Here is a 144,179-nt window from a genome sequence, read left to right on the forward strand (position 1 = left end):
CCAGAAGTAATGCCCTGGTAGAAACTTTTCTAAGGCCCGCCATAATGTTTATTTAACCGCAGAAGATGCGGCGTAGCAATATATGAATTGGTTAAAGTTGACCATTGAAGTTAAACCAATGAGACAATCCTGTCCATTACTTTTCCTTACCATGGACCATCGATTGGATGAATAGATGGGTGTGATTTTTGAGACATCAACCAGCCATGCTAGGGTTGTGTGTATAGGTGGACCCAAGTTTCATATCACCCCAACACACGTACTGTAGAGAGATGGCTCTACCGTGCTTTAGTTCTTCCAGCTCTACCATATCATCTCCCTGGAGCAAGTATGCTACCTACAAGCAAACATCTCCCTGACCGTATACACATACAATGCTACATTCCTCAGCCTCAAGACCTCTGTTTATGTGTGTCTCTACACAACACCTCTCTCCTTGCCAGCTCTGTAAGGTGATCTCAATCGCCCATCACATGTCATCAGACCAGTCGGTGAGCTCGTTTTCGTAGAACAGGCCGTCAACAAACTTATCGATGATGGAATCGACAAAGGCGTTGCATCCAAGGGGGAAGATACTGCCCACTCGATTCCGAGCCCTTGAAATCCAAGCAAAAGCAGCGGCGCACACGACAGCAGCCAAACATGCCGCCGCCGCTTCTTCGATCGCCTCGAAATCCATCTTCGCAAACAATGAGTTTCCAGTCGCTGCTTCCATAATCACTGCACCTACGAATACAATCTGCCACAGAAGGATTCAACAAAAAATGGGGTTCTTACCAAAGCGGATGTAAGTCCAACTTAATTGTAGTACTTGTATATAAAAAAAATACACAGCGAAGGACTCAATCACTGTAGACGTGACACACGTGTATGAGATCTGAGGGGTTTGCCTGATGGGCCCCATGATGGATGGAGACGATGGGATCCGAAAGTACACACTGATGCTTGACGAAAGTCACTGATTGGACTGAGTTTTGAGGACTATATATTGAAAAGTAATTTTGTAGTTGCTCGTATTCGAATCAGTGAAGCAAGATTATGATATCATTGTTGTGGCAGTGAAGACTGGGATGTGAGAGACGGTCTCTCTCTCTTTCCTTTTCCCACGAATTCTTTAATGATTGTGTGTATGGCCATGTACGATGAAGCCTACTTCGTGATGTACTTCTTTGCATATATTGCCACACGTTGTGTTCTATATAAGGAGGGTCAAAAAGGTATCATATTCTATAAATTTCATTTTTTGAGAACTTTTTTGTACACGTAGGAGAAAGATAAGTTTGGTATTTTTGCTTCTCTTGTCTACATCGGAGAAAAAAGCTCTGTTTTTCTTTTTTTCTATGCAATAGGTATATCGCTAAACTAAATAAATCTTTATGCTTTATCTCTCTACTTTTGTGTGATCTTTTTTTTTTTCCTTCTTTTTTGCTATTGCCTGCAATGATAATGCGTAAACGTTTTACCATAACAATTGATATTGGAACCAAAGTTTGAGAAACCTATTTAACAGAAGATCGATGTTTGGTGTTTGTTTTGTACTTGTATTTCAAATGGCTGGATCAGGAAATTTGACGAATCCAATTACGCATTGTGAAAATTCAAGATAAAAATGATGTTGGTAAAGAGGCAATAGGTAGTGTTGGGTTTTCGACAGGAGCGCAGGGACAACTATTGAAGTTGGGTTTATGATAAAATTTTGCCGAAGAAGGAATTGGCAGTGATGATAACAGTTAGATCTAGATTTCCTATTTGGCCGTCACCTGCAATGAAGAGAACTTCTGAATGTCTCCATTTAGGGCGTGCTTGGGCAGTGGGATTAGAAGGGATTAGGTGGGATGGTATTCATCGGGTCCTGTGCCGATTCATCTCTATGTTTGGGAAGATGGAAAAGCTTGAATTAGATTAGATGGAATTACATTGGGTCCATGCCAATTTCATTCAATGTTAGCAAGTTGTGTAGGTCCTACTATGATGTGTGGGCTATATCCACCCCGTCCACCCATTTTTCGAGATTATTTTAGAGCATGGGCCAAAAAATCAGGTAAATCTAAAGCTCAAGTGGACCCCACCATAGAAAGCAACAGAAATTGAATACTTACCGTTGAAAACTTCTTTGGGGCCACATAAGTTTTGGATCTACCTCATTTTTAGGCCCATGCCACAAAATGAGTTTACAAAACAAATGAAAGGTTTAGATATAACACACGTGTGTTATTCTTAGTAATTTCAAATGATGGTGGGTATATCCATTTAATGTACCACTGTATTATCAACAAAGCATAGCATTAATCTTATCCCATGGCAACAGGAACAATCCCTGCCATGGATAATAATTATGTTTTTTGAATCCCATCCCACCTAATCCCTTCTAATCCCACCGCCCAAACACCCCCTCAAGTTCTATTATTTTTTCACCTTATGGATATGATGGGATTCAATGGAATAGTCATAGCCAACTGCAATCTAACAAGGAATTTGTGAATCCTCCTTAAGTTGATGCTTTTCAAGTATTGTTTCAATACTGAAAACTGGTAATATTAGGTAGGCCGGCCAAACACGTTCACATAAGAAAAGTAAGGGATAAAGAAGTCTATCCCATCTAACATGCCCGAATTCCATGCATCAAACACATCCTTATCCTATTTACATAAGAGTAAAAGATATTTTTAAGTGTCAAATCTTATGAAAGTTAATCCCATGGCGTTTTATGAATGTATTCAAAATAAGACAGATTATTTGACAACAACAAAGAAGAAATCAGTCTTTCAGTGAATAGCAAAAAGTAAGAGCAAAAAAATGTTCAAATCTCTTCAATTTTTTATATTTTATTTTTGAACTCTACCATTTACTCCTACGCACTCTCACATACCGACATGGGCACTTGATCCATGTTCTCAGTTTTAAAACAGAGTACCCTGACCCTACTTTCAGGATTGAATAAAGGGTTATATTTGAAAAATGGTGGCCACTCATCCTCGTAACATCACATCGGTACTCATGTACATCTATCTAGATTATTCAAAATATGGGTCCACTTGTGGATGGAGCATATCTCTACAATCACACTGTTCCCGTAATCCCAACCATCCAATTAATGGCTGTCGAATGAATGGTTAGAAATAAAATGGCGAGTGTCCAAATTCCAAGGGGTAAAAAATCAGATGGTTTATATTATTATCTCGGTGCAATTTTTAGGCTGTGCTATACCTAAATTGTATTAGCGATTTGGACGGTCTGGATGGCCTTACTACTACGCCATGTGTACGTTTGAAGAGCCTAACACATGCACGCGATCCAGACCGTTCTACTGTTCGGCTCTGCTGGAGCATGCTATCCTGCACGTGTATCTGAGTTATTCCTTGAGCATGCTCTGCTGTGGACGGGTCACACCCAAAAGCATGCAAAGCGTCCATTTATATATCAGCAGAGATCTTCAAACTCGGTTGCTATGATCGTCTGATCGTGTATGATTTTTGGGGCAAGGCACATCCATGTAGGGTCCAGTAGATAAACAGTCCAGATCTTGCACAGGGATGGCGTATGAGTAGAGCCATGGATATGAGCAACCACCGGTCACGAAACAGATGGGCAAAGTCACCCACATGCGCATGCTAGCGGAGACAGTAAGAGAAGATATGCCATGGCGAGGCGACCGGAGATGATCTCGATGTCCTGACTCTTCCTCGAGTTCTCCATGTAGTCCAAAAGAGAAGCCAAGAACGGTGACACGTCAGCATCCCGCAGGGTCCTGATGATTCCGTCGCGGCCTGAGCCGTACAATCTGAGAGTACACACGCGGGGTTGGAGGACGATCTTTCCACTCTCAGGCGACGAATCGGCGGCCTTGAGTTTCGTAATCGCCGATTCTCTCCTCGCGATGGCGGGCTTCTGCGGCTGCAACTCGCAGAAGATCGCGCGAGCCGTCGCAGCCATTGCGAAAAAATCACAGAGCATCGACCGCACGAGCAGCCGATCCGCGGAAACTGGGATCCTGTTTAGTTGGATTCTTTGTGGTAGCTGACAAGTCCACGTCTACCGGGAATGTTTGCCGTGATGGCCTGATGTCGTTGGCCCCACCAGTGACGTGGCACTCGTTTTCGACAGTAGCGTTGTTTCCACAGAGAGTGCGCCGCTATGGTTGACAGCCACAGAAACACGGAGCCAGAATAACCCCATACACTGCAGAATATTCTATCCACAATATCCATCGGGACCGTTGATCTAGTGGGAGCTGTCGTGGATGATAATCGTTTAAAAACTACAGCTACTGGACAATCATAGCCACGCGTTTTTACACCTAACCATTTTCATTTTTTACGGTTTGATTTGATGACTGTCGATCCCTCATCCAATTGATGTGCAGTTGTACCGTTTTCCATCCGCATATGCGCAACAAGATGAACGGACGTAAAAGATATATCCTCCTTCCGGACGTAAAATGTTCATTTCCACGAAAGTTGCAGGCTCATATTTTGACTGGCCCCACTAAGAAATGCACCTTGCCTGCAAAATCTACAACATTTGAAGATCCTAGCCGTCGAACCCTCTCAAACGTTGTGCCCGTGTCGTGCCAATGCCAACATCCATACAGGCAGCGGGAACGGCCACTTCATGTCTATTTTTCACTATTACAGATGGAGATGAGGTGAAAACGAGTTAATACACCGTGCAAATGCCGTGCACTTCCGTCATCCCATGTATTCTCATAAGATACATCGGTCTGATCTGGAGTCGTTGGATCCAGGGCCATGTATCTAAACCGTTCAAATGATGTGCTGCTCTACGGATGGATGTTGTCAAAATTTTATCTTATGATAATTTAAAACTCTTGCCTCTTGAATATTCATCATGGATACTTTAACCATCCTACAGCTTGCCACTGTTTTCAAAGGTTCGCTATCTTCTAACCAGGAAGATCTTTCCACGAGGTCACAGCAAGTCACGTCTAGGGGTGTACATCGGGCCGAACTGAGTCGAATTGGGCTCAACCCGTCCCGGTCCAGTCACCAACCAAATCCAGCTTGAACCCGAACTCGGCTCGGTTAGCAATCGGGCAAGTTCGGGCCAATTTCAAACCTTACAGCAAGTTCATAGGTCGGGCGGCGTTCTCACTTCTTTGTGTCAAATGGTTAAAATAAGGATTTAGAAATACACACACACACACACACGGGCTGAACTGAGACCTGTTCGAATTTGGCCCGAACTCAGTTTCGAATTGAAAAAAATGGTTCATTCCGGACTGAACTCAGTTTCGAGTCGAGCTTTTTTGGGCTGAGTCGAGCGAGTTAATCGGGCTAGCCTGGTTCGTGTACAATCCTAGTCACATCATTCATAAAAGTTTATTAAAAAAATGCTTTGAAATGTGTTGGCAGGTATGCGGAACCCGAGCTCGGCATAATCACCCACCAGTTTGTACGTGACTTAAATATACCATTCATTTATTATGTCAGCTGAATTTAAGGCATGAGTAAAAAAAATTGAGGAAGATCCAAAGCTCAAGCGGACCACGCCACAGGTAACAACGGAAATCAAACGCCTACCATTAAAAACTTCTTGGGGCTATTAAAAGTTTAGAATCAAGCTGATATTTGTATTTTCTCCTTATCCATGTCTGTGTGACCCTATGAACGGGTTAGATGATGAAAAAACCTCAATGTGAGTTTAGTGAAAAAAAACAACTTTCAACAGTGGATGAATTAAGGTCACTGTTTCCTTTTGCGTAGGCTATTTCAGTATTGGATTTGTCTAATTTTTTAACTCATGCCTCAAAATGTTCTAATAAAATAGATGGACGGTGCAAATATATCATATACATTGCGGTAGGGTCCATAGATTTAAGTTAACACTTTTGTATCGAATTTTCAAATAGAATTACTCTCGCATTTTCAAACAAGGTTAAAAAGTAATAATTACTCATTTACCAGGATTTACCTGTATCATGGAAATCAAACAGGCCCTTAATAACTGCAATTTTTTTAAAATACTTTGAATTGCGTCGGCAGGTGTGCGGAAACGGAGCCCGGCAAAAAATGTCTGCCCCGTTAGTTATTGACTCACCAAACAAGGATGAGAGTTTCGCTTTTAATTTGAAGAGCAATCAGCTTTAAAACGTGACACTCATCCACGTGCTGTAGAAAAACAACGTAAATAAGGTACCATAGCTCATGTGGATTTACACATGGTGTGGCCCACCTGAACTTCATTTCTGCCTGAGTCTCTCCTTTTTTGGGTTTAGATTTTCTTTGAAGGTTACAGTGGAATATCTGATCATTCATCAACCTCCCTTCCACCGTGGTGCCCATCCAATTAACTATTTATAATGTCCACCATGAGATCCACTTGTGATATGAAATCAAATGCTTGACAATAAGATGCAGTGGGTTCGAATGGCTCCAAAGATGTGAAATTTCACGGGATTCAACCACTGCAATATCCCTTGCACTAGAGCCGAATAATACTCTAAATCCATGGCTTGTTTGAACCGTGGGATGAGGTGGCATGGAATTGTATTTGGTCCCATGCAAAATTTATTTGTTGTTTGAAAATGGCGGAAAGGATTAGATTGACCTAGATACTGTGCCATCCAGTCCCTAAAGGTGTATCTATCGGCCCCACATTGATGCATGTGTTTTATCATGTGCCATCCAGTCCCTAAAGGTGTATCTATCGGCCCCACATTGATGCATGTGTTTTATCATGCCGTCCATCCATAAGCATCCTTACGCGTGACGTGGCCATGCAGCAAGAAATCAGCAAGATTCACAACCCAATTATATAGATAAATGGGGATTGGAGGTCAACCATAGGCTTGTATGGGTGCTAACATGGCCTGTATCTTTCACCAAACCCATTCAAAAATTCAGTCGTTCAAAAACTAAGGTAGGCTATAACACTTTAAAATTTAAGGTGTTGGCCTGAATTTACATTGTTCCCGCAACGTGGCCCATTTGAGTTTTTTTTTTAGTGGGGTAATATTTTGTTTGTAAAGAAAAGATAACGGTTTTCACTTGACTTATATCCCAGCAACCGCACCGTCGCTGCTATTCCAACGCTCCGTCTTGTATGCCGATGCGATACTCAGGACAGAAGATGTGGGCCCGCGTTCATTCCAAAAAAATGTCGCGTGTTGCGAATTTCAAGAGAATCTCTATGATCTGTCACATCAATCAAGTCAAGTACATCATCCATACCCCAAGCCACCTCACCCTATTACAAGTACAAGCACCCATTCCCTCTTTCCCTCACAAGTCAACTCTCTCTCTCCCTACTCATTCCCCTTTTACACAAAATTCAAACTAACCCATGCATGCCTTCTCATTCCCTTTCTTACAACACCCACTCCACCCATCCCTTATCAATCCATCACTTCTCTCTCTCATTCTCTAACAATTCTCCAAGCTCCTAAGAGAAAGCACCCAACATCCAAGCTTTTCCAAAGCCAAGTGTGGCCCACTTTCCTACTCCCTCTCATCTCTCATCTCAACCCTCCATTCTTCATCAACCTCCATTACGATCAAAGCCAAGGAGCATAGGAGTCCAAGGAGCTAAAGAAGGAGGCCATGTGTGGGTGATTCGCTGTTGATTTTGAATTTTAGGGGCCACTTGTTGTGGGACCCACTTGACGTATGCATTGTATAGGGAGGGCCCAATAGTGGTGGGGTCCCTCCCCTTCACGTTTCTCTCTCTCTCTCACCCTTATGATGGAGTGGGCCCCACTAATGTGTTATATCTACTTCGTCCATCTGATGGTGTGGCCCGCCATATTGTAGGTGATGATCCACATCGTCCACCGTTGGGACGATGGGAATCCCACCCACCGGACCACCCTGATCCATAACTCAAGTGGTAGAGTGGGTGAAAGATACCTCGTTTCAACAGAGGTCTGGGTATTGATGCTTACTGGAGGTGGCTAATAGTGAAGTGTGAAGTGCTATTAAGCCTTTTGGCCCTACGTGGGACCCACCTGATCAACGGATTGTCTGGTGGTCGTGCTTTGTGGGCCCCACCTTATATGATATATGTGTTATGTCTACACCATCCATCAAGGACGGTGGTACCCCACCGTGTATTACGTCCACGTCCAAGCCGTATAGGGCCTAGACGCTGGACTGAACTATGCTAATATATATATATATAGTATATGGTGGGCCCCACGTATGGACCCACCTGTTTTGAGATATATGCAATATATATAAGTTTATGGTGGGCCCCACGTGGGGACCTACCTGTTTTGAGATGAGATGCTCATTAGGTGGACCCCATGTATATACACCGTCCATCCATCCAATCCAGACCGTCCAAAGGTCTGGATGTGGACTGCATTTCTGCCCCGTCCGTATGTGGGGACCACTGTGATGTATGGGTCTTAGCCACACCGTCCAGATGGCTGGACAGTGGGCCTTACACCTTGATATATGTGTTATGTTTAAACCGTCCATCCATTTGGCGAGCCCGTCCAAGGTGGGCCACGTACGTGGACCCACCCTAATGTATATGGTTCATTTAAACCGTCCATCCATTTGGTGAGCCAATCCTAAGGCTTGGGGAGAAAAATAAGACAGATCCAGTATCAAGTGGACCACATTGTAGAAAATAGTGGGATGGAGCATTTACCATTGAAACCCTTTGGGTTGCAGAAGTTTTGAACTAATATGATATTTGTTTTTCCTCTAAGTTCAGGTTTTTATGACCTTATGAACTGTCTAGATGGAAAATACATGCTATGGTGGGCCCTCTAAATTTTTAATAGTGGGAATTATTATCACCACTGTTATGTATGATCTGGTCCAGATGATCCTTTGGATATGATTCGTCTCTTTTTTTTTGTGATATTGCTCTAAAATGATCTCTTAAAAATATATGAATGGTGTTGTTATACGTCCCATTGATTTGGCCCATTTGATTCGGCCCATTTGATGTGATTGGGGCTCTTTTGGTGAGGCCCGATGCGATGTACTTGGGGCTCATTTGATAAGGCCCAACGTGGTATATGAGGCCCTTGTAAGAGGCCCGATTTGTTGTATTTGCGGAGGCCCTACATGATGTATTGCGACCCATTTGAGTAAGGCCCTATGCGTATATACCCCTTAACTGAGGCCCATAATGTTGTACATTAGGCCCTTGTGTGAGGCCGTGGGCCCACTGTATGTTTGGCCCTATGTGGGCCACTTATTAGGAGCAATGTTGGTTGAATGTCCACATTGATGGGCAGTGATGGTTAAATGTCCACATTGTGACCTTCCCTTTGGCCTGATTAGGCCCATTCTCATAATTCTCTAGTGGGTTAACCTAAATTATTGAGCCCCGTTGATATTGCTTGATCCATCATTGGCCATCCATCTATAGACCATGCCTTGCGTCGAGGCTGATTATGATTGTCGAGGCCGATTCCGATTGTCAAGGCCGATTGTCGAAGTCGATTATGATTGTCGAGGCCGATTCTGATTGTTGAGGTCAATTCTGATTGTCGAGGTCGATTTTGATTGTCGAGGCCGATTCCGGTTGTCGGGGCTGATTCTGCTTATCGAAGCCAATTTCGATTGTCAAGGCCGAATATTAAAGCCGATTATCGAGGCTTAATGTAATGTATAGGCGGCCCGTATTTAAGGCCCAGTGTAATGTATATAAGGCCTATGTCATGAGGCCCATTATGGTGCATTTGAGAGCCAGGCGATGGAGCCTGTTGTGATGTATATTAGGCCCATGTGAGTGGCCCATCGTGATGTGTATTAAGCTTTTGAGTGAGGCTCATGGTGTTGTATATTGGCCCTTATGTGAGGTCATAAGTCCACTATATGTTAGGTTTTATGTGGGTCATTCCTTGGGGGTAATGTTGGTTAAATGTCCAGTCTAGGCCGATTGTCGATGCCGGTTATTGATACCGATTATGAATATGTGACAGCATAACATCATGATGCATGCTCATACACACCATCTGTATGTTTATTATGAGATGTGAATAACCATTGCATATGTCACAGTACAGATGGTTTATGAGACTCCCTGATAGGTGAAGCTATCCCATATGAGCGCATGGTATGCGCAAGATTGATGCATGATTGGACTACATGACTCATACATATTGCATTATGTGATTATGATTACTGTACGCCCTAGCGACATCAGGGCTGTGACCTCCACAGGTATGTCGTGAATGGCCATATGAGCACAAAAAATGTTTGGTTTGAGCATCTGAGCATTTTTGGATGTCCGTGGGTGAAAGTCCCTAAACCTCTGAGGTCAGGAGACGCCTTAACGTCTAGACCGAGTGGATACATGAGTGCCCGAGTGCCGAATACCAGGAGGCCGCGTCTCCCACTATTTCGTGGTCGGTTGGGAGGGGGTGTGACCTTATCTGCCTAAGGGTAGTGGGCATAGCTAGGCTGAGTTTGACCAGCTCGTGAATGGGTCCGTTATCAACGTGCCGGGTAGATATTGGCTGACCACTGGTCAGGCGAATGGTGAGGTCTCTGCCACTTGCATGGTCGCGCGTCAATGGGCGGCGATTGCATGTAAAGTGTACTAGACCCCGGTAATGATCCCATAGATGTACAGTACTAATTTGTGGACTAATTGAGCAGTTGTATACTCAGAATTATACTCATCCATTTATTCATTCACTATCCACTTGGGATGGTGGTGTGCAACTAATTGTTATGTATACTTTCGTAATGGCCAGGATTTCGGTTGGGGCGCGCGATTAACCTGAGATCAGAAGCTTACCACATTGAGTCTATATATTCAAATTTATGTATGAGACTAGTTTGGATAGAAGTCATTTGTAATAGGCCCTATGCATGCGATACCACGTATTATCATCCCGACTTCACACTACAGCTTGGTCATTTCATTCACACCACATATTACATATTGCATTACATCCTCGGCATATGACATTTTGGGTTGCTATATTTCTGCATTCATATGACTTAGATGAGGCTGATGGTATTCGTAGCTCTTCATAATTGTGTATGGTATTGCATCATTGGTATCTGATATTTGACTCATTATGTCTCCGCATTGCATAACTGGCCTACATTACTTTTTCAGTATATGACATTGGCTTGCTATGTCTTTTCATCGCATATCCTGAATGAGGTTGACGATATTTTGATGGACTTGTTAGTATTTTTGCTTATTTTGATATTGTATGGTTCGTGAACTTACCAATATTTTCGTTTACTCTAATATTACATTCTAAGCACACATATACTGCTCACACACTTACACTACCTTCTAAGCTTTTTATAAGCTTATGTACGATAGATGCGTGCAGATGACGTTAGGATGTAGTCGTAGCTGAGCAGGAGCAGGAGCGTGCAGCCGAGTCTTGTAAAGATTTTATTATATGCATTGTAACATCTTGAAAAAAAATTCGTATAAAGACCCGAGCACCACCTCAGGCAGATATCACTAAGGACCAAATCCTTTTGAAATTAGACGAAAATTATTTAAGTACTAAACTGAATTAATTAGTAGTTTAGCTTAAATCGCTTTCTACACGATCTGGAAGATCCAAAACAAGTAGAATCGCTAATGCTACATTATCTAAAAATATGGGGTCAATCTCTAAACCCAGTTGCTCTCGGGAGCATCTTGAAACTCCGTATCGGACTTAGACCGCGCGTTGAAAGTCCGATTAGAGTGAAACTACACGCTTATGACCGCCTTACTGGGCTTAACAACCATCTCAGAAATCAAGTTATAATAGTATCTGAAAACGTACAACTTGAGCCCGGAATGAAGTGTTTGAGAAACGCAAATATCTTTAGAAAAATGAGCTTAAACTTAAGTGATTTGGGCCGTTCACTTGCAAGCTAAATTTAAGGTTTCAAACCGTCAGATTTTGACCCAATTACACTCTCGGATTAGGAAAAATTTTCAACACATGTCGATGTATTTGTGGCCCTGATCGAGTTCTGATGACCGTTGAACTGAATCAGGTCCTTCACGGTCGATCCACTGATCCAATTGGACCAAAATCCTAACCTGAATTAGATCCAATGTCAGGAAACTTTCCATAGACCGTATGTAAGAAATTGGCCTCCAGATGAACTCCTTTGGCCCGAAACAAACGATTTTTGGCTATAACCTAAGTATACCATGACCCTAGGGCCATTGAGCTCACTTTTGAGCCTATATAAGGCCCCTAAATCCTTTCTCTCCCATGCCATGCGAATTTTCTAAACCCTAGGAGAGAGAAGAGAGAAAAGAGAAGGAAAGAGTGAGGAAAGTAGAGAGAGAGAGAGAGATAGTTGCTGGAATTCTTCCCTGTCGCTCCATGGGCGGAATCGTCTCTCCCGTATCGCTATACCGGCGATTCCGGTTCTAGTTTTGGGTAAGAAATCCTAACCCTAATATGTTTTAGGCATCTAAATAGAGTAAATGGTGAAATAGCTAACCTATTTCATGCTATAGGTTGTTGTTGTGCCGTAAACGAAGACTTAGTGTTCAAACTGAGTTCGATATGAGTTTACCGGCGAAAGGTGCGGACTATAAACGTTTAGGTTATGATTTTCAAGGCTTTCAATGTCAGTTAATGATTTATGACTGACTTGATTACTATCACATGTGTTTAGATATGACGTCTTCCGTATACTACATATATATATATATATATATATATATATAAACTATGTTGATTTTTAATGCATTCTACATGTTTGTTGAAATGTTTGAATGAATATGAAATTATGATTTGTATTTGTTATGATTGATGTTTAAGAATATATGATTGTTATACCTATGACAACTCCCTTGTGAAAGGAATCACTATAATATACGTTATAATTGATTTATTATATGTATGTTGATAGGTGTAGTATAAGTGTTTGATTAAATACTTGAATGAAAAAAATACTCGTTGAATGTATTTAATGAGTGTGTTGAGATAGGATTCTCAATCACCTTATTTATAGCTACAGTTTCCTTCACGTAACCTATCTTACTACTATGTTATTTATGAATGAAATGCCTGTGTATTACAACATATGTTATTCGTTTGTTAAAATGCTCAAAGGAGAATTATACTTAGATTCGTTGTCACATGCTGTCTTTGACTATCACGTGTGAATGTTATTGTTTGGAGTATGACTGGGGCTACGATGTAGTCCAGGCAATCGGTAAGGGTTTACGATCGGTGGTCGAATTGTTTAGCCACGATGGACACATTTGATAAATCCGAGTCATACGATGATTTGTCGACAGTGGTTAGGCCACGCGGAGTGCTTACGCGCTCCATGTTGATTAATTCAACGTGCGCTCGTACCAATCGAGCTTGTCAAGTAACTTGATTGACCTAATGTATGTTTACCATGTATTGACGCTACTGCTTAAATCTAAGGTATTAACTTACCAGTGAAAAGCCTGTTTAACCTTGGTACCACGATCCGTCAAGACTCATGAGCCGGGCATGGTGGTATGAGACACCGTGGTCGAGTTGTCGACCTACGCTTGGGCGATGAGCCTCCCCGTAGTGACCAATGAGCAAACCAAACTTGTGAGCTGAATACGGTAGCATGAGACACTGTATTCGAGCTATCGGCCTACGATCAAGTGACGAGTCTCTCGTAGTGACCTCGAGTATACACTAGGACTACGTTAAGGTGATAAGCCTTTTCGTAGTGACTTCGAGTATAAACTAGGCATGCGCTGAGGTGACGAGCCTCTCCGTAGCGACCTAGAACTGCTATCGTATGGGATTAACTAGGATTGACGACCCTAGATGGATCATTATTTGGGTAAATGATATAAAGGGAGGTGCCTTAGCTTCCCAACCTGCTGTATGAATAGGTCTAATTAAGAACTTGACTAATCGCGTACATGCACCGCATTGCATGTGCCTTTGGCGTAGGAGTTGAGCACAGTGAAAGGGGTGCATGCCGCGATCGTGAGATAATGTCGCAGAGGGAGTGTAAGCGAAGACATGCATCATTAACACATCATTCTTACATTAACCAGAGTACTTAGGAATACTTGTTGTATTGCTTTATCATTACTGCTTGACTGAATTGATAACATGTTAACCTTTGCCCTATAACTCCACTGAGTTAATCACTCACTCATACTCTGGGACTGTTTTAAAATACCAACCACACTCGGTTATAGATGTAGGTGGCGACGATGTCTACGCTGCTGCCTGGGATTTCATAGACGAGGAGGAGGAATTCTCATATATTCAGCTATCAAGCGGGTCTATGTAGACCGCGTTCTGATCGACGGGATTTCAGTCACTATAGGGATAGTTGAACATTTACACTTTGTATTTTTTATTTTGGAACTAAACATGTAATTATTTTACCTGGTATCATGTTCATACTCTAAGGACCTACAACCACTTATATGCTTTATATACTTATTACAGTCTTCCGCTTGCGTAATTAAATTGTCTTTGGAGTATGATATGCTGATTTGATATAATCCCATTCATATTTAATGCACTAATACGGACAATATTTAATCATTATTATCTATGTTGCATAAGTGATGCGTTGGAATTCGAGAGTTGAGCGTCTGCTCGACCCTCGGATTTCGGGGCGTTACATGTATGTATTTTTCCCTTTCAGCATTGTACTTAAATAATTATATTAGTTGATATGTGGTGATGATGTTGTTCTTGTGATTTGAGTATACTTGTGATTATGCTTTTTACGAGACAAATTTATATTGAAAATCTCTCTTATAGGATCTCAGGATCGGAAATTGGCATAAAGGCGCCGGAAGTCGAGAATTAGGTGCTATGGAGGTTGTCGGCAATCGGAAATTTTGTGAGTCCGGTTTCCGAATTTGAGGCATGACATAAGAGATTTTGATCGCTTGGCTCGATTAATCGAGAAACTCTGTTTTTATACAGTTTGACCTCTAGACAATTTAAGCCATGTTCAATCAATAAATGATTACAAGTGATATTGAGTGACCGATGTTTAAATCAATGGCGTACATGATTTTGCATAATTGTATGGATTGCATCCTATTTCAGGTGTAATACTATATATAGGGTGTAAAGTGGATTAAGGTATTCTAAGTGATTCTAATCCGTGCTAAAATGTTTATAGGATTTGGAAAGAAAAATACAAAAGGTTTTTTGAATTATAAGAATATCAATTTTTTTTTTATTTTTTTTTATTTTTTTTTGTACTTTTCGTTTTCTTTGTAATTGTTAATACTTTGTGCCTTAGTTTGGAATGCAACCCACGGATCAATCAAGATGCAAGAAATTAAACATGATTTTCCAGCTTCAGGCAAGCCGAGGATCCCAATTCTAACTGTTTCTGTTAGGACGTCATCCAAAAACTGAGGCAGTACTAAAATTCGCGAAGGCAGCACGGCAGTAAAAAAACAGCTAGGTAAACCGGCTACTGTTGAAGCCTCCGTAGGTCCACGGTTATAATCATTTGCCATTCAAATGGTTCATGCAGTCATATCTAGTCCTACGTAAAGACATGAGATTCAAATCTTTAAACTGACAATCCTTCGTGTGTAATGTTGTATTCTGCTTTGAGTTTTGTATCTTTTAAGATCGCGTCTTCGCATGACTTGTCAAAACAGATGACGGTGGTAAACATAGCCTATCTTTCGAGACCCTGTCTGGAATGCAATCCACGGCAATGACGGGGATGGCTTGCTTAGACCATTTCCCACTAACTTCATGGGATGAGATATTAGGTAGGGCTCAATGTGATGTTTGTTAGAAATCAAATCCAATCATCCGTGTTATCAGCTTATGTTAGGATATAGTGCTGAAAATGTGACCGATCAAGAACTAAAGTTAGCCACACGGCAGAAAATTTGTAGGCAGAGATGCTTACCGATGAAACCTCCCTGAGTACCATCGTTATTTTTATATGCCATCCATGCTGACCACAGGGTCATTCCAACTGGGATGAATTGAAAACACACAAATATTAAGCTGATCTAAAACTTATGCAGCCACACTAGTGTTTCAGCGGTGGACGTTCAATCCTCACTGATCTACCTCATTTTTAGTCTCATGTCATGAGCATGATCCGCCAAAACAGACGGACGCGGTGAATTTCTCGCAAGTATCATGGTGGGCTCCACCTGGCTCCCGTCGCAAGAAGTTCAGGCTTTCACGACGCGTTCCGTAATTAAGACGCCGCTGACTCGACCTTTACACGGCAAGATGTTGCACACGTGTGCCGTGACTCACCCCTTGGGAAGCGGATTGGCTGGTGTACCACACATCAGCTATATAGCCCGTGTATTGACGTCGGCAAGTTCTGTGGGTCCCATCATGAGGTATGTATTATATCCAAACCGTCCATCCAGTAGGAGATCTCGTCTTAAGTCTTGAACGAAAAATAAGAAAGATCTAAAGATCAAGTGGACCACACTGAAAAAAGCAGTGGGAGATTGAACGTATACCATTGAAACCCTTTAGGGGGTCACAGAAGTTTTGGATCAATATATTTGTTTTTACTATTAATCCAGGTATTTTTGACCTTATGAAGAGATTGGATGGAAAATAAACCTTATTGTGAGCCCTACGAATGTTTTAACGAAGAAAATCATTATCACCGCTGCTATTTGTAGTGTGGTCCATTTGAGCGTTGTACATAATTCATTTTTTGTCTCATGATCTAAATTGATCTCTAAAAATAGACGAACGGTGTGGATATAATAAATACATTATTTTAGCGGCAATGTAACTTTGATATACTTTAAACCGTTCGTACAACACGGAGCTCGATGAGCGTCAGCGCTGGTCTTTGCACGACACGTACACCAGCTATATGGCTGATGTGTGGTACACCAGCCAATCCGCTTCCCACCCCTGAATCTCTCCTGGAGCGAACAGCGGTAGCATATCTAGCTGCAATGGGAATACGGTGAAGATACGCGCGACGATAAATTGAAAAAGTGAATCGCGGACCCATGCCACGTGCGGGATATGGTTAACCACTGGATGGTGAAAACCTTGAAAATGACACGAACCATGAATCTGGCCCATTTTTCCATCAGGTGGAGCAGCCTTAAACGAGTTAAATGAACGGTCGGAGGAGAAATTACCAATGGCTGGTATTCACCGAGAACGAGTAATCCATGTGATGAATGGTGCAAAACCTTTAATTCATAGGTAACCCGCCAATTAAAGGGCCCGGATTCGTCACAAGTGTGCCGTTTCAGTACGTATTCCGTGATTCACCTACTCGAGCCAGAATTTATTTCGTGTCCGGACCCTTTTTTTTCTCGTATCGGCAGCCGAATCAGAAAAAACCGAAACAGGCTTCCGCTCTGGAAGAGAAGATCTCGCTCTCTGTCTCAGCGTCTCTGCAAAATCCTTCGTTTCTCCCTTCCAGTAGAAATTCAAGCCGCTCAAATTCAAAATTCTAGGGTTTTTCTCCTTCTCTCTTTCCATTTGAATTTTCTCGATTTCATTTTCCAGACTTCCATTTCTTCTTCTTCTTGATTTCTTTCATTTCTTCTCTAGGCTGGATTTTTTGAGGTCGAGATTGCTGGGATAATCAAAGAAACATGATGATACAAGATCTCGGCATCGAAGCCAAAGAGGCCGCCGTTCGGGAGGTGGCTAAGCTGTTGCCGCTTCCGGAGCTCCTCGCGTCGATAGCTTCGATCAAATCCGACTACGTTCAACGTCAGCAGGTACTGAACTTGTTCAATTCTCATGAAATGGGACCCGAACCCGTTACAGACTTCAGCGAATTCTTCATTTCGTATTTCCGTTTGATTGGCTGTGAGGTACGGCAGTGCGGGGTTTTGGTTTCGCAGAATAAGATTGAAACCTGAGGGGATCTTTGCTCGGGTTGGAACTTTGTACTTGTGGGCCCCACCTTTGGTGTTCATTTGGTGGGACATGCTGTGGGCAGATGCTGGACTGGGAATCTCCTGCATTGAACAACCACGGCCATCTGATTGGTGGACCTTTTTCCGTGGTGTATGAAGAGTTGGATATGTTCTACTTTTAGCCATCCATTTGCTTGCAAGTTGGCTTGGAGTTATTTGCAGCATCTTCCATCGAAGGTGGGGACCACCAGATAAACAGTCATGTGTCACTGAAAAGGTGGGGTTATCTGTACAGAATGCTGGACAGAGCTAAAACACTGCTAGTTTGAGCCGTGCATTGTATCTTTGTCTTTCTTGACTAAGAAAATCAATTTTCCTTCCCTTTCCCCCCCTTCAGAATTCTCTGTGCTTCAAGTTAATCTTCTCCCTTACACTCTTTGCTCTTGATCTTGTTGTCACAAGGGGTCAAGTGTCTGACAATGCAGTATAATTGCAAATTAAAGAGATAGCATATTCGAGCCTCGTTGATTAGTGCGAGTGGTTTCTCTCAATGTGATTTCTGATTTAGAGAAACACATTAAATGGGTATGCATTATTATTATATTATCAACAGCAAAAAACTTGTATAAAAGCATATGTAAACGCTCTTACGACTTCAAATGGGAATCTCTTACATGGAGGATTGGTATTTTTGGGAAATTTAAATAAAAAATGTCTTCAAACACGCACCAAGAACTTTTAGAAATTGGGCTACATAGTAGTAACTCTCTCTCTCTCTCTCTCTCTCTCTCTCTCTCTCTCTCTCTCGCATGAATGTATGGATGGTGGGTTTATGTTTTTGGAAGTGTTGAGTTTACTGTTCACATGGAGTTTTAATTGGTTCTTGACTTGTGTACCGTTTATTTATTTGGACAGTAGTATTACCTTATAATATGAAGGTTCTGAAGGAAAGTTTATTTTATTTATTTCCATTCTGTCAGGCAAATGATGCACAACTCAGTACAATGGTTGCAGAACAGGTACGGCTATCCTCATTTTCCGATCTCATTTTAGCGTTAGTGTAACCGTTAATGGTTTTTCAGCCGTGGATATTGTTCGCAAGTGATCATGTAGAGGAGGAATTATATGATCCTCAAGTTGAAGATGTGCATAGTATTACTCGGGTTGTTATTTTATGCAAGTGTCACGCCCATGAGTGATTCATACCCTTGGTCTATTGGTCCCTACCATTGGTGGATCATGAGCTAAAAATCTCCTTTATACAGCAATCCTAACCTTTCAATTCGTGGCCTGTATATAAAAGTTTGAGAACAGAAGTACCTCAAAGGTCCACATGCAAATGAAGAAGGTCCAAGGATTATTAACTAGAATTATCCAATCTGGGTTATTTTGGGCCAGGGCACATCCATGTTGGGCCAAACAGACAAATGGTCTTGACTATTGAAGCATGACCTCGCACGTGCAAACTTAAAACTGAGTTTGCAGTGCATATCCTTGGCATGAGGATCATATAATTCATCCGCATAGAAAGATGAGAAATTCTTAGAAAAGCAGGCAATTTCATATTGTGATCACTAACTTTGGATCAACACATGCTTTCTTTTTAATTAATAACAAACTTAATAATGAGACAGAGATCTAAAGAGAACAAAATAAAGTATGAGGAATGCCACCATTCTTATGAAAGATTTCACATTTTATGTGGTGTTGTTAAAAAGGATGTCTTAAATCTGAAAAGTTCTGGAAAAAGTTTGACTAGTCGAAAGCAAGTTCGACTCGAAGTCCAGTAATAATGTTTCTGAAATTTTCGAGGTCTTCGACCAATCGAGAGACAGGCTCAACCAGTCGAAGGGGTCCTTTGACTAGTTGAAGCCTAGGCCTGACCAGTCGAAGGTTACGCAGAAGCGTAAATTTGAGGCGGTTTCAGAGAGGTGCGTAAGTGAGGCTTCCTAAACTATAAATATGAGTTCCTAGGGCCATTCTAAGGTATGCTAAGGCTTTCTAAATGTATTCTAAGGGTTTCTAGAGGGGTTCTAGGGTTTCAAAGGGTGTAGCAAGGGTAAAATTCGAGGTTGTTTGAATCGGGTAAGTCCTTTCTCTTTGTAATTTATGCTTTCATAGTGGAATTTTGTCGCTTTGTGCCATGGTTTTTTCTCGAAAGGGTTTTCCATGTTAAATCTGTGTGTTCTCTTGTGTTTGCTTGGTGCCATTGGATTGCTATCCTAGATCCATCTCTTTGTGGTTACGCAACACAAATCCCAACATGTGGCTGAGGAATCAACCAACTTGTTAGCCTGTAAATAAGTGGTTAAGAAGAGAAATACTGCCAACTGTCCACATTCAACTGAGAAAGGCCAAAAATTGGTAGCTAGGATTACCCAGCTTGGAAATTTTTGGGGTGTGGTACATCCATGGTGGGTCGGATAAGACCAACAATATCTCAGTCTATTGTACCCTAAAATCCCAAGGACTGTGTCTAGCAAAAGCATCTCGTTCCAAGATGAATACATGATTGGATTGGTTGAGTATTCCGTGGATGGGACAACTGAAGAAGATGACAGGACAAATGCTGTTGCTGTGATATGGTTGACCATCTATGATAGTGACGAGAATACACAAGCTATGACAAAGATGAGTATGCTAAATGAGATCCTGTGAACAGAGGGAAGGATGCATCCCTGTTATTTTTAATTCTCTGTAAGGTTAGCATCTTATCTTCCGTGCTAAACATTTTGTTTGTTTGGGGGGATAATGTCTTTAGTATCTCCAAGGCCGAGTTAGCCTTGGCTGGTTGTAAGCATTCGTGTTTTTGTTTTGGAAACTCTATTTCCATTTCGTAATTGAATTGTAATCATTTCCTTCTGAAAAAAAAAAACAGACCGAGGGATCCAAATATCAGGCGGGCCCCAAATCAGGATTTTAGGGGCTGATCTATCCGTTGGGCCACTTCCACAAGGATCCAATGGCTAAATTTTGACGTGTACGTTTAATTTATGGTCTTCAGGCCAGATATAAAGTTTCGAGCCGAATGAATGGTGGGAACCCTGTGATCTTGCATTCTGGACGACTTTCAGACCCGTTTAAACCCAATCACTTGATCTTCTCGGATCTTTGGCGTGTAAATTCCTCGATCTTGGTCCCCTGGGGTCCGTCCCTTGCCTTGGTGACTTCAGAGCATCAAATCCACGCTTTTAGTACCCCTTTTCAGTCCACGCTCGTAAATACACCTTGCATCACAAACACGATTAAAATAGGGCGTTAAACGGTATCATGCTCGTAAAATCAAGTAATAACTGGGGTCTAATATGCAATATTTGACCCTCAACAGCTGAGTTCTTTGGAAATCAGAGGGATATGTACTTCAAAGCCATGCATCATGTGAAGAGGGTCACAGTTGTGCATCAACTTGTTTACATGCCACCAAGTTTGCAATCATGGCACATGAACATGAGATCTAAGTTGTCAATCAGTTGGGACAAACTCTTTTTATGCTCTGGAAAATCTTTGGGCAAGTTTTTTGGTGCCATTTGACTCTATCTGACATTGTGGAACATCTGACTAGGGAATCGGCCTGGAAAAAAGGGATTTATATGGTGGGACCCACGTGATGGACAGATTGGATCTCATGCCATGGTGATGGTGTGTATACGATGGACTGCCGTATACACATACATGTATGAACTTACCACACCGTACCTATTCCTTTCCCCTCTTCTTTTATCCCAAGGAAAACCGGATGCTACTGGTTAGCTTTTTCTTTGAATGGAGCCAGCAGCCATGTGAACCAATAAGAGCGCAAATTGCCCCCAAGGGGTGAGCACGTAAATTTCTGTAGCTTTGGTCAATTTGAAATACAAAATACTTTCTTTTTATTTCCCATGATAGGGTTTTTCCTCAAGTAGTGCGATGCCCTAGAAACTTGTTGGTGTGACTCTGTCAGGCCCCATGTGGAACAGTTCCACAAAGCTCTCCTTTTCTTTTTCTAATGGTATTCGGCTTCAAAAATCTGATACATTAAGTAGCATTATGCAATTAGTTTATTTCCCAATCTTGTTGCATCAGATCTCCTTTGAATGGCTTGTGTGGTTGTAGCTGTCTCTCAGCATTTGAAACTACACACACACACACACACACACACACACACGAATGAGAAGGTCTCAAGTCCAACTGGTTGGACTGTAAGTTACAGTCCATCCAGTGGATAACTTCTAACCTTTCATTTGTGTACGACACCCAACCCGTCCAATCGGTGGAAGATGCAACCAGTTGGACTATAAGTTACAGTCCACGCAGTGGATAACTTCCAACCTGTCTCCCCTCCCTCTTGCTCTCTCTTCCTCTTCCTCTCCATTACACTTGGGGTCTTGCCGAAGATGCAAAGAGTTTGAAGTTTTTTATATAGCCTACACACAACATGCCATCTGTGTGGAACTACAATGCCTTGTGGTGACATTTGATCCAATCATCATATTTGGATCTTCATTTTAGTGTCATCACCATCACCATCATCATTGTTTAAGCCTTATCACAGTTAATTGGGGGCAGCTACATGAATCTTGTTCCGCTCGGATTCATGATGTGAGTTATGGCATAAATTTGACACTGGCTGCCAACCAAATGCAACCCTCCTTTATCGAGGCTTGGGACCGGCAATGAGAGTGCAAAACTCCCACAAGAGAAATGTCAGAGACTATTACATAGGGTGATTATGATCAACCACTATCTAATAGTCTACCACATAGGTTAATTACAACCAACGAGTTTTAGACTATTTTACAATCAAGCACATTGTAATAGACTATTTTAGCCTTTGGGAGATAAAAAATCAGCTTGATTTGCAACTTGTTTGGGCCACATGAACCAAAAACTAATGGAGTGGAAAAGAATAAAGTTAAGGTTAATGACCCACATGAAGTATGAAATTGTCTGATTTTTTTAGGAAGAACTGACCATTCTTTCCAACCTTGTGGAAAGCTCAGATCTCACTCCCGTGTTTCATATTTGCACAATGCCCGTGTGTGAATGTGTGTGAATGTGTACGGACACATATGAGCATGGATGTGTATGAATCTAGAGTATCAAAATCTTCCTCCTTTACACGTTGTGACGATGCACTGACAAGTGTTGTCATGGTGGACGTGAATTTCCTACAAACTTGTGGGGCCCTCTGTGATGTCTTTGTAATATCCACTTCATCCATCAGTTGGGCCAGCTCGTTTTAGGAGCTGATCTCAAAGATCAGGCAAATTAGAAACTCAAGTGGGCCACAACATAGGAAAAGGCGGAGATGGATATGCTCACTACCGAACATCCATGATGTTTATGTGCCACCCAAGCCCTTCATAAGGTGAGTACCACCTGGACGAAGGTAAAATATAACTATCATCTTAATCCAAAACTTTTGTGGCCCCAAAAAGGTTTCATTGGTGGGTATCACATTTTCATTATTTCCTACAGTGTGGCGCAATAGATATTTGGATCTATCTGTTTTTTGGGTTCATGTCCTAACATTAGTTGCCTCAACTAACGAATAGAGTGGATGTTATAAAGACATCATAGTTCGCCCCACATCACCTTTTGTTGCATGGGCTCCCTGCAAAATTCTCATGTAGCGAGTGGTGGAGGCGGCTAGACTCCCGAGTTATTTTTATACCATTTAAGAAATGGTGGTGGCTTATTCTTATTACATGTGGTACCGATGTTCAGCCATCCAGAGCATCCAAATTGAGGGCCCCATTCTAGATGGGTATATCTCTAAATTGACTCGTATTAGATAATCCTAATGATTCACATTGTCGGTCCCATTCTGGATGGAGCATGTCCCTAAAATCATATTGATCAAGCAATCCTAACCATCCAAATAATGGGTATCAGATAGATGGTTAAAAGAAAAATATTCAATGGCTCAAATTCGTAGGAGAAAATAAGACCTAGACAGGCTTTAACTGCAAACAAGCTTGTCCTTGGCAAACTTGGACAAGTTTCAACAAACAGCAGATAGGCCTAACTAGGACATCATTGACCTAGCTAGAGAAGACCAGGACAAGCCCGTCCTAGACATGCCGTCCAAGATTGAACTTTTGTTTCTACCAAACAGGCCCCTATGCTTTCTCTTTAGTTCCAGCTTTACATTTTCCTTTTAGGTGAAGAATCTGAAGATCCATCTGTATTCTTGCATCGAAAGTGGCAGTTTCATCTAGATTCATCGCCCCGTTCCCCCTAATCAAACCTCAGACCTTTAAATTTCATTCTTTTGAGGTCTGCTATAAGAAATTTTAGTTTCAACACGATCCTTTTTAATTTCTAAGCATGTTTGGGATTCTCATGGTTTTTCTGGAAACCCATCCACCTCATTTTCACTTACAAATGGACGCATTTTGACCAATAATGACACTTCTGCAGGTTGAACAGGCACAAGCTGGATTAGAAGCCCTATCATCATCTCAGAAGAAAATTAACCAGCTCCGAGAAAACTTTGTGTCCATTGAAAAGTACGTCTTGAACATTACTTCTAGGGTGATAGTTTTCTTTCGTTATCTCTCACATATCTGATTTTCACAAGCAACTCATCTGGTGTTGTAGTATCCATTTTGAGGCCATGCTTGTACTGGTTATGTGCTTATCTGACTTCTCAATGTCTCAGGTTGTGTCAAGAATGTCAAACACTGATTGAAAATCATGATCAGATAAAACTTCTCAGTAATGCTAGAAACAACCTGAACACAACCCTAAAGGTTGGTCAAGACTTCTTTCTTGAATAGTGTTTCATGATTGTCTGGCAACTGTTTCTGTGATGATTCAGAGTTTGTCCAAGTATTTTGCATTGTCATGAGCTCATATGTCACTAGTCATCATTATTATCAAGCTAATTAGCACGTTTTATGTAGGATGTGGAGGGAATGATGTCCATTTCTGTTGAAGCTGCTGAAGCACGGGATTCTTTGACTGATGATAAAGAACTGATTCACACATTTGAGGTGTCCTTGTTGTCTGTGAAATTTTTTTATTGGTTGTTTCTTGTGAATTTGTGTTTAACTCTAATATTACTGTCACATGTTGTTCCGCTCTCTTGTTTGAGATAGAGGTTAACAGCACTTGATGGTAAAAGGAGGTTTGCATTAGCTGCTGCAGCATCTCACAAGGATGAGGCTGGCAGGCTAAGGTCAGCATATGATTTCTTGCTCATCTACTCTTAAGTAATTATCATCTGTTATATACTTTGGGAGCAACACTGTCATTCAACCTGGAAATTCCAAAAAGTTCTTACATTTTTCTTGAAGGAAAGCATCGGTCCCTTTAACATTTTAGTTTGGAAGTGTACTTCTATTGGCACATATATTCATTGGAAAGTGCTTCTAGTTTACGAAGTCATATATGGCTAATAAGTGATATGCTTGAATACTCCACTCACTAACTACATCATTATATGATGTTGGAGAGGATGGATAGACTGTAGGATGTTGGAGAGGAGGAACATTTGATCATGGGCTTTTGTTTGTCACTGGAAAAAGATGATAAAGTGAGGTATTGGAATTTGGAAGGATGTTTGGCTTGACGGTGTTCCTTTGGCTGACTCTTTTTGAAGCATTCTTTCTGTTATCCTCGTGCAAAGATGCTAAGTAAAGGATTAGTACACGTCCTTGGGAGGATCCATTGTGTGGAACACCATGCATAGAAGAAATCTTATGGATGAGGAATGTCAAACGTTTAGAACTCTCCTGGGTAAGTTAACTTAGGTGTTTGTTGACTGGATGCGGATGATAAGAAAATTTGGAAGCAGACAGCAGATTGAAATTTTCATCGAAGTCCGTTTGTGTTATTTGCCCTTCCGAAGGAGGTTTTCCATCACCATCCAAAGTTTAGGGTTCTTTTGCCCCGCCAAGAGTGCAGGCTTTTGCCTAAGCAGCTGCTGCCAGTACAAATCTCACTCTGGATAAGCTGAAGAAGAGACAGGTTCGTCTCCCTAGTGTGTAATTCTTTTTAGAAATGATGAGGATACAACAAGTGACCATTAGTAGCTCCATTTCAATGTAGCGAGGTTCTTCTGGGACCATTTTAAGCTCAATTTTGTTTGGTGCTATCAATGAGGTTTGGGCCTTTTCAGAGTAGGTGGCATTTTGAGAGATTAATGGCTTTTCTGGGGCCATGTGGGGAGTCAGGGCTGTCAATTTCTACCTGACCTGATTTTAATGGGTCCGTGTCCCGCTTATTGCACCCGTTAAGAAATCAGGTCGGGTTTGTGTCTCTTGTCAAATCGCATATGCGATTGCATGCGATCAGCATATGCTGTTCGCATATGCGATCGCACAATCGCATATGCCATGGCATATTTTTTTTTCAAAAAAAATAAAATAAAATAAATAAATCTAAAAATTCTTAAAAAAAAAGAGGGAAAAACACTAGTATACATGATTGGATTGGGTTATTTTACTTATTTCATTATAGTTTGTGTGTTTCATTAAGTGATATATTTAATTACTTATATTATATAAATTTTAACAAAACAATCAACAAGCTACATTAAAAGATAACTAATTATTATAAACTTCGAAGAAAGAAATTTTAATGATAAATGGATAACTTGAAACAACTTACAAGTTATAACTTACAACTCAATTTACAAAAAGTAAGCACAACTTATAAAATACAAAAAATAAACATAATTGAAATAATTGTAGAGAGATTAGAGTAAGAAAGAAGGAGGTGTAAGAGAGAAAGAGTAAGAGATTTAGAGCTTTGGAGTAAAGAATAGTGAAAATAGAGGGGATATGAGTTTCTCCAATTTGAAAAAATAAAAAATAAAAATAAAAATCTTCCGCTCTTGGCCATTGGGAAATATGCGATCGCATATGCAGTATGCGATCGCATATTTATCGCATACAAAAGCATGCCATGGCATACTTGCCAGGATCGCATATGCCATCATGGCATATGCGATTTGATCAAAAGTATGCGCATATGCGATTGCATTTGATAACAATGGTCTCACCTTTTGGACCTGGTTAAAAATTGGGCCTAGTCGGGTTTGGTTTAGGTCCATGTGATATACCTTGTTGGACTCAAGACAGGTCAAGTCTAGTTGGGTCTGGGTTAGGCCTAGGCAGTTTTAATAATAAAGGTATATATATGGTTAATATGCATTAATTATTCTAGCATAAGAATTAAGAAATGAGGTTTCCTAAGCAACAAACATGTAAGAGATCCCTTTTTTACATGCCATGCGTGTGTCAAAGTGACTCATGTGCCCATGATCTAATCCATCCATTAGGTAGGCCCAACCATGTAAATGCTCTTAATTGTCACAAACCCAACTTGAAACCTAGATCCAAAGACCTAATAGATGCCCGACAAGCACTTGAACCCAATCAAATCCAGGTTTCTAAGATCTAGACCCGGACCTGAAAGGACCTCGACCCAACGAGACTAGAACCCGGTTAGTCCGATTATGGGTACTATAGGACCTAACCCAAACCTGACTTGTTGATAGCCCTATAGGGAAGTGGATTTGTTCGGGGTAAAGGTGTGAAGCTAAATAACACACTTATCGAGCTCTGTGCTTGATTAACCCCTCTCGTTCTGGAAACATTATGATTGAAGGAAGCTACTTTTTGCTCATTGACGGGCCTCTAGTAATTTGAAAGGGCCTTGCAAACTATCAGAGAAGAAAAACACTTACGAATTAAGTTGACCTAGGACTGCTCAAGTTGGCTAAAGGAGGAGATCAAGTGGAGGTAGCGCTTGAGAGCCATCTGGCTTAACGAGTTGGGGGACACGATAATTTTCTATAGTATTGCAAGTGCTTGTGCTAGATGCAACAAAATTAGCAACATTGTGGTGGAGGTCAGAAGGATCCAGGAGAAAGATCGGGTGTGCGACTCAATGGTCCATTTTAATGAAGACCTTCTAGCAGGGGAAAGGTGGAGGAGACCAAAGATGGACAACTTGAATTTTAGTAACCTATCAAGGGAGGAAGTTTTTTTTTTTTTGTTAGCTTGTTAGTATACCCACTGTCAAATCACACTTCACTGTTAGCCGCCCCCACTAGGGAATCGATGCCAAGACCTCAGTGTTGCAACGAGGTATCTGTCAAGGGAGGAAATTGACTCGCTTGAAAGGCCCTTTATTGAGGACAAAGTGAAAGCCAATGTGTTTTCCTTAGGTAGGGATAAAGCGTTGGGTCCCAATGGGTTTCCTTTGGTGTACTTCAAGGAGTTTTGAGATGTTATGAAAGGCGATGTTTTGAGCTTCATGTCGGAATCTTCAAGGGGGTGCCTTTTGGCAGAGCTTGGGGCAACCTTCATTGCCCTCATTCCGAACATTACATGTGCAAAAAGCTTGAGGTACTTCAAATTGATCCTCCAAATAGGAGGGCCATATAATATTCTCACCAAAGTTCTTGGTTCGAGATTTAAGGAGGTTCTAGCCAGTGTGATATCTAAGAATCAATGAGCATTTGTGGTGGAGTGACAAGTTTTGGATAATGCCCTTGTTGCGCATGAGTGCATCGTCTTGAGATATAAGGAAGGGCAGAGAGGAGTTGTTTGCAAACTAAGCATCGAAAAGGCTTATGATCACGTTGATTGGGGCTTGTTGGATTATATGTTAGGCCAGATCGGATGCGGAAGGAAATGGAGAGGATGGATTATAGAGTGCATAAGTTCTGCTAGGTTCTCAGTTCTAATCAACAGTTCTTCGAAAGGATTCTTTCAAAGTTCGAGAGGTATCAAACAAGGCAACTTGCTTTCTCCCTTTCTCTTTTTGGTGGTAGCAGAAACTTTGTGAAGAATGTTGGATATGGGATAAGTAGTAGACCCCTTTTACGGATTTAGGTGGAAGATCAAATCGACCTTCAGTTTGTGGATGACATGATTATTTTTTGTGAGGCTAATGTGATCATGGTTGATAAGTCGAGAATGATTATAAGCCGTTTTGAAGTGATATCAGTGCTCAAAGTGAACATAAAAAAAAGTGAGATGCTTGGAGTTCGTATGTCCAAGGAAGAGGTTGATCAGATGATAGGATCTTTGGTTGCAAGGTGGGCTCATTTCCCTCTACTTATCTTGGGTTGCCCCTTTGCATTGGGTAGCTGGCTAAACATTTGTGGGACAAAGTTGTGGAGATGTTTAAGAGGAAATTAGCCAGATGGAAGGGCCGGTATCTATCTCTTGGAGGCTGTATTACTCTCATTAAAGTTGCCTTGTCAAACTTGCCTCTCTACTTTGCGTCTTTACTTAGATGTCCAAAGTTGGTGTTGTTGAGAATGGAAAGGCTGAAGTGAGAATTCTTGGGGTTAGGGTCATAAGAGAAGAAGAAATTCCATCTGTTGGGCTACGGAGAGGTGCATAAATCTTATGAAGAGGGAGGAGCCAGTATAAGAGATTTGGAGTTGATGAACCTGACACTTCTGCGTAAATAGTTGTGGATGTTTGGGACAAAAGAGGGGGCCTTTTGGAGAGATACTATTGCTGATAAGCACGAATGCTAGGAGGGTGGGTGGTGTACCAAGGATTCCTCACTTTTCAGTGCAATTGCAATCTAGAAAGGGCTTTCTTGCATGAACTCTAAATTCAAAGAGGCGATTGGATATTCTCTTGGTAATGGGGAGAAGGTCCGATTCTAGGAGGATGTGTGGACTGGTGAAACATCATTGCATACGGTGTTTTCGAATATGGTTCGCCTCTCTTTGGATCACAGTATTTTGGTCACTAGGCGCTTCTCCTTTTTGTGTAGTTAGCCTTGTGGTCTCTCTTTATTGTCGGTTCCTTCGCGATGAAGAAGCTGAGGAGTATGCTTCACTTCTGGATCTTGTCTAACTATGTTTCTTAGTGAGAGGCGATCAGGACAGGATGGTTTGGATGAAGAACAAGTTTGGGCAGTTCTTGGTTTGATCTTTCTGCTATGTGCTTCAAGACTCGAGTAGGGGTTGTGAGTTTGGGCAATCACATCATGTTTGGTACTATGGCACACCATTGCACCTTTGGGTGGTTAGTGGGAAGGGGTAGGGTTTTGATCATCGACAATCTGCAAAAGCAATCAATGATGATTCCTAATGTTTGCTTCATGTGTATGGCAAGCGCCAAATCAGTTGATTGCCTTTTCATCCACTACTCCTTCGTGCGTCGGGTGTAGAACGAGTTCCTTGGGAATTTCAATATTTCTTGGACTTTGCCATCTTCAATTGGGGACCTCGTTATGGCGTGGCATGGTGTGCGTCTTCGGAAGCAAGTGAAGTCCTTTTGGAGGCTATGTTTGCTTGTTGCCCTTTGGGCAATTTGGAGAGAGAGGAAGGATAGGTGCTTTCGGAACCCGAGCAGTAGGGTGGAGCGGGTCTCTAGTAGGGCAAAGTTTCATTTAGTAGAATGGGCCTTTTGTATAGATGCTTTGAAAGGTTGTAATTTTCTCTTTTAGGTTGTTGTTGTTGTGCCATCTCGGTGCCTCTCTCTCTCTTTTATTTTATTTTAATTTTGAATAAAATTTCTATTACCCTTAAAAAAATAAAATAAAATTCTTACTGTCCCTCTGCATGCTTGTTTGAGTTCAGAAGGTATCATTGATGTGGCTGATAGGTTCACTGGTGAGGGAGTGATGAGAGGTTTGGTCACTATCAGCCATTCTTGGCCTCTTTGTGTAGTCTCTCTTTTTTGGTTTTGAAATGGAATTTTGCTACCATCATAAAATGTTTTCAACAGCTGAGGGAAGACATGATTAATTGTCCACTTCTATGCCATCCATTATCATCAGCTTTGCAGTTATGGGTGACAGAACCAATCATTTATTAGTGATTATTCTGGCTTTTAAAATTGGGGATCTTTCAGACATGATTTATGCCAGTCCCCTTTCATGGGTGAAAGCACAATGCCTGCTGTTTATTTTTACCTTGATGAGATCTTCTACTGATACTTTTTCTTTTCATTGTAAAACTTTTCCTAGAGAATACTTTGAAGATGTTGATCGGACATGGGAGACATTTGAGAAGATATTATGGGGACATATTTCCAGCTTCTTTAATCTTGCTAAAGAAAGGTATTGAATTTTTTTTTTTTTTTTTTTTTTTTTTTTTTTAAATTATTTTTTCCAGTGTCTTTGGCATTTGGGGTTGGCCTTTTCAATTTAACTGGTGTTGTATAATCCAGGCAGCCAAGGCTCCCTTGCTGATGCTGTCTTGTGACATAACTCGTGAACCCCATTAGATCATATAAATATTTTGTTTTTGAAGATTTTAGATCATATAAATATTGGGAAGTAGTTAAATAAAATGAAAAACATAGATTGTTTGATTGTTGAAATCCCCATTTTTTGTCATACTCATATAAAATTTTGAAGTACTAGTGATCAAATGACATGGGTCACATTTCCACCTGGCTCAGATACCATGTTAACGTCCAAACACCTGACGAAGAAATTAAGTAACAGGGTTATAGAATAATCAAATTCCCTACAAAGAGATTTCACTAAGGGTGCATCTTTTTGTGCTAATATTTTGCACCATATCAGACCGATTAATCATAAAATATCTTGATTCTTGGTGCAACCAATCACATCCTAATGCATCAAAGCACTACTCAATTGCATAAAATGCTTTTTAGCGCCAAAAAAGGTAAAAGACTTAAGTAATCAGTATGGATTTTCTTTCAGACATGGATATTTTGCTTTTAGGGCGTGTTTGGATTGGTGGAATCTGTGGATTGTGTAAAGGAAAAGAAATTTCAAATGATTAACAAATCATTTTTTCCACCTTGGTCTTCTCCAAGTAAATCTAGTGAAGGATGCTTGTTTGGTGGCACAATGGAAATGTCTTGTCCCAGTTATAGTGAATTGGGACTGTGCTAGCCTGACTTGCGTGGGCACGGGGAGGGCCTGACTTTCACGAACTGCTAGGTATGTGGGACAAATATGCATTAGGATCCGCCCCGTCCAACTGGTGTGCCGTCACATTTTCACCAAGGATCCTAAAATTCAGTCAAATACAAGACTTAGGTGGGCCACACCATAGGGAATGGTGTAGATTCCTGCCTAAGACAATAAATTTATGTGGTGTGGCTCACATGAGTCTTGGAATGTTTTGATTTTGCGGGAATCCATTAATCACGGTGTTTTCATCATATGAGTGGATTGGATGGCATATGCATATGACAGTGGACCCCACATGCAATTTGAACGATTTTAATGGTGAGACTTCCCATCTCAACTGTTTCACATGGTGTAGCCCACCTGAGTGTATAATTGGCCTGATTTTGGGGCCTCGGTCCAAACATGGTGGCACGCTTAATGGGCACGTTGGATCTCATGTACATGAAGTCGTTCTGTCCGTGTCAGCAAAAGTAATGCTCCCCCTATCTGTAAGAAAGGCTTCCAATTATTTTTATATTGAATTCCAGCTGCACATCTATCACAACATTACCACCTCCTCCACTACCATGCACCCGCATTAGTTACATGTTGTAGCCACAGTCTACATCACTATGAGAACACGATCTTACACTATTAAATGAAAATTTTGCAGTATGAATGGCTGATTATAGTGCCCGATATCTTCTCCTCAATCATCCGAAAATGGGATTTGTTGAGTAATATTTGATGGCTATCATTGAGTTCATCCAATAGTTGTAATGAAAGAGTGATGTGGCCTCAAAATGATGGAGTGGATTGATTAGACAACCTGTGTTTGTGTCACAGGTTATTGGCTGCAATCAGGATACGTTGTCAGTTGATTTAGATTACCGTGGAGATCTGCCACGTGTAATATTCATCAGCGCAAGCATATCATCAATCATGCACATTTGGAGTATGTCAAAAATTTAATGCAATTTCATTGCACTGAATTTTTTCCCCTTGATTCGTGGTATTCCAGCTACAGAAATCTGCAGAAGATCTCTTTAAAATCCTCCATATACAAACACTAGCAGACGTCATGTCAGTGGAAATGCATCTTTACGTTTCCACTGATTTCGTCCCATTTCTGCTGAATCAGACATGGCCTTAGGTAAGCCTTTAGAAAAAGAAAAGATACACTCCATTAAAACCAAACCAGACTAAGTAATTGTTGTCGTCATCATCACCATCACCATCACCATCTAAGCCTTATCCCAACTAATTGCGATCGGCTACATGAATCCTCTTGAATTCGCTTTCAACATTCCACTCTATTAAGGGCCATAACTTCAATTAGACCATAGGTTATCGAGTCTTTTCTTACTACTTACACCCACGTCCTTTTGGGCCTTCCCCTTTCCCTTTTAGAGCCTTCAACTTGCACCAACTCACTCCTAAAACCGACGTAGTTCTTGGTCTCCTTTTCACATGACCAAACCATCTGTCTACTTTCCCTCATCTTATTACCCATTGGTGCTACTCCTAAGTTCCCTCAAATGATTCATTTCTAATTCTATCCTTGTCTTGCCACTTCTCCGTCACAACATCCTCATTTCAGCTATGCTCATCCTATGAACACATTGTTCCTTAACTGCCCAACATTATGTCCCATAAATCATGGCTGGTCTTATAGCTATCCTATGAAATTTCCTCTTCAGTTCAAGTTGTATATGCCGATCACATAAGACTCCAGAGGCACATCTCTATTTCTTCCACCCAGCTTGAATTCTAGGGGCGACATCCATCTCAATCTCTCCACTCTTGAATTCTCGTCCAAGATATCGATAGTGGTCATTTTGGGAAATTTCTTGGTCAGTTGTCTTATTCTTTTTTTTTTTTTTTTTTTTTTTTACACATGCACTCACACCCGACACACACCCATGCACTTACACCATAGTGGGATTTCACCACAATGGGTACTCGAACCCATGACCTCATGTTGAAACTCTTCTTAGTTGTCTTAACTAATTCCTTGTGTTCACTCCTATTGTTACTAAAATTGCACTCCATATACTTTGTTTTTTCCTGACAAATTTTAAATCCTTTAGATTCTAAAGTGCCCCTCCATCAATCTAGCTTTGTGTTTTCACCCTCCCTCGTGTCAATCAAAACTGTCATATGGAAACAACATGCACCATGGCATCTCTTCCTGGAAATGCCTTGTTAGCTCATCCATAACCAATGCGAAAAGGTTCAGGCTTAAGGCTGACCCCTGGTGCAAGCCCACAGTAATTGGGAATCCACTTAAGAATTAATATGGCTTTTCTTTCAGTCACTGACATTTTACTTTCTTTGAAAAAACAGAAGATACACTCATATTGTAACCAACCCAGTTCCTGCTGGTTGGTCCTTTAATATCTTCAAGCAAAAGTTCCAAGCAAAATTTTAACTTCACAGCCAGTTCTTTGTTTGTACTGCACTTGATTATACTTAGTCAACTGGAAATATCAATATTTTTCTTTGAATGATAGTCAACTAGAAATAAAGTTGATCAGAGTTTTAAAATGGTTTGCTTATTAGCATGTTAACAGGAAATGGATTACATGAGTAGCTTTTTTTTAAAATCATTGTCATATGTCATTTTTTATCAGTGTGATGTCATTATATACATTATATATGCACACATTTATGCACATGTAAACGTGTATTTCCAGTACTTGCTTTTAGAACTGTTAGGGGCCGACCATTCTCCATATAACTTACAGTGCTTGCCTTTTCATTCGATTATGGTAGACATGTTTTTTTTTTTTTTTTTGTGATTATTTGTCTGCATTTGAACATATTTATTTATTCTTTTCTTTTTTTGGGTTAGCTTGTTAGTACACACCCATGTCAGTACACACCCATGTCTGCATTGTGATTATTTGTCTGCATTTGAACATGCACATACATACCTAGGTGGAGTTAAAACCTTCAGTTTCTTCTCTTTTCTGTAGTTTATATGAGGCTTCTTATGTATATACACATGATTTCTTTTGCACGTCATGATGTCCAATTGAACTTTCAGTAGTCTCTCTTTTCTGTGGGTTATATGGAACTTCTAATGCTGGCCGTCATTACTAATTATTGACCTGTTTTACAGCCCGCAGACATTGGTCCGCACTCTAAGGTATGATCTATTCTGCAAACTCTTTCAATTATTATGGTTTTTTTTTTTTTTTTTTGGTTACATCTTACCGGTATTGGTGGGCTTGATTAAACTTATAATCTCAAACACTTCTCTTTTGCTTTTTAAAATTTCTTTTTTAAAGATCTCTATAGTCAGATTATTTTTGTGACTTATAGTTTACCTGACTGAAGTGTGACTATTGCAAGTTAATGATTAACTAGTCGCAATGACCAACACGTCTGTGGCTTAAATCTGCAATTCACACATGAACATCAACTGGACGTGTTGCCCACAAAGTCTCTTACTGGCATTGGTTTCCTCCCTCTCGCTCTCTCTCTCTCGTTCCCTCCCACCCTCCCTCCCTCCAGGAATTTTGTTGTGATATTGAAGTAGATAAATATGACCTGTGGGCTTATGAGAACGCTAAGCTGAACCAGGTGGCATTTTTGTCGTGAAATGAAAGAAGGCAAAACGACCTATGGACTTATGGCATTGGTTTCTTAAAAAGAATAGTATTAAGCTAAATCTTTGCGACTACCAGCCCATTAACAAGCTTATTAACATTTTTTAAAAGTATTTGGCTAGAGTTATAGTGGTATATGATTCTCATTCATTACATTTCTTGCAATATTATTAAGTTGTGTATTTTATTTACAGAATTCAGAATAAAAAAGAAAAAGAAAAAATAGATGATAAAAATAAGTTCAATATGGTTCATGTTAAAATTTCAAAATACAACAAAATGTTTCTGTTATGGTGGAAAGCCTTTATAGTGAATTGCAATGTCTAGTTAAGAACCTCTCCTGGTGCCTCTGATTTGACCTGCTGGTTTGAACTGTAATAAATGCTATGGGTAAGTTTAAAGAACATGTCTAATTCATTATTGAAATTTGAAAGTTGAAGAAAGAAGTAATGTACGGTATCTTGCTACATTTTAAAATTTTCATTGCATGTTCATTGTGTGATCTGACAATGGACAGGTGTTAGCCTTCCAACTTTTCAAGATACAAAGGTTTCAGCAACCTCTTTGTAAATTTGTTGAGATCCATATTTTGTCCATCGCTGACCCCCTACCCAACCAAAACTCCTTTGACATTCAAGTTACTTGTTTTGTTCAGAAAATGTTTATCTTGGGGTAAGCCCTTTTAGATACCTTGGTAACCAAGTATGATAAAGGAATGAAAGGTTAGAGACCAAGAAGTGTAAAAAAAAGAAACAAGAGATGTAAGGTTGTCTTGCTGCCCTGAAGTGAGATTATGCTATTTTACTACTGTGGAGTAATCCTTTAGTTGACATCAATGTTTCTTTAGTCTAATCCATAATTAGAAAAAAAGAGAACTGTCGAACAACTGCATTAAATGTTTGAAGTCTATATTGTTTTTGGAAACACATAACCTGCGTTCTGATTTCACTCTTTTGATCCAATAAATTTCTTTTATTGATAAGAAAAGGACCAGCAAGAAAATTTATTTCTCAATTAAACTGAATTGTAAATCATTTTTTTTTGGGGTAAAACACACACTCTCTCTCTCTCTCTCTCTTTTAAATCCCGCCCCCCCCCCCCAAAAAAAAAAAAAGAAGGTGCTAAGCTGTTTTGGTGAGTATTAAGGGTGGGGATTGGTTGTCTTTGTCCATTAATAGAGGATTGAGATTATATTGAAAATGGAGAGATTTAGTAGAGGGGAGGGGTTTATAATCGCTTGGAATGGGAGAGATGATATTTAATATATGTGTATGTATGTATGTATGTTTATACAATACACACTTTGATGATTGCTTCAGTTTTTGAGTGAAAACTATATTAAACTGGGGCTTTCCATGCTCCAATTTTTAGCTTGGCCTGGACTTTTCTTGTACTGTTCCTTCTCACATGGCACTTTGCTAACTATGCAATGAGCCAAACTATTTTCTATGTTTGCCCTTTGGCTTAGTGGCAATTGCCTAAAATTTTAATGCTGAGTAAGGGGGTTCAAACCTCATTTTCTATAATTTATACTTCTTCTGTGACCCCTGATTCAGATCTCTAACATTCAAAACTTGAAATTAACACATTTGTTGCTCAATCCTGGCCTTGTCAAATTGAGTAGCATGTTATTGCTTTCGCTTGCTGATGATTCATGTTAACATCCTATATGCTTGTTTTTTTCTCAAATGGAAAACAGTTACCACAGTATTGACTTAGTGTTTCAAACATTTGGCAGGATAGTTGAAATGCAGGAACTCATTGATCAACAGCTGGCTGAGGAAGCAGCTGAGGCAGAGGGTGGTGGTGCCATGGCATCAATCAAGAATAATCGTAGATCTGCCAAGTAGGTCTGAAGATGCACCTACATTTGCATATATTATATGCATGTGTATATGTGGAGTCCAAGGAATCTGGCCTTTTCCATTTTGACATGATTGTATGGAGCTGTTCTGTTAGATTTTTATTTATTTTTGGTTTGGCCACCGTGAATACATCTCAGTCGATCACTGTTTAATCTAATTTGCAACGATCATGACTTGTACATGAAGAACATACACCTGCTGTGAAAATCAAATTGAGAGGCAAGAAAAGGTTTCCATGCTGATGGAAATTGTCTCTCCATACATCCAATGAATTAGCAAGTGATTTGTGACGCTGCCATGACCCATAAGAACTATTTCTGAAAAGTGACATGAACCTTACTCTAGATTTACTTGTCATTCTAAATGTCTCTTATTACACGTAAAATGGAAAATAAATAAATTCTGAAGGATTATGGATAGAGAGTTTTGAAACCCATGCCTGGCTTGCACTGAACATCATCATTATCATTGTTATTTGTTTTGACTTGAATGTTTTCTTTTCTGTTAGTGTATCATAAGGTCTCTGGCAGGTTGTCAGCCCTCCTGCATTAAGTTCTCATTCATCAGTTTCTCATATCTATCTCTTTGCTGGACTAAACCTATAATGATGTAAATGTAGATGGACATGATATCAGCACCCCATCTACATATTTTGGTGTATGTGTCTTTGTTTAGGTTTGGGGTGTTTTTTTTAAAAATTTTTTAACCTTTTCTTTTTCTGGTTGTTGATATTCTTTTCCTGCTTTGCGGGCATTTTAATAAATTGTTGTTTCCTCTCTCAAAAAAGAGAAAAAGAAAAACTCGTTACCTTTGCCATTCAGTTTTTTAATTTTTAAATTTGAAACATTCTTGATATGCTGTCACCCTCTATGGTTGTTTAGGCAACGATTTTTTTTTTTTTTTTTTGGAACTTTTCCTTTCATTACTCTAGAAAATGTACAATCATTCAGAAGTATCCCGACAAAAAGGGTGGACTACTCCTATCGTATAACTCAATCTGCACAAAAGCTACCTGAAAAAGGAAAAGGAACAGAACTGAAAAGGAAAGGAGCCCCAATTACATGGGCCGAATGTTTCCTATGCCAATTTTATCAATGACGAGGTTACCTCGCACCTGTCTCGGGAGAGTTGCACGGGATTCATACAATCTGTTCGGCCAGCCTTCGGTAGCCAATCTGGCTAAGGCATCAGCAACTGAATTTCCTTCACGATGGTTGTTTAGGCAACGATTATTTAACTTTTTTCATGCTCTAAAGTTTTTAATTTTTCTCCCAGACGTGTGATTTTCAGAACCTCTGCTCCATCCTTCTGTTGCATACCCTTCTGAATCTTCCTTTAAATCTAATCGTTTTTTGTTTCTCTGTATACACCTTTTCTTCACAAGAATTAGTTTTGATATGACAGTTGACTTAGAGTGTGTTGTTAGCTGAGTCTCTGAAGTGGTTGCATTTACTGGTGATTGGGTTTCTTATAATCTGCAGAAAGTCTACAACTGCAACAGCTGCTCCTAGAAACTTAATGCAAGAGAAGTCGAAGAGTCAGGGTAAAGGCTACAAAGATAAATGCTATGAACAAATCAGGAAAACTGTTGAAGGACGGTTTGACAAGTTATTATCTGAGGTACTTCACATTGCTATTAGGGTTGGTCCGATGGCTCTCAGGCCTAGCCCATCTTCGGCTGGGCTTGGGTCGTCCAAATTAGTCTGAGGCTGGGCCTTGGGCTATATAAATCAAGAATGCTTATTAATCAGACCGTGCTTGGGATTTATTTTAGAGCTTTTAGGCCTGACCTGCCCCAGCTCGTATGGTGGATTTAACTATAAAAATATGGAATATACATTTAGTAACAAGGGGCATTTTCCTTAATGATGAGCTCTATTCCTCTCCTCTTTCATCCCCTCTTCTTTACCACTCATCACCGTCTTTCTCTTTCCATGGCCATTGCCTCCTCCTCTCTCTCTCACAGCATGAATGTGCCACTGTTGAGGGCTTGTGCATTGTTGGACAGTTTAGTTATCTGATCCTTTGATAGGAGCCTGGCCAACAGCAGATGGGAATACTCTAAAAATCTTTCAGATTGGAAGACCCTAGCCAGACTATTGTAATATTTCCATCAGACATGGACTGTCTTTGTGTTCTCATCCTCTTGTAATATATGTGCACGCTATTGATCAAAGGGTTTTGATCTTCCTATGTAGCAGACTCTTGATTTAACTAGCCCATAGAGTGGAATAGTGGATAGTCTGATGAACAGTTTGAATAACCAAATCACAGCCCTGCCTGACAGAATCGTTTGCATGAACCTGTCATTCATTGAGAGTGCTTTTGATTTTGTATCAAGCTCAGCTCAGTCTGTCTACTTTGGCCCAGTCTGGGCTTGGGCTGAGGTTTCATTTCACAGGCTGAGCTTGGTCAGACCTTGGCCCAGCCCGAGTCTGGTGTGTTGACATCCTTAATTTCTAGGATGGAATCCCAGCAGCACTGTTGCAAAGACGATAATAGTCAATATGAATGACTTTCCGATATGTTCAGATAATAATCCCAGCAGCATTGTCTTCCTGCAGCTTGTTTTTGAGGATCTAACAGCTGCTTTAGAGGAAGCTCGAATGGTATGGCCAGTCATCTATAGGCAATTGGTTTTATTATTGTTGGCTGTTCTTTGGTTTAATGCTTGGCAAAAGGGCTTTATGCACTTGTTTTGATTCCTTTAATTTTCTGATCCTGACTAGATTGGTGAGGAGCTTGGAGACATTTATGACTATGTGGCCCCTTGTTTTCCACCAAGGTCAGTCATTTGGACTCATGACTGCTTTATATTTTGAACATGCTACTTATTATTGTTTCTTTCTTCATTTTAATGACAGCAATGTTTACTTCAAACGTTTGAGCTGTTAGTTTGAATTCCAATTTGGTCAATGGAGTTTGGATCATCGGTTTTTTCTTTTTTCTTTTTTCCTAATGATATTTTGGTGCATGTATGTTGTGTTTGAGTCTATCCTTTAGCTTTCTGTGCTTGGTTTCTATGTAGAGAAAAGGAAGAAGACATGTTGAATGTTTCATTTAAATCAAATTGGATACTAAGGACTATGGAGAGAAACTCACCGAACAGAAGCTGATTTTTTTTTTTTTTTTTTTTAAATGATATTTAGGTGCATGTGTGTTGTGTTTGCGTCTATCCTTTAGCTTTCTGTGCTTGGTTTCTATGTAGAGAAAAGGAAGAAGGCATGTTGAATGTTTCATTTAAATCAAATAGGATACTAAGGAGAGAAACTCACGAAACAGAAGCTGATTTTTAACGGTCTTTTCGCATATAAACGCTCCAAAATATAGAGAAAAACACTTTTCTGAAACATGAGGAAGCAGGAAAGCTCCTTCACATCTAAAGCATGGATAGCAAAATTTGTCTATCTTGATTTTTTTTCTACAGAGAGAAGGTGACTCATAGATGGTTTCTATGGTTTGTTTGAATTGAAAAGCATTCAGTATTTCTGGTCTTTTGGGATGTTCTGTGGTCTCTCCTGGGATGAAGTTTGCTCATCTCCCCTTTATACTGTGTTGGCCTGTTCCATGGTTAGGATTCCACAGTCGCAATATATGAATTGGTGAATTTGGTAGATGTGTCTCCTCCTTGTGGGATTACAATCACCACCACTATCTTTTCTCTTCTAAAATTTAGGTTCTTAGATTCCTTTGTAAAAGGTCTGAAATTAATACCTGAAAATGATAGAGAGCATTACTTTTCTTGTTATACTTTGGTGGAACGAAATAGGATACAGTGTTTGGAAAGATTCCGCTGTCCAGAGAAAGAAAAGGTGTCTGGTTTGAGAAGAATATGGAATTTCAATCTTGTTCAGTTTTGGAGGTGGCAGTGGAAGATTTCTTCCAGTGGCATAGGGCTTTAGAATCAGTTATTAGGGCTAAGCGATGTGACCATATTGAGAATTTGGTTTCAAGAAGAATGTTCAGTAAATGATGTCAACTGATGGTATATTGTCCCTTTACTTATTTGACTGTGTGTATTGCATTTACTATTTATTTATTTATTTTTATGCATCTTTGAAGAACGACTACTTTAGTCTACCTATTCTTGAGCTGATTTGTTTGGCCTTAGCTATGGTTTCTGAGCTGTTGGTATCTTTTTGAGCATTGATATTAACATCACAGCTTTGTTTGGTTTTTTCTTCCCTGAAATGCTATTGCTATAGTTTAAAATTTCTTGCATTGCATATAAGCATCTTAAGAATGGGACTTCTTGCTTACACAATTCACTAAAATGTTTTCCGAGAATTGCTTCTACATTTTATTTTATTTTATTTTTATTTTTATTTTATTATTATTATTATTATTTTTTGTATAATCTGTTAGTCAAGCAGTCAAGGAGACTCTTTATTGACGTGTTCTCTATATGTGGAGGGAACATATTAATTTTGTTATGCAATATGACTCGATAGCTTGAAAATTTTCATGTGTTCTCTGTTGTTTTCTCTGGTTTTGTGCTGCATATCTGCCCTTAGTTAAATCCTATAGTTGTATCTAGTTATGGTGATTTTTCATGGATGATCTAATTTGCTTTCCTTGCCTTGATGTTTATTTTTCTTGCTTTCAGATATGAAATTTTCCAACTAATGGTTAATCTCTACACGGAGAGGTTTATTCAGATGCTTAGACTGCTCAGTGAGAGGGATATGCTATCAAATATAGAAATTTTAAAGGTATTATTTTATTTTTAGCAGACATCGAAATCTTGACATCATGGGATATTTAAGGTCTTAACCACGAAGGGAAAGGAATAATAATGCAAAAGGTATACAATGGAATCTGGATGATTTAGCAATCTTTCTCATGATAAGGAAGTTTCTGCCGTACAGATTTTGTCTCTCACGGTTAAAGTGGAGCTTTTTAGATGGGATTGGAGGTCACCTCCACAGTCATTGTGGAGTTTCTATGTTATATTAGCTTGTCATAATTAAGTCTGGTGTTGATTTTAATTCTCTTTACAGCCTTATTTCTTGCATGTAGGTAACTGGTTGGGTACTTGAATACCAAAAAAATCTGATTGAGCTTGGTGTTGATGAGTCTTTAGCTCAAGTTTGTTCAGAAAGTGGTGCAATGGATCCTCTTATGGATGCATATGTTGATCGGATGCAAGCTACAACAAGGGTAACTTTGTCGCCACCTCATGTCTTGGTTGTGCTATTACTTGATCAATCAAAAATAAGTAGTGGCGTCTCACCTGTTGCCATGTTTTCTGTAGAAATGGTACAGGAATATTCTAGAGGCTGATAAGGTAGACGCACCAAAGAGAACAGATGATGGGAAGCTATACACACCAGCTGCTGTTGATTTATTTAGGATTTTGGGGGAGCAAGTACAAATTGTTCGGGATAATAGCACAGATGTCATGCTATTTCGAATTGCTCTTGCTATAATTCAGGCAAGTTTTGTTTTGTCATGGTTTTGTTAGATACTGATGTTTTCACTCTTTGCCATTTGTACATTTTCTTTTCTGCTGTAGGATGTTTGTCCCTCTACTCAAATAGCAAATTTTTGTTGTGAATATGCTTCTAAGATAAAGACAATGATTCTAAAGAGGATAAAACAATTATTTTGAATAGGAACTTAAAATTGTGAGCATCTGATGGCTAGTTCTAGAGCTTGGGTAAGAGAGGAAGGTTGATGTCTAGTGGGCAGCCAATTGTGAAGCATTTGCGAATCTACCATTTCAAAGTCAATCCCTAATTTCCAGGGTGCTAAGATGATGCCGACTTGACAATTTCAGAAATTTTATGATTGACTTTCTCAGGAAAACCTATCATTTAAGGGAAAACATGAGCTAGATATAAGCTTCAGTGAAATTATTTGCTTCTAAGGGATTTGGCCTTGTAACATGGCATTTAACAATCACTTACTCCCTTGTCAAATGCAGATTGAAAATGATCAGTTCTTTGTATCTTTCAAAAAAAACAAAAAAGTTCTTTGCAGATATCTTTACTGTTTAATCACGATGAAAGTTTCTTGATTCATTTTGTCAAGAAGCATTTTGAGCTTCAAGCCTTTTGAGGAGTATCTCCTATTAGTGGCAAAGTCAGATAACTAGATCTGCAGTTTTGGTGATAGGCCTTTGTTTCTGGAACTTGAGTGCGCCATTCACATCAGTTGGTTCAACTATCCTTTGATGGTTATGTCATTTCTTTTTGTGATATTTGTCCACAATAATTTGCATACTTGGTTCAACTATCCTTTGATGGTTATGTCGTTTCTTTTTGTGATATTCGTCCACACTATTTTGCATACTTGTTTGTTAATCTTTCTTTACTTGACATGTAATTTTGCATTCCTTGCTGCCTTTGTTTTTCTTTAGGTAATGATAGATTTTCAAGCAGCTGAAAGGCAGAGACTTGAGGAACCAGCTTCTGACATAGGTTTAGAGCCTTTGTGTGCAATGGTCTGTGGCTCTTTGGATAATTGTCAATTGTTATTGCTTGCAAAATTTTGGTTTATTCATGTAGACAAGTTTATTGACTGTATGTTGTTGTTATTTGTTGCTTCATACCAGATCAACAACAATCTGCGCTGCTATGATCTTGCATTGGAACTCAGTAACAGCACCATGGAGGCTCTTCCACCTAACTATGCCGAGCAGGTTTTGATTTATTTCCATTAGGATTTCTGCTTCCCCCCTATTTTTTTTTTCTTTGATGTCTTGCAGACTAGTGTTAAACAAGTAATATTTTTTCTTCAGATTTTAAAGAAAATTTGCTGAGAATTTTCAGTTGAGAACTTGAACTTATGGCACTCTTCAAGTGCGATTTTTTATTTTTATTTTTTATTAATAAAAGTGAATAGACTTGTATCTCTTCTAAGAGTGATTTTGTTTTAATCAATAAAAGCGAATAGACTTGTATCTCTTCTCTATTTTTTCTGAAACCTTTTTAAGTTGTGTTAGTAAGTTTCAAAATTTAGAATATGATGATGATGATGATTTTCTTATCGACATTTTTAACAATACATGCAAACCAAATACAACTTAACCCGCTGTCATTTGTCAATGTTAGACCTAGACACAATATTTCATTTTGCATAAATAGAATTAAAAATAGGAAATATTGGTAAAAGGGAAACAATTTTAATTAATTCAGGAGATCAAATTTTCGCCTTAGCATGCATAAATGGGTGACAGTGAAGGTCACAATCAATCATTTCATGCCTGTACAACATAAAAGCAGAAAGCTTAAATCATCCTTGAGTAAATAGGTAAACATCGATTACAAATGAAGAAAAATATTGTATTCCAAAAGGTGCTTCAATATTATGAGCTGTGATCCAGTACGAAATTTGCATCCCTCATTACAATGCGAATTTATGTGGGCCCTGGTGGGCAATTATTATGAGCCATCAGCCATGGAAACTATGCTTCTTATAGTGTTGTGGGCGATTTGTAAGGAAAGAAACAGTAGGACTTTTAATAAGGCAAAGTCCATTTCCCAGTTGATTGAGAGAACTAAGGGATATTTTAGGGGTTGGGTGAGTCCTTGGAATTTTCAGGGCATATCTGATGATCTTTGCAAGGAATAGCCACAGATATTTTTGTAATATGGGTTATGGTATCCCCCTCTTTGGGTTGTATATTTTTGCAAGTGCGGGCATTTGGTGTTTGATAAAATATTTTACAGACATAAAAAGGTCTATGAAAAATGTATATGAGTCAATAAACTTGGTGCGTCAGAAAACTTGAAACATTTAATGAATTAATTGCATAACCTTTTGTACCATTGCGGATCTTTTCTGATTTCTTGCTGATTATTTGCAAGCTGCAACTTTTGGAAAGGATAAAGGAAATATGCCATTGAAGGTTTTCTGATATCTACCATGTGGGTGAACCATGTGAACATTTCCTTGATGTAATGGTGGTCATGCTTGCAAGTCAAGATCTCAGTAGATGGGACTCCTCTTGGACTGGCTGTAGCCCAAAATCTTACCGAGTGGGTGATCCTAACCTCATTCAATTGCCCACCTTTTACTTGTTATTTATAGTCCATTAAATTTCCTACGGAGTTCACAATTTGGATTGTTGAATTGATCTCATTTTTGGTTATTTCCTATCCAAGAGGTTGGGAATCAGTTTAATGGTCTGGATAAATGAGCACATGCATGGATTCTAGGGAATTGATGGGGAATATTGTACTCGAGTAGTGCAAGATGTCCTGTTAGTAATTCTTTGAAGTGTGAGTGCGTAACAAATCTGGGGTGTTCATTTGATAGGACACCTCATGAATGGATCATCATCCAAAAGATCTGTGGATTGGATCATCCTAACTGTTTGATTGATTGCCTAAGTTTCAACATGAGTCCACAAGATGTCCATTGGTGAAAGGTTTAGCAAGATCTAATAGGTGTGAATATTTGGTCTGGATGGACAGAAAAGTCGTCCGGTGGACATTTACATTGTTCACCACTTCATGGAGGTTAGGAAGACCCATATCATTGATGTTGGCATGAACTTTTGCTTCCATGAATTATTTTTTGCATGGCAATGCCATCGTACATTCAAGTGAATGATATAAATAAAATATCATAGCCAGTTTTTCCCCTCAGATTATCCATGCCTTAACGCTATTGATGTTGGGAATCATCTCTTAGAGCCTTATACGTAAATTATTTCTTCCGATTTTTTAATTCATTTTCCATCTTTGAGCTTGTATAAATATTCCCTCACGCATAAATTTATATAATAAAATGCCTTAATCATTTTCTTGAATAGTTGTTAATTGTTATTTCGCAGGTTAATTCTTGAATAGTTGCTAATTGTTATTTTGCAGGTTAATTTTGAGGATACTTGCAAAGGCTTCCATGAAGTTGCAAAGGTTTGTAATGGTTCCTTATATTTTATCTATTCTACTAGGAAAGCCTGCTGCTCGGAACTTAATTTTTGTGCTGATTTTATCCATGTGGAACTCTCTTTTAGAGCTTGAAAGATTTAGCAATGCACAATTTCCTTGTCTTCTGCAATTACTTGTATTTTTCAGATCAATTGAAAAAAAAATCTATTTTTCAGATGAAATCTTAAGATTGTCTTTAATATCTGGGTTACATGTTTCATTCATTGTGCATAGAAAACATTCTGTATTACTTTACATCACCTTGGTATCCTTATAATGATGTTTGTACCGCTCTTTTCATATGCTATACTTGTTTTTCCCTGGCAGGAAGCTGTGCACCAAACTGTTAATGTTATCTTTGAAGATCCTGGAGTGCAGGAGTTACTTGCTAAACTTTACCAAAAAGGTAACTTTTTCTAGCTCATTACATCAACTTGATCCTCTAGTACTTTTGTCACATATAATGTGGCAATACTTCTATCATCGTTGGGGGTTTTCTTCGCAATCCTAACCCTCTGCAAATCTTGGTCTGACTGACTTAGTTTTCATCTAGAGGTATTTTGGCAATGTTTTGTGGTAGACAAGTAGTCCAGGTATATATGCTTGTCTGGGTATTAGTCCAGAGCAGCAATATCTTCGAGTCTTGTGGGCTATAGAGGTCGTGTAAATGACATTCATCTAATGGAATCTTTTCTTCTGGATATATTTTAGTCCATTCGTTTCAATTGATAGCGGATGAGTACATTGCTATCTCAAGGACTGTGGGTACCTGTTGAGGCAAGAGATGCTTCTTGACCCTATGATTAAAGCTCTATAAGCTGACTCTGTTGCATTTACAAAAGAAAAGAAAAGTTGGTTGGATGGGTGGGGTGGGGCTGGTCAAGTTGTTTTTCCCATACTGTGTTATCTTATGGAAAATCTTCCACCGACAAGCTTGTCATGTCTTTGGGCTCTGAGGTGCCAGGTTTCCAGTCCCTGGTAAACAAGTGTTGGACTTTGTGGTCTTGTGGACAATGTGACCATTACATGTTGGGGTGTGAAGTTGCAAAGGGAGCCAGGCATACCAGGGCCATTTGGATACTTCTTGGTTTGCAAGCCTGCTTCCATCTCTTCACTGTTTGTTAACCCATGGTAGTTGGTTTCATTAAAAGAATGTGATAGATACAGTGTCAGAGTGTTGCATTAGCCATTTTATGACTGGACAAACTGAATAGTGAATGGTCTAATGATGTGCCAAACATTATTAAAGTGACAGTGACAATGGAGCCAACGATTTTGTGTCCACCATTTTCAAAGCAGTCATTTGGATTTCTACAGTGAATTTTGTCAGGACATGATTTCCTTAGTCCCAAGTTTCATCGCTTGCATGGATGCTAGTTGGAATACGGAGTCCAAATCTTCAGGAACTGTTTACTCATTACTTCCCTCTGAAGGTTGCCTTTCATTGTCTCAGTCATATAATCATTAAGGTAGGAAGAGGTGGCTGACCTCAAATGGATGGACATCTGCTATTGGCCACGGAGCATAATTAGAGCATCATCTTACTAAAGTGTCATTCCCTTTGCCATTGCTTTCGTCATCTCCACTTAGTTCTTAGAGAGGCTTAGCACCATCTTTTTAATTCACATATGTATAGATTATTTTTTGTATTGCATTTCATTTAATCAGTTCTCAGCAACTTCTACACTATCTTGATTGTAGTCCACAATCCTGGGAGCACTTTGGTTTATTTTATCAGGGGAACCATTTTTTTTTTTTTGAAAGATGATCAATTTATTCATAGAAGGCCGGAGCCAAATATACAGAAAACAGAGAAACATGAAAAATAAAATTACAACTCAATCCAACTGATCAGGAAGAGGGAAATAACGTTGGATATAACCGCCCAATCCATAACATAAGATTTAGCCTTTCTGAAGATTTCCAACAGCCCCCCTCACCTATTCCTGAAACAACGATCATTCCTTTCTAGCCATATGAACCACAAACCCACCACTAAACATAAATGCCATACCTTTTCTTTTCTTGTTTCTATGATCCCATTGACTCCACCATGCCATGCCAATATAAACTGGTCAATAGAGCTTGGTGACACCCATACGACCCCGAATAAGTAAAAAAAGCAATCCCAAAACCTCTGTGCGAATGGACCATGTATGAAGAGGTGATCCACTGTTTCCTCGTCTTGGTAACACATTAAACAAACATTCGGGATGATCATCCTTCTTTTACGGAGATTGTCCACTGTTAGCACCTTCTTTTTGCCCACTAACCAAGCATGCACCACCATTTTTGGAGGAGCCCCATGCTGCCAAAGAAAAGATGTCGGACACATGCCCTCATTGATGTTGACCTCACTTATATGCTTGTAGAAAGATTTAACCAAGAACTTGCCCAACTTATTCTTAAGCCATATAATTTGGTCCACTTCTGAAGGCACCGCCGCACCGGGGATACTTTGGAGAGCAGATCTATCACCCAAATAAATTCAACTCTGAATCAACTAGATCCTACGACAAGGCGGTGATCAAGTAACAGCCTCTCCTTGAATTGAATAGCATCTACCTACCTTCAAATCAGACTCTATAGCAATTCCTGCTAAAGGGGGAAACAGATTGCTCAGTTTTTGCTCCCCCACCCAAATATCCTCCCAAAATGTAATGGTCTTCCCATCCCCCAAATGGAAGCCTACCCTTGTCCACACCCTGCTTTTTATTGAAGCCACCACTTTCCATAAATATGATGCTCTGTACAGTGTACAGAGATGATGACCTAATCCACATACCCCTCTCATCCAACCCTTATTTCCTAGCTCCTACCTCTCTCCATATGGAAGTCTCCTCCACTCAACCTCCAAACCCATTTGCCAAGCAATGCTAAATTCATAAGCTCTCGTAATCCTGCCCCCCCATTGATCCAAAGGTTTACATACGTCGTCCCATTTGATGAGATGAAATTTCCTCTTATCTTCCGCTCCATTCCACGGAAAATCTCTCCTATTTTTTTTTTGAACCTATTTATCACAGATATCAGGGGAACCATTTGACCGGCTTATTATGTGATCCTTCTAATATTGTGTTAAAATGATGATAGATGATATAGTTGGTTGTCAAAGTAAGTTCCTACCTCATGCAAATTTATATAACTTTTTTTAGTGGCAAATTTCTAGAACTAGTGATGGCAATGATGGGATTCTGTGTTGTATTTATATGTTTTTTGCTAGAGAATAGCTTTCGAACTTTTTCTTCGATATATTTATTTATGAGTACATCATCCAGTTTTCGGTTTGATTCCTTTTTCAATTGCCAACAAAGAATTTATCTAAAACACACAAAGGGTAAGAAGTAAACAAGATCCATAAAGGCGATGGATTAGAGCTCCCCATATAAAGAGGAGATCTACCCTAAATACAAGGAAGATCTGTGGATCCCCTATAATGGATAAGTGTCCTCTACTAACATTCTTTGATTCACCATGAATCTGAACAATATGATGATGATTTAACTAGAATTGATTCTGATGGTTACAAAGTGCAGTTAACATGCTATTTTATCTATGTTATTAATGAGTTTATTTGGGCTATTGTTAAAATGATTTGAAGTTTATAACTTTGCTAACTTCTCGATTTTATTGGCATTGAATGGAGCTTTCGCTTTTATATTTCAGAATGGTCTGAAGGATTGGTTACAGAGTATCTAGTGGCAACATTTGGTGATTATTTCACAGATGTGAAGATGTAAGCCTTCTCCTTCTGCAGTATGTAAGGCATTAGAAACACACTGAGCCTTCACTTTCTGCGATTTCCTCCAACATCAAGTAAATGCACTCTTTCTGGAAATTATATGGTCCTTGACATGAGGCTTTGCATACTATAGTTTTGGTTTCCTGTTCTGAAAGTAAGGCCGTTGGTAAAGTGGTGATCAGATGTTGGTCTCTCGGGCCCCATCATGGATGGACTATGCCCGTAAATCTCCTTCAGAAGACAGTACTAACCTCTCAATTTGTGTCCTATAGACAGTTTGGAAAAGAAATGCAGACATCATCCAAATTCAACTGAAAGTCTCAATATTGGTGGCTAAATCTGGGCTATTTTTGGGCCATGGTCCATCCACTCTGGAATGCAACAGACTAATGGTTTGTAATCTTTGGATTACTTAACAGTTGGCGGCAAAAGTCAGAACTGAAAACTCGAGTATACTGTGCTAAGCCTCGCGTTGAGGATCTATAATTCTTCATGCTAGCAAACATGTTGACTATAGAAATTCTGATTTTGTGACCATCTGCCGAGTTTTCAGAATAAATTATCCCATTCAACCATATAGTTCTTTCTTTTTTTCTCGTGCTCTTTCTTGTATTAGATCTTTTCAAAACCAGGATTTTGTAGCCCTTTCAATTTCATCAAACACTATACTCAGTCTATATAGTAGCATTTTATGCATTAACAAGATAATTTCTGTAAATTGTCTTTTCATTTTAAAGGTATTTGTTCTTCATTATATTTGTTTGCCTGATTGATGACATTTTAATATCATGCCACCTTAATGTCATCAGCTGTAAATGGGTCAGCACATTCTTCTATAAATCTATTATAGCTTTTGCCTCCTCTTTCACACAATCAATGAAGTGTAGCATAATATTTTCAAAGATATGGGTTGGTTTCCTTGCTCGATGTATATTCTGAGCAATGGGTTGCTCTATGTATGTGCTGAACAAATAGTGGGAAACAGGTCCCTTGGACACATTTAAACATTCATCTATGATGTGAGCCAATCTCTAGGACGTGTAAAATGTACATCCAAACTGTGTGAATGTAAGCATTTGTCTATATGATATGAGCATATCTCCACTGAGCTTGACTCTTCAATAATGCTCAAGGGATGATTTTCTTGCCCGTGATGCCCAGATAGGAGATGGATGCAGAAGCGAAATGGGAACAGGATATGACTCCGGATTTCCTGAAATCCTGCACATGAATATGGAACTGGGTCATTATCATCATAACCTTGTCACAGCTATTTGGGGTCAACCATCTATATTTAATGATTTTAATAGAAAATTTTACACTGTATAACAATTTATTTTTATTTATTATTATTTTTTATACGTTAGTTTGAAGCTTGATCCCTTGGCTTCAGCCTTACAGACTTGATGGCATCACAACTACAAAAGGACCACGACTTTCAGTAATTTTAAGGAAATCATATGAAAAAAGGATTGCATCATTGATATAATTACACTTGCGCAAGGAACTCGGAGTCATAGTAATTCATCATGTGCGCTCGCACATGCATGCATGCGTTAATTTTTAAAAACATGTTACTTTTTTTTTTTTTTTGGAAGGTGAAGAAATTTATAAAGCAGAGCCAAAAAAGGAAAACAGATAAAAGGAAGAACAGAAAAAACGAACAGACACAAAACTGAAACTGGAAAAAACAGAAAAAAAAACCCCAAAGCTTAAACACAACAAATCAGTCCCAAGACTGACTAAAATCCCCAAACCCTAGAAAATCAAGGTGCCCAGTCCCTGAATAACAGGAGAACCCTATTAAACACTCCGGCTGAGGAGACCTTCAGGTTCTGAAAGCAGCGATTATTCATTTCTGCCCACACAGCCCAGAGGACAGCAAGGAGGAGGGTTTTCCACTTTTTCCTCCCTATCACACCGCCAGAGGCCGCATGCCAGGAGAAAAAAAAAGACCATCAATTGAGGGGGCCACAACCCAAGCAACTCCGACAAAAATGAGAACTCTCCTCCAGATGTTAGACGAGAAAGGGCAGTGAAGGAAGATGTGATCAACTGATTCAGCATCTTCCAAGCAAAGCACGCACGCATTTGTCAGGGGTAAGCATCTCTTTCTCAGATTGTCAATCGTAAGCACCCGATTCCTGCCAGCCAGGCACGCAAAGGCGACTACTTTAGGAGGGGTCCCATAGAACCATACAGCACCTGGATGACTACAGCGTGCGGAATGGGCCGAAGATGAAAGGAAACCATAGAAAGACCAAACCGCAAAAGAGCCTGAACTAGCATGATTCCAGACCAGCTGGAGAGGGAACATAACCCTGCAATCAAGAAAAAGAGCCATAAGATTCTCAAATTCAGGGTCTGACAGGTTCCTCCTGGAGCCAAACATCACTTTCAGCCTCTCTAGAAAAGCATTCAACCACTGTAATGTCTGGAGAAGGACAAATAACGGCAAGAGCAGGGAAGTCTACAGATAAGGGGTGGCTACCACACCAACGATCAGATCAGAATCTAATTCTCGATCCGTCACCCAGATCAAAGTGTGCTCCTTCAGAGACTTTGGGAGCCAGCTTAGCTATGCTTTTCCAGAGACTGGATTCTCTACTAATCACTGATTATATATATATTTTTTTTCTTTACAAACTTAAAATTTGACAATGCTACTAATATTTGCAGAATCTTTATAGTAGATTCTTTATGCATTGAAGGTTGATTTTACTGCACAAGAGAATTACAAAAGATCCCCTAAAGTTAGGAATATCAACTTCACAATCTAACTGCAAGTAGGTGAAACAGATGGTTGAGCATCAATACCATGATCTGTTAAAAACCACTGATACTGAAGAATATCTGCATTTGACTACCTGACCAAATAAACACTTATTGAGATGAATCCTCTCACACCTTGATATACACATTATTCATTGGAGGCTATTGTTTAGTCAACTGAACCACATCATCCCACCTCCATTTCAATTTGAGTTGGTCCATTGCATTCATTAGATTCTCACTTACAGTATATTTCTTAATAAAAATACTACACTATTCCTTTTATGCTGTAATTCTTGATGCTTACCATTACAGTATGGTCATACTTGATTATTCTTATTGTCATTAATAGAGCTAGGACTTCTGCAGTCCTGTTTTTTGAAGTGTGTGTGTGTGTGTGTGTGTGTGTGTTCCATCATAGTTTATTATTCTTATTGTCGTGGATAGACCTAGGACCTCCAAAGTCCTGTTTGTTAAAGCTTCCCTACTGCTATTTGTGCGTTTTCCATTGTACTTGATTATTCTTGTTATTGCCATGGATAGAGCTAAGACTTCTACAGTCCTTTGTGTTGAACCTTCCCCACTTCTATTTTCTTAAGGTACATCGAAGACAGATCATTCAGGAGGTTTGTTGAAGCTTGCTTAGAGGAAACAGTGGTCATTTATGTGGATCACCTCCTTACACAGGTTTCCAATACTTGAAGATAATTTGTTGTCTCTCTGTTTTTTTTTTTTTTGGAGAATTCGCTAATTTGAGCACCTTGAATGCCTCTATGTTTTGTTCAATAACATGGTGATATCGTGTTGACTATTTGATCTGTTAGAGGAACTACATCAAGGAAGAAACAATTGAGCGGATGAGGCTGGATGAAGAAGTCATTGTGGACTTCTTTAGGGAGTATATCAATGTAACGGTGAGTGCCGCTCCTTGTTTAAGAAGACAGTCTTCAACCATGCTGGCACCTTCAAATTTTTTCCATGCCATGTTACAGTACCTCTTAATTACTTTAGTCTTGGAATGTGTGAAGGAAAATCCTTACGGCGATGAGTTCATAGGCAACATCAAGTTAGCTTAGTTGTAACAAAACGACTATTTATCTCCCCACAGCTGTGAAACATGCACCCCACCTTAATAGTTCCAAGGCTGTGGCCTCTTCCTCACTTTGGCATGCAAAAATCCTCCTTTTCTATCTTTCCTGTTTCATTATGTACAGCTTTCCTGTTTATACAACACTAAACTTTCATTCAAAAAAGGGAAACATATGCACGTGAGATTATTTTAAGGTGAACTTTCAGTTGCGACTTGCAATTCCCTCCAAGAACATGTGATAACTGAAGCGAAAGACTTAAAGGCTGTCAATGACCATGTGGGATGGGCAATTCAGCAACAACCAAAATTCAAGTCTGTTGGGTACTGTTATAAAAGCAGTTGTTTCATATCACTGATTAAATTTGGTCCTAGCTGTCCTTTGGGCGGAGAGATATAATTGAGTGTTTAGAAATCATAGTATCTTGTCTGCTGCTGTGTTTTCTAAGGTCCTATTTCCGTTTCGAGATTGGGTGTTGTAAGCTTTTGGGTTGGCCGGGGGTCGGGCCTTTTTTTTGTGTGTGTAGTCTTTTGGGTGGTTTCTGCCACCTCTTTTCAATAAAGGTTCTTTATCTTCCAAAAAAGAAAAAAGAAAAAAAGGTCCTGGCTGATTGAGTTGATGCTGATGAACTCGAAGCAGACACTCATGAAAAACAGAAGCTCTATGGCACTAGTGCAACTTCTTGTGTGATCCGACGACGTGGATCTGCCAGTGAAGGTCCTCCAAAGACTTTAACCTAGTATTTTTTTGGTGGAAGGCAGAACTTTTATTTAGGAAAGGCCAAGGCCTTAAAAAAATTACAGAATAGACCAAGAAAGAGGAAACACAATTTTCAGCTAATGCATGTGAACTATTGCTCATTCCACTACATTTGATTTTTCCCTATTGAACACTTCTGGAATTCACCGACTCCGATTCCTGAAGCAGCGATTATTTCTTTCCCCCATATAAATCATTTGCCCACTCCAACCTAGTAATATTAAATTTGATATTAGTATAATGTTAGAGAATAAGATACATATGTATAGCTGTACATACTATAGATAGCTATAAAGATGGATGCATGTATATCTGTTAAGATCTCTACAAATCTCCCACGTGTATACATTTTGGTCATTCTCATCAACGGAACACACACAACATTCTCACATAACGTAGCCTCTAAATTCTAACATGGTATTAGAGCTGGTCATCCGTCCTCTGAACATTGTCATCCATCTCAAACATTGATCCTTTCGTTCTGCTCCATTTACCTTTATCATCCGTCTATTTGTCTATCTGGCTATTGATTGCGTCTACAATCCAGCAACTTCCAGCCATCCAAAATCCATCTTCTGGCCTTTTGAAACACATCTCTAAACCAACTTCATCACCCTCTATGATGGACCATAGAGCGTCAGTTAAACCATAGGTCCTCAAATCTTTTCTTACTATGGTATTACCTCACCCACGTCCTTTTGGGCTTTCCGTTTGCCCTTTTAGTGCCTTCATCTTGAGCCAACTCACTTTTGAACTAACTTTTCAAATTTTGCTTTGCGTAGAGATATGCTTCTAAATATCTTTTTTATTTCCCAAGAATAGTAGCCAAAATATCAAGACATTTTTTAAAGCCAACATATACAAATAATGGCGGGTGACATAACATTGTCTAAGATAGTAGTAGCCACAATGTCAAGAGGTTTCCTTCTTTCATTTTGATTGGATTTGTTCTTATTTCAACCTTGCTTAAATTTTGCTGCAGAAAGTTGAAAATAGAGTGAGGGTTCTGAGTGATCTAAGGGAGCTTGCTTCGGCTGAGAGTCTGGACACTTTCACTCTTGTCTATACCAACATCCTCGAACTTCACCCTGACTGCCCGGTGAGTTATCTCAGCCGTGTGGACTTGAGGTGATGATGTAGTGATTGGTCACCATAGTTTAGAGGGCATTACTATGGCTCTACTCACAGGAATCCTACTCCCCCTTTTGTGTGCAAGATCTGAGCCATTCATCAGATGGGTCTCACTGTGGACGTGCCATGGCCCGGCCAAATCAGGTTGATGATCTGCTCATCAGGTGGGCCATGCACGTACAATGAATATGGTCTGTTGTGCAATTTTAATATGCATTTTCTTGTACCTGTGGCACGCATGATGACCAGAGCAGCCTGAGTTTTTGGGCCAGGGAACATACAGTGGGACCCACCATACGAACCTGGGTCTTGCATGTGCATTTGCACACTGGGAGAGTGGGTTAAATCCTATTCTCATGCGTAGCCATTCACACAGTATCTTGAAATCACCTACTTCCATTGCTGAATGGATTTTTTTTTCCCTTCATTTACAATATTTAAATACTTCTTAAAAGCTTTGTGGGTGACATGGCCATAGCATGCCGTAATGGGAGGTCACCCACATGATACTCTAATCTTATCCTTTTCAAGTCTGATTGATACTTGGAAATTGCAGCCTGATGTCGTGGAGAAAATTGTGGGATTGCGAGAAGGAATTCCACGGAAGGATGCCAAGGAGGTAATGGCACCCTTATATGAACCCAAAATCATCAAAACCTACATCAGATTCTAAAAATTTAGGAAAGCTTCCTCAATGAAATGATAGTTGTACCATTCGAAATTCTTTGGAACAAGTTGCAAGAAGCATCTGGCCGTGACGGTATTTCACCATAGTTGGGCGCATAAACAAACCTGAGTTTGGGAATTCGCAACGGCGAAACTGAAATAGAGTTCCTGTAAACAAGAAGTTTTTGACTTGTTTGTAGGATTTTCTTAGAAGTTAGAGCAGAGATAGTAATGGTTATTAATGGAAAAAAAAGAAAAAGAGAGACCATTTTGTTAAGCAAAAGGTCATTACTAAACTTGCAGTTAGGGGTGTAAATGAATTGGGCTGATGCTTGTCCAAGCTCAGCATGTAAGCTGAATATTGGTGTCTAAGCCTTGGCCCATCCAGTCCATTAGCTACAGATCCAGTCCAAGCTGAAGACTGCTTGCTAGCCTAGCGCCCATCCCATCAGTATCGAATCTGTTGTTTCAGGGAAGGATGTCCTGTTGGGTCTTTGGGCATGCACTATTGTAGCTAGCATGGAGCTATATCTATAGTCGCGAGGAATACCGAATAGCATATAGATCTCCTTTTTATAATTCATATTCAGTTGTTAGTCAACATATTTTCAATAAGCATTGACTAACACATTAATATTAAAAAGGAGACTGGTATGGTAATCTGCATGACTACATGGGAACATATACATGTATCTCCGTACTATCTAACAAATATTCTCAAGCCCAAGTCAATCTTATTTTTTATTGTATTTGAAAAATCATGCCCAGGCTCGGCCTTGCTGACCTCTATGCTCAAGTCTAGATCCAGCCGAACATGGGCTAGGCGTGGGCCAGACAGGCACACTTTCACCCTTATCTGTGGTTGTCATATAAATTAGCCATCATAGCCTTTTCTTAAGATATAAATAATAAATATTCATACGAGCAGTTAACAGCGTTTCCAACGGATCCATTAAGATAGTCCTCTAAAATACCCGTAGGGGGCAGTTCTTCGCTCCTTCCCCATCTTACTTTTAATGAATGATTGGGGCACTGTTTGGAGGTTTTATTTATTTATTTATTTGACTGGTTGGCTTGCTGTACTGGTAAAACAGGTTGTACAGGAGTGCAGAGAAATATTCGAGAACTCCCTTGTGGATGGCAACCCCTCAAAGGCAGGATTCGTCTTTGGAAAGTTGAAATGCCTCTCATCTTCCAAAGGCTATCTATGGAGGAAGCTTGCTTAAAAACAATTGCATGTAGTCTTTTCATTGAAAACGTTGAGAAACTTGGCTGTTTGCTCTTATCAGTCAAACTCTGGACAATCAGAAGTTGGGAAGTCACCGAGCTTGATTTTTCCACTGTTATTAATATTATTTTTTAAAATTTTTTGTTTTGTTCATATAAATATTTCACTTCTTTTCAGATAATTCGTTGTTCTTCTAGTCTTACAGGCTCTTTAGACGAAGCAGCTTCAATCAAGTCAGTTAGGTTCTTTCTTCTTTCAGGCGGGGAATAATTTTGGGATAGAAAGGGCTGCCCTTTTCTACACCGTCTTTTGTTTTTGGTCTGGAATGTTTGTAGAAGCCAAACGGTCCATTTGGATTCAAACCCTTTTATTGGAAAAAAATTAAAAAGGTTAGTCTCCTGATCTAGTCGAGTCGGATATGACTCAATACTCCCCTGAGGCTGATCAAGGATTAGAGTCTCCTGTGGATAGTCCGGTCTTTTCTGCAAGGTGGAGACCCCTGCCTGAAATTAAAATAAAATAAAAAATATGAAGTGACAACTTTGCTATTTTGTACTAATAAATTAAAAAAAAAACATTGGTACTTTGGCAGAGGGTACCAACCTTATTTACTGTCTCAAGGTGTGGCTGCCCGAAGTGGCCCCCAGTGTGATGTTCAAGTGAAATTGGAAATTCACCCCGAAGATCATTTTAGCTGTAGGGTCCAAAAATCAGCCTGGTACGTGATTGTGGGCCATATCAAGGGAAACAGTTTGGAGAAGGATGCCCACCCTTGATTTTTTACATGGCCCACTGAGATGCTTATGAGAAATCCACTCTGATCTCGCCATTTGATGAGTCATACCAAATTAGGGGCAAAAAATCATGCCGAAACTTGATTCAGGTGGGCCACCCCAAAGGAAACAGTTGAGGAAAGATGTCCACCCTTGATCTGCATCGAATTTATTTGTCCTGAGAACGGAAGCCTCTACCATACCTGTCGCATGCAGTGGATAAAACACTCCGGCCCTGTGGGACCCACCGTATCGTAAATGTGACGTCTAATCCGTCCATCAGGTGCGCGTCATAGTTTCCAACGATTGGACTACACATTATTTTGATTATAAAAAAAAAAAAAAAAAAAAAAACCTCAAGTAGGCTACACCACTGGCAAAATTACCCCTATGTTGAAGCTTTGTGGCCTGCGTGAGTTTTGGATAATCTCATTTTTTGAGTGTTAGTTAATGCTTGCTGAGGCATATCAGATGAGCAGATTGGATGGAATGTACAACCAAGGTAGGACTTACGAACAAACATACGGACGGTTGTTCCATCTCCCTTCCTGTCTTGAGGTAGTGTGGCTCACATGAGTTGAGGATCTGGTTGATTTTCTGCCTCTGGGCCTAATATCGAGGGACACACCTGATGCGTGGAGTAGATGTAACACACGCAACACTTTGGCCCCAACGGAATTGGCCTGTTTTACTCGCTGTTAAAGTAGAGGATTCGTTCCGCGCTTCATGTTTTTTTTTTTTTTTGCCAATACGATAAGGAATCTGAACCGTTTGGTCAAAATCTAATAAATTCTCAGTAATTGATGAGGTCACCTTTTTTTTTTTTTTTTTTTACACGCACACACACACGCCACGAGCACGCCGTGGGATTTCACCACTGGTGGGTACTCGAACCCTTGACCCGGTGTTGAAACTCCCGGGAGTCTACCACCCAGGTAAGAGTAAGGACCCAATTGATGAGGTCACCTAATCCTTTCCTGCTTAAGCTGTATCTCGCGACAATGTAAACTAGCCAACTTATAGGAGTGGCCCACTGATGAATGGACCAGCCTGGATTTGTTTTGGACAGCATGCTCATGTCGAAGCCCGGCCTGTTAAACGGCCTCGATGTCAGGTAGATCTTTAATCTCTCCGTGTGGCTTTTCATTGTGGGAATCCTAACTTGGTGAACCACCTAATGCTTGGCCCTGACCCTAAACATCAAGCTGATCAAGGAGGCCTCAGTCTAAGAACATGTAAAATCATACCTAAAACCTCTAAATTACACCTGAGTTTCAGAACAGCGAGAATTTGGGAAAATCCCTTGATTTTTTTGGTGATTGACGTCAGATGAACGGATTGGATGGCATATATAAACCACAGCAACTCCAAACTCAAATAGCTGTGGCCGTCCCATCTCATCCCAAATCTTCCCTACAGTGTGGCCTACTTCACCGGTCTAATTTTTGGGTTCCAGCGTGAACGTGAGGCAGTGCACCTGACGGACAGGATGGATGTCGTGAACGTGGGCCCCACATGTCGCTCAATAGAGAAGCTCTAAGCTATAAGAACGATCAGACCTCCAACATCGGAAGGCCTAGATTGTTTTGCTGGTTTGTGTGTTCAAGTTACATCCATATATGAATGGACCAAACTTCAGGGTGGATGGTTTTGGTGCGATGGTGTGGAGATAAATAGAAAACTTGCATCGAACGGACCACAATGAAGGCTTGCGTACATCTCAATGTACCACAAGGCTACCATAACTATTTAAGGGGCCCATAATGATGTAACATGTATCATGTCTGTGCAATATCTTATAAGTTGAAAAGGTAAGGCTAGTGGACACAAAAATCAGGTTGATCCACTCATTAGCTGGGCTGCATGCATGCATGCATGCATTGCATGGATTGAGTGCATTTGTTGTATGGTAATGATATCCATCGAGCATCCGTTGTTTTATGCAGAGCGGCCCACCTAATATGGTTTGGCTGATTTCTGTGGTCACCGATATTCAAGGCGGAGGCTACCTTTTCAACGTCTCGGATGATGAGTACACATATCACATTTGGCCATATCCACTTACTGGAGAATGTCCTTGTGGTCCATTGAGATTGGTAAACTCTTTCTGTGCCTCAATGTCATTGTGGTCACGTGGCATACGTGGATGAGATCGAAACCGTCAACTTCATATCACCAACAGTGAATAGGCCATGGTCCAAAGATCACAATTTTTGGACGATTCTAGGCACTTGGCGGCATGCGAATGAACACAGAAATACAAAAGTCAGCACTCGCATTAAGTGAGGAGAAGTCCATTTATTTGATGGTTAAGATCGTCTAATCAAAGTAAAATCTGAGAAGAGACCAATCAATGCTGGCCACACTGGATGACTGGTTCGGATCAACATACGTGTGTGCCACGTGTGTGGTTACACGGTCTGGAAGCACCAAGATGTGGTGCCTACAGAGGTATGTAGGTGGCTTTGAAATGACATAAAAATTACTCAAGTGCATTCAGGACCTTGCTCGTGTCGCCTTCGGTTATGTTCTTCGCGGGGCGTTGTTACCAACACTCGCTCAATCTACTGCCCTCTTCTTACCCATCACGTCATGATCTAGACCGTTCATCTAAGCATCTCGGGATAAATGAATTAAAAATCACTGAAAAGAAGTACCTAATGTTCAAACAGGGCAAGTTACAAAATTATTTTGTGGACCGTTGTCTCCTACTCACTTTATATGGCTTTAAAATCCACAGCTGGATCTCAAAGATGAACAACAGGATAATCAGATGGAGCCGGAGAGGCGACTGACGTGATTGAAACAAGCAACCTCTAGGTGCAGTTGCAGTATACATTATGTGATTTTGGTTGTTCATAGCATTTATTTAATCTACTCCGTCCAAAAATGAGCATGTGTGGCCCACCTGATGAGTATATCAGCATAATTAAAATAATAATAATAATAAAAGTTACACACGCACTTACACCGTACACACACTTAGATTTCACCACAATGAGTAATCAAACCCAAGACCTTGTGTTGAAACTCTTACGAGGCTACCAGACTACCACCATAAGGACTCAATCCGTAGTACTCTGTTATTTCCAAGCATGATACACGTTTCATCGGCCACGACATGAGCCACTGCAGGAACAAGTGCAATATCCAAACCATGCATGATGTTGTTACTCAATCGTCAGACCATAACATGTGGACAACCTAGTAAACTTCAGCCTTCGCCTATTTACTGGGCCCACCTAATTCTTAGATCAGGGCATCTACAGAATAGAACCCGTTTGATGTGTCATTGGATCTTGAACCTATTTGCCATGTTTGGCACGCATGGTGGTTTGTACACGAGCTGCCATGTACACCATTTGGGTTACTTAAAAGTTTTTATTTTTTAAGCTTTGTACAAATTAAAATCGAACTGCTAAAATCACGGGTACACTTACGTACCACCAACTAAAATTATAGTCTCTCTCTCTCTCTTTTTTTTTTAGTCCTTTTCTTACACACGCACACACACCCCACACACTCACGCGAGAGAAAATGACCACTGTAGACAAAACCTTTTATCCAGCGGTTTTTATGATGGAATACAAACTTAAGTTACCAACTTAGACTAGCACGTGCGGACAGCGACTTCGAGGACGAAAGTACCCCGCCTTTTCACTGCGAAGACGAGCGCTGACTCTCCACCAACTGAGAGTTGTACGAACGGCTTAAAAGAGATCAAAGTTACATTGCCCCACAGCTATGTATTTATTATATCCACAACGTTCATCCATATTTAGAGATCATTTCAGAGCATTATCTAAAAAAAGAAATCAGATCCAAAAATCAACTGGACCACACCACAAAGAGCAACGAGGAAATTGATTTTCACCGTTAAAAATTTTGTAGGGCCCACCATAACATTTATTTTCCATCCAATCTATTTATAAAGTCAAAAAGGCATGGATGAAGAGGAAAAACAAATTTCATAATGATCCAAAACTTTTGTAAGCCCTAAAAGGGTTTCAATGGTAGATGTTCAATTCCCCACTGCCTTTTACAGTGTGGTCCACTTGATAGCTAGATCTGTCTTATTTTTCATCTCAAGCCTTAATACGAGTTCTCCAAATAGATGGACGGTTTGGATATAACACATGCCTCATAATGGGATCCACAAAAATCAGTGGGGATTATATTAGTGGAAAAAAATAATAAAAAAAAAAACGCGGGTGTGTTGGGGTCGACCGAGTTGTGACCCGGTCGACCAGGTTGGGCATATAAAAAAAAATATTCTCTTTTTTGTTTTTTCCTTTCTTTCTTTATTCATTTAATAAGAATATCTTCTAAATTAAAATTAGTTACTTGACGTACTACATATGATTATGTGGTAGGAGAAACTACTTTAGCCAACCAACCAACTTATTTTCCAAGATTCCATCAGGTCGATGGTCGAAAATACATTTCATTCACTTCGTGGTTACTTTCAATCACTTCGCAGTCAAACTAGAAATTGAGCGGGGCAAATATGAAATTGAGTGAGCAAATTAAAAATTTAGTGGGGCAAGGTAAGAATTGAGCGAGGGAACCTAAAAATTGAGTGAGGGAACCTAGAAATTGAGCGAGGCAAGGTAGGAGTTTAGCGAAGGAATCTAGAAATTGAGCGAGGCAATGTAGAAATTGAGCGAGGGAACCTACGATTTGAGCTAAGCAACCAAGAAATTGAGCGAGGGAAGCTAGAGTTTGAGCGAGAGAACCTAAAAATTCAGCGAGGCAACTTAGGATTTGAGCGAGGGAAGCTACAAATTGTGCGAGGGAACCCAGAAATTGAGCTAGGCAACCTTGGATTTGAGCGAGGCAACATAGGAATTGAGCGAGGCAACGTAGAAATTCAGTGAGGAATCCTATGAATTGAGCGAGGGAAACTAGAAATTAAGCGAGGGAAGCTAGAAATTCAGCGAGACAACTTAGGATTTGAGGGAGGGAAGCTAGAAATTGAGCGAGGCAAGGTAGAAATTCAGCGAGGAAACCTAGGTTTTGAGCGAGGCAACCTACGAATTGAGCGAGGGAAGTTAGAAGAGTGAGGGAAGCTAGAATTTGAGCGAGGGAATCTAGAAATTCAGCGAGGCAACCTAAGATTTGAGTGAGGGAAGCAACAAATTGTGCGAGGTAACCTAGAAATTGAGCGAGGCAACCTAGGAATTGAGCAAGGGAACTTAGGAAATGAGCGAGGTAACGTAGAAATTGAGCGAGGGAGCCTAGGAATTGAGCGAGAGAAGCTAGAAATTAAGCGAGGGAACCTAAAAATTCAGCGAGACAACCTAAGATTTGAGCGAGGGAAGCTAGAAATTGAGTGAGGGAACCTAGAAATTGAGCGAGGCAAGGTAGAAATTCAGCGAGGCAACCTAGGAATTGAGCGAGGCAACCTAGGAATTGAGCGAGGCAACCTAGGAATTGAGCGAGGCAACTTAGGAATTTAGCGAGGCAACGTAGGATTTGAGCAAGGCAACCGAGGAAACCTAGGAATTGAGCGAGGAATGCTACAAATTGAGCGAGGGAACCTAGAAATTGAGCGAGGCAACGTAAAAATTGAGCGAGGGAACCTAAAAATGCAGCGAGAAAACCTAAGATTTGAGTGAGGCAACCTAAGAATTGAGCGATAGAAGTTAGAAATTGAGCGAGGGAAGCTAGAATTTGAGCGAGGCAACTTAGGAATTGAGCGAGGCAACCTAGGAATTGAGCGAGGTAACGTGGAAATTCAGCGAGGAAACCTAGGAATTGAGCTAGGGAAGCTAGAAATTAAGCGAGGGAAGCTAGAAATTCAGCCAGGCAACCTATAAATTGAACGAAGCAACCTATGAATTGAGCGAGGGAAGTTAGAAATTCAGCGAGGCAACCTAGAAATTGAGCGAGGGAACCTAGGAATTGAGCGAGGCAACGTAGAAATTCAGTGAGGCAACCTAAGAATCAAGTGAGAGAAGCTAGAAATTAAGCGAGGAAACCTTGAAATTCAGTGAGGCAACGTAGAAATTTAGCGAGGCAACCAACAGATTGAGCGCTAGTTAAATCATCAACAAAAATGAGAACGACTTTTTTTGAGAGACTATCTATCCTCTCATAAATAGAGGAATAGATAGAGTAGAGAAGATCTCTATATCTTTCCTCATAGATATAATATAGAAGAGAGATCCCTCTCATTTTTTATCAGGAGAGAGATCTTTCTTCTCCGAGGGCTTTGGATTCAACGATTTTTAAAAGCAAGACAGAGAAAAGAAGTGTTGAGATAATACCTTTCATCCTAATCTCATCTACTGAAAAATGGGGCCCTCTTAATCACCTGAAGAGATTTGTAGGTAGAGTTAGCATAATTATGACCATGAGGATTGAGTTACCAAATAAGATTATCCTCATTCCTTGGTTGGGGTTCTGGAAGATAACAGTTATGCAGTAAAAAAAAATCTTCTGAATTGAGCGAGGGAAGCTAGAAATTGAGCGAGGCAACCTTAAAATTGAGCGAGGGAACCTAGGAATTGAGTAAGGCAATGTAGAAATTCAGCGAGGCAACTTAGAAATTGAGCAAGTGAAACATGAATTTGAGCGAGACAAGCTTGAAATTGGGTAAGGCTAACATGAATTGGAATGAACTTTAAATGTAATTAACCTAGCCTAACAATTTGCTCATTGGTGAATTTAACTAAGCAGTTAATGAAATTGACCGAGCTTTACATGAAATTCTCTTCGGTGAATTTGACCGTGCAATTAATGAAATTGACCAAGAAGTTCATAAAATTTTTCGTTACATTACATGAATCTGTGAAAGTTCCCCATCATATTTTTATGATATCTCCATCAAATTTATGAATTGTGCTGTTACAATTCCTATGTTGCCTCACTCAATTCCTAACTTCCCTCACTCAATTTATACATTGCCTCGCTAAATTTCTAGCTTCCCTCGCTCAATTCCTAGGTCTTCCCTCACTCTATTCCTAGGTTGCCTCGCTCAATTCATAGGTTGCCTCGCTGAATATTTACATTGCCTTGCTCAATTGTTAGGTTCCCTCACTCAATTTATATGTTGCCTTACTCAATTTCTAGTTTCCCTCGCTCAATTCCTAGGTTGTCTCGCTCAATTCATAGGTTGTCTCACTGAATTTCTACGTTGCCTCGCTTAATTGCTAGGTTGTCTCGCTCAATTTGTAGGTTCCTTCGCTAAATTTTTAGCTTCCCTCGCTCAATTCCTAGGTTGCCTCGCTCAATTTCTAGCTTCCCTTGCTCAATTCTTAGGTTCCCTTGCTCAATTTCTAGGTTTTCTCGCTCAATTTTTAGGTTGCCTCGCTGAATTTCTAGCTTCCCTCGCTAAATTCCTAAGCTGTCTCGCTCAATTCATAGGTTCCCTCGCTGAAATTCTAGCTTCCCTTGCTCAATATCTAGCTTCACTCACTTAATTCCTAGGTTCCTTCGCTCAATTTATATATTGCCTCACTAAATTTTTAGCTTCCCTCGCACAATTTGTAGCTTCCCTCGCTCAAATCCTAGGTTGCCTCAAATTCTAGCTTCCCTCGCTCAATTTCTAACTTCTCTCGCTCAATTCCTAGGTTGCCTCGCTAAATTTGTAGGTTGCCTCGCTGAATTTTTAGGTTCTCTTGCTCAAATTTTAGCTTCTCTCGCTCAATTTCTAATTTCCCTCGCTCAATTCCTAGGTTGCCTCGCTTAAATCCTAGGTTTACTCGCTGCATTTCTAGGTTCCCTCGCTCAATTTCTAGGTTGTCTCGCTCAATTTCTAGGTTCCCTCGCTCAATTTGTAGCGTTCCTCGCTTAATTCTTAGGTTCCCTCGGTTGCCTCGCTCAAATCCTACGTTGCCTCGCTGAATTCCTAAGTTGCCTCACTCAAATCCTAGGTTGCCTCACTCAATTCTTAGGTTCCCTCACTCAATTGCTAGGTTACCTCACTCAATTCCTAGGTTGCCTCGCTCAATTTCTAGCTTCCCTCACTCAATTCCTAGGTTGCCTCGCTCAATTCCTAGGTTGCCTCGTTGAATTCCTACATTGCCTCGCTCAATTTCTAGGTTCCCTCGCTCAATTTCTAGCTTCCATCGCTTAAATCCTAGGTTGTCTCGCTGAATTTTTAGGTTCCCTCGCTTAATTTCTAGCTTCCCTCGCTCAATTCCTAAGATTCCTCGCTGAAGTTCAACGTTGCCTCGCTCATTTTCTACGTTCCCTCGCTCAATTCCTACGTTGCCTCGCTCAAATCCTAGGTTGCCTTGCTCAATTTCTAGGTTCCCTCGCACAATTTGTTGCTTCCCTTACTCAAATCTTAGGTTGCCTCGCTGAATTTCTAGATTCCCTCGCTCAAATTCTAGCTTCCCTCGCTCAATTTCTAACTTCCCTCGCTCAATTCGTAGGTTGCCTCACTCAAATCCTAGGTTTCCTCGCTGAATTTCTACCTTGCCTCGCTCAATTTCTAGGTTGCCTCGCTCAATTTCTAGGTTGCCTCGCTGAATTTATAGGTTTCCTCACTTAATTTCTAGCTTCCCTCGCTTAATTCCTAGGTTGCCTAGCTCAAATCGTAAGTTCCCTCGCTCAATTTCTAGGTTCCCTCGCTCATTTTCTACGTTGCCTCACTCAATTTCTAAGTTGCCTCGCTCAATTTCTAGCTTCCCTCGCTCAATTTCTAGATTCCCTCGCTGAACTCCTACCTTGCCTCGCTCAATTTCTAGGTTCCCTCGCTCAATTCTTACTTTGCCTCGCTCAATTTTCAATTTGCCTACTTAATTTCATGTTTGCCCCGCTCAATTTCTATTTTGACCATAAAGTGATAGAAATTGACCGCGAAGTGAATGAAATGTATTTTCGACCATCGACCTGATGAAATCTTGAAAAATAACTAGGTTGGTTAGCTAAAGTAGCTTCTCCTACCCCAAAAACATGTGGTATGTCAAGTAACTAATTTTAATTTAGAAGATATTCTTGTTAAATGAATAAAGGAAGAAAAGAAAAAACAAAAGAGAGAATTTTGTTTTATTTTTATTTTTATGCCCAACGAGCTGGTAGTTTTTTTTTTTTTTTTTAATCCACTAATGTAATCCCCATTGATTTTTTTGGGTCTTATTATGAGGTATGTGTTATATCCAAACCGTCCATCTATTTGGAGAACTCGTATTAAGGCTTGAGATGAAAAATAAGACAAATCTATCTATCAAGTGGACCATATTGTAAAAGGCAGTGGGGACTTGAACATTTACCATTGAAACCCTTTTAGGGGTTGCAGAAGTTTTGGATCATTATGAAATTTGTTTTTCCTCTTCATCCAGGCCTTTTTGACCTTATAAATAGATTGGATGGAAAATAAATATTATGGTGGGCCCTACAAAATTTTTAACGGTAAGAATCAATCTCCCCGCTGCTCTGTGGTGTGGTCCAGTTGATCTTTGGATATGAATTTTTTTTTTTTTTGGATAATGGTCCGAAATGATCTCGAAATACGGATGAATCGTTGTGGATATAATAAATACATAGCTGTGGGGCCATGTAACTTGATCTCTTTCAAGCCGTTCGTACAACTCACAGTTGGAGGAGCGTCAGCGCTCGTCTTCGCAGTGAAAATGAGGGGTAGTTTCGTCCTCAAAGTCTGTCCGCACGTGCTAGTCAAAGTTGGTAACTTAAGTTTGTATTCTTTCATAAAAACCGCTGGATAAAAGGTTTTGCCTACAGTGGTCATTTTCTCGTGGAATATCACTAACTATGATACTCGGACCGTTGACCAGGTGTTGAAACTCCTTAGAGTATGCCACTGGAGAGATAGAGAGAGGGACAGGGAGAAAGCAAGGATCCAAATTATATTCCTTTGACTCTAAAATATATGGTTGTGGCACATTAACAACTGTCCACACCAGAGGTTATATTTGCTTCGCCAACCTGATTCATTTTATGCCACGTGTACAATTTCTGAGTGCTTGAGTATCAGTGAGTGCTTGAGTATCAGTCCTGCCTGAGCATCAAATAATTCCATAGTCCCCTTAATTAACTTTAGAAACTTTGATACTCGGGCTGAGCGTGGTTGATGATACGTAGGCTCTTAGAAATTGCTTAAAAATTGTATTAGTGGCCTATGATTGTTTCTTATTTAAACCGTCCAAAATTTTGAAAAATATCCGTTGGTTTTATTCAGCAAACATGTGTTCCCCAAGCAGAGATTACGATTGTTCAATCAGTATAAGTGGCATAAGTTCAGTGACAGCTGTTTTCATAAGTTAGTCAGTTTAAATTTATCACTATATGCCACGTGTACCATTTTTAAAGTGCCTGCGTATCAAGCGTCGTACGCAGCCAGAGTATTAAATAACTTTATCCGTATCTGTGTTTGCCCAGCAATAGCGGAGCACCATGCACAATAGCATTCATTCCCCGCTATCCACGTGGAATTTTCATATTTCAATCCAAACCAACCAAATGTTGGGACCCAATGTGTACGGTGCCTGGCCGAAAAATTAATAATTGAAACTAGTCATATAAAAGGGGATTGGCTTTTGCTGACTTTTGCCTATTGTTTTCTTTTCTACCGTCCATTTTGACAGCCAGAAATTGACGCTTCGGATTGTCCGGTCATTGTAATTTTTGCCGTGACCCGTAACCTAAAATCTCTTGGATTAAGGTAATTGCGCGTGTTACAGGTATGTTCTACATGTGAATGTGTATGATCCTCCATAGTCTGCCAGAGTATCATATGTTATTCCTTCGGTCATTTAAACAGGGGTATAGGTGTCGTTTAAAATTGTTCCGTTGTTATTGTCTCTTTCCAGTGTAGCAGAGAGTAGGCAGCTTCGATGTTGTGCCATTTACTACAATCTCCTGTTTACAGAAATGCCCCCGAGAACGTAATCTATTTTCGGAAATGCCTCCCTTTTGTTTGCATCCTTCCTTGCTGGATAAGTGGGACCCACTTACTATCGCCGTTGAATATTAAATGGAAAGTGGAGAAATCCACCTGTAGCGAATTGTTGCTGTAGATGTCGTTCACCTTCTCAGAGGAATCCTTTCTGTTGGGGACAAAAAATACAAGTCCGCTGACTCGGACTTAATGCCTCGGGTCACCAAAGGATGTGTCAAATCCGAGGCATGATTCGCTAAACCGAGACAAAGGTTGAGTCGGTTCGGACGACTCATCAGCATTCCGGGCATGCGTCGAGCGGACCTCCTTGCCAGATCGACCGTCGCAAGATCAAGCCTCATCTCGGTCGGACTTAATGCCTCGGGTCACCAAAGGATGTGTCAAATCCGAGGCATGAGTCGCTAAACCGAGACAAAGGTTGAGTCGGTTCGGACGACTCATCAGCATTCCGGGCATGCGTCGGGCGGACCTCCTTACCAGATCGACCGTCGCAAGATCAAGCCTCATCTCGGATATCTTGGGATAAGATCTCCGACCCCGAAGCTCACGGGATCGGATGAAGGCTCGAGATGGGCACGATCCTATCTCCGTGATACTAGGAGAAGATCCCGCGCACAATATCAGGAAGAGAATCCTCGTGCGATTAAATGCCCCAGCAGCTATAAAAGAGGGACCCCGGTCACCTTGAGAGGTACGAAAAACAATTCTCTCTAAAAACTCCTCAATACACTTAGACCCAGAATCCAGGCCTGACTTTGGCATCGGAGGGTCCCCTGCTCAAGCCAGGGTCTCCTTTGTCCTCTCTCTGTGCAGGTATACGAAGGTCTAAGAGGACGAACCGGAAATTTTCGCATCAACAGCTTGGCGCCGTCTGTGGGAACCGTACAAAAAAGCCATCTCATATCTCTATATTGATTTCAATGGTAATGACTAGAAGGACGGTCCCAGAGGAAGATTTGAATGAGATTGAAGGGCCGGTGGGTCCAGTCGCGGTCCCCGCAGCCCAGAACCCACCTAACAACCGCCAACGAGGGGCGGCCAGAACAAGCAACAATCAGCGGGGTCGCGACGATGGACGGTTGGATAAGGAGGTTCAAGAAATCCGGTCTGATATGAATATGATGAAGCAGATGCTGGAACGAATGTATCAGCAACAAATGCAGCCGCTCCCGCATCCTCAAGGGGAGACAGCGCACGTACCAACTACGGCGGTTGATCCTCAACCTTCCGCGCCGCAGTCTTTTCGGCCGAGCCAACCCCAAGGCGGATCAGAACCATCTCCAGCGCAGTCAGCCAACGCTTCCCTACCCCCGACTGATCTTCGGCACGAGATAGAGCGAAGAAGGCGCAATCGCCCATCCATGGAAGGCACGACAGAAAGCAGTGAACCTTGGAAAGCCGATATCCAAAATTTTAAAAGAGAAGTGCGGGAAGAGATGGCGAAAGAGATGGAGGACATGAAGCACGGCCGAAATGTATATTCAACCGGGTCCGAAGCGAAGGCGTCCCCCTTTGTGGACTCGATACTGAAGGCCCGGTTGCCCGAGAGGTTTCGATTACCTCAAATCACTCCTTTCACCGGCAAGACCGACCCGACCGAGCATATTGAATGCTTCAGAACCTATATGGAGCTCCACGATGCCTCGGATGCAGTAATGTGTCGGGCCTTTTCTCTTACATTGACCGATGTAGCTCGACTGTGGTTCAAACAGTTGAAACCAAAGTCCATCAGTTCATTCGCTGAGCTGAGCGACGCCTTCCTCACCAACTTCATCCGCGGAAAGAAGAAATTGAAGCCCCCTGCACATCTGAACAACGTAGTTCAAAAGCAGGGAGAGCTACTGAAAGATTATATCAAGCGTTTTAATTTCGAATCCCTTCAGGTTCGAAAACATTCAGAAGAAACGGCTCTCAATGCGCTCATGCAAGGAGTTAGAGATAAGCCATTCTTGGCATCTCTAGATAAAACTCCGCCCGATACTCTGGCAGAATTTATGGCACGGTCGGATAAGTATGCGAATGCCGAGGAAGCGTGAATCTTGCGTGAAACTAAAACTTTGGCCAAAGAGTCGGCCAAAAAGGAAGCCGACTCGGCCGGAGGAAGGAAACGCAAGGATGATCAAGCGCGTGATGAGCGAAGGTCAGGCAAACGGCCGGATCGAAGATTTTCCACATATACTCCCCTGAACAAGACTCAGGAAGAGGTATTGATGGAAATAAAAAACGAAGGCTTTGTTAACTGGCCCAGTAAGCTCAGGAGTAATCCTAATCGGCGGGACAAGGATAAATACTGCCATTATCACCGTGATCACGGGCATAACACAAGTGATTGCCGTCACCTAAAAGAAGAGATCGAACGACTCATAAAAGACGGCCGACTCAGAGAACATATGGTTAAAGCTGGGGCAGCTGAGGCGCGCCCAACCGAGAGTCAGCCTATGGAAGAAATCCGGACGATTATCGGCGGTCCACAAGGTGGGGGCGACTCAAACAATGCACGAAAGAATCATGCAAGAAAACTTAGTCAGCCTCAGTCCGAGCTCATGATTATAGATCGGCCACCAAAGGAGAAGAAAAGGGAAAGATATTGCATCTCGTTCACAGAGGAAGATGCCCGAGGTATCCATCACCCCCACGATGACGCATTGATTGTCACCCTGACCATCGCTAACCGAAAAGTGTTCCGGATACTCGTCGATACGGGGTCATCTGCAGACGTGTTATTTACTCAGGCGTTCGACAAAATGGGGATCGAACGGTCCATGCTACGCCCAGTTCGGACCCCGTTGATCGGTTTTTCCGGAGGACAGGTGCTGCCCGAAGGGATTGTCTCGTTACCACTCACTGCTGGTAGCGCCCCACGTCAGACGACGATGATGATTGAATTCTTGGTCGTCGATCAACCCTCAGTGTACAACGCAATACTCGGCCGACCTTCATTGAGTCTCCTCCAGGCCGTGGTATCCACATACCATCTTTCAATGAAATTTCCGACCGAGTCGGGAGTCGGAATTGTCAAAGGAGACCAGCAAGATGCGAGGCGATGTTACATGATAGCTGTAAAAGGAGCCGCCGACAAGAGTCCGACCAACATATTAACGATCGAATCATTGGACCCTCGGGGCGAGAATTATGAACGAGGACAGCCGGTCGAAGATCTTGTCTCGGTCCCCTTGGTCGAGACAGATGGATCCAAGACGGTACGAATTGGCTCGTCTCTGCAGTCCCCTTTGAAAGAAAAGCTGATAGCCCTGCTCCGTAGGTACGCCGACGTATTTGCCTGGAGTCATGAAGATATGCCCGGGATCGACCCCTCTGTGGTGACTCACCGACTCAACGTCGATCCGTCGTATCGACCGATCCGACAGAAGCGACGACCGCTCGGCCCTGAACGATACGCCATCATTGAAAAAGAAGTCAACAAACTCCTCCAGGCTAATTTCATAGAAGAAATACACTATCCAGAATGGGTCGCGAATGTCGTGCTTGTAAAGAAATCCAACGGGAAGTGGCGAGTCTGTATTGACTATACCGACTTAAATAAAGCCTGCCCCAAGGATAGCTTTCCGCTTCCAAGGATAGACCAGCTAGTAGATAGTACAGCCGGACATGAGCTCCTTAGCTTCATGGATGCATATTCAGGGTATAATCAAATTGTAATGCATCAAACAGATAAATCAAAAACTACCTTTGTCACCGACAAAGGCCTTTATTGTTACCGAGTGATGCCATTTGGTTTGAAGAATGCCGGCGCAACTTATCAAAGGTTAGTTAACAAAATCTTTGCTCGGCTTATAGGCCAAACCATGGAAGTATACATCGACGACATGCTCGTCAAAAGCATACACGCGGCAGATCATGTGAATGATTTGGAAGAAATGTTTCTAATCCTACGGAAGTTCCGGATGAAGCTAAATCCGAGTAAATGTGCTTTTGGAGTAGGCTCCGAAAAATTCCTCGGTTTCTTGGTCAGTCAGCGAGGAATAGAGGCAAACCCTGAGAAGATAAAGGCTTTGATTGATATGGAATCCCCCAAAACCATTAAGGACATCCAAAGGTTGACTGGACGAGTCGCGGCACTTAATCGGTTCCTATCCAGAGCCACGGATAAATGTCTCCCTTTCTTCAAACAGTTGAAAGGAAGGCAAACAATGGGTTGGACGGAAGAATGTGAAGCGGCATTCCAACAATTAAAATCATATCTCGGTTCTCCGCCTCTCTTATCAAAACCCGAATCAGGGGAGTCCCTGCTCCTTTACCTAGCAGTATCCGAGGCAGCGGTTAGATCCCGAAGGAAAGCAGCTGCCGGTCTATTACGTCAGCAAAGCGTTATTGCCAGCAGAAACGAGATACCCAAGCTTGGAAAAAGTGGCATTGGCTTTGATAACTTCCTCTCGCCGACTCAGGCCGTATTTCCATGCCCATACCATCATCGTGATGACCGATCTTCCGCTTCGCCAGGTATTGCAGAAACCAGAGGCTTCCGGCCGACTCACTAAATGGGCTATCGAGCTGAGTGAGTTTGATATTCAATACAGACCAAAGGCAGCAATCAAAGGGCAAGTCGTAGCTGATTTTATCGCCGAGGGGACGCCTCCAACCGAACTCTCAGTAAACGATACGCCGAAGGACGGTGCAGTTCCGACATCAACCGCTCCCCCTTGCCCTATTCCATGGAAACTGTATGTCGACGGTTCTTCCAACTCGAAGGCCAGTGGGGCTGGGGTTGTGCTGGAAACTCCCGATAATACCTATATACAGTATGCCTTACGACTTGGATTTCAAGCGTCGAACAATACGGCAGAATACGAAGCATTGTTACTCGGCCTCCGACTCGCCGCTAGTATGGGGGTTACGCACCTAAGCGTTTTCAGCGACTCTCAGTTGGTTGTTAATCAAGTTACCGGTGTATACCAAACACGGAAAGACCAATTAAGAGCATACATGGAGAAAGCAAAAGAACTTGTCAATGGATTCCAGCTCTGTCGTGTTACTCGGATCCCTCGTACAGAAAACAGCAAAGTCGATTTATTAGCAAAGCTCGCCTCCGCCGATGAAGATGATATACCCAGATCCGTCCCTATCGAATACGTCGACAAGCCGAGTGTAAATGAACCAATTGGCGAGGCCGTCAACACAATCGACTCGGGACCATCCTGGATCGATCCAATCCGCCACTACCTTGACAAGGGAGAGCTGCCTAAAGATCGTGCCGAGGCTCGACGAGTTAAGATCCGAGCCTCTCGTTACACCATACTCAACGGAACCCTTTATAAGAAAGGCTACTACGCTCCGTTGCTGCGGTGCCTCAAACCCAGTGAGGCGAACTATGTATTACGTGAAATCCATGAAGGAATCTGCGGAAACCACTCGGGAGGGCGATCTCTCGCCTACAAGGTCCTACGACAGGGATACTACTGGCCCACTATCCAACATGACGCTCGCAAGCTCGTTCAAAAATGCGACAAATGTCAACGGTTCGCGGCAATTCCGAGGCAAGCACCCGAGACACTGACACCGATGACTGGTCCCTGGCCTTTCGCACAGTGGGGCGTCGACATCATAGGACCGCTCCCTACGGGAAAAGGTCAGACCAAGTTTGCTGTGGTAGCAGTGGACTATTTCACGAAGTGGGCCGAGGCGGAACCGTTAGCTAAAATAACCGAGCAGAAGATCACCGAGTTTGTATGGAAAAACATTATCTGCCGATTCGGAGTACCCCGTACCATTGTTACAGACAATGGAAGGCAATTTGATAATAGGAGCTTTCGCGAGATGTGCGACAACCTCGGAATCAGAAACGTTTACTCTTCACCTCATCATCCTCAAACCAACGGACAAGTTGAGGCAGTTAACAAGATTATCAAGCAACATCTTCGGACCAAGCTTGGCCGGGCCAAAGGAGCATGGGCCGAAGAGCTCCCGAAAATTCTTTGGGCTTACCGAACCACAGCTCGAACAGCCACAGGAGAGACTCCGTTTTCACTAGCTTATGGCTCGGAAGCCGTCACTCCCGTTGAAATCGGATTACCTTCGGCTCGAATTACCTCATTCAATGCAGAAGAGAATGAAGAACTCCTTGCACTCGGACTCGACCTTCTGGACGAACAAAGGGTAGTGGCGCGGCAACGGCAAGTGGCTCGGTTCTACAATACCCGAGTTAAGATTAGAAGGTTTCGAATGGGAGATATGGTTCTCCGGAAAGTATTTTCCAACACCAAGGAATTTGGGTCGGGTACGCTGGGACCCAATTGGGAAGGACCCTATATCGTCTCGGGCATCATACGACCAGGAACGTATCGGCTATAAAACCTAAGCGACAACCTTTGCCTCACCCTTGGAACACTGAACACCTCAAGGTCTACTATCCTTAGCTCGGTACTCAATGTTTAAAGACTCTGAACTAAGAAAGATTAAAGCCAAGTCAAATGAATAAAGCTAAGCATTTTTCTTTCATTCATCAAAACACATGCAAATACAACGTGTGAATACATCAAAGCAAATAGAAAGAAAAAATCGAAGGGCCCTGGTAACTGTCCTCATGCACCGGCCTCGTCCCCAGCAGCAGTGTCTTCAGCAGCGGCATCCGGGTTTTCGGATTCCGAGGCTGCTCCACCCTCGATTTCTGAAAGGTCAAGGTCAGGAAAAGATTTCTTTATATCCTTGACGCATTCCAGATATCCGCTTTGGAACAAGCGGTCCCTCTCGTCCTCGAACTCCGCCGACTCAAGGAAAGCTTGGACGGCTTGGTCCCTAGCCTTCTCAGCCTCCCGAGCCTTCTCGTCGGCCTGCTGAATATGCTCCGCCGCCTCAAGCTTAGCCCGAGCTAAGTCATCTGCGCACGAAGCATGAACTGCGAGAACTCGCCGGTTCTCTTCTTCAGCTTCGGAGAGAAGAGCCAGTACCCGAGCAACCTCTGCTTTCGCTTCATCCAAGGCTCTTCTGGAGGAAGCCGCCTCTGCTCCCGTATCTTCGGCAGCCTTCCGGGCAAGGGCCGCCTCGGACGCCGACCCGGATTTCGGCCTCCTCGCGTCGCCCTTCGGCTTCCGACAGAAGAGTCTGCAGCCGATGAGTCGAGGATAGCTCCTTGCCGGCCTTAATCAAGCAAGGAGCGAGTTCAAAAAGCACCCTTGCTGCATGGCTGACGGTTTGCGATGACGGAGCGTTGTAGAGCCTCACGAACTCTCTTTCGCCCCCGTGGGCTAAGGCCCAGGGAACCATCCCCGATACCACCTGCTGCAGGACAGACGGCCCTTCCTGGTTCGTCTCCTCCCCTCTGGAGGATGCGGTCCTCGTCTCACCTTCCCCTCTGGAAGACGCGGCCCTGGTCTCTTCCTCCTGTCTCGGAACATCCGTCTCAACGTGTACCGAGTCGGGTGCCGCCTGAGGTTCCGAGGCAGCGACCGCCGTCTCTTCCGCCCTTTCTTCCGGGTCGGGAATTACGACGACGGAAGGGGCAGAAGAACTCGCTGGCTCTTTCTCCTTCCGCACCACCCTTTGCTTCTTCGGCGGCCGAGGCTCCGACAGAAGAACTGACCTCGGAGGAGCCTTCAACTTCGTGACTGCCCTAAGGGGAGGACGAGCTCCAGTTATTTCTGAGGGAGCCGGTTCGTGAACAATCCTGAGATTGGGACGGGCTTCGGGCAGATCTATATAAAAAAAAACGAAGTAAGTCAGGGGAAATTCAGAAAATTCAGAAGATACATTTTCAATTTACCTGTGACTTCCGAGTCTAGACCTGCAAGATGAAGGCGTTCCGGCTGTAAAAGCACCTTCCAAGACCCATCTGCCGGATCCAACGTCCTCAACTCTTTGATCCGAGCCGAGACACTGGAGCCGAGCTTCGACCGCTTCTTTGGAATATCTGCTAGACACAAGCCTGTCAGACTCAGAATATTACAAAAAATGAAAAAGGGCGAGAGAGAGAAGACCCAAGTCACCTGCTCTCTGGAATGTCCGAGGAACACGAGCCTTGCAAGACCCGGACTCATCCGTCTCCCAGCGACCGCATGCCCAAAACCAACGCTCTCTCCAATGTTTGTTGGAAGTGGGAGGGTCAGTTATCAGGGAACCGCCTCCGCCTCGCCAAACAGCGAAGACGTAGAAGCCAGGGTAATTCGGATTCACTCGCACTTGGTACCGTCGACTGTAAGCGGTGGCTGTTCCATCTCGGCCCACAACACCGTACACCCGAATAAGTTCCTCCACCCATTCGGGACTATCTGTCCCGGGGTAATCTGAATGCGAGACAAAACTCCCCGGACGATGGCCTGAAGGGGCAGACGCAAGCCGCATTGCATTGACACTTGGTAAATCGCGACCACCCCAGCAGGAGGGTGATCCGGCAAGTCATTCGGACGGGGGAGATAGGTGATGACCGACTCGGGGATGTGATACCCGATTCGGATTCTGTCTAAGTCCGCCTCAGTTAAAACTGAGGGAACCAGACCGCTTAAATCTTCCCCCGATCCTTCTCCTTCAGACTCGGCGTGCGCCGATTCATCGACAGGAACTGAATCAGAGGTTCCCTCGGCAATCAACATTTCATCTTCTTCCTCCTCATCTTCCTCCATGCCCCTTGGAAAGTTAGGCCTTCCCGGGCGGGTTAATAAAGACGACCCACCACGAGAAGGAACAACGGAAGTAGGGCGCTCCGCCGGAGCTTCAGTGACTCTCTCAGATAGAAAAGCAGCGTTGGCATCCACTGCTATCTCCGTCAGTAAGGAAGGCGATTCCGCAACATTCCAAAAACGTTGCGCTTCGCCTTCGTCTCCGGAAGCTCCCCCCTGGGGACTTCGAGAACCCCTATCCGCCATTATTATCTAATAAAGAGGAAGGAGAAACTCACCGGAGGGAGAAAGGAAAACGGAAATGGCGGAAGGAAGCGCTGACGGGTAAGAGAGAGGAAAGGAAGAAGATGAAAGACTGAGAAGGCTTCAAAGGGAATGAAAAGAAGGAATGGCAATAGAAGTTCAAAATGCGGGACCCCCACCAATTTATAAGATTGCCATACGGCGGAAGTAATTAATGGGGAAATGATTCGACGCCTGCATCGATCCCCCCACTCGACACGTGGCGCTCGTCGACTGACGACAATAATGCCCTTGCTACGTGTCCAACCCTCATTGGCGGAAGAGCGATTTGACGGCTGACGGCGCATGCGATGTCAGGAACCGAACCGCCTCACGTCAAAGGCGACACGGAACGCATTAAATGACTACCTACTGTCTCGGACTGGGTTGTGAACCGACTCAAAACTCGCTACTCCTAAGTGTCATATGAAACACACGGAGTAGGGGGGGCTTACTGTTGGGGACAAAAAATACAAGTCCGCTGACTCGGACTTAATGCCTCGGGTCACCAAAGGATGTGTCAAATCCGAGGCATGAGTCGCTAAACCGAGACAAAGGTTGAGTCGGTTCGGACGACTCATCAGCATTCCGGGCATGCGTCGGGCGGACCTCCTTACCAGATCGACCGTCGCAAGATCAAGCCTCATCCCGGATATCTTGGGATAAGATCTCCGACCCCGAAGCTCACGGGATCGGATGAAGGCTCGAGATGGGCACGATCCTATCTCCGTGATACCAGGAGAAGATCCCGCGCACAATATCAGGAAGAGAATCCTCGTGCGATTAAATGCCCCAGCAGCTATAAAAGAGGGACCCCGGTCACCTTGAGAGGTACGAAAAACAATTCTCTCTAAAAACTCCTCAATACACTTAGACCCAAAATCCAGGCCTGACTTTGGCATCGGAGGGTCCCCTGCTCAAGCCAGGGTCTCCTTTGTCCTCTCTCTGTGCAGGTATACGAAGGTCTAAGAGGACGAACCGAAAATTTTCGCATCAACACTTTCCTAAAAGGCAAAGTAGAAGAGGGAAACGTTGATATTCTGGCAGACTATGGTGGATGATAGGCATGCGGTGATAAATTGTACATGTGGTATTCAAAAGATTCAAATTGAACTGTCCAAATTATCTGTTTTATTTTAGATGTATCATTAACCAAAACTTTGGCCTATTTGATCATACAGCTATCAGATTGGAGGACAAACATTTGACGGTTATGATGAAAAATATACAACCGTTCAATTTCAGCAAACAAGTGTATAAGAATCAGAGGTTGAGATTGTTGAACCAATCTGTTGTAGGGCTATGGCTTACTCCACTATTTGGACAGTTTAATTTGAGTTAGCATACATTGAGTGTTCAGGTACTTATTCTAAGCAAGTATTGGGTTCTTTACTCTTGCTCGGGTGGTAGACTCTCAGGAGTTTCAACTACCGGTCAAGGGTTCGAGTACCCATAGGTTGTGAAAGTCCACTAGCGTGAGGGTGTGTAAAAGTTTTTTTTTTTTTTTAATAAAATATTTCTAAGCAAGTGTTATTGGGCCGGGCTCAGGCTTAAAAATAACAAGGCTCGTCCAATGGCCAGGCCTAAAATAGTTCAAAATCTAGGACCTACCAAGCCTGTCGTGTTGACAGCTGTAACTCTAACTCTCTAAGGGCCTGTTTGATTTTCTGGTTAACTGTAATTATCCTATAAGGTGATTACTTCATCTTTCCCTGACCGGTTACTTTTTAAACACTCACAAAGAAAAACTTACAAAATAAATATGGGGCTCACCTTAATGTGTGTGGCTAATCCATACTGTCCATTCATTATACCAACTGAATTTAAGGCATGAGCCCAAAAATTAGGCGGATCCAAAGCTCAAGTGGACCACACCACATGCAATTGTGAGAATCGAATGCCTACCATTAAAAACTTCTTAGGGCCCTTGGAAGTTTTAGATCAAGCTTTTATTTGTTTTTAACGTATCCATGCCTATGTGACCCTATGAACGGGTTAGATGGTGAATAAACCTCAATGTGGGCCCAGTAACAGAATCAATTTTCAATGGTGGACAAATTAAGTAAATTGTTTCCTTTCATATTGGCAATTGATTATTGGATCTTCCTTTTTTTTTTTTCGGCTCATGCCTTAAAATATTCTAATAAAATAGATGAGCGGCACAGATATATCATATATATCACATGGGCCCAGGATTTAAATCAAACATTTTTGGACCAATTGTCTAGGCGGAACTACTAACTCGCTCCGAACAGGTGAAAAGGTGATAATTACCCATTTACCATGAATTCACCGGCATTATGGAAAATCAAACAGGCCCGAATTGCCTGTACATCAAGCACCATGCATAACACGACTATAAATGAGAGATCAGTATTCATGGGTTTATTAGTAGTTAAGCCCATACTACGTCTTCACACTCGATATAGCATATATTCAATTGAAGTAGTATGAATACGTGACACACTCGATATAGCATATATTCAATTGAAGTAGTATGAGTATGTGACACAGTCTACGCACATTGCCTTATTATGTATATAAATAAATCAGTTGTAGGGCTTGGTATTGATGTAGGGTAGGCCACAAATGCATTTTTAATTGAGTTGGACTAAAAAAAGCTCCAATAAAATTGAAAGTAGTCTATCAAAATCGGACCATCCTATATAAAGATTAAAGTACTTGGGTCTCAAGTCTATTCAGTTCGAAAAAATTTATTCCTGATGAGGAGAAATTGTTATTCAAAGTATTAACCATAAATTAATTATAACTTTTGATTTGGGCATTGTCATTAAATGTACGACCTATTGATATTTGTGTAATAATGATTTGGGAGTCAATTGACTTGCTATGCTGGTTGAATTCATCTGTTTCACAATAAATGCATGCCTCCAATCCAAAATTGCAATTAAAAAAATAAAAAGAATTTTTATTGTATCTCCTTATTTTTATAGTTTTTGAATTTTTATGTTTTTTAAAAGTTTTTTATAATAATGTTCGAAATGCTCGAGTAAAATTTATTTTGACGTTTTTATTTTTAACTAATTAAGCTTTGGTAGAGAATTTGTTATTTCAAATAATTTGTAATTGAATTAGAATTTTAGGTCTTTTATAAAAATAATGTAATCGAGCAATCTTATTAATAAGAAATATGTAAAATTTCTATCTTACTTTTCGTGGATGCAAGATTTCACCTTGTGGTTTCAAAATTTTGATTACTCGAGGGAGATGACGATTTTCTTCTTGTCATTTCCTGTTCTTTCCTATGAGAGGTATGATCAATTTTAATATCCAATGGTTAAATTATTCAAATCATTGATCATGTGGAGCCCACCTAATAAAAGTCTTGCACTAGAGACGTTCAAGCAAATGTTCTGTTACATATACATAAAATAGCTATACTTATTTAATTTGCTAACCATTAGACTAGTGGGCATTTATTGAATGTTTCAGGATAAACAGCATCCAACCGACCTTTGTCCCCACCAGCAACTTTCCACGAACCAGAGGTTAAAATTGTGAAATCAATCATATTTTTAGATCATAACTTAGAAACAGTAAGTTTCATAAATTATAAGATTTAATTTAGGCGTGGATGTTCCAAGTACCTGCATATCAACTATCATAAGTAGGACCATCAATTATTAATTCCCTTTCGATAATTAGATGCTTTGGTGGTTCTGTGTTGGGGTCTTCAGTTCATCAGGTGGATCCATCTTTCACTATACTAATGATGATTTGCCTCCTTGTGGGCCGGCAGGTACAACAAAAACCTTCAAGGAAAAAGCCACTAACCTCTCTTATCGGACCAGCTTTTCTGCAAGTGCGCGCAACAGAATCGTGTGGCAACGTCTGCCTACTGATGCTGATTGGACGTTGCTGCCATGCATTACTTTTTGAATTCTCTCAACGTTTGACCATTTTTCACTTTACTGATTTCAAATGTAGCGAATTACTCACAAGATGTTAAAAACAATGGTATGAAAATATTTAAATAATAATAAATTATAGAAAATGCAATGGGCACACCTATTTAAATAATGATCACGAAGGCAGTAATCCAGCAGTTTTGATGAATCTGATTCCTTGCTGGAATGATAAGAGTATACAATCCCTCTTTGTAAGATAGTTAGGGTACGTCTGTATACCACTAAACAAGTTACATTTTTTTTTACCTGCGGTAGTGGATAAGTAATTTATTTGAGATAAGTAAGTTTGTTTTAAGATTAATTATAAGTAACATTTTTACTTGAAAGGAGATTAATTACTTTTGCTAAATAAGTAGAAATCAAGATAAGTTTCTTTTTTTTTTTTTTTTCTTTTTTCCACATGCACTCACACCCCACACATACACATTCTACTACTTCGGGCATAAGTAGCTTATCTTAAATAACTTACCATCCAAACACTTCCTTATTACCCTTGGATGGACTCTACTAGTGTAGCAGGCTATTCTACCAATATAGCAGGCTCCCAATATGCCATCCTTAAGATATAATTATCAACATGCATATACTGTAATAAAACAATATCAAAATCACACCCTGCCTTTTTCATATGCCGAAAAGGGAGAAGAGAAGAGAGAAGAGAAAAGCAGTCCGTAAAAGACAATAAGAAAAAGATCCTTGCCAGTACCCTTTTAAACAAATAAAAAGGAGAGTTTTAATCTCACGATAACATGGAAAGAGATGTATCTTAAGAAAAGTGATTTTAGAAAGTGGACAACAAGATTATAAAAAAGTTGACTAAAACTGATTAGTTAAAATAAAATAATTTTTTTGATAAAACAAAGTCTATAAAACTCAAAGAAAGAAATCAATGAAGTTTTCTTTGTATGGACATGCCTGGTTAACCGGAGACTCATGCACATATAACAAGCTAGAGTATAATGGAGTAGTTTTAAAAAAGATTAAGAAAAAAAAACTAAAAAAAAAAAAAACTTTACTTTAAAACTCATTTACCTATAAGGCATGGTGCTATGTAATCACCTAGTCAATGGCTACATTTGTAAATAGAGGTGGGCATTGACTTGAGTCGGACCGAATTGGGTCCAACTTGACTCGATTCGATTTTTCAAGAACCTGACCCGAACTCAATCCGATCTGGGACCGAGTCCAGCAGGGCTGACTCAATTTGATTCGAATCTTTGCTGGCCTGATCTAAACCAAGTCTGACTTCGTCTGGGAAACCGAATCGAGTCGGATCGAGTTGAGTGTAAGGAGAGAGGAGGAGAGAAAGGAGGAGATGCGGGAAACCGGGAGAGAAAGAAGGAGAGAAAAGAGGAGAGAAGGAAGAAGAGGAGGGAAATCGGGAGAGAAAGGAGGAGAGATGGGTGGGTGTGGCGGGTAGAGAAAGAGGGGTTAGGGTTCGTTCGGTTTTCAGATCGGATCGGTCCAGATTAACCACGATCCGAGCTCGATCCGATATATGATCGGATTTGAGCGGTCGTACTCGATCCGCACTGATCCAGGCCTTCGGTTCGGTTCAGATTAGGTTGGTTCCACCTAATCGGATTGGATTCGTCGGATCGAGTTGGATTCTACCCAACTCTACTTGTAAAAACGAAATTCCTTAATGATCGGATCGTATCCTGGCCCTGCTTGCCTGGACGGGTTCTATGAGTCCCTATGATGTATGGGTTTTATCCAAGCGGTCTATCCAATTTTATGGATCATCTTAGGGAATGAGCCCAAAAATAATTCAGATCCAAGCCTCAAGTGGACCACACCACAAGAAGCAGCGGTGATAATGTCACCCACTACTCAAACTTTCGTAAGGCCTACCATGATGTTTATTTGACACCCAACCTATTCATAAGACACAAGGATGATGGGAGAAAACAAATATAAGCTTGATTAAAACTTCCGCTGCTCCCAATAAGTTTTTAATGGTGGGCGTTAAAACCTGACTGTGTGGTTCACTTGAGCTTGAATCTGCCTTATTTTATGGGATGATAACTTAGAATGAGCTGGCAAAATGGATGGACGGCGTGGATACAATTCACACGCCACGATGGGCCCCACAGAGCCCCTGCCTGAACGCAGGACGCAATCCACTTCCAAATCACGAATTGGTATTTAATGGTACTGTTTTGTTGGTAGCACGTATTTAATAAGAGAAACCATAAGTTGCAGCATCCTAACGACAGTGGCATCCTGACACGTCACTTTGTGAAAATGGTCAATGATTAGGTGATCCGAACCGTTGATCTGATTCGAAGCATCGAGGATAGGGTGTGCAAAGAAAACTTCCAAAGTGATCCGATGATAGGAACCCTACATATTATTTCTCCTTTAATAGTATTTCGTTTTGCCTCCGTTGCGATTTTGGATCCAGCGTGTGTCGCAGCCCGCTGAGACCCACATGCTAAGCGATCAGATAATCGGATCCGTCCATGTTATGGAATCAATGCTAAGCGAGCAGTCAACGTTTGAACATTTTTCACAAATGTAGCGAATTACTCACAAGATGTTAAAAACAATGGTATGAAAATATTTAAATAATAATAAATTATAGAAACATGTAATGGGCACACCTATTTAAATAATGATCACAAAGGCAGTAATCCAGCAGTTTCGATGAATCTGATTTCTAGCTGGAATGATAAGTATACAATCCCTCTTTGTAAGATAGGGTATGTCTGGATACCACTAAACAAGTTACAATTTTTTACATACAGTAGTAGATAAGTAATTTATTTGAGATAAGTAAGTTTGTTTTAAGATTAATTATAGGTAACATTTGTACTTAAAAGGAGATTAATTACTTTTGCTGAATAAGTAGAAATCAAGATAAACTTTTTTTTTTTTCACATGCGCTCACACCCCACACGTACACATTCAACTATTTGGGGGCATAAGTAGCTTATCTTAAATAACTTACATCCAAACACTTCCTTATTACCCTTGGATGGATTCTACTAGTGTAGCAGGCTCCCAACATGCCATCCTTAATATATAATCAACGACATGCATATACTGTAATAAAACAATATCAAAATCACACCCTGCCTTTTTCATATGCCGGAAGGGAGAAGAGGAGAGAAGAGAAAAGCAGTCCGTAAAAGACAATAAGAAAAAAAATCCTTGCTTGTTTGGAAACTCTAAGAGCCTGCAGTACCCTTTTAAACAGATAAAAAGGAGAGTTTTAATCTCACGATAACATGGAAAGAGATGTATCTTAAGAAAAGTGATTTTAGAAAGTGGACAACAAGATGATAAAAAAGTTGACTAAAACTGATTAGTTAAAATAAAATAAATTTTTTTGATAAAACAAAGTCTATAAAACTCAAAGAAAGGAACCACTAAAGCTTTCCTTGTATGGACATACCTGATTAACCGGAGACTCATGCACGTGTAACAAGCTAGAGTATAATGGAGTAGTTTTAAAAAAGATTATGAAAAAAAAAAAAAAAAACTTTACTTTAAAACTCATTTGCCAGTAAGGCATGGTGCTATGTAATCATCCAGTCAATGGCTACACTTATAAATAGAGGTGGGCATTGAGTCGAGTCGAACCGGGTTGGGTCCAACTCGACTCGATCCGATTTTTCAAGAACCGGACCCAAACTCCATCCGATCCGGGATCGAGTTTGGTTGGGCTGACTCGATCCGATTCGAATCCTTATTAGCCTGATCTGAACTAAGTCTGACTCAGTCTGGGAAACTGAATCGAGTCGAATCGAATTGAGCCTAGGGAGAGAAATGAGATGTGGGAAATCAGGAGAGAAAAGAGAGAAACGAGGAGAGAAGGAAGGAGAGGGGGGAAATCGGGAGAGAAAGAGGGAGAGAAAGGAGGAGAGAAGGAAGGAGAGGAGGGAAATCGGGAGAGAAAGAGGGAGAGAAAGGAGGAGAGATGGGTGGGTGCGGCGGGTAGAGAAAGATGGGTTAGGATTCGTTCAGATTTTGGATCGGATCGGTTCGGGTTAACCACGATTCGAACTCGATCCGATGTACGATCGGATTTGAGTGGTCCTACTCAATCCGCACCGATCCAAGCCTTCGGTTCAGTTTGGAACAAGTTGGATCCACTTGATCGGGTCGGATTCTGTCCAGATCTACTTGTAAAAACAGAATTTCATAAGAATCGGATTATATTCTGGCCTTGCCTGCTTGGACGGGTTCTATGGGTCCCTATGATGTATGAGTTTTATCCAAGCCGTCTATCCATTTTTATGGATCATTTTAGGGAATGAGCCCAAAAATAATTCAGATCCAAGCCTCAAGTGGACCACACCACAAGAAGCAGTGGTGATAATGTCACCCACTACTCAAACTTTCGTAAGGCCTACCTTGATGTTTATTTGACACCTAACCTATTCATAAGACACAAGGATGATGGGAGATAACAAATATCAGCTTGATTAAAACTTCCGCTGCTCCCAATAAGTTTTTAATGTTGGGCGTTAAAACCTGACTGTGTGGTTCACTTGAGCTTGAATCTGCCTTATTTTATGGGATGATAACTTAGAATGAGCTGGCAAAATGGATGGACGGCGTGGATACAATTCACACCCTGCCTGAACGCACGACGCAATCCACTTCCAATTCACGAATTGGTATTTAATGGTACTGTTTTGTTTGGTAGCACGTATTTAATAAGAGAAGCCATTAGTTGCAGCATCCTAACGACAGTGGCATCCTGACACGTCACTTTGTGAAAATGGTCAATGATTAGGTGATCCGAACCGTTGATCTGATGCGAAGCATCGAGGATAGGGTGTGCAAAGAAAACTTCCAAAGTGATCCGATGATAGGAACCCTACATATTATTTCTCCTTTAATAGTATTTCGTTTTGCCTCCGTTGTGGTTTTGGATCCAGCGTGTGTCGCAGCCCGTTGAGACCCACATGCTAAGCGATCAGATAATCGGATCCGTCCATGTTGTGGAATCAATGCTCCACCATAGGAAATTTAAACTGAACGGATGATTCTGACTATCAATATGTGTAGTAGAATTTAGAACCATGAAAATAAAATTTTCAATGGCTAGCATTCAACCTTAAAAAATCAAAGGACAGGATCATCATTGGGATTATGGGACGGAAGCTTATTTGTGGTAGTAACGAGAATAAGGAAAGTTCAACTTATCCGATGATTCCAGCATGTGGGCCCCAGTGGGTGGCGACACACGCTGTACAAAATGTCGCAGCGGAGGTAAAACGAACTCCTTCAATAAAATCCCGAGAAGCCAAAGGCCACACGCTAGAAGGTGGTGCAACGAGGGGAGAGAAGCAAAAGAGGCCCATAAAATGGACGGTGGCGCTTCATCAAGAGATTCAATAACCAACAGCGGTTCTTCATCTTCCAATCCATGCCGTTGCCTTGTGCTTGCTGTCAAGGCCTTTCTTGGTTGCTTGGGTTTGGATTCCATCTTCAAAGAACCTCCTTCAAAAGAAGATGAAAAGAAAGCTACTGTAAGTTTGTAACTCTCTCTCTCTCTCACACACAGTATCTCTCTCTCATTAATTCTCTTTTCTTCTTCTTTTTAAAATACAGGAAGATACAACAACAACTTCAAGAGATGTACCGATGTTGTTTACGTCGCTCGATGCACGGAGAAGGCCTAAAAGACCAGTAATAGACCCAGGGGGTGGCGGTCAGATCAACTCCTCTTCAGCTTAAACAGTGTACCATTTTATAATTTTTGTACTTGATATTCGGTTTTTCATTTTTGTACAAGCGGGTCTAATGGTTTAGAGATCCATACCATTGGTCTGTTGGACCTCACCTTGGATGGACCACACCCAAATATCTCTATGTTAGGACTCTCCAAACTCTCGATTTGCTGTGTGCAAATGGACGGTCATAACGGAAACCACACATCTTCAACTGAGAAGGGTCCGACGTTGAGCTTTTTCGGGCACCGTCCACTTACAGGGAGGCCATGCAGTCCCATTGTCTGGATCGCTGAGTCATGGGGTCTGGCCTGTGCAAACTGAATGCCCTAGAATGCTGTTCGTATCCTAGGCCGGAGGATCATATAATTCCTTACATGCGCTTTTAGAACTTCTCTTTCGGTGCTCTCGCGCACCCCACGTGTTTGTACAGATGTTTCACCTTACATCATTTTGGTAGATCGTGCTAGTCAAACGGTGTCTGCCTGGGGGTATTAAGGTCTCAAATACAACCGGTTGGATTATAAGTTACGGTGATAATTTCTAGCCTTCTGTGTGCTTGCGACATCTAATCCGTCCAATAGGTTGGGCCCATCACGAGGATCACCTTGACAAAAAATCAGCCATAGACGCTCATCGAGTGTACCAAACTTGTATTTTGCTATTTATCAATGGCTAGACGCTGTTTTCTATTGAGTGGCCCACCTGATCGGTAGATACGGCTGATTTTTGCACTATGTGATCCTTAATGGTGGGGCCAACTTAAGATGTGGTTCCATCATCATCATCATCTGGCTTAGAACTTAGAACGAGGATGCCTTTGGCAACATGTCTTAAATGGTGGCGACTCATCCACTTACATGCATCCACACCGTCCAAATCGCGTGCTGCATTATGGATGGTATATATCCCGGAAGCCTCGCAGATAGAACAACTGCAACCGTCCAATTGGTGAGGAGCACATGGATGGATAAGAATAGGGTTACTCGAATTGAACGGCTAATACCAGATGGTTTAAGATTTGCCCCATCAGTGTGATTTTCGGCCAAATGCTCCATCCATCACGAGACCCATAATATGGTCAGTTTGGATTTACGGCCGTGAATGAGTCACTAACATTTAAGAAATGGCGACAAAAGCACACTGACCCGCCACCACCGTTTCTTCTAAAACAGTGGTAAACTATTAGAGGAGTCCGCTCCCCTCGACTAAACTCGCCACCATTTTGAAAGTCCTTCTCACACGTGGCACTTATTTATGGCTATCCAGACCATCCGATTTGTGGGGCATATTGTAGATGGAGCATAGATCAAAAATCACATTGACCGATAAAAATCCTGACGGACAAATTCACGGCTATCACATGGATGGTTAAAAGTTGAATATTGGGTGGTCCATATTCAAAAGGTAAAAAATCAGAAAATCACTATCATATGTAAACTTTTGGTTATGCCTCATTGAAATTGGGTCAGCGATTTGGACAGACTGGATTGCTTTGCAGCTATGCCATGCATATGAAAAGCCGCGGCCATTTCTAAAATGGTAGTGAACCATGGACTGGAATCGTCTGCAACGCTTGTAGCAGGCAGCTGGTAACCGTCCAGCCCAGAACTTGAAAAAAATAAAAATAAAATGATAGTGAGGTGCACCTGATGAACGGATTGGATGGAATATAGGTATATGCCGTAGCCCATACACAAACTATGGTTGGCTTCTCGTCTCCATTTTCATGTGGCCCACTTTAGTGGTGGATCTGGTGTGGCCTGCTTGAATTTGGGATCAAGATGACTTTTGTTTTGTTCCGTTCATCCTTGTGAGCCGCACTTAATGAATGGCTTTGATGAAAGATACATACCATGGTTGGCATCCCATCCCCATAATTTCTAGTGGTGTGGCCCACCTGAGTTGTGTGTATGACTGATTTTTGGCCTTAGGGACTGTCATTGAGGAGCACAGTCGATGGCCAAAGTGGATGTTACACAAATAACATGGTGGGCCCATAGGTGTTACAGAGGATTCCGGTCCTTAAACACTCTTTCTCAGATGAATTCCGGATTATGGTTAATTTGCGTATTAGGGCTGATACAAACCGTTGTTTTGGTGGTCCCCACCTGGATGTCACATGCCTCGAAACTTCCCTATTTTTTGGGGAATTTTGACCCTTCGATTGAAGACTTTCAAATAGATGGTTAAAGAGAAAATACAACCATAGTCCCAAAGTGGACCATACTGTTGAATGGGCCGTGGTCAGAGATCAAATAGATCAACAGTCCCTTCTACTCTAGTCCATACCATTGGTTCATGTTCTCTTTAACCATCCATTTGAAGGCCAGCAATAGGACATTAAACGTCATCCAATGGTGATTTCATGTTCTTCTACCATTTTCAACAATGGGCCTTCAACATTAACCGTTGATCATCATTTCTGATTAGAAAATGCAGCTCATTTAAGTAAATGGGTCAAGTTTGGCTTACCCTACCTAACCTGACCTGCCCTTATAGTGATTAATGGGCTAGACCACATGACCAGGCCTAATCCAAAAAACACCTTGGGTTCTCAAACCATGCATGATGGCATTTGAAGCTGAAAGCTCTATCTTTCTTGAGATTTGTCACACTTGCTTGTGCTTTTCCCCTCATAATGAGGAAGCAGCTGAGCGGTAGCACCACATTCTTTCAAGTCCAACACTGGCATTAATGTAAGGGCCCGACTGGATGCACCCCTCTGAAAGGGAGTTTGAAGTATAAAAGCCGTTGATCAAATGGCATTTGATGCTGTGACAAAGTAGGTGCTATATAATGCCTATTCAGCGATCAAGTCGGCCAAAAAAGCAGGATTTAAAACCTCTATTTTTCAGAAACCCTTTTTAGGGAATTGCATCCAAAGGGGGCCTAATTGCATGGGGAATTGTAGGTTTGGGTTAAGGGGCTTAATTGTTCAGTATATGAAGTACAATGGAATAGAGAATAAACCTAAAACCCTGAAAACTCATGACATCCGGCTTCCCAATGAGAAGCCCATCAATAGATTTCTTAAAACTGGGACCCTATCATATGTTAACCCCACTTCATTTTGGGCTAACGGAATCTTGATCTGAACACTCTTTAAGGGGAAATTACAAATGGGTAAACTAATAATTGCAATTCACTTGGATAGTGAAGCCAAACAGGCCCTAAAAAAAGGGACCCAAATGCCAAAACTACTTCCCTCAAACGCATTTATATTCATAGTTGAGAGCTTTAATAAGCCAAATGCCAAAACCCAAGCCCAATCCTTGATACTAGAAAGAATGAATAGGACTTAGATTCATAATCATTTGTATTCATAGTTGAGAGCTTTACTAAGCCCACAGGCCTGTGCAATACAGCTCATGTACACACCACACATGCCATCATGACACATGGGTGCGAGATCCAATCCATCCATCAGGGGACCTTCTACATGTTTTCTCAAAAATAAATCCCGTCCTCTCAGCAAGTAGGCCCAATATTGGAAACCAGCTATTGGGTTAAAAAATTAGCTACATTTTAAGAGCCATAAATTTGTATTGCTAACTGTGGCCCACCTGACCAGTGCATCAACTTTAGGCCAGAGCACTAATATAGTGGTGCCCTTCTGATGGGTGGCTTGAATCTTCAGACCTATCATGCCATGCTGGAACATGTGTGGCATGTACTGGAGCTACATTGTATGCATGTGGGCGAAGCAAAGCTCTTGTAATTATATATGAACTATTAATATTATAGATACTGCATGTAGAGCATTTTATCATGCGCATGCTATTGCACAAATCTAAGTATACCAGATGGCATGCACATGATCTTTACATATTGTACATGCACGAAATCGATATGCATCGACTCAGATGATGATGGTGCTCACATCCATGAGATCATCGACCTAAGCAGTGCATGGACTGGGTAGCTCATACTACACATGCTACCAGTTACGAAATAAGCTTTTGTTGCAGAAAACCCAAAATATAGTTCCTTAAATGCAAGCAGACATTCTAAATCGTAGTACTAAAACTCACGATTCTACTTGAAACTCAGCCTAGTCAACTTGACTCAGCAAGATTTCGAGTAGTGTTGCAGGGAAACTTGGGCCTCATTCTGACTCGACCCTGACTCAGTCAGACTTATCCAGTCAACTCAAGCACTTACCTGACTCGAACCAAGTCACTCAGTTTCACACAACTTGACTGTAGTACAATGAAAAAGCAAGCTGAGAGTAGCGTCGAACTTGCAACCTCCCCCCCAACGGAGTAAACAACAGTCCATGTGTCTGTTAGTTTTTGTACGTTCAGTATTTTTTGCTATTATAACTATTTTTAATAACTACAGTTAACTTTAATATCTTTATCTTTTTAATAAAAATATCAAGTTGAGTCAGATGGGTCGACCCCAACCTGGCTGAGCATTGAATTGAGTTTTCAGGTTCTCGAAATATGTTCTGAAAAACCAGAGGTCTATTTATCTATCTCTAACAAGAGGAGGGGAACGGCTCATAAAGGTTGCTTGCAGTCTAGGAGAAGAAAAACGGTGACTGCCACATGTGTATCTGCCATGGAAGCTGAGGGCCTGTTTGGATTGAGGGAAATCAGAAGAAAGGAAAACACTTTTCCCATGATGGGATGTTCAGCTATGTTTAGATAGGGAAAATAGTAGTGGATTCCAAATAGAAATCATTACACTTTTCCAATAGTTAAGCATTGTGGGGGCTTAGGTGGTGTGTCTATGACGACTAACCCATTCAACGGGTATCCCACCATGACGTCCATGTGAACCAATAACCAACCCAATCAAAACATCTCAAGAGCACACAAATTTGGACCGTTTTGGGTGGTTTGCCTTGATTTTTATGGTGTGGCCCACCTGATGGCTGGATTGGCCTGATTTTCAGCTTGCATGATCACAATAGGGGTACGGTCCTTGAAAGAGTGGAACAGCAGAACAGGATTCGTGTAGCCAACCCCAATTAGTTGGGATAATGCTTTGAGATGATGACGACAATCGATGATCATAATGGTGGAATGCACCTATTGGACAGGTTGGATGTCATACACACACCAGGCAGGCCCAACAATGCCTCCACTACATCTTTAGCACTCTATGGTACTTTGAAGAAGTTGAGTCCTTATTTCATAAAATCTGGAATTCTAACAGCTTGGCAAATGCCTAAAAATGAGTTCATCTGATTTTCGTTGACAATAATTATGTATTAGAGATCTTGATCCCTAATACATAATGAGATCAAGATCTCTAATACATCATTAGTGTCAATAAAATGAGATGAACTCATTTTTAGGCATTTGCCAAACAGGACAAATAATTTACCAGGAAAAATGTAAACAATTTTGATAATAACCAACAAGAAATACGCCAGTGGTAAGCAATAGAAATGAAGTAACTTCTTACATGGCTTACTTGGTTTTAAAAAACTCAGGACTGAGAACTTAGAAAACTTGATCAGCCAACAAGATTCAACTGGGACCCAGCAAGTTATACCTCTAATTTTATGTATTTGAAAATACAGGAAAATGCATCAACGCTTGCAATACTAACTCAAGTTTTTCACCAAGTCAGTTGCATTCTTTGCCGTTTCTATTCCAGACCAAATGAATTACACCAAGAACAATTTCATCTTCCACGTGGATCAAGACATTTCAGAGCAGCAAAGTATTTTCTAAGTATTACATAAAGGCCAGTCAAGATCAGTATTTCAAACTAATCTAGTTTACAAGCAGAAGGTGGGGACGCATATTCCAAACAATCTGAAGTCACTAACAAATGAAAATACGAGGGAGAAAAGAAAGGAAAGCATTCCTCATCTCCTCCACTCATCTTGGACCATAATATCTTTAAGTCTAACATCTTATAATTATTTGACATACAAATACATGATTAGAAAGATCCCTGAAGAAAAGCTCAAATGAAAAAAATAAAATAAAAAATTATAAGCAGACGAGATTCAAAGATGCTCACCGTGATTCAGATGATAGCCGCAGGTATTCAGATTCACTGTTTTCCACGGGCAGACACATATTTCATTGCCCACCTAGAAAATTGAGTGAGGCTAAAGAAAGCCTGCAAGATTGCACGACCATTCACAATCCCCTCCTTTAAGGTCCTCACCGTTCTAGCCATTACCGGTTCCACCATCTCGGTCTTCAGAGTGGCTTTCTCCTGCACCAGCGCTATTCAAGTGACGATGAAGTAAAACCCACTACTCAATACCCATCACAACTCCATAATTATGTATGAGGAATCCAAGATAGTCAACTGACCTGCTGGAGCCATATTCGTCAGACGACGTAGTCTGTCCTCGGCCATGCGAACTGCTCGGGTGGAGTTTCTAACACCTTGTGTTATCTCCTGGCTACACGGAAATCAAGCGGGTCATGTGATAAACCCATGAAAAATGAGAAATCAGGACAGAGCAGTGAAAAGGTGGTGTTTGATACACACCCCAAGTCACTCAGTTCCATGGTGAGGTCACTGATCTCCATGCCAGATAACCTGACAGCAGCCATTGTGTCAGGAAGCTCTTCTCTTGTAACATCTAGCAGCTTTTCTAGAGACTCGGCCGCTTTCTTGAAAGCCTTTTATCATTTTTTCAAAAAGTTCATACGAGAGGGAAAGAGAATCAAAATTTCCATAAAATGTTCAAAAAAAAAAAGATGGAAAAAAAAAATCAAAATTTCCATAAGACTGCATTTGTATGCACTATTGAATATAATTGCAATAACAAGTTATATTATTAGAAAATTGCAATTCATATGAGTGGTCGTCGTTTGGATGCTTGTAAAATTTTAAGTTAACACTTCATACCTGCAAAGAGTTTCACTGGTAAATTGTTTACATTCTATCATGTTTGGCTTTTAAGATAAACAGTTTTCTACATTTGGCTAACTTGTACAGAGTTTAACAAGTAAAAAGTGGGTACCAACCAACACTAGAGAGAGCTTGGAGTGGTAAATCCCGGCAAAATCTTTAATCACATAGAAGGGCTTGATATAAGATATGCATTGGGTTGAGCCACTCTCAACGCACATGGACAGATTAGATATCCTACGCCCAGCATGGTGGGCCCCACAAAATATCTGGAAGGTTTTTCATTGTGGGTGTCCCAATCCAAACCATTCCCTAAGATGTGGGCCACCTGATTTTTCAAACAACCTGATTTTTTTTCTTTGCTGGAAAACGGCTCGCATCAGGGGATGCACAGGACGGACAGATTGGATGCCCTGCGCCCATCACAATTGGCCCCACACACAAGTGTGCAAGCGTACCAAACATCACACAAAACCTGAGTATGTTATACTTATAGCATGTAAACTCTTTATCTAGGATCTGAATCTCTCTCTTTTTTTTTCTACAGAAAAAAAAAAAAGAAGAAGTGGGACAAAAGCCGTAAACATTTTACAGCCTTTTTTTCCATTTAAATACTCCATGTAAAAGTGTTTGCCACTTTAATGATTTTGCATGCATCCAAACGACCCTAAGCTGAGAGCAAAACAAAATTCCATAAGAATGTGTTTGGACACATTATTCAATTGAATTGCAATAACCAACTCTATAAAGTGAAAATCAGCAAAACCGTAATTACCATCTGTTTCATTCTATATGTAGCCCTCAGATTGTAGTTACATTCCTATCAAGTCCAACTAGAAGTAGCATAATTGCAATTTGGATGCCACTCTCTCAACATGGATACCAAGGATGGTGATTTCGATTTGGTCATTTCCACTTCATCTAACTAAACAATGGAAATTCAGCAGAATAATGCATCCAAATGCAACTGAAAAGCATTTTCGACAGAACTGAATTCCAATTTCATAAACATTTGATGAACTAATGACACAACAGTAAGTTTTAGATGACAAACCAGAAGGGCTGGAATCGCAGAAAAAAACAACCATGTTGCAGAAATCGCTGTCTGTAACAAAACATGTTCTGGTTAGAAACTGCTAAAATCCATTACTAGAAACAAAAACTCTGTGAGAGTTCGAAAAATTGCGGAATTCAAAGAAAGAAAAGAAAAAAAAGAAGATATGGAAAATCCACTCGGAATTGAACTTTCTCATTTAAGCCAAGCAAGACTAAATGCTTTCAGTTCAGGAGTCTGCAGGACAGCACACAAATGCAGTCTGACAGGCCTCCGCCATAAGCGGGGTCACCCATTCGACAGAAAGGACCCACCCATGGAGGGGGGATTCCACCGACTGGACGCCCTGCGCCAACAGTTCATATTCTACTAACAACATCCCATTAATTGGACGACCAGGATCATCCATTCGGTGTAATGTTAGCAGAGCCGACGATCGATCAACAGCCCACCAAATGAACGGCCCTGGTGAAGGAGGGCGAGGCCTCGGTGTGGAGTACAAATTCGGTAGTCACGCGGACTACTCAACCGCTCCAAAATTAAAGCCGGCAAAAAAATCAAGAGAAGAAGCAGAAAGAACCCTAGAAAGAGGAAGGGATTAGAAATCGTACGGCGCAAGCGATGGCGTTTAACAAGTGGATGTGTCGATGGTTGAGATTCCACTGCGTGATAGGAACGGACGGTGGGGATCCGACGGAATACGTGAGGGAAGATGGAGATGCATCGTTGGTAATGGTAGTCGCAGCGGTAGGGAAGGGAACGGCTGAGAGGGTTCGACTAGCCGAGGGTTCGAGTGTACTCGCCTTCTTCCACAACGAGACTCTGTTGTGGTTGTTGTTATATCTGAAAAGGGAAGGTGATGAGGGTTTTGGAGGGGTTGAAGCTTGCAATTTGATTCCTGAGAGCATTGCTTCCCTACCTCCTCAATATCCAAAGAAGGGGAATGGGCCTTATGCAGAGGAAATGTGTGGTACGCGGCCCGCGTATTAAAACGGGTTTTCAATTAAGATGAGTAGGGCCCATTTTTGGTTAATCCGAACCATTGGAATGTTGATGTGCACCTGGATTGACGATTTACCATAAAATTCTTCTTATAAAAAGCTTTTAACCTTTCTATTCTGAGAGCCTGCAAATATCTCTACGGTGTATAATGCCATATGCCCGTAGGGATGGACAGTTTGTCATTGGAGAGTAGTGATATTTGGGTCTTAAAAGTAATACGGAAAGATGTTTCAAATAAAAGGCGGGGGTAATTTACGTAATTTAGAAAGGTGTAAATAGTTAGCAACTAACGGTTTAGATTTTAGTCACAAGATCCATCAACAATATAATTTTACATGGGAAGTTTTGATGGAAGTAGCCTATCTTTTTTGTCCTACTTCTCAGGGCACGGCTTCGGTAGATTCCCAGATCAACCGGTGGTTCCTTGACTGTAGGGCCCACTGTGATGTATGTGTCTTACATCCATGGGGTTCATCCATTTTGACAGATCATTTGATAGGGTGTCAATGGGCCAGGCTTGGGTCTGAAAACTCAGAATTTTGAATAAAACTGGCTTACAGCCCAGCCGAAAATAGTTCAAAATCCGGGACAAGACCTTCATTGAGGCTTGTTTGTTAACTCAAAAAAGTAGTACCTAACAAGAATTGCAAAAATGCTCCTTATCAAGAATTGTTTGTTAATGCTGAAATCCAAAAGTGCTAAGTGATTTTTTGTTGAATTCTTTTCGTGATAGGAGTTTGGCTTAATGGTGAATACGGAATGCACTCCATAAAATTTTCTATAATGAGTTTTTTGACTGCAGATTTCAGATTTCAAATTTAGGCTTTGGATTTTATATTTAACAAATGGAGCCTAAGCCTTGACAGCCCTATCATTTTAAGCCATGATTTCCAGAGTAAATTAATAAATCCAAATCTCAGGTTGACCACACCACATAAAACAATGGTGATTTAAAGTAGGTCACAAAAGTTTTGGATTAAGCTGATATTCATGTGGAACTAGCTACTAGTGATTGTCTACAAGTATGCTCCAAGCGTCTATGTCTAACAATAAAATTAAAAATTTTCACTTGTTACTAAGACAATGCCTTCAAGAGCAAAAAACCTCATAAATGTAAATCATGAGAATTCACGTTTCATTAGTGCCTAAAGAGTATATGAGTTTACCATTGGATGATAATTACATATTTCTTTTCTTTTTCATGATCTAAACATTTTACAAGAAGAGAAGTTAGACAATGATGACAGTTTTGGAGATCATTTGGGGTTGGTCCATCCAAAAAGTAAAGTACAGTGTTCTTGATTACTGAAACATGGGTTTTATTACCTGGAATTGAAAAATGGCCAACAGGATGCAAAGAGGCACACCAATTAATAGTAGTGTTATGGGAAAATATAGTCCGACTACTTTTTAGGACAGCTCGGCCCAACCACCTTCAAGGGTAGATCGCCCGACAAATGCTTGTTCCCGAGACACTTTGCCTAGGAAAATTGGCATGAAGCCAACACCCGCTCCCATGAACATACCCCTCAGTAGGATGTGGTCCCAAGTTCCTGTTCATTCGCACTCACTAGAAACTGGATAACCTAACAAGGCTAAGGGGCCATCGAGAACAGCTAGATCTGACGAGAGATCGGGACCGATCCATAGTTTAGATTGATTTAGTTGTGATTGGATCAGCTCAGGTCATCTTCGATCGAATAATAGAGCCTGACTCTGATAAGCTCAGTCCGAGTTGTCCTCGGCCGCTCGACAGAGCTCCGCTCAGATGAGCTTGGCTCGGATTGTCTTCAGTCGACCAAGGGAGCTCCACCAGATTAGCTTGGCGTAAGACCCCCTCCTAGTAACGCATGATGAAAGTAACTGCTTGACGCACGATTCTAGGGTAACCACCAATATTCACCACTAGCACACATCTCGCCTAACGGTTGAGATAGTGCCTGAAATCACGGACCACGTGGCCCTACGAACACTATAAATACAGGATTCACTAATAAGGACATGTACACAAAACCTCCTGCCCAAAATCCCTCGAATACGACTAGACCCAGATTCCAAGCCGGACTTTGGCATCGGAGGGTCCCTTGCTATAGACGGGGTCTCCTTTGTTTCTTTCTTGTGCAGGCGCTCGAAGGTCGGAAGAGGGCAGTCCAAATTTGTGCATCAACAAGTAGATTCCTCCTTAAATGGCAAAGAATGTCTATTGTCATCACACATGTGGTATCCATGGAGACAACAGGCCATCATTTGATAGGGAGAGTGAGGATCCGTTTGGAAGCAACTTCTATGCGTTGGGAATCATGCGGAAGCAAACTAAATTCAATTAAACAAGGTGAAATCAAATATAAACAAAATACGGAGAGAATACATGAATTTTATGTGGAAAGAGAAAAAATCATGGCATAAAGCAACAATTAATATACTATGAAATTATATTACAAAAGATAATGCACTTCTAATGATAAGAACCCCTTCGAATTTTTCAAAACCCTAGCTTTTCTTATCTGGAATCATTTGGAACATTTTAACAAACATTTATTCTTCTCTAATCCTGATTACACTTGATATATGTGTTATCATAACTAAAATAGAAAACAAATCGTGCACTTATGCAGTTCTGTGCATGCCATCGATCTAAGTATCGATCGATCAACACTAATCGAGCACCCTTCGATTGCTCAAGCACACCAAAGTTTGAGTGATAGAACTAGTCCAAAACTATCTAGAGAATAAACAAGGATTTTCTGAATATTGTCGATTTAGAAATGTTCAGTGAGCAATCCGTTAAATTCCAGAAAGGTTTGATCGATTGAGTATCGATGAATATCCCATATATATTGAAGACATCCATTCAACATTGTAAAGGCCCTCTTGCTACAAAAGCGACAATCTCATCAAATTGCTCACCGAATGAGCTTTTTAATACCCATCTTGTCCATTGATCTTGAAACCACTGATTTCAAATGAGTTTCCAAACAGCTGCAAAACCCTCGTTTCCAAAACGACATCTTCAAAGACCGGTTTTGGCGGTGGGTTCCAAATGGGCTCTAAAGTTAGCTTACAGAATTCGTTACTGAGCAATTCAGTCATTAGTTGCTAGATAGAAGGGTTCACTTGAAGAGGGGGGTTTGGATCTCTGTTCATGATTGGGGTCCAACATGGTTGGCATTGGTAAAACAAGAGTGCTGCCCAAATCCTACCATCCCATGATTATCAGCATGACACGTGTGATTCTGCGCCGTTTATCATGCAAATCCCACTGTATGTTCCAGGGCCCAGTTAAAATAACCATCCAGTCTTTTCTTACTCGTGGTGCACCTGGTCAACCATCAGATCATGCACACATGTGCCATGTTGGCAGACGTGTAGATATTTCATTATCTACTCTTTAAGGGTGGCAATGGGCTTGGGCTATGGCTGGATGAGGTTGGCCCTGACCTTAGTTCAGCAGTATCTGTGTATTATCCATCGCTCTGCTAAATTATCAAAGCTTTTTATATTACTATTACGCTAGCATACAACATCTATAGACTAAAAATACTTATCTACTATGTACTAGGACAACGTAATACCTATATACCTATATACCGTGTAGCATGTACTAGGGAAAGGTGGGCTAGCCTATTCGTAAGAGGTAAAAGGTGGACTTAGATCCCAAGTGCTAGCCCAGCCCCTTGGGTCTACTATAGTGGTCCAAGCCTCACTCTTTCACGGCTGGGTCAGGCAGGCCGGCCCCTTTGCCAAACAAGCCTATCGTTGGACTGTATATTAAAACATTGGATTTGTATTATTTGAAAATTTAGATTGTGAAATGAGCATCAGCAACCGACCTTAGCTCAGTTGGTAGAGCGGAGGACTGTAGTGGAAAACATCTCTGTAGGTATCCTTAGGTCGCTGGTTCGAATCCGGTAGGTCGGAAATTCACTTTTAATCTTTCAATTTTTTGGAACAAATTCGTGTTTGTTGGACCATTACTCATGCATGCTTATGTGGTGGTTATAGCAGGACCGTTACTCATGCATGCTTATGTGATGGTTATAGCAAATTCGTATTTATTGGACCGTTACTCATGCATGCTTATATGGTGGTTATGGCCCATCTAAATGGTCACGCACCTGATCAACGGTCCTGGCATGGTGGCACCTAAACTCTTAATATGGTGGTCATGCTAACCCCTTCCTGCTGTACGGATGGAAAGCATCTGTAGTGATCTGAACTGTTGATCTGGCAGCCCACCAAAGGATGGGCCAAGGCTTAAAAGTCATAGTGATTGACGGCTCTCATTGTCAAATTGTTGTGAGCTTAATTTTCGAATGGTATGGGGACAGTTACTTCTTCCTCGAATCAATCATCCCCTTTTCGGATCACCAAACCAATGACCACTTCGGGCAGATTGCCTTTGGTCTAGGTCACCCAGAAAATCGACAGTCCTGATCGCATAGTCAAATCCCATTTCTTATTTTGAGCGGCGGATGTCCACAGTTGTCGATTTTATATTAACTATTTAAAGTTTTCATAAATAGTGTGTATAACTAATCCGTAAGAGAAAGAGTTTACCCTTTTGTAACCAAAGTTCAATTCTCCTCAAGGTGCACATGGTGTGAGTTTTATGGGCGCTTTATTAGGCGCACTTCCTCACAAGGAGTAATAAGAGCATTAGCCTTTTTGGCACAAGGTTCAAACTTTTTGGACCGTGGCACATATGCCACATGTCGCTCATGTGAAAACAATCGCTCATGTAAAAACAATATTATACGGTTACATAACTTTTTTCCGTTTAAAAGGAACAAAAATAACTTTCATAGGACAAAGGGTCATGTCCTTTCATGGAAGAATGTTGTTTGCTGCGAATGGGTGTAAATGTCTTAAAGAGACACATTCGTATCTCTTCAGGAAGAGTTCCATGACCATTCAATTGCTATAAATCCTAGATATGATGATTTAGAAACATTATTACATTCTCTCCATTTTCAGATATATCATCCATTGTGAAGTTTTCTCGAATCTGATTTTTTGCTGTGTTTATTCGGAACGTTTTAAAGGTATATCGGTGTCAAAATTAGAGATTTGTTCAACACTTAAATGTACAAATTTTCGTGTTGAAATTCGGATTGAGAGTTCATTGTATCTTGAAGGTAATTTGTGAATTTTCTTCGTTTGCACTTGCTGGAACTACCAGAAAAAAGGCAGCAAATCTGTATTGAGAAATTGACTATTCAAGTCGAGCCTTGAACCGAATAGATCTGATCATTTCATTATCTTTTTCATCTATCCTCCGTTGTGTATTAGATTCTTTTACTTCTAACGGGACCTTACATGGAAGGAAGAAAAACTAGCTAGGGGTTTAACATGGCCAACAGAGGTGTAGAAGGTTATGAATTTGAAAAACCTTTAATACTTCGGTTGAGTGTGATGGTTGATGCACAGGTACTACAAAATTGCGTGCATACACATTAAATTACACCATCCGAACCATGACTTTAAATTTAAATGGCATGTTATCGAAAAGTTTTCTTAAATGGATGGTTTGTGGACATTAATTGAATAGTGAAATGTAAATTCGTCAATTGTCCTAGTTCAAAAATCAGGGCCCATTAATTAAAGGTTAGGATTACTTAATCTGGATGATCTTTACCAATCTACAACAATTCCTGCAATTTTGCTGTAGACTGTCCATTGTATGAGCCAAACCTTCAAAGTGAGCTGTCCATCATACAAGGCCTGTCTTAGATGTGGACTATTCATCATTAGAGGCCCACCTTGATGTACGTCATCCATCATTTGGGGCCCACCATCAATGCTAATTGCCTTTTACATGGGCCTCTCAATGTCTACTTTTCATCACCCATCACATGGAGTCCAAATTTGATGTGTTCATGGAACTACATATTTAAGAAAAGAAAATGTGGTGAGGCAGTAATATAGCACTTTGTGTTATGAAAAGCATTCATATATGATAAATGCAAGCAAAGGAAAATCATAAAAGAAAAGAGTTGAATCAAAATTAAAAAGTAAAGAGAAGTAAAATAGAGATTTACTTGTTTGACAATATATTTATATCTATGAGGCAACAATACACACTTTTTTTCTTCATTAAAGAACAAAAATAAAAAAAAATACAAGACATCTTTTACTCTTCCATCATATAAGAAATCTTGGGTGAAAAAATAATTCATAAGAATACTTTTTCCGTGCCTATGCTTCTCTTTGTATAGACCACACATGTAAAGATAGCACACACAAAGTCTCAAGAAAGTAAGCTTTAATGCATATATATACATACGCAGTGAAGAGAGAAGAGAGGAGACTTTTCCATAATAACCTATCTAACCCATCTACATAACAGCTGACAAAAGAGATTTATAAGGTCTAAGCCTACACACGCATTCGAAGCCAGGTCATGTACAAGCCACCTCGCTTGCATGCGTGACAGCTATCTGGCCTGGTAGTTGAGTTGGTCTGCTTATCAAAGTGGGCCACAATCTTAAAAATAAGCCAATAGCTTAAAAAACTCACTCAAAGTTTTATAATCCATCATTTTCTTTTGTAATTAGGGGTTACTTGAGGGCGTGAGCAGGTTGTACAAGTGCATTAAAAAAACCCAACTCACCTAATGTACTAATTTGCTTGGATCGCTCTTAGAATACAACGAAGCTCTTCCTTGTATTAAACATTTCAAAGAACCAATAATTGAATGTCTCAAATCATCTGCAAAAATTGATCAACGATAGGATATGCAACAACGAATTTGAGTATCCCTATCATGGTGGGGCCCATATGATAGGTTTCTTGCCAATGGCCTATAAAACATCCCGATGTCAAAAATGCCTTTTACATAACTATTTATAAGAAGAGTTATTCGTGGGGCAATCGTAGGGCTTTAACTTTAAGGATAAGTCTCAACAGAACTTTGTTTGTAAGCTCAAGAAAACAAATCAAAATTTTAAGTAGGCACCTCATGCTTGCTTGGTTTTAGAAATTCAATTCCTCTGAACTTTAAAATGATTATGACGAAGAACACACTAGTGCCTTAGACTTCAAATATAGTCATAGTCATATTCGCTTTGATCTGATTAAAGAAACAGTGCGGAAGACTATATCCAACCCTCTACTATATATATTTCCTCATCCAAGGATGGGAAATGCAATATTGGAGCGAGCTGCATTAGCCTAGATATCTAGGGTATGTCAGTTTCACTAATCAAGCAACATATGGATGGAACTTTCTTGAGATGCACCTTGTCCATTAGGTACACTGCCCCATGGTACCATCAAACCCTAAAGTTATGAATAGGGGTGTTAATGGGCTGAGTTCGGGCCTATTAAAATCAGAACTTTGAATGGGCCCAGCCTGAAAGAGCTCAAAATCCAGGTTGAGAGCAACCTTGACAGCCCTAATTATGAAAATCCAAAACTTAGGTAGGCAAGAATAAATAAAATAATTGGGATGGAACACTGACCATTCGTTTTTTTAAGGTCCACCATGGTCTTATATGGCATCCAATCCATTCATCTTATGTGCCTTGTCGGGGTGAAAGAATTAGGGGCTGTTTGTGACCTTGTATTTGAATGCATTTGAGGAGATTTGAGAAGTTTTGGGGAGATTTTGCCCTAATCCAACATTTGGTACTTTGTATATGGAGTTAAATGGAATTGGAGGAATTTGAAATATAACTTTAGTATATTTTGAAATCTTAGATTTTTGCTGACATTTGAGTGTAATGGAAGTGAAAAACCTTTTTTGCTCCCTCTCTAAAGGCTGAAGTCACTAGGCTATTAATCTATTGAACATGTTGCACGCTGCCCATAACAATTCAATTATCGGCTGCAACACTAAAATAATATCAACGGAACGATCTGAATATCCAAATGTTGGCCATAAAAATAGATGGTTAAAAAAGTTAATGAGTTGCTCATTTATGATCCATGTATTTGTGGCCCACCTGGAGTTCAAAATTTCCTCATTTTTTTTTAATATCAAAGTATATATTTCAATGAGCTTATTATAATTATTTTGTTAGATAACACACACACACACACACACACACACACACACACACACACACACACACACATATATATATATATATATATATCAATTTGGGATATTAAAGATAATTTAGTTACTCATATTTAGGTATGTAAACATACTAAAAACTTTCAATGTATCCTAAATACAAGCTTAAGACAAGTATGAATTTCAGTGCATTTTAATTACAAGTTATCAAACATACATTCAAAATTACATTGATTCCAATATAATTATGATTTGAGGTCCAATGCATTCTAAATATAAGACCTTTATTAAAAAAACAATAGTATTCCAAAACTCAGTGGGTCATGCCAAATGAATTTAAAGTATTTTGGTATAATTTCAAGAGGCGTCTTACCGTAGGTTCATCAGCTTAATTTTGGAATTAAGGATAAAGAGAGAAAAAAATGGGTGGTCCAGCAGATGGACGGGGTGGATTTGATGCCTGTTAAGTCGTTTCCGCCAGTTGCTATCCATCGCGTATGCAAGCTTTTCCTGTTCGGACACTAAACGTGAGGTCCACTAAATAGACAGTTCAGATTCACTCCCTTTATGGATAAGGCCCAAATAAAACTCCTATCCGTGACCTCTGCTTTCCTACCATTTTCCTCGTCTTGCCCGCTCCCTCCAAATACGAAAAAAATCTTCCCATGAATCTCGTCCTCTCTCCCGCAAATTTTCTATTTCCCAAAACACCCCTCCTCCCGCTCTCCCACCCTCCCCGACCCTCCTGCAAAACTCCCCACAAAACCCTAAAACCCCGCGCAGTACAGCTCGAATCCTACCCCCCGCCGGCATCTGATCCACCGCGCCGCTCTGATACCGGCGTCCTCGTCATCGGCGCTGGACTCGCCGGTCTAGCCGCCGCGACTCGTCTCCACGCCTCCAAGATCCCCTTCCTCCTACTAGAAGCTTCCGACGCCGTCGGCGGCCGCGTCAGGACCGACACCGTTGACGGTTTCCTTCTCGACCGAGGATTCCAGATCTTCATCACTGCCTACCCCGAAGCTCGCAAAACCTTGGACTACGAAGCTCTAGATCTCCAGAAGTTCTACTCCGGTGCCCTCGTCTACAGTAACGGCCGATTCCACACCGTTTCGGATCCGTTCCGGCATTTTCCGGACGCTTTGAAGAGTCTTGCCAACCCGATCGGATCCGTCTTTGACAAGTTGCTGATAGGAGCCGTGAGATTACGAGCCGTGAGTAGATCGGACGATGAGATCCTGACTGCTGAAGAGATTCCTATCATCGAGTTGCTGAGGAAGACCGGATTTTCGGACTCGATCATCGATCAGTTCTTCCGGCCATTCTTTGGGGGGATTTTCTTTGATCGGCAGCTCGAGACGACTTCCCGGCTCTTCCATTTCATCCTCAAATGCCTCGCTTTAGGCGACAACACGCTTCCGGCGAAGGGAATTTCTTCCATTCCCGAGCAATTGGCCGGAAAACTGCCGCCAGATTCCGTGCGGCTGAATTCTAAGGTCGTTTCCGTAGATTTTGCCAACGAATCCGAACCCCCGAGAGTGATATTGCAGACTGGAGAGATCTTGGGAGGGGAGTCAGGGCTGATTGTAGCGGTGGAAGAACCAGTTGCAGAGAAGCTTCTGGAAGGGAAGATTGACAAAAAACCGGCTGGAAAAGCGGCCCGGGGCACGGCCTGCTTGTATTTCTCAGCGGACCGGTCACCGGTCCGCAAGCCGGTCCTGATCTTGAACGGTTCGGGGACAGGGATTGTAAATAACATGTTTTTCGCAACGGATGTGGCTCCGTCCTACGCGCCGGAAGGGAAGACGCTGGTGTCGATTTCAGTTGTCGGGTCTTGCGAGGACGTGCCAGATGAGGAGCTGACACGTGTCGTGATCAGGGAGCTTTCAGGGTGGTACGGAACGGAGGTTGTGGAGTCGTGGAAGCATCTCAGAACGTATCGTATCGGGTTTGCGCAGCCGAATCAGAGCCCGCCAACCGATTTGGTGAGGAAGAGGCCGGGTATCGGGTCCGGGGTTTATGTTTGCGGGGATTATCGGAATTCCGCTACGTTTGATGGGGCATTGGTGTCGGGAAGAAGAGCGGCCGAAGCTTTGCTGAAGGATAGAGAGTCTTTCATCAAGGACAGAGGCTTGGCTCGTGTAATTTAACCGTCAACGGTTTTTTAACGAATTTTTTATTCGAAAATTTTACCATATGTATCTTTTTGGAGCCTTCAATTTCTTATTTTCTTGGTCACAAGCACTCAATTTTTTCTTTAATGCAGAATATAATTTTTAAGGTCGGGTAGAATTCATCCTAATGTATTTCAATATATCATACAGGGACTGTAGCCTTTGAATTTGGAGTCACTTTCAATGGTCCAAAACCCGTTTACATGATGATTGTCAGTTTGTACGGTGGAGAGAGGTCAAGTAAAAGTTACTAAATTGGATTATTTTTAACCCATGGTAACTTAGCTTGTTTGCGGTGAATATTTACAGTCACTATATAATTAGGGTTTAAAAACGAGTGTTTGCTTAGCAGCTGGGTGTTAACATGAGGATGGGTCATGGTACATGGAGGCGGATTGCCTGTGGGGCCGGCTGTAGGGGATTTCTACCGCACTAAGCTCTACAGGTCATCATCTCAAAATAAGATTCGATGCTCAAGTGCACTACACCGCAGGAAGGAGTGGAGATGTAATGCCTGGCCTTAAAAACTTCTCAAGGGCCATGTAGATGTTTTGTATTAATCTAATATTTGTGTTTTCTCTTCTTCTAAGTTAAAGTGACATTAAAATAGGTTGGATAGCAAAATAAACATTATGGTGGGTCCCATGGAGGTTTCAACTGTCAGCAGCATTATACCCATTATTTCTTATGGTATGGTCTACTTGAGATTTGGATTTGCCTCATTTTCGAGCTAATTCTAGGATTTTGGGTTCATCAAACAAGTAGAATTAGGACTTAATGTGTGGTTGGACACATCCTTTGAGTAGTAGCCACTGCAGAGATGGATCAGTGTTTGGGCTTTGGGCCCATAGTAGGACCCACCATATAAAATGTGCCTATATTATTTAGACCCGGCGGCAGGAAGTTCCTTTGGACAGAAGCGAGGTGGGGCTATGTTTGTGAGAAATCCACTCATCCCTTCCACGGCTCTACTATGACATTTATATGCCATCCAAACTGTTCATAGGGTCATTCCCACTGGGATGTATTGAAAACACAAAAATATTAGCCTAATCTAAATGGTTCAGGTTGTAGGACCTTTCAATGGTTCAGGTTGCAGCCAATCAGCACCCGGAAGCGTAATTTTAATTTTATTCAGGGCACATGAAGACATGGATTAGGTGGTGTTGCTAACAACACCCCCAAGCAGTGGTGCGTCGATGTGTTGGGCACTGTGGGGCCTAACATGATGCATGTGTTTTTGTTTTTCTCAATTTAGGGTACGAATAAAAAATAAAGCAATTCAAACCTTTAAAAGCAATGGGGATAATACATCCACCTTTAAAACCTTTTCTAGGGCCTACTGTAATATTTATTTGGCATCATCTTGTTGATTAGGTCACACAGGCCTAGATGAAGGGGAAAACATAAACATTACTTTTATCCAAAACTTTTATTACCCCTAAGAAGTTTGTAATGGTGAGCATTCAATCACTGCCGTTGCCTATGATGTGGTCCACTTGAGCTTTGAATCTACTTCATTTTTGAGTTATGCCCTAAAATTAGGGACGTGGTTTGCTCAGTGACCCCAACACCAGCCAGTTAGTTGGTGTCAAAGCTCCATAGACCCTACCATGATGTATCTATTTTATTAATACCATCCAACCATTTTGCCAACTTATTTTTGTGCATTAGCTCAAAACTAAAGAAGATCCAAATCTCAGGTGGACAACACCATGGGAAACATTGAAGCTTACCGCTGAAAACTTTTAAGGGTCTACAAAAGTTTTGGATGAACCTGATATTTGTCTTCTTCCTTCATCCGTGCTTGTGTAACCTTATCGATAAGTCGGATGCAAATCAACATTACGGTAGATCGGAGGAAGTTTTTAACGGTGGAGATTCAGTCAACACTGTTTTCCTCCTGTGTGGTCTACCTGATACTTGAATTTGACTCATTTTTGGGGTCATGCCTTAAAATTAGCTGGCAAAATGGTTGGACGGCATGGATAAAACAGATACATTATGGTGGGCCCCAAAGAACTTTGACACTAGCTAGCTGGCTGGTGTTGGGGTAACTAGCCAAACCGCGTCTTAAAATTAGGGGGCAAAACGGGTGGACGGCGTGGATATAAAACACATACATCAGGTGGGGCCCGACAGTGCCCAACACATCGACAAACCACCGCTGGGGTGGTGATGGCACCACCACCTTATCCCGTCCGGCGCATGATAGGTAGCTCGTGCCGCGGAGCACAGCTACACAGGTTAGCTTTTGGCGACAAGAAGTAAACCTGGTAATGACCTCCTGTAACCGAATTTTCAACCGTATTTCAAATCCCTTAACCGTTGTTTCATGGAACTCGAACATCAGAGCAGCGGTCGACAATGGTTGCAGCAAAAAGGCTCTTCTTGTCTTCCGCCAGATGAAGGAATCCGGCATCCAACCCGACAATTTCACCTTCCCCTTCATAGCGAAGGCCTGTGCTCGGCTCTCCCATCTCCAAAACTCCGAAATCATTCATAGCCACATTGCAAAATCCCCTTTCTCTTCCGATATCTTCGTGCAAACAGCAATGGTAGATATGTATGCCAAATGCCACCGCTTGGATTCCGCACACGCAGTGTTTATTGGAATGCCTGAAAGAGACGTGGCGTCTTGGAATGTGATCATTGTGGGTTTTTCTCAGTTGGGTCTTCTTGATAGAGTTTTGGATCTTTTCCACCAAATGAGGCTTGCAAATTTCAAACCTGATTCAATCACGATCATAAGCTTGACTCAGTCTAGTGCAAATATGAAGAACTTAAATGTGGTGAAAGCTGTTCATTCCCTGGGAATTCACACTGGAGTCAAAGCTGATACCTCTGTCGCCAACACTTGGATTGCTGCATACGCTAAGTGCAATGATTTGGACTCGGCAGAGTCTGTATTTAACGGGATTTCTATGGCTGCGAGAACAGTTGTCTCGTGGAATTCAATGATTGCTGGTTATGCCTATCTGGATAGGTTCATTGAGGTTATATGTTTTTTCCGCCGCATGTGTAAGGATGGAACTAGACCGGACTTGAGCACCATTCTCAGCTTACTCTCGGCGTGCGCTCGTTCAGGTTCGCTTTTACAAGGCCAGCTAATCCACTCTTGGGCCATCAAAGAAGGGTTTGATTTGGATGTGCTGGTGGTAAACACTCTCATTTCTATGTATTCTAAATGTGGGGATGTTATCTCCGCACGCTTTTTGTTTGATAAAATGTTGGATAGAACTTGTGTTTCTTGGACTGTGATGATTGGTGGGTATGCCCAGAAAGGGGATGTCGACGAAGCATTGGAATTGTTTTATGCCATGGAAGCAGCTGGTGTGAAGCCTGATGCAGTTACTGTGGTTGCCGTGTTGTCCGCCTGTAGCCAAACAGGGGCTCTTGATCTTGGGCGATGGATCAATAGGTATGCGATTGCAAATGGGTTGATAGAGAATGTTATGGTTTCGAATGCGGTGGTAGATATGTATGCCAAATGTGGTAGTATTGATGAAGCTCGGGGTCTTTTCAACTCTATGCCTGGGAAAACTATAGTCTCTTGGACGACTATGATCGCAGGGTATGCGATGAATGGGGATTTCGAAGAGGCTTTTGATCTTTTCTCTCGAATGGTGAAATCAGGCTTGAAACCGAATTGTGTTACGTTTTTGGCTGTTCTTCAAGCATGCACCCATGCCGGTTTCCTCGAGAAAGGGTTGGAGTATTTCAATTTAATGGTTGAAATATATCAGTTAAGGCCCGAATTAGAGCACTATGCTTGTATGGCTGATCTTCTTGGGCGTAGTGGTAGAGTAAAACAAGCATTGGAATTCATCCAGAGCATGCCTGTTGAACCTGATGCTGGGTTATGGGGTGCTTTACTTGGTGCTTGCAGAATTCACAATGCAGTTGAGGTTGGCGAGTATGTGGCGGACCACCTTTTCATGATAGAGTCTCAGACTGCTGTATCGTATGTCGCGATGGCAAACATCTATGCAGCATTAGGGAGGTGGGAGGGTGTTGCAAAGATACGGGCAATGATGAAAAGCAAGGGGGTGAGGAAATTGCCAGGCCGCAGCCTCATTCGAGTGAATGGAAAGGTTCATGCATTCACTGTCGAAGATAGGCATCACCCTGAAGGCTTCCAGATATATGAAGTTTTAGGTGGTTTAGCTTTGCAGTTGAAGGAAGCAGGATTCAGGCCAAATTCAATATACGTTCTTCTAGAGGAGTGGGAGTGAAATGATGATATTGGATGAAGGCACTGGCAGGAACCGTTGTGAGAGAGATCTCTATCTTCGAAAGGCTAAGGGTCTCTTTGGAATGTCCTCGAAATTGGAATTGGGAGCATTCATCCATTGCCTCAACTGACAATGTGATGATAAAGGGTTATGGTCATTTTTGAAGCACATTTTGTGGATGCATTTAGAGCATCCTTCATCTGCATTCTGCAAGATGTAGGAAACAGCTTCACTTCCAAAAAACTTGCATGGGCCAACGAGAATCCCATTCCATTCTGATTGTGGTAATTCCAAACAAGGTTTGACTTTAGCCTTTCAATCTGGGTCATCTTCCAACGATCATTTATATAACAGGTCTCACTTTGTATGGTGGAAAGTCAAGAAATAAAAGCTTTAGTTGGATAATTTCAATCCATTGGTATTGCTTTGAACATGAACCGTCACCATACCCTTCGTATGATCAATGGGTTGACATGTTCAATCAGAGAGTCTTTTTGGACATCCCCAATCCAAGGAGAGCCCTACCAGATAAACAGTTTGTGTCATTGAAAAAGACCCAGATCTGCTGGCTATAGTCCTGCTGTATCTTACTGCCATACATCAGGATGTATTTGAGCAAACCTCATTCGAAACAGCCCCAATAGTTACAGTGTTACACCAACTTGCCCAACTCCATGTCATGGACCCCACAAGATTCAGACAAGTCAGAAGGCAGGTATGTGAGTTGTTTCCTCACAATGAAGGTAATTGTTGTATTCTTATTGGAGACATTGAGGTGCATGGTCGCTTTTATGCAAAGAGCATATCTATACATGGAAGCAATGGTGGAATGATCTCAAAGGCCATCCATATTGTGAAGAAGCATGACAATGATCACCTTATTATGAGAATGTCGTAATGTCAGATAGTACTATTGAGTATCACAATATTGGTAATTGTTTTGGATTTTTATTTTTATTTTTATTTTATTTTTATTTTTATTTTTATTTGAGAGATGGTTGTTGATGCAAAAATCTGGTTCACCCTTGCCGAGCTCCGAGCACTTGGGCCGAGCCCTGTAAGCCTGCACAGGAGAAGGACAAAGGAGACCCTGGCTAGAGCAGGGGACCCTCCGATGCCAAAGTCAGGCTAGGAATCTGGGTCTAAGTATTGTAGCTGGGGCTTAGGGTGTGAGATATTGCGTACCTGTCTATGTAAATGAGTCCCCTATTTATACCTTTTTCCTGAGATGAACATGCCCGTCCTTCTCGGCACGATCCTTGTTGTTAAACGAGAATGGTGCGTGCGCTGATGTTGGCTGTTACCCGGAGATCATGCGTCGGATGTTGCTCTAGACATGTTTTACTGGAGTTGATTCCTGAGCGTAATTGTAGACCACGTTCTCATCCGAGCTGACTCTGAAGTCTAGGTCTCACTTGCGACAGTTCGAGCCCATCGGTGGGCTGATCTTGGTCGCTTGTTGACAAGGGTCTGGTCAGAGGCAACGGGTGGAGTGTATAATGGCTTCTTCCGGGTTTCAGGCTGATGTGAAAGCTCTACAAAGGAACTTGAAAGCTGAACTTTGTTTGCTACCGAACCGGGATGGATGAGCTATCACCGATGAGGCGAGGTTCGGCTCATCGGCCTTAGTCATCCGGCTTGCTATGGCGAGTCTGCCCATCTGGCCGAGTCGCGCTTTCCTCAATTGGAGTCGGAGGTGTTCCTATCCAGGCGTGTCCACCCAATCGACTGAGCTGAGTCCGCCTCTTCTGAGGTCGGCCCATATTTTCCCATAACAATGGTAATTGTTTAGGATTTGAAAAGTAAAAAATAAAAATTAAAAAAGAATTGAAAACCATTTTCTTCTAGTCAGTTGAATCAGTATTAACTCTCTCTCTCTCTCTCTCTCTCCCTCTCTCTCTCTCCCCCTCTCTCTCTCTCCCTCCCTCTCTCTCTCATTGTCTTCCATATGGTTACCATCCCCATAATTGATTTTTTTTTTTTTTTCCTTCTTTTGTCCCATTTCATTGTCTGAATATTATAACATGGTTTGAGCAAATTATTTGGTTTCTCCCTTGGAATAGCAGCATCATGATTTTGGTTCTGAGATAAACTATCAGTGTGAAAATGAATGATTTGGCATTATAGAAGTAATCTTTTTTCAAAACAGCATCATTGGTACACTTTACATAATTTCTGTGATGTTATGGCTCATTTGGCAGTATGGATTTAGAGGGACTTGAAGGGATTTCATATATTTAGGTCGTTTGGTAGCAAGTATTTTGAGGATTTGGATTTCAAAGGAATCAAAATCCCTCAAAGGAGCCTTTTTTTTTTTTCATTCCCACCTCAAAGCTGATATGCAAAATCCTTTTTTTTTTTTTTTTGAAAGGTAACACTACCAGGGATTGAACCCTGGATCACTCCCACACAGCATGCAAAATCCATTTGATTCCACAGGTACAAAATCCACTGGATTCCACAGGATTGAAAATCCATGCTGCCAAACAAGCCCTTAGGCTAATTGGTGAATGAAAGCATGTGGCATAACCCTTCAAGTATAGACATTTCTGAAAAGGGAATTTTTCCGGAACCCATTTTGACTGGGAAATGCATGCTACTTCCACTTTGTATTTTCATTACAACTTTGTACAATTGTGTAATCTAAAATTTCGTACTACTATATAGACAAAGTGGTAAGGATGGGTGTATATAGTGGTTCGTTTCTAAAATAGTACAATGTTGCCAAATGTGGAAGAATTAAATTTGCTTGCGAAGAAAGCTTTCTTTAGGGCTGCATATTGTAACGTTCTTCCTGCTTCATTCTGCTTTGAATTTTCATGTCATTATCTTCCAAATTGCAAGGCATTGGGTATTTAAACAAACCTTCATCAGATTTATGTTGCTGCATACCTAGTGTTATTATCATCATCTTAGTCTTTTCACCTGGCATTTGGGGTTGGTTTTTAAATGGTAGATTGGTAAAAGTTCTCTGAACAGCTGCCTGCCAGATGCCAACCTTCCTCCTATACATGGGTTCTTGAATCGGCCATGACAGAGGCTCACATTGACACCACTCACATAGCTGCAGAGTCCCACCTAGTATTGGAACCCATCCAAGTATCACTTGCATCCCTGAAGAGTGAGCAAGCAAGGTAAGGTCGTGGCAGTTGCCAGGCAGACCGCTAAGCATGTAGGCCCGCAAGTATACCATCACAGGATAAAAAATGCAAATGACATGCTTAAGAAGTTGGCTGCACACAACAAAAACTGCTCACATGTCTACACAATCATGCCCAACACAACACTTTAGCGTAACTACTGCACACCATCTGAAAGGGAATTTTGCAAATAGTTTAGGTCTGTAGCATGCAATGGAAAACCACCCTGCTTGGCACGATTTGCTGCATGCATAGTGTAATTGTTGTTTTTAAAGCATTATTGTGCAGGAAATAAAGTTCTATACGGTAGGGAGTGGTTTTGAGAGAGTCCGGAATGCATAAATTAACAATTGGGTTTCCAGGCATCTGCTAGCAAGAAATAAGCAGCACCAGTGGCAGTATGTGTTGAAATAAAGCATGTAGTGTTTCTCATGGAGAAGTTAAGCTAAGATAAAACCATAACAAACAGTAGCCCAAGTACACCAAATGTTAGGTGAAAATGCCCTTGGTGTGCAAAAATAAATAAATTAAGAAACCTTAGCTTTCCAAAGTGTATAATTGAATCATCTGAACTGACAACACACAAACTCAATCTTATTGATTATTCTTTTTTCTTTTCTTTTTTTTGTATAATGAGAATGTCGTTTAGTCAGAACCACAACGCATCAACAAAATTAGGTGTAGTAATCTTCACAAAGATGATAGGATGACTACTTGACGCATGTGGCTGTGGCATTCACAATGGCAGAAGCAGTAACACAGATGGGATACACGTCCAGAGAGAGACTTACTGAAGGGTAGGGAGGTCTTGTTTATGGGCAGATGTGCGAGCGGCTCTGCGAGGATCTACATACAACCCAAATACGAATGGTATGCAAGCAGCTTAGTGATGATCTGTCGAATTCCTTCAGCACATGGACTGGAAATCAACTGAGATAAAATCAAATCATTAAGAAAAGAAATCAATGTTCAACTAAATATTATGGAGATTCATGTCTCTACATATTTATAGACTTTTAAAACCATAGGAAACCCTAATGCTATCATAGCCATCTGTTGCTTCAAATCCTAGCCATCTATTTTAATAAACAAACAAAGAACAAAGGATCACTTAATCTCATCCAGTGTTTTAAATATCGACGATATCAGCTGATATATCCCACGATATATCTTGTATCCCACTTGTGCGATACGAAATGCACAGGTAGTGCCGATATATCTCACCTATTTGATCCAGTGAGCATTTTCGATTTTTGATCCATGTTTTTGTTGTAAATTACGTTAAACCAATGTCAAATTGTTACAAATATATTATTCTTCATATTTTCCATTGAAAATCACGGATTTGGAGCTTTGATTTTGAGATTTATGGGAGATGGGTCTACAGGGAAGATTGGTGCTCTAATGAGAATTCTCTCCTGGAACGTTAGAGGGGTGGGCTCTAAGCAGAAGAGGAGTCTAATAAAAAATATGATAGGCAGGAAAGATCCGGTATTCTTTGCCTTCAGGAAACTAAGGTTCCCATCTTCAAAGACAGACTCTTTTCCATGCTGTGGTCAGCTAAGGACGTCAAATGGGTTCCTCTCAATGCCTCAGGAAGCTCCGGCGGCATCATTCTAGCATGGAAAACTTCCAAGTGGGAGCTTCAATCCTCCTCCGTTGGATCATTTTCAATCTCAGCTATCTTAAAAGATAAGTGTTCTTCTTTATGTTGCCTTGTCTCTTCCGTTTATGGTCCTAACTCAGATAATATCAGAAAAGATTTTTGGAATGAGTTGACTAGCATCAGACATTCCTTCCCAGGTCCTTGCTGCTTCGTAGGAGATTTCAACGTCATCAGATTTGCCGAGGAGCATTCAAGGAAGAGAAGAGTTTCTTCAGCTATGGAAGAGTTTTCTGATTGGATCCAATCGCATGAACTGGTTGATCTCCCCTTATTTGGGGCGAGGTTTACCTGGTCCAACGGTCGTCAAACTCCAATTCAGTCCAGACTCGATAGATTTCTTCTATCCACTGACTGGCTAGAGGCCTTTCCGGCAGCTTCTCAACTGGCCCTTCCCAGAATTACTTCAGACCACTGTCCAATCCTGCTATCCCTGGAAGATGAGAGCTGGGGTCCTAAACCATTCAGGTTTAATTCTTCCCGGATCAACCTAAAAGATTTCAAGCAGCGGCTCAAGGAATGGTGGTCCTCATTTCAGGTCGAAGGCTTCGCGGGTCACAAACTTCTATGTAAGCTCAAATTGCTTAAGGAGAAGTTGAAGAAATGGAAAATAGAGGAATTGGGAAAGAAGGATTCGGAAATGGCAGCCCTTCTGTCGGAACTCCAGCGTTTGGATTCGGAAGCAGAGGGATCTATGTTGTCTTCTGAAGCATTGGGCAGATGTATCCAGATCATCCAAGATATTTCCATTAGATCGCTGCAAGACGAAATATCCTGAAAGGTGAAATCCAGAGTTAGATGGATTGTTGAAGGCGATAAGAACACCAAGTTCTTTCACAGTATTGCTAACATGCGTGCCCGTGCTAAAGCTATTCATAGCATCTCAGTGGATGGGGTTCGTACAGATGACAGACGAGATAGCCGACCACGCCATTCATTATTTCAAATCTCTCCTAACCTCTGATGGTTGGAGCAGACCGGGCCTAGATAGTATTCAATTCAACTTGTTAGGTCCCACGGAAGCGAATCTCACTACAAAAAAAACATTTCTTAGGGGTGTTTTTATCACAGGTGGCCACAACAAACCGCCACTATAGATGAAAATCAGGGGCGTTTTTATGTGGCTGCCGGTGTACAGAACGCGCCACCGCCGCTGATTTTAAATGAAAAAAAAAAAAAAAAAACCAAAAGCCAACATTTCCAAATGCGCGCCCTATCCCCAAATTCATGGCACCTCTTTTTCTCCCGCCTCTTTCTCCCAAAACCCTTCTCCCCTCCTCTCTTCCCTACAATAACCGATCGAAAGTCTCTCCCTCTCCCTCTCCAACGTCTCTCGATCTCCATTTTCCACTCCGGCCTCTCTTGATTTGGCTTCCATTTCCGTTGCTTGGGTTGAAGAAGAGAGAAGACAAGGATAATAAAAAGGAGAGGAGGGAAGCTTCATTGAAGGTGAGATTGGTGGGGTCGGGAAGAGATATGTTGTTGCAGATGTGGTCGGAAACCCTAATCTCTCTAAAAATCCAACACCAGCAGCAATGGGGTCTTTTGTCACCTCAAGTACCACCATTCTCTCTCTAATGGCCGCCATTTTCACCTTATTCGCCCTGATCGGAGGGTCGTTCGCTGCCGACGCTCCGGCTCCGGCCTTCGCCGCTGCAGGCATTTATTCGTCGTTCTCGGCCGCGATTCTCGTCTCTCTTGCTGCATTCTTTCTGAGATCGTTCTTCCATTGAAGGATCCGACACTGACATCTATGGCAGTTTTTTCCCTGATCTTATGTATGGACTGTTAGATCGACTGCGATGGCGAGTTACATATATTTACATGCGTTTGTTCTAGATTTTTTACAGCTTGTGTTTGGATTGTATTTCTTTGAGGAGTCGGAGGATTTTTCTGTGATTTTCGTTGCAGATTCTGCAGAAGATCCTTCGTTTTCTCTGTAGGAGGGAGATCTGGATTTTAGGGTTCGTCAATAGAGCTGTGAATAGGAATAAGATGCCATAGATGCTTCTGTTTGCATATATGAGACATTCTAATATTACTATATATGGATTTCTTGTCAAAAAAATAAAATAAAATGTTGTTGTAGATGCAGAGAAAGAGGAAGCTGGCAGAGGAAGAAGAGGCAGCTGTGCTGCTGATGGCTCTCTCATGTGGTTTTGTATCTGCTGCCTAATCCAAAAGCATACAGCTAATCTCTCTCCCTCTCTGTTTTATTATTGTGTTGGTTTTGTTCATTTTGGTTTCTTTCAAGAGAGAGAAAGGGGGGCAAAGATCAACTGTCTATCTCTCTCTTTACAGATCGTTCAAATGCAAGGAAAGTTCCTGTAATGTATAATGTTACCTTTGGAATATATGAGGAATTTTGGAATTTTGGCTTTAAAAAAAAAAAGAATGCATACATGATGCTGAACAGACCAAATGTTTCCCATACACGAATGGGCTTTCTAAAAGAACTGATGGTGTAAACATGAACAGCCCCATACACAAAATTCCAAGCAAACATTTTGGTCTGGGAAGCAATCATTGAAACATCGGATACCACTCTGGTAACAACAAAATGGGCTATGTATTAACTTGCGAACAACCCCAAGAATCAGGTAGCTCTCTCAGTAGATTCAATCATCTATTCATCTTTACCTTTTCAGTTTTTACCTTTTCAGTTTTATATGTTTCTGATTCCAATTGTTGTTGTAGGACTGTCTATACCATGAGATTAAAGAAGTTTGTGGGCTGCAAAATATCATAGAGGAACATCTGTCACAATTACCATACTTCCACATCCTACTGAGAACCAGGTTGGAAAAAATGTATTATGAGCTTAAGCCCTTTGTAAAAGAACTCCTGATGAACTTGAAACGATATGGAAATATGTTGTAAGTTAAATGATCTTAAATAAGTTGACGTTTGTCATCTTCATTTTTTCTTGTGCTTTTCACCAACATTGGTCAGGTTACTAGTTTGCAGGGTCCTTGGCATTTGCTTTTGAAACATTCTTGCCTTGTCATACTAAAAAAATAAATAAATATCTATCTTATTCTTTGTCAAGCTTTGAAAATTCATTCTAGAAGGGGTTCCTCTGAATGGCTTTCATAGCTAGTTTGAGAAATAAATACCAACTAGTCAAATTCCAGCTTGTTCAATTCACTAGTGGGCATGTTTATGGCTTCACATGGTATGTCTGGATACTTCGTCCAAACTAAATGGTATTTACTATGCTTTGTAATTTCAGTTTCCAAGATAGAAGGTATGAATACAAAGGTCTTAATAAGGTTTGGATGGGGAAATTAGCAGAGGCAAAGGCTAGTGGGAATTTTATAAGGATTCATTAAGCACATGTATGGGTGATACAGTTCCTTGATCAATCTATGTTTTGCAGTTCTTATGTTGATTGTTTTATCTTATTAAATGCCTAGCTGGTGCATTACACTCTCTAGTCTATAATTGTACACATTTCCTTTATGTGTGTCATTGCACTTATTTTGATGTCATGTATTGGTTTTACATTCAGGTTTTTCATGTCAATTTGCTGATGTGCATGTAATGTTGCCATGATATGACTGTATGGCATGCCATCTTCTTTCTCGGGATTGTTGCTAAGGTAAGTTTTAAGAGTGAGAAATGTTGAACAATATTCTCACAAATAGGATTGAGTGTTTTTTCATTGGTTCACACAGATGCCAATGTGGCATAGGTATGTGGTCTAGGCCATTCATCAGGTACCGCCCTTCAAAATGTTTGCTTGGAATTTCGTGTTATACCAGTAATGGGTTCATTCGTCTCATTAACTTCTCTAACAGTGTGCATGTTAGTTTGGACTAATTAGCATTTTCATATTACAGAATTGCTTCGTGCCCTCTGCTTTTTATGGATGCCAGTGGCTTGTATTCTTTGGTGAGATCTTTTCCTTCATCAAACTGCTAGTTTTTCTTTGTCATATTGTTATAGAGAAATGCTTGTACAATCGGTGTTTTCATATAGTTCCATGAAGTGTGCACCATAAGTGTACAACTTCAGTTGGGTCAACTTGAACCTGATTGGCCCAACATGAACTCTGGGTCGTGTTCGGTTGGGGTTGGGTTGCTGACCCTCAACCTCACCTAGGTTGGGTTGAAAATCCTTAACCCAATCCAACCTGAACTTTACCTTGTATGCAGAACATCTCTTCACAGTGAAGAATCCCTGCCCCAACCTGCATGCTCAATGTAGGTTTGGCTTATCTGGAGCTAGGAGTGGTAGTTCTGACCACTATACATAAAGCAGTTGTCCCATTGCAGCGTCCAAGTGCAATGTCCAAGCTATTCCTTAGGTGGTTTTGACCATGCCATGAAAGTAAATCTGGTTCATTCAGCAGGTGGGCTATATTCTTAGAAGCAGTTGGATGGGTAAAGACACTTCAACCAAGTTTTTTCAGCCGTATATTTGTTTCATAAACTGTGGCCCCCCTGATGAGTGGACCAACCTGATTCTTGGGGAATAACATCCCGGTAGAGGCTCCACTCTAATGAATAAATTGGATCTCATAGAAAATTTGCCACGCTGGCAGATGTCTGCCATGTACATGAGTTGCCTTGTACATGCCCGTGTTGACCAAAACCCATAGTACCGAAAGGCAAGAAAGAAAAAAGATAAAGATCTTTAGCTTGCTTGCATTTGTCCTTGCTTTGGCTGTGTTTGTTCTTGGGCTATTGGAAGGTGACAAGGGCTATAGTTGCAGTTATTTCATTTGTTTGATCATGGGCTATTCTTTCATGGGAAAGTTCACTTTCCAGCTGAAAATTACTACTCAGCCCATGAAGCTAAACTGATGCGGACACAAGCGCATTCAAGGTGTACCAACGAAGAAAGCGCTAACCACAAGTGTCGTCCTTGTGGATAGGCGACTATTGAGGAGCTGAAGACCTTTCACATGTGATTGGACATATAGAAGACCCCACTCAGGGAAGACACATGTGAAAGAAGATTGGAGAAAGAAGACTGAGCGCCCAAACTTTCTCGTACTTATGTTATTTGCGTGTTTTTGACTTAGTTAGGGGTCTTTTTAGTAATTTTATGTCTTTATTTGCTTATTCTAGGGGTATTTTAGTAATTTTATGTTTTTATTTGCTTATTTAAGTGGGCTAAAGCCCTAAACTCGAATTTAACTATTGATTAATGAAAAGCAAACCCTTTGGTTGCCTCCTTCCTCTCTTCTCTCTAATGGTGCTTCTTCTCTCCCCTTGATCTTCTTCTTCTAATTTCTTCTTGTGCCCCTCCAACTTCTTTAAGGTAATAATTTTCTTTCTTTTATTTTCCAGTTTTGGCTAATCCTTCTTCGATCAAAATCTTGAGAACCGATCTAAACCCTAAATCTCCAAATTCTCAAATCCCTAATCCGAGAAACTTCTTGGTTCTTCGGACTAGTGATCTTCATTGATCGATTGGGTGTGACCATGCAAGATCGGGAGGTCTCATCCCTCGCCGGATCCAACCTAAGTAGTAATTGAATTCCATAATCCATGGTTATAGTGATGGCCCGCTCCATTGCATGTTTTCTTTATGATTTTCTCAGTTATGATGATTACTGTTAGAATTTTAGATCATTTATTCCTTTTATTTCCGCTGTTTAATTATCTCCATGAGCATGCATCATAATTAGGGCTGTCCTGCGTCAAATTTGGTATCAGAGCTTAGACTTGCATGGTTTTTGTCTAGATCGAGTTATCAAATTAGGGTTTCGATTTTTAGGTTTAACTTAGGAAAGTTTCAGGTTTAGAAAGTTTTCAATTTTAGAAGCTTTCAAATTTTAAAAAGTTCCTAATCTGGAAAATTTTCAGATTTGAGTTGTTTCCTGTTTCAACTTAATTGTGTCAGTTCATAGTAGTTTTGCATTCATCGCATTCATCTTGAAAGCCATAACACCTGTCACCCAGCAATGTCTAGTCCCCATCGAGTTTGGGTCATACAAAGAATTCCTGTGGTGTGATGTTTTACCTATGGATGTGGGACATGTTATCCTAGGTAGACCGTGGCTATTCGATAATGATGTCACGATCTTTGGCCGTTCGAATGCGTGTACTTTTATGTATAATGGTAAAAAGATCAAACTTAATCCCATGCCACCTGAGAATACACTAGGGAAGAAGAAGGATGAGAAGGCAAGTGAGCCTAGAGAAATGGGGAAATCCAAACCTAAGTCTTTACATATAATCAGTGCAAGAGAGTTTAAAAAAGAGGCTAAGGAGGATTCTATGGTGTATGCCCTTGTGGCTAGAGAAATTACACCTGAGGTTCCATCAGAGTTGCCTCGTGAGGTGACCTCGGTCCTGAAGGAATACAATGATGTATTTCCTGAAGACTTACCAAATGAGTTGCCACCTATGAGGGACATACAGCATGCCATTGACCTTGTCCTAGGGTCTACTCTACCGAACCTTCCTCACTATAGGATGAACCCTGCAGCGCATGCAGAGTTGAAGAAGCAAGTTGATGAGCTTTTGCAAAAGGGTTTCATCCAAGAGAGTATGAGCTCATGTGCCGTGCCTGCATTGTTGACGCTAAAGAGAGATGACACGTAGCGCATGTGTGTAGACAGCCGCGCCATAAATAAAATTACTGTCAAGTATAGGTTCCCTATACCTAGACTTGATGATGTGCTTGACATGATGGCCAGGTCCACTATATTCTCTAAGATAGACCTCAAGAGTGGATATCACCAAATTCGTATACGCCCAGGAGATGAGTGGAAGACGGCGTTTAAGACGAAAGATGGGCTGTATGAGTGGTTGGTCATGCCCTTCGGCTTGACTAACGCACCCGGTACTTTCATGCGGGTGATGACACAAACTTTGAGGCCGTTCATGGAAAAATTCCTAGTGGTGTACTTTGACGATATTCTTATTTATAGTATCACTAAGGAATCACACCTTGAACATTTAAAGAAGGTTTATAGTGTCCTTAGGAAGGAAAAGTTGTACGCTAATCTTAAGAAATGTGCATTCATGTCTAACCAAGTTGTGTTCTTAGGATTTATAGTGTCATCTGAAGGGATGCGCGCAGACCCTGAAAAAGTCAGAGCCATAGTTGAGTGGCCAGAACCAAGGAACATTCATGAGGTGTGAAGTTTTCACGGCCTAGCAACTTTTTATCATCGGTTCATTAGGGGTTTTAGCACGATCATGGCTCCCATTACCGAGTGCATGAAAAAGGGAGAGTTTGTGTGGCCTAAAGCCGCCATCAAGGCTTTTAAAGAAATTAAGGGCAAGATGGTGGAAGCTCCTGTCATGCGTCTACCTGACTTTTCTAAAGTCTTTGTAGTAGCATGCGATGTGTCTGGTGTCGGTATAGGTGGAGTGTTGAGTCAAGAAGGACACCCAGTGGCCTATTTCAATGAGAAACTGAATGAGGCAAAACAAAAATATTCCACTTACAACAAAGAATTTTATGCGGTAGTGTAATCCCTGAGACATTGGCGACACTACCTCCTACCGCAAAAATTCGTTTTTTTTTCTAACCATGAGGCTTTGAGATATTTGCATTCTCAGAAGAAACTCAACCCAAGGCATGCCAAGTGGTTAGCGTTTCTCCAGGAATATTCGTTTGTTTTAAAACACAAGGCCAGGGTTGAAAACAAAACAGCGGATGCCCTTAGTAGGAGAGTGGCGTTGCTCAACTCCTTGAGTGTAGAGGTAGTCGGATTTGAGCAACTGAAAGATGAATACCCCATATGTCCTGATTTTGGGGGTACTTATGCGTCGCTCTCTAGTGACCAGCATATTATGGGTGAATATGTTCTTAAAGATGGCTTTCTTTTCAAGGGAGACAGACTTTGTATTCCCCGTATGTCCCTTCGTGAATTCCTCATCTGGGAGCTTCATTCAGGAAGGATAGCTGGCCATTTTGGTCGTGATAAGACCATTGCCCTCGTGGAAGATCGTTTCTATTGGCTAAGCCTCAAGCGAGACGTAGCCAAAGTTTTAGGGCAGTGTCGAACATGTCAGCTGGCAAAGCAAAGAAAGCAAAATACCGGGCTGTACACGCCATTGCCAGTGCCACATGCTCCGTGGCAGGACATTAGTATGGACTTCGTGCTCGGGCTTCCCAAGACTATAAAAAAGCACGATTCCGTTTTTGTCGTTGTGGACCGTTTTTCTAAAATGGCGCATTTCCTCCCATGTTCGAAGACGTCAGATGCGTCACATGTTGCTTGTCTCTTTTTTGATGGTGTGGTGCGTCTCCATGGGTTACCTAAAACCATAGTATCTGATCGTGATGTTCGATTTACTAGCTATTTTTGGAAGACACTGTGGCATATTATGGGAACTCGTTTGCAATTTTCTACTGCTTACCACCCACAAACAGATGGTTAAACTGAAGTGGTAAACCGTAGCCTTGGAAATCTTCTACGTTGTCTAGTGGGTGAACATGTTAAGACTTGGGACCTAATTTTACCAACTGCTGAACTTGCTTATAATGGGTCAGTTAATAGATCTACAGGGTTGAGTCCTTTTGAAATTGTACGTGGTTATAAACCTAGAATGCCCATAGATCTCTTACCTATGTCTGTTACCCAAAGGTCTTCCGAGTCAGCCGATGCATTCGCACGTTATATTCATGATTTGTATACACATATTAGACAGCGGTTAAATAAGAGCAATGATGATTATAAAGTTTCAGCTGATTCTTATCGTATAGTGCAAGAATTTCAAGAAGGAGACTGTAATGGTGCGAATAAGGCCAGAACGATTCTCTCAAGGATCTGCAAAGAAATTACAAGCGCGTAGTGCTGGACCATTCAAGATATTACAAAAGGTTGGGTCCAACGAGTATCGGGTTGACCTTCCACCTGAAATGAGCATTAATCCAACTTTTAATGTGGAAGATTTAGTCCGTGCCCATACTCCCATTGTTAATACATCATCCCTTTCATGGCCTTTTTCTGAGTTTGCTACCCAACCCCTTCCACCCCCTCCTCTACCCATTACCCATAAAGAAGCAATCGAGGAAATCTTGGATAACGAGATAGTATCCACGAGAGATGGGGGTTTCCAAAGGTATCTTGTCAAGTGGAAGAACAAACCATCGTCTGAATCTACGTGGCTGTCGGGCGATGCATTGCAGGGTATTGATCCAGATCTACTCGAGCGCTACAAAAGTTTCAACTCGTCGGAGTCGAGTTTTTCTCACCCGAGGGGAATTGATGCGGACACAAGCGCATTCAAGGTGTACCAACGAAGAAAGCGCCAACCACAAGTGTCGTCCTTGTGGATAGGCGACTATTGAGGAGCTGAAGACCTTTCACATGTGATTGGACATATAGAAGACCCCACTCAGGGAAGACACATGTGAAAGAAGATTGGAGAAAGAAGACCGAGCACCTAAACTTTCCCGTACTTATGTTATTTGCGTGTTTTTGACTTAGTTAGGGGTCTTTTAGTAATTTTATATCTTTATTTGCTTATTCTAGGGGTATTTTAGTAATTTTATGTTTTTATTTGCTTATTTAAGTGGGCTAAAGCCCTAAACTCGAATTTAACTATTGATTAATGAAAAGCAAACCCTTTGGTTGCCTCCTTCCTCTCTTCTCTCTAATGGTGCTTCTTCTCTCCCCTTGATCTTCTTCTTCTAATTTCTTCTTGTACCCCTCCAACTTCTTCAAGGTAATAATTTTCTTCCTTTTATTTTCCAGTTTTGGCTAATCCTTCTTCGATCAAAATCTTGAGAACCGATCTAAACCCTAAATCCCCAAATTCTCAAATCCCTAATCCGAGAAACTTCTTGGTTCTTCGGACTAGTGATCTTCATTGATCGATTGGGTGTGACCATGCAAGATCGGGAGGTCTCATCCCTCACTGGATCCAACTTAAGTAGTAATTGAATTCCATAATCCATGGTTGTAGTGATGACCCGCTCCATTGCATGTTTCCTTTATGATTTTCTCAGTTATGATGATTACTGTTAGAATTTTAGATCATTTATTCCTTTTATTTCCACTGTTTAATTATCTCCATGTGCATGCATCATAATTAGGGCTGTCCTGCGTCATAAACACTTTTTGTTTTCTGTTTTGTTTTTGGTGTGTGCAGATAAGCCCTTTGTTGGTGCATCTGTTGGTTACTTCCCATTCCTTTGACTGTAAGTCATATCTTATTTCCTAAACTGCATTTTGAATCTCCCATTAGGTTCTGTTTAGTGCTAAATTCTCACTATTGGGTCATGTCAACTTCTAGATGTTTTTCTTCAACTTCATTTTATGACATGACAAATTACTCCTTTTCTCAATTCCTTTCATCTCTCATTGTCGTCTATTCTCCAAGAGTTCTACCTGATGCTCATGTTGATTGTGCCAAAAATGTCAGGTATGTCAAGATTGGTATTCTACATGTGATTGTGTATGCTTGCTTGTGAGGAATTTCAGGTTTAATTTGTAATAATTGTCTGCATCTCATTTTATCATTTGCAATCCTGTTCCAGTACATAAAGTTGAAAATTGCTTGTGTTGCTTATGCCTCAAATGCTTGCTAAATTCATCATTTTGACAGTGCTGCGTTCCTCGTTCTGGAATATGTATACAAAGCGAAAAGTGGCTTTTGAAATGGGAGAGGAATTCTTGGAATGTCACTTCTCAATTTGTTGTTTGTGTATCTACTTCCAGCATTGGTTCATATAAATGCACAGCCACTCCATTTGTTACTATTTATAGGGAGATTGAAGTTGCTTGTATTTGATATAAATTTCCATTTTCAATATTGTTCTCCATATGGTTGTTAATGAGTTGGGCCTGGGTTGCCTTTGGCATGGATTTTGAATTGATTGGATGTGCCTATCTTCTCACTTCCTATTTGGATTTTGTTTCCAAATTATAGGATGAAGGTTTTAGTGTGTTGTCATTCTTTTGACATGGTGCCATGTTGTCACAGGAAGTTCATTCTCATGGGCGCAAGTTGTCACAGGAAGTTCATCCTCATGGGCCTAAGTCATGAACTTGACTAAATTTACGGTAATCTTGTGCATTACAGAGATTTTGCACAAATAAATCAAATTCCATTTTAGAGCATTGTGGGATCATAGATAGAAGTTGGTCTTATGATTATATAAAATTTTAATTGATATTTTATCAATTGAAGTATGAATGTATTCAACTTTTTTTTTAAAAAAAAAAATCAAAGATCTACTTGATTGCTACTGTACCTTTTCTCTTGATGTATCCACCTACGGACTGAAATTTCAACACTGAAGAAATGCTCAAACCAAGAACGTTCTTAGATAAAACCATGATATTGGTCCTCTGTTATGCTCTCATTTCTCCCATTTGTAAATCAGGGACTAGTGTGGTTTTCTGCATACACAATGCCTTGTCTCAGTCCAGTGTATGTAAACAGGACGTGAACCACCTAAATGCCCTTGCTACTTCGACTCTGTCTGGTGACCCGAAAGAGTATGTAACAGGCCTTGTTTCATATTAATGAAGATTATAGATGCAAAAACTGGAAAGGAGAAACATGTTACAATTTCTGTTGATGGTGGAACTCGACCGAACACATCATTGTCTGATTTAGCAAAGCTCAAACATGCATTTAAGGAGGGTGGATTTCAACAGATTGTTGAGGCCCATGATTTCAACAGTCTGATTCAAGTAACCAATTTTCCACACACATTGCCAGAGAATCAAAGTTCTTCTCCAATTAGTTATTGAAGTTGACCCTTTTTTTTCCCCATTTTGTAATTTATTAGAAGATTGTGCTAAAAGTTGTACCATCTTTTTTCCTGTCTGACAGAGCTCACAGTCGTGGCGGAAGGCAATAAATTACAGGTATGGGTGATGTATTGCTAAGTATCGTGAATGTATCAATATCGCCAATATTTTTGTCTGTGCAAATTCCAGGTGTTGATGGGATTCATCTGCTAGATTGTGAGCAATCAGAGTCATCACCCACATATAGGTAAATATAGAAGGACCACTTTTGTTTCTTCTCCAAAGAGATTATTTTCGTGATATTTTTGTAGTTGTATGGTTACATATTTACAGTTAATAGATTAGCAAGAGGCCACAACAACCTTAACAGGTTTGGATCCATGGTTTGCCGCAAACAACAGGGAATTTCTTCTTAAGAATTTCTTAGTGATACAGCAAACAGGAAAAGGGTTGAAATTTGATATCTCAGCCACTCAAAATTAAGAGTTATTTTAGCAGCATGGAGTATTTTACTCGATGTCAAAAGCTATGTCAAATAGAAACCAGGAGAATGGTTATTGTGATGGGGATAATAACATCTGCAGCAGAATGCCTTATGATTCCTTCTGAAGGTATTAAAAGGTACTCCTAAGTACTCATTGAAAATGATTCTTTTTGTATACAATATCGCATGGGCCAAATAAGTTCATCTTGAACTCTCTTCTTTCTTTTTTTTCTTTTTTTTTTTTTGTAATATCACAGACTTGGAGAAGAAATGAGGCCTGTAAAATTGACCCATCTCTGAATACAATTGCCGCAACATTCTGTGATCAGGTACATGACACTCCCATCCCAAATGTGAACCATTGAAACTTGTTTCACGGATCACTTTCACTTTCAATGTGCTTGTCCACATTAGTAAGGGCCACTAGCTGAACTGTCTGATTCATTTTTCACTGATATTGCCAACTGTACATTGGAGCAGTGATGAACTGAGATCAGTTCATTGCTGTAGAATTATAAAAGGGCCTCTTGCATGTGTAGACATGTAGATGATCAGATGTAGTCTTGGGTAACTTGGAGAAAAAAGATTCATAGATTCGAAAACAGATTTTTTTTTTTTTTTTTTCCATTCAAATTTCCTGATGCATCAAGACACCTATAATTCCAACACCCAATGAATAGATTGCATCCAGAAGTTTATAGACTGAAAGGTTCAGATTGTTTGATCATAAGCCCATCAAATATGGACGATATCATGAATAGCAGAGAGTTCACATACACCTGAGCTTTGGTGTACATAGGATCATTTTCTCAGATACTTTAGTTGAGCATTCTATAATATTTTAGAGAGTTCACATACACCTGAGCTTTGGTGTCTTAAAAAGATGGTTTTGGTTTGCCTGGGAGTCCAATTAGTGACCCAAGTTTCCAGACTTGGGAATCTTTGATTTTGTTTTACAAATGGGTTGCATTTCTCCACTGCTTTGTTACAATTAGCAAGAATTTTGCTACTTTATTCATTTATTTGACTATAAAGTATATTTTCCCTAGAAATATGAACTGTGTTCATTTCTCTTTTATATGTTTCTACCATTTCATTTCTCTATTATTGCCATGCCAGAAGTGGCAATTTCTTGAGTCTAGAATGGAATGAAAGATCAGTTTTCAGTAAATTGTTCCCTAAATTCTTTTCTTATAGGAAGATCTGGAATTACCAATAGGCATGCAACATTTTCCTTTAGAAGGGCACATGTTTTCTAAGAGGCGTGTCTTGCTGCCAAATAATTTGTTCCTTAAAACTTACCAATGTCAAAGTTAGCCTTAAAGTGACTTTACTATTATAACTGTGAACATAATGATTTGAAGGAGAAATACTATGCATGCTTTCTCACATGAGGTTGAGGGTTATCTTTGCAGTAGATGTGTGCATGACAGGGCTATTTACGACTACAAATATGAGAGCAGATAAGCAGTGGACTACCTCTCGTAGCAAGCAATAGCTGATTCCAAGTCCCCACGGTTTTTATATATAATACCCATGTTGCAATATGCTTCGGCATACATAGGCCTTTGTAGTGCAGCTTTCTCATAGCAGGTAAGAGCCAAATCATATTGCAGCATATCATAATAGACCACCCCAAGGTTGTAATATGCAGGCTAGATTTGAAACACAACACACCAAGAATTAACAAGGTTGCTGTGAAATATAAAATATATGAAGGTCATACCAATAAAACATGGGTAATATAAAATATATGAATTAACAAGGTCTTGACCCCATCTTTTCTTTCATTCTCCTACCTTTGGAGGGTGGCCTCCACACTCCACAGAATTTGGAAAGCACCAATCCATATTAGGCTATCTGCGTTTAATGGGAACAGTGAGGTAGTGGATAGTAACTCACTAGGCGAGAATTTTCATTCCGTACCTAATCTAATTACCTCTGCCGAGATACCTCTTGAGGATTTTAGATTCTGGTACCTTCCATTAGATTGCTGTAATGAATGCTAGTTGAAATGGCTTTTTTTTTTTTTTTTTTTAAAGACGAAAATGCTTCTCTCTACAAGGACAAACTTGAGTAATTCGATACTAGGGAGTTGGCTAGAAAACCAGCTGAACAATTATTTGTAAATAGTCCTGTGGTGTTTCTGCATCTTTTTTCAGCATGCGTAAATTGGTTCAGATCAGTTGGTACAAACAATAAGGTTCTAATCCTCATGTAGATCCTCAATTTACTTGCATTTCTAGATGCTTCTTTCAGATGACTGCTTTCACGCTATACTTATTTGTATGCATGTTGCATTAAATATTCATGAAAGTACGCATGGATGCAAATGCATGATGTATAGGTGTTAGCAAATGCATGATATATAGGGACTGTGCACATCTGTATCTGCAATTTGTCTCCTGTCATCATCATCATCTCAATTTTCTCCAATTCGTGGTTGGGTTTCAAATGATATATTGGCAAAAGTTCTACAGTTGGCTGTTCACTGGACATTAATCCTCTCTTTTACTGAACTTACCACGACAGAGGCTAACATTGACACCACTCACATGCAAGCACGATTCCACCCAATATTGACCCCCAAGCCAACTATCAGATGCACACCCCATAGTTCAAAAACTCAGTATTGGGGCTGGCCTATGACAGATATAAGGAAGCAAGCATGCAAGCTCAGGACATTGTCAATTGAAAGAAAGAAAAACTTTGTAAAATCCAGGCACAAGACTGGCCCATTTTTTGGGCCTGGTAACCTGGCCATGCTCTGTTCCACAGGTTCAAAATGAGAGTTGTGCCCAGCCCATAGCAAGATAGGATAGAAACCATTAGGCCATCCTGTCCATTGACAGCCCTGGCAATGAAGGAAACAAAAAAGCAAACCATGAAATGCTAAGAAAATTTCCAAGTTAGATCAAACCAGAATCCAATTTTTAAAGATTAGGTTTTCAATAGTAATGTCAACAACAAAAAAAAAGTAATGGCAAGAAATTGTTCTACACTGTTTTTTGAAAGATGAAAATTTTATTGACAGAAACAAGCAGAAACAAAGCCTACAGGGCAAGAGAGAAAAAACAGCAAGCTATAGGAAACAAGGAAAAACAAAAACTACAAAAAACTGCCCCACGGTAGCCAAACCTGGCAAAAACAACATTACGGAGCCCAATCCCGAAACAGAACTAGCACCCTAGAGAACACTCCTGCAGCTGAGACTGAGGAATTCCTAAAGCAGCTATTATTACGCTCTGCCCATATAGCCCAAAAGACAGAAAGAATAATGATATGTCATTTCCTTTTGCCCAAAAACCCAACTTGCCACGATAGAGGCTAACATTGCCCTTTCTTTCTTTCTTTCTTTATTTTATTTATTTATTTATTTATGTTTTCTTTTTTTGGTGGATGAGATACAAATGATCATTGAATGCAGGACAATAGATTGGAGTCTCATCAACATTTCCTGATATTTGGAGGAGGTTGCAGGCTATGCCTTGGCAAGGAATTGGCTATAGTAGAGATTTGTACATTCCTTCATTACTTTGTGACTAAATACAGGTCAGCTACATGATTCTCATGTTACCCTTTCTAAGTTTCAATATGAAATTAGAGTTTGAAGAGGACCTTCCAAACATTAGGTAGGGCTTGTTGTGAACCTTCTTTAGTCCAGAAATTAGGATTATCCACAAAAAACTTCGGCAACATGCCTATATTGAATATCTACATTAACTTTCATTCAACTGTTTTAATTTCTCACATAAGTACATGCCACTTGGTAATCACAACAACCTTATTTAGATAAAGGTATGATTATGAGAGGCCCCAGCTGATGATTGGGCATGTTCTTGCACAAGTCTATGATTGGTACATGTGCATGCATCTGAGTATCATTACTTGGATCACCTTGGCCTTTCTCTAAAGGACCATTAGGTTTTGATCAATGTTTGATGTGAATATACATATTGGGATTAGAGGACTATTAAAGTGTAATTCGAACAAAATTGATGATAGAACTACATGGACAGTAAGGTTTTTAACTTGCATAATCTACATGGACAAGTTACTTTAACTCAATCATCCAATTAAGTGCATAGAGTACTTATTTTGTAAGCATGCATAGCACATGCGCCACAAGTGAGGCTGTCCATCCTTAATAACCTCACATGCGCTGCACTCAACATTAGAAAGCCCAACATTTATTATATATGCCAATGTGCCTGTGTGTACATACACCGCATATTTCACTATGCATCTTCAAGTGCTTCAAATGTGCCGATATTTTCAAGTAACCAACATGTGATACTATCAATTTGCACGCAATACTCCCCATGTTTGATGGTTTCTCCCCCTATTTAAAAATTACATGTGCATCAAATCATTAGGTGGGCCACACATGTATGGTAGAATTTTTTTGGTATCTGCCAATAGTATTTCTTTGCCCTGAGTAATAGGTGTTCCATATCTACATTACTTGATATCTATTAGTCTTGTTACCAAACAAGGGCTTGTCACACAAGCTTTGTATATCGGTAAATATTTTTAATTGAAAACCTTTGAAGCTATCTACCTTGTAGTTTGAAAACTTGCTTTAATGATCCAAATAGGAGTTTGTTGAATTTTGGGCTGGGTTACTCATCTGGTTCACTGTCTTTTCATCTCTATTTTCATTTTACTTTTTATGAAATCGGATTATTGGGTAATCCAAATTCTTGTTATTCAGTCATACGGTTTTGATAGTTATGCAGATAGAGATTTGATAGTTAGAGCGATGGAGATTCGATTGAAGGATAGTAGTTATAGGAAAGGATTAGTCAGAATCAACAGGAATTTGTGTGAAAGGATTAGTAAAGAATCAGTAGGAATTTCTATTATTGGAACTTTCACCGGCGCATTTTATACCGGCGTTTTAAAATCTCTAATCTCACTTGTTATAGCTTTTGCGGCGTTTCTTATGTCATTGGTTGCGCTTATAGTTTTACCGGCAGTCAACAGAAGCGCCGGTAAAGAATAATAAGCGCCGCAAATATTTCACTTTTAGCAGCGGCCACCAAAAGGCCGAGACGAGCGCCGGTACAGCGATTCCCCTTTAGCGGCACGTGTCCAACCGCCGGTAATTCTTGTACTGGCGGTTTTTGGTACTTATAGGAGCGGTTTTGGCCGCCGGTAAAGGCTGTTTTTTTAGTAGTGTCTCTTACACGCACCCTTTTTTGACGAAGAAGTCAAATTAGCTGTCGATTCACTGAGCAGAGATAAGTCGCCGAGTCCTGATGGCTTCCCAATAGCCTTTTTTCAAACATTCTAGGATTCTATCTGCCCAGACATCATGGAATTTATGGCTGAGTTTCACAATAAAGGGAGACTATCTAAAGGTCTAGGTGCTTCCTTCATAGCCCTTATCCTAAGGTGGCAGTCGCTAGTTGCTTCTCTAAATTCAGACCCATCAGCTTGATAGGGGGTCCTTATAAGATCCTAGCTAAGGTGCTCTCTCGAAGGTTGTCTAAGGTGATTGGTAATCTCATCTCAATTAACCAAAGCGCCTTCATCAGGGGAAGAAAAATCATGGATTATGCCCTTATAGCCAACGAAATTCTTCACTCATGCCATAGATCTGGAGATAGGGCTGTTTTATGCAAGCTGGACATTAAGAAAGCTTACGATCACATGGAGTGGGACTTCCTTCAATACATGATGATCTGCATGGGGTTTGGAACCAAATGGAGAAAATGGATCCGCGCGTGCGTCGACTCAGCCTACTTTTCAATCCTTCTTAATGGCTCTCCTTTCGGCTTTTTCAACACCTCTAGAGGTATCTATCAGGGGGACCCCTTATCCCCTCTTCTTTTCCTAATGATCGGTGAAGCTTTGTCCCAAATGCTGAGTAAAGGTCAGGTGGCTGGCGTTTTTGGTGGTATCAAGATGCCCGGGCTATCTCCTGCCATCTCCCACATCCAGTTTGCAAATGATACCCTTATCATTTCTCCAGCGGCCCAGGTGTACATCAATAATCTACATACAACCCTTCGATGCTTTGAAGCCGTGTCTGGTCTTAGGATTAATCTGGCCAAATCGAAACTCCTTGGAGTTAATATTTCAGATGATGAATTAGCTTCTTTTGCGAATTCTCTTGGTTGCATTTCAGCTTCCTTTCCCTCATCCTTCGTGGGGCTTCCCCTCGTGTTTGGCCCCCCTCCCAGGATATGTGGAACAAGATTATCGACAAATTTCAAAAACTCCTAGCTAGTGGAAGTGCCAATATTTTTCTATTGGAGGTCGCCTCACGCTCATCAAAGTGGCCCTCTCCAATCTGCCCATATATTTCATGTCCCTTTTTAGATGCCCCTCGTCTGTTTTGTTGGCCATCGACAAGCTGAGATGTGACTTCATGTGGTGTGGTAAGGATAATCAAAATAAGCTACATCTCTCGATTGGTAGGAGGTCTGTAAACATTTTCAAGAGGGAGGGGCGAGCATCAAAAATCTCAAAATCATGAATCGGGCCCTCCTTGGTAAATGGAACTGGAGACTCGAAAACGAAGAAGGCTCCCTTTGGAATTCTATCATCAAAGGAAAATATGGTTGTTCTTCTTGTGGCTGGTGGACCAAAGATTCATCGATGTACAGGGCCTCTCATATTTGGAAAGGGATCATGCGATCCAAAGAAGAGATGCTCAAGCATATTAGCTTCGATCTTGGTAATGGCCAATCCATCCGATTTTGGGAAGATGTGTGTCCTGGAGAGTTGCCTCTCAAAACTCGATTTCCGAACATTTATCAACTGGCTCCTTTTTCCAATGTTAAAGTGGCGGACTGTTTTTCTATTGTCGAGTCGAATTGTGTCTGGGATGTGAGATGCTTCATAAATCTCCAGGACTAGGAATGTTCAGAGTACGTGGACCTTCTTGACTACATTTCTAAAGCTGCGCCCGATAGATCATCCCCTTGACAGAATCATTTGGTCCAGCGACAAAAGCAGTAAGTTCACGATCAGATCTTTCTACACCCTCCTCACTTCCTCTCTCATATCATCGACTCCTTCTGCACCGTTCATTTGGAAATACTCTGCCCCCCTTAAATTCATTTGTTTCGGCTGGTTAGAGGGGAAAAACAAAATTTTAACAGTCGATAATTTAAAGAAAAGGGGCATGCAGATTGTGAACATATGCCTCTGTTGCATGAATGATGAGGAATCTGTGGACCATCTCTTGATTCACTACCCTTTCGTCTCCCAAATTTGGGCAGATTTCTGCTATTGCTTTAAAATCAACTGGTGCAATCCCAATTCTTCTAGCAATCTTCTTATGACATGGCATGGTGTGAAAATAGGCAAGCAAAGATCTCGTCTTTGGAGATTGTCTATCCTTGTGATTTGGTGGGCAGTCTGGGAAGAAAGAAATAATAGATGCTTCAATGATATATCTGCTTCGGTTCAGTCAGTTGGTTCTAGAGCTAAAACGTTAATTTTTGAATGGGCGAGGATTGTAAACATCTTAAAAGATTATGATTTATCGTTTCTAGGATCCTAGGTTTTCTGCTAACTCAGCAAATTCCTTCCTTTCTTTTTATACTTTTTTCTCTCTTTTAATATTATCTAGTTATCCTTTAAAAAAAATAAAATAATTTATGGGAGATGGGTCAAGTTTTGGAAAATTGAGAAAAATCAAAATTTCTCAATTTCTCGCAAATCAATTACAATCTTTGTATCCAAACACAAAATTAAACATGTAACTTGTTCTAGTGATTCTTCTTTTGATTTTGAATGTATTGCTTGTGTTTCCATACATCTTACGTTTTGTAATGCCCCGTACTTTCCAGTACTCGAGCGTTACCATTTAAAACCTACTTAATGAATGAGAGTAACCTGGACCGTCCCTCAAGCTGTTCAATAACACCTGGATGAGTTTAGAGGTTAGTCGGGACGTCCACTAACAACTTCGACTCTCGAACCACCAACTCGGGGTCTACAACATTCCACGGATTAACCCAACCATTGGATTTTGGCCCTAACCCTGCTATTGTAAAATTCAATTACTCAAGGCACACCAGAAGGTTCCAAGTAGTCTTAGAGCCATCCATTAGGGGCTGATAGGGATCCTACATCAGCCAAGAGGGTAAATTTAACTAAGCACTTCAAGTTAAAGATACCGTAGGTCACCTATACTGACATTGCACACAACTATCAACCCTCAGGGATTAATTAGTGGCCAACCAGGCACTTGAGACCTCTCAAATCCCCGTTCAACCGTCCAAACAAGATCTCAAGCCCATCCGACCACTGAATTGCAATGTATGGGCCAAACAAGGCCCCAAAGTGCGTGGTATGTCCCACCTGGACCTCACCATCGACATAAAGTGGGCCAGGACCCCCAAAGTGGGGCCCCCAAGCCAACTGGATGGAGTAGATTTATCATAGGCATTATAGTGGTCCCCACACAAACTGTGTGTACACCATACACTAAAGTGCAAGACATGCACTGGACATGGCTACTCGGTCAAACGGCCTTTGACTGAGCACCTTCAAGAGTTTTTTAAAAAAAAGAAGGAAAAACTCCCTCCAATTTTGGAAATTTGAAACTAGGAGATTTCAAGCCCCAAAGTGGACCACCTTGGCCACTTTCCGGACGATCCAAACCATCCATTTTACTCGTGGGGTCTGCCCAACCAAAACAGTATAAGGATTTGGATCCATGTATAGGAATGAAGGATTTTGGTCTGGACCGTCCATTTCTTTCATGTGTGGCTACGATCTAAGATGAGGGACCATCAGGTAGGTTGATATGCAAGCCAACATCCCTTTATCCATGGGGTTACAGCCACCAATGAGCCAGCTATGGGAGGGTCTTCTCATAGCCAAAAATGGCAAACTATAAGGGAAGAAAAAGGAGACTTCCCTTTTTTGGATAAGGGAGGTTGACATCATTGTGACCGTTCCCTGGGGCCACGTGGCATGATCCCAGCCCATCCTAGTGGGTAGTACGATATGAGAAGCTGAGATATCTCATCTCATGAGAAAATGGAGAAAAATCGGATCTTCTCATGAGATGAACCGGAACTGGTGTTTACAGCCCAAAAAAGGGGGCCCTGCACTGATCAAGGGACCCATTTGGTCCACTCAAGGGACCCATCTGGTCCACTCAAACGGACCAGATCAAGGGACCCATCTGGGACAGTGATCTGCCATTGATGATTGGGTCATCTTCCCTAATAATCTGTCCAAGCCTGATCACGAGATGGGCCCCACCAGACCCAAAGGATGTACTTTCAGGAAGGCCAAGGCATTAGTAATCCATCCCTAAACATGGATGGGCCCCATGCACGACCATCTTTTAATCTCGACCGTCGCATGATGAGTGCATCTCTCTAACCATTGGAAGTTCCTCTCCTATGCCTATAAATGGGCATTGTTGCTCTCAGCTTTCACACCAGAAAGAGAGGGAAGAAAAGAAAAGAGATAGTGATAGAGAGAAGAGAGAGAGAGAGAGAGATAGAGAAAAGGTGAGAGCAGAAAGAGAGAGAGAGAGAGAGAGAGAGAGAGAGAGAGAGAGAGAGAGAGAGAGAGGAGCTGTAAGACAGCCAGGTAATGATCTCTCTCCCTCCATTTTCTTTCATGCGAATCTGTGGGAAGTTCGGCCATGGTTTGAGCCTCCATTTAAGCCTCAATTTGAGCCATGTTTGGTGCCAAAAGCGAGTCTCAAGTGGATGTCCAATAGAGCTGAAAACATCCTCTAACCAAGCCTCCATTTGGGCCATGTTTGGTGCAAAAAACGAGTCTTAGCTAGGAAATTGGATTGTGTACTGAGTTACTCAGTACGCTCTTATCGTACTGAGTAAACTCGGTTGGGCCCACCACGATTGCATGTGGTTTATCCATGCTGTCCATTCGTTTTTCCAGATCATTTTATGGGTTCAACCCAAAATTGATGCATATACAAAGCTCAAGTGGGCCATACCACAGGAAAAAGTGGAACTATTGATTTCAACCGTTGAAAATTTTCTAAGGCCCCTAGTGATGTTTATTCGTCAATCAACTTGTTCATAAGATCAGAAGGACATGGATGAAGGGAAAACAAAAATATCAGCTTGATCTAAAACCTCTGTTGTCCCCAAGAAATTTTCAACGGTAGATGTTCAATTAACAGTTTCTGGTGGTGTGGTCCATTTGAGGTTTGGATATTCTCCATTTTTGGGATATAGCCCTAAAATTATGTGTTAAAAGAGATGGACGGATTGGATGTAATGCATAAATGACACAGGGGCCCATGGAGTTTACTCAGTACGCTTACCGTACTGAGTTACTCAGTACGCAATCCGCTTCCTATCAGGCTGATTTTTCAGCTATTTATAAGTCAGATTTTCAGCTACTATCAGGCTGATTTTTCAGCCATTTATAATTAGATTTACAGCTACTATCGGGCTGATTTTTCAGCCATTTATAAGTCAGATTTCCAGCCATTATCGGGCTGATTTTTCAGCTATTTATAAGTTAGATTTCCGGCCATTATCAGGCCTGGTTTCCAGCCCACTTTCAGTGTAACATCAGGCCTGATTTTCAGCCTGTTTTAGTGTGAACTCAGGCCTGGTTTCTAGCCCGTTTTCAGCATGATATCAGACCCGTTTGAGGGCTGATTTGAAGGACATTTTCAGCTCTCTTGGACGTCTAGCTAAGGGAAGCGGATTGCGTACTGAGTAACTGAAAATTGAAAAATCAGCCCGATAGTAGCTGTAAATTTAATTATAAATGGCTGAAAAATCAGCCTGATAGTAGCTGAAAATCTGACTTATAAATAGCTGAAAAATCAGCCTGATAGCGGCTGAAACTCTGACCTTTAGATAGCTGAAAAAATCAGCTGATAGCAGCTGATTTTTCAGCTTAAAAATAGCTGAAAATACAACCTCATAGCAGCAGTATTTTGAACTTAAAAACAGCTGAAAATACAACCTCATGGCAGCAGATTTTCAGCTCGAAAACAGCCGGAAATGTAACCAGATAGCAGCTGATTTTTTAATTGAAAATGGCTACAATTACAATGTGAAAACAGCTGATTTTCAGTTGGAAAATAGCTGAAAGGGCAACTACAGAGATGGCTGAAAATCAGCTTGGAAGCAGCTGAAATCAGGCTTTTATATAGGCCTCAATCCAAGCCAAAAAGACCGGCCAAAACCGCACCTTGAATGATGCCAAAACGGCCTGGAATTAGACCGTTTGGGGCCATAGTGTGGGCTAGAGATAGGGCAGAAAGTGAGTCTCTGTTGGACTCTAAAATAAGCTAAAAATGGCTTGTAATGGACTTTGAATTTTGTTGGAATCAGACCTCAAACAAGCCCTGATTCAAACGGACATACAAGCCGTGCATTGGGCATCACTTCGGGTTGGAAAACGACCCAGAAATGGACCTCTGGTGGGCTGGAATCCCAGCTGAAGTTGGCCCAGAAAATGGACCTGCACAGGTGGGCCGCACCACATACCAGGTGGGCCTCACCATATACCAGGGGGACCACACCATATATAGGTGGGCCACATGCATAGGTCAAGTGGGCCTCACGTAAGGATTGCGTGGGCCACGTTCCAATTGGGCTCCTTTCAAGGCTTAGGTGGTCCTCGCCAAATGGGCCAGAGTTGGTGGGACTGGTCGTCTTGAAACAGACCCAATTCACAAGCCTTTCAAACACCCACCTAGTAGTTAGCTAGAGCCTTGTGAATACTAATTAACACAAGATCTTGGGTTGGAAATAACCCCAGGTGGCCAAACATACCGCATTGGACCATTAGACGACCGCAGGGATCCAATTCAAGGGAAGAGCTATGAACCACCAGGTAATGATTTTCCTCCCCTTGAGCTTTCCATCTCTAAACTAGATTAGAGATAATCTTTTATAACAGTTGCAAGTGATATCCTAGGAGTGGATGATCATTTAACTTGCTGCTTGAATACATGCCTTATAACCTTACTTAGCCACGGTTTAACTATTATATAGATATCTTAGAAGTGATTAAATCTTCAATCTTCTTGATCATGGTTTATAGGTTCGAGCATTTGACTAGTTTACTTTATCACATGTTTTGAAAATAAAAGCATGCCTTAGATTTATTAAAGCATTTGATTATTTTTTCTAGAACTATATATTTAGAATTGATAAGCAATGGGTACATGATCCTTGAACTTTATACACACATGAGTTTTACTGTAAATATTGAATCATGCTTATATCTTCCTGTCTCATATGATTATATTGGTTGCAAGTCACATAATGATTGAAACCTCTCTATGAAAACTCCTATTTAAAGAGAGTCTGAGCTTAGGGTGTAACAGAACCGATGTGATGAAAATAGACCCTCAGCATGGAGGTTGTGATTAGTGGCGATTGATTTATGAGGCTTACCATCTATGGAGTGATTCCACTTACCTGACTATGGAGTGAACCATGCAACGTAAATACTCACCGCTGTTTACTCATACTGAACCATATATACCGTCTTACCTTAGTCGTTGCATTTAATGATTTCTATACTTCATCCCTAGTTAGCATACGGTAGTAGTTCCCTTATATTGAGAATTGATTGACCACGTATTGATGGATTTTATACACACCCTAAGGTGATAGTTTCATGAGCCGGGGATGGTAGTATGAGACCTATGCCCAAGCTGTCGGCGTACACTAGTGACAAGCCCCCGTAGTGACCTTAGACTTATTTAAATTAGCTGATTGTAACTGGATTAATAATGGTTTAACTAATCCTGTATACATAGCATACCGACCGTATTGGAGAGTTTGGCACTACGCACGTACTATGTACTTTCGCTGGTGACTGGCTATATTGGTGAGTTTGGCACTACGGACGTACTATGTACTTTTGCTGGTGACTAGCTATATTGGTGAGTTTGGCACTACGCATGTACTACGTACTTTCGCTAGTGACCAGCCACATTGCATGGGTGACGAGCCCAATGTCCGCACGGATGAGCATCCTAGGGTGATGATTACATTCATGCATCTATGCATATAATAAGATTGCATTTACTATGTTTTGTTTGCCTAGACCTTTTTATGCTAATTCTTGTCTAGGGCAGCGGTGTGTAATCTTGAGGGGAGATCACACTAAGCTGGCCACTCATTCATTAATGTTCAATCGTACAAAGGATGCAGATATAGGTACTGACGGATGTGCGGTGCGCCCGGAGTCGACCACTGTCGAAGAGGAATTTTATGATGAGGAGTCGCATCAGGAAGTGGCTGCGTACTATGACTTGAATAAGTAGGATTAGTTGTGATAGTTTGTTTTGAACAATTATATTTTGGAACTTTTGTATATGGGGCCCCAGCTGAGTGGCCCAGGATATTGCTTTGGTTTGTGATGCATCTATACTACGCTTTGCTTCTATTAATCACACTTTGATTTGATTGAATTATCTATTGATCACCAGTTAACACCGGATTTTTGGGAAACGAGTTGTATACTCGGTTCTCAAAAACTGGGGCGTTACAAGTTGGTATCAAAGCAGAGTCTGAGATAGGTTGGCTATGAGATCCATATACAAAATCCTTAAGGGATCAACTTAGAAGAAACCTAAGAATTTCCCTTTAGAAAGTAGTCAGGATGAATGAACACAGGAACAAAATACTTTGGGACTCTCAGACATTAGTAGAGTAGATGAGTTGGACCTACTAGGAACCTCCGCTAACTAGAGTGAATTTAGAGTACAAACTAAATTCCTAAGTCCCCAAGAACAGAACTTAGGATTCCTTAGGAAGCAGTGAAATATGTCGTCTGAATCTAGAAATAGGAACCTTATTTCCCCTAAAATTTGACCAAAAGTATCGGTTAGACTTAGGGGCGAAAGTAGTACTCTCTGAAGGGGCGAATGTCCATCATGATGTGAATATGACAAATTATATAGCAGACCCCTGTATTATTTCACTATCTAACTACAACCACCTTTTACTAAGGCCTGAACTGTGAAATATTGATCCCACAGGGAGCCATGCCGACTGTATTACGGTCCTAGCGGACCAATATAATTGATATTCATCCCATCCCATCCACCAAGCGCCGAAGAGAGCGCAACCCCGAATACACGCTAGGTCTCTCGCCCGGAGTTGCAAACATGGACAACGGATCGAAGCAGTAGGAGATTCTCCCTCCCCCCAGATCTTCACATTAGGGCTGCCATCTTGATATTTCAAACAAAAAAGCCTACCGTTGAGGCGTCCGCAGGGGGACATACCGGGGCTGTAGCTTTTGTAGCCGTTGAGCAAATGGCTGCAGTCATGCAGCAACAACAAGATGTGTTCATGCGACAACAGTAGGATATGCATGCACTCATGATGGAATCCTTGTGGACTAGGGACCGCAGAGAGGCGTCTCGAGATAGAGAGGGCTGGAGTGTAGACATTTTCGAATGATTCCAGAGGCTTTGGCCTCCAATGTTCGAAGGGACGCTAGATCCAATGCTGGCAAAATACTGGCTGACAAGGATCACCAAAAAGATGCGGCTACCTACTTATTAGAAGGAGAGGCAGATAATTGGTGGCAAAGTACGCAACGAGGTGTCCCAGCCATGTACGCCTGGATGTGGGTCGGCTTCAAAACAAAGTTTCTGGAGAAATACTTCTCGCGATCTTGCCGAAATGAGAAGATTGCACAATTCCTGAAACTAGAGCAGGGGAATCTAACAGTTGCCCAGTACAAGGCAAGGTTCGACAAGTTGTCCCGGTACGTACCCAAGGCCTTCGAGGACGAGGAATACAAGTTACAAAAGTTTAAGGAAGGGCTTATGTCATGCCCCAAACTCGGAAACCATGCTCACAAAATTTTCGATCGTCGAATCCAGTACCGACAGCCTCCGTAGTACCCCATTTCCGACTCCCAGCGCCCATACACCAGGTTCCGATCCTGGGATCATAGAAGGAGGATTTTCCAACGTACATTTATCTCGTAAGAAGTATAACCACAAGTATACCCAAATCACAAAGGCAACATCATCATCACATATCCACTAATATAAACAGTTGAATACAATGCTGAAAGGGAAATACATATATCAAAAATCAAAGCTGTAAAAGACCGCTGCACGCTCCAAGCTCAACGCTGCTACAACATAACGTCACCTGCACGCATCTATCGTGCATAAGCTTGTAGAAAGCTTAGAGAGTAGTGTAAGTGTGTGCGATGCATGTGCCAATAAATATCAGAGTAAGTGGAAATACTAGCAATCCATAAATCATACAATATTAGAGTAATGCGAAAACATGCTGGTAAGTCCTTAAATATCCTCAGCCTCATCCAAGCTATGCAATGTAAGAATATAATATGCCAATATCATACACTGAGGAAGCAATGTAGTATACAAATCCTGATGAGTCCACAAATACCGTCAGGATCATCTAAGCCATATAAATGCAGAAACATAGTAACTCAAAATGCCATATGCCGCGGATGCAGTATGTGGTGCGAATGAAATGACCAAGCTAGAGTGTGAAGTCGGGATGATAGTATGTAGTATCGCAGGCTAAGGGGTCTATCACAAAGGACTTCTATCCAAACCAGTCTCATACTTAAATTTGGATAGATAGACTGAATGTGGTAAACTCCTGATCTCAGGTTGGTCGCACGCTCCCACCGAAATCCTTGCCTTTGCGAAGGTACACATAACAATTAGTTACGCACCACTAGCCCGAGTGGATAGTGAATGAATGAGTAAAATGCTGAGTGTGCAACTCCTCCTCAATAAGTCCACATACCAGTACCGTACATCTCTGGGATCATCACTAGGGTCTAGTATACTCTACATGCAATCGCCGCCCACTGGACGCGCAACCATGTAAATGGAAGAGACTTCACTATCCGCCTAGCTAGTAGTCAGCCAATATCTACCCGACACATCGATAGCAGACCCAATTACGAGCTGGTCAAACTCAGCCTAGCTATGCCCACTACCCTCGAGCGGATAAGGCCACAACCCCTTCCCAACCGACCATGACACAGTGGGAGATGCAGTGTACTGGTATTCGGCACTCGAGCGCTCATATATTCACTCGGTCTAGACGTTAGGGTGTTTCCTGGCCATGGAGGTTTAAGAATTTTCACCCAGGGACATCTATGGTGCCTCGATGCTAGCAACAGATTTCCGGTGTCTCATCTGACCATCCACGACATGCCTGTGGAGGCTACGGCCGTGATGTCGCTAGGGTGTATAGTAATTACAATACACAATATAAGATGCATGAGTCATAGAATCCAGTCATATATCAATCCTGTGCATACTATGTGCTTACGTGAGACAATCTCCACTTATCAGGGAGTCTCATAACAACCTGCCCAATGACATATGCAATGATCAACCACATCTCATAACAAACATGCAGATGATGCGTATGAGCATGTATCATAAATCTATGCTGTCACATACTCATAGTCGGTATCGATAACCGGTACCGATAATCGGCATCGATAATCGACCTATACAA

The 144,179-nt window shown here is 41.1% G+C and overlaps 6 protein-coding genes, 2 long non-coding RNA genes and 1 other non-coding gene across 15 annotated transcripts; 7 read left to right on the forward strand and 2 right to left on the reverse strand.

Annotated features, from left to right (window-relative positions):
* Positions 1–331: 331 nt before the first annotated feature.
* Positions 332–4,018, reverse strand: LOC131242174 (stress enhanced protein 2, chloroplastic-like). Its single transcript, XM_058240640.1, has 2 exons — positions 3,640–4,018; positions 332–739 (listed from the first exon to the last, which is right to left on the reverse strand). The coding sequence occupies exons 1-2, from the start codon at positions 3,952–3,954 to the stop codon at positions 470–472; spliced, it is 585 nt and encodes a 194-aa protein (XP_058096623.1). The 5' UTR covers positions 3,955–4,018; the 3' UTR covers positions 332–469.
* Positions 4,019–17,186: 13,168 nt separating this feature from the next.
* Positions 17,187–57,533, forward strand: LOC131242175 (exocyst complex component SEC6-like). 4 transcript variants are annotated; one of them, XM_058240642.1, is made up of 26 exons: positions 17,189–17,353; positions 17,450–17,622; positions 18,744–18,782; positions 24,166–24,254; positions 24,407–24,497; positions 24,651–24,740; positions 24,846–24,925; positions 30,694–30,786; positions 34,718–34,744; positions 36,946–37,053; positions 38,554–38,692; positions 39,637–39,681; positions 39,802–39,857; positions 41,679–41,784; positions 42,092–42,232; positions 42,327–42,506; positions 43,434–43,517; positions 43,629–43,715; positions 45,892–45,936; positions 46,279–46,357; positions 49,618–49,687; positions 53,065–53,152; positions 53,290–53,379; positions 55,295–55,411; positions 56,000–56,062; positions 57,204–57,533. In XM_058240642.1, the coding sequence occupies exons 2-26, from the start codon at positions 17,494–17,496 to the stop codon at positions 57,333–57,335; spliced, it is 2,268 nt and encodes a 755-aa protein (XP_058096625.1). In that variant the 5' UTR covers positions 17,189–17,353; positions 17,450–17,493; the 3' UTR covers positions 57,336–57,533. The 4 variants fall into 4 exon arrangements, with proteins under 4 accessions (XP_058096628.1, XP_058096627.1, XP_058096625.1 ...); XM_058240643.1 differs by having other exon boundaries at positions 17,189–17,347; positions 17,445–17,622; XM_058240645.1 differs by lacking the exon at positions 53,290–53,379 and having other exon boundaries at positions 17,187–17,353.
* Positions 57,534–93,083: 35,550 nt separating this feature from the next.
* On the reverse strand, positions 93,084–96,283 carry LOC131242176 (uncharacterized). Of its 3 annotated transcripts, none has more exons than XM_058240648.1 (5): positions 95,945–96,280; positions 95,334–95,384; positions 93,914–94,047; positions 93,733–93,824; positions 93,084–93,631 (listed from the first exon to the last, which is right to left on the reverse strand). In XM_058240648.1, exons 1-5 carry the CDS (start codon positions 96,239–96,241, stop codon positions 93,585–93,587), a joined length of 621 nt encoding a protein of 206 aa, XP_058096631.1. In that variant the 5' UTR covers positions 96,242–96,280; the 3' UTR covers positions 93,084–93,584. The 3 variants fall into 3 exon arrangements, with proteins under 3 accessions (XP_058096631.1, XP_058096629.1, XP_058096630.1); XM_058240646.1 differs by having other exon boundaries at positions 93,084–93,642; XM_058240647.1 differs by lacking the exon at positions 95,334–95,384 and having other exon boundaries at positions 93,084–93,642; positions 95,945–96,283.
* Positions 96,284–100,160: 3,877 nt separating this feature from the next.
* TRNAY-GUA (transfer RNA tyrosine (anticodon GUA)) lies at positions 100,161–100,253 on the forward strand. The gene is made up of 2 exons: positions 100,161–100,197; positions 100,218–100,253. It is a non-coding gene; the product is annotated as a tRNA-Tyr (tRNA).
* Positions 100,254–104,865: 4,612 nt separating this feature from the next.
* On the forward strand, positions 104,866–106,733 carry LOC131242180 (15-cis-phytoene desaturase, chloroplastic/chromoplastic). The gene has a single exon (XM_058240660.1). It carries the CDS (start codon positions 105,018–105,020, stop codon positions 106,500–106,502), a length of 1,485 nt encoding a protein of 494 aa, XP_058096643.1. The 5' UTR covers positions 104,866–105,017; the 3' UTR covers positions 106,503–106,733.
* A 1,665-nt stretch (positions 106,734–108,398) lies between these two features.
* Positions 108,399–111,194, forward strand: LOC131242179 (pentatricopeptide repeat-containing protein At4g19191, mitochondrial-like). The gene has a single exon (XM_058240658.1). The coding sequence runs from the start codon at positions 108,806–108,808 to the stop codon at positions 110,759–110,761; it is 1,956 nt and encodes a 651-aa protein (XP_058096641.1). The 5' UTR covers positions 108,399–108,805; the 3' UTR covers positions 110,762–111,194.
* Positions 111,195–115,448: 4,254 nt separating this feature from the next.
* Positions 115,449–116,342, forward strand: LOC131241982 (uncharacterized). Its single transcript, XM_058240338.1, has one exon. The coding sequence runs from the start codon at positions 115,449–115,451 to the stop codon at positions 116,340–116,342; it is 894 nt and encodes a 297-aa protein (XP_058096321.1).
* A 2,282-nt stretch (positions 116,343–118,624) lies between these two features.
* On the forward strand, positions 118,625–125,847 carry LOC131242182 (uncharacterized). 2 transcript variants are annotated; one of them, XR_009169533.1, is made up of 5 exons: positions 118,625–118,902; positions 119,076–119,165; positions 119,242–119,458; positions 119,722–119,873; positions 125,629–125,847. It is a non-coding gene; the product is annotated as an uncharacterized LOC131242182 (long non-coding RNA). The 2 variants fall into 2 exon arrangements; XR_009169532.1 differs by lacking the exons at positions 118,625–118,902; positions 119,076–119,165 and having other exon boundaries at positions 119,173–119,458; positions 125,629–125,842.
* Positions 125,848–126,531: 684 nt separating this feature from the next.
* LOC131242181 (uncharacterized) lies at positions 126,532–128,566 on the forward strand. The gene is made up of 4 exons (XR_009169531.1): positions 126,532–126,542; positions 126,866–127,355; positions 127,428–127,859; positions 127,980–128,566. It is a non-coding gene; the product is annotated as an uncharacterized LOC131242181 (long non-coding RNA).
* The last annotated feature ends 15,613 nt before the right edge of the window (positions 128,567–144,179 follow it).

Source organism: Magnolia sinica, chromosome 4, assembly GCF_029962835.1.
Source record: "Magnolia sinica isolate HGM2019 chromosome 4, MsV1, whole genome shotgun sequence".
In the NCBI taxonomy this organism is placed as follows: domain Eukaryota; kingdom Viridiplantae; phylum Streptophyta; class Magnoliopsida; order Magnoliales; family Magnoliaceae; genus Magnolia; species Magnolia sinica.

Coding starts and splice junctions, on each gene's coding strand:
- LOC131242180 (XM_058240660.1), top strand. CDS start 105,018: ATGAATCTCGTCCTCTCTCCCGCAAATTTTCTATTTCCCAAAACACCC.
- LOC131242176 (XM_058240646.1), bottom strand. CDS start 96,241: ATGCTCTCAGGAATCAAATTGCAAGCTTCAACCCCTCCAAAACCCTCA. Junction 93,825..93,913: donor ATGGAACTGAGTGACTTGGG/GTGTGTATCAAA, acceptor ATTTCCGTGTAG/CCAGGAGATAACACAAGGTG. Junction 93,643..93,732: donor GACGAATATGGCTCCAGCAG/GTCAGTTGACTA, acceptor TCACTTGAATAG/CGCTGGTGCAGGAGAAAGCC.
- LOC131242179 (XM_058240658.1), top strand. CDS start 108,806: ATGACCTCCTGTAACCGAATTTTCAACCGTATTTCAAATCCCTTAACC.
- LOC131242174 (XM_058240640.1), bottom strand. CDS start 3,954: ATGCTCTGTGATTTTTTCGCAATGGCTGCGACGGCTCGCGCGATCTTC. Junction 740..3,639: donor TCTCCGGTCGCCTCGCCATG/GCATATCTTCTC, acceptor CTTCTGTGGCAG/ATTGTATTCGTAGGTGCAGT.
- LOC131242175 (XM_058240642.1), top strand. CDS start 17,494: ATGATGATACAAGATCTCGGCATCGAAGCCAAAGAGGCCGCCGTTCGG. Junction 49,688..53,064: donor TATTTCACAGATGTGAAGAT/GTAAGCCTTCTC, acceptor TATTTTCTTAAG/GTACATCGAAGACAGATCAT. Junction 53,153..53,289: donor TGGATCACCTCCTTACACAG/GTTTCCAATACT, acceptor TTGATCTGTTAG/AGGAACTACATCAAGGAAGA.
- LOC131241982 (XM_058240338.1), top strand. CDS start 115,449: ATGCTGTGGTCAGCTAAGGACGTCAAATGGGTTCCTCTCAATGCCTCA.